This window comes from Argiope bruennichi, chromosome 7 (genome assembly GCF_947563725.1).
Source record: "Argiope bruennichi chromosome 7, qqArgBrue1.1, whole genome shotgun sequence".
Taxonomy (NCBI): Eukaryota; Metazoa; Arthropoda; class Arachnida; order Araneae; family Araneidae; genus Argiope; species Argiope bruennichi.
This window is the reverse complement of record NC_079157.1, coordinates 67,534,027-67,667,686: the sequence shown is the minus strand read 5'-3', so window position 1 is coordinate 67,667,686 and position 133,660 is coordinate 67,534,027. Positions and strand designations below refer to the sequence as shown.

At 28.9% G+C, this 133,660-nt stretch overlaps 4 protein-coding genes across 9 annotated transcripts; 2 read left to right on the top strand and 2 right to left on the bottom strand.

Moving 5' to 3' along the window:
* The first annotated feature begins 34,571 nt into the window (after positions 1-34,571).
* LOC129975410 (uncharacterized) lies at positions 34,572-37,930 on the top strand. Its single transcript, XM_056088472.1, has 2 exons — positions 34,572-34,649; positions 37,082-37,930. Exons 1-2 carry the CDS (start codon positions 34,572-34,574, stop codon positions 37,928-37,930), a joined length of 927 nt encoding a protein of 308 aa, XP_055944447.1.
* Positions 37,931-42,792: 4,862 nt separating this feature from the next.
* Positions 42,793-57,582, bottom strand: LOC129975408 (spidroin-2-like). The gene is given in 6 exon segments (XM_056088471.1): positions 42,793-44,040; positions 46,376-46,858; positions 48,176-48,724; positions 51,425-52,102; positions 55,574-55,965; positions 57,536-57,582. Coding segments are annotated over 6 exon segments (3,315 nt in total). The 3' UTR covers positions 42,793-42,874.
* Positions 57,583-57,922: 340 nt separating this feature from the next.
* LOC129975407 (spidroin-2-like) lies at positions 57,923-63,190 on the bottom strand. The gene is made up of 3 exons (XM_056088470.1): positions 63,145-63,190; positions 60,574-60,816; positions 57,923-58,578 (listed from the first exon to the last, which is right to left on the bottom strand). Exons 1-3 carry the CDS (start codon positions 63,188-63,190, stop codon positions 57,923-57,925), a joined length of 945 nt encoding a protein of 314 aa, XP_055944445.1.
* Positions 63,191-65,573: 2,383 nt separating this feature from the next.
* LOC129975639 (uncharacterized) lies at positions 65,574-118,946 on the top strand. Of its 6 annotated transcripts, none has more exons than XR_008785040.1 (7): positions 71,726-71,851; positions 90,969-91,057; positions 92,329-96,594; positions 106,958-107,035; positions 110,454-110,596; positions 113,107-113,246; positions 118,828-118,946. XR_008785040.1 is itself a non-coding variant. In XM_056088730.1 (7 exons), exons 4-7 carry the CDS (start codon positions 96,516-96,518, stop codon positions 113,128-113,130), a joined length of 324 nt encoding a protein of 107 aa, XP_055944705.1. In that variant the 5' UTR covers positions 71,726-71,851; positions 90,969-91,057; positions 92,329-92,450; positions 96,082-96,515; the 3' UTR covers positions 113,131-114,393. The 6 variants fall into 6 exon arrangements, 1 of the variants encoding a protein (XP_055944705.1); XR_008785041.1 differs by lacking the exon at positions 118,828-118,946 and adding an exon at positions 115,580-115,656; XM_056088730.1 differs by lacking the exon at positions 118,828-118,946 and having other exon boundaries at positions 92,329-92,450; positions 96,082-96,594; positions 113,107-114,393.
* Positions 118,947-133,660: the final 14,714 nt, after the last annotated feature.

Genomic DNA, 133,660 nt, shown 5'->3' with positions numbered 1-133,660 from the left:
TCAGTGTGCAGTACATTAAGCTTAAAGTTTTACATGGGAGAGGGGGTATGTATATTAGAATTTCTGACTCTCTCGTATGAAATTGATATTTGAAATTTTAAAGAAATAGAAAAAAATAACGTTTTCATTTCGAAAATTTCATGATTATTTTTCCATTAATTTAAAGTGACTTTCGATACCGTGGAATCTTGAATGGAATAAAATGATTTTTTTTTCCATTCTCTGAATCTTCCTAACAATTTTTACTTTTATAATTACATTTCTAGAGTGAGATGTTCTATTTGTCCCATTTTTAAAATAAATATATTGCTGACTCCAGTGTGCAGTACATTAATCCTACAGTTTTACATGGGTGAGGAAGTATATATATATTAGAATTTTTGACTCTTTCTTTAGAAATTGCAGTTGGAAATTCTAAAGAAATAGAAAAAAAGTACGTTTTCATTTCGAAAATTTCATGATTATTTTTCCGTTAGTTTAAAGTGACTTTTATAATTACATTTCTAGAGTGAGATGTTCTAATTTTTCCAATTTTTAAAATAAATATATTGCTGACTTCAACGTGCAATGCATTAAGCCTGCATTTTTACATGGGAGAGGAAGTATATATATTAGAATTTTTAACTCTTTCTTTAGAAATTCCAGTGGGAAATTCTAAAGAAATAGAAAAAAGTACGTTTTCATTTCGAAAATTTCATGATTATTTTTGGCACTTTTGATATCGTGGAATTTTGAAATAAAAAAAATTAAAAAAAATTTCCCGCTCTTTGGACCTTCATAATAATTTTTACTTTTATAATTACATTTCTAAGATCAGATTTTCTTAATTTTTCCCATTTTCAAAGTAAACATATTGCTGACTTCAGTCAGCAGTACATTAATCTTAGAGTTTTACATGGGAGAAAGGGTATATATATTTGAATTTTGGACTTTTTATTTAGAATTTTCAGTTGGAAAAATTTTAAAGAAATTGAAAAAAGTACGTTTTCTTTTCGAAAATTTCAAAAACATTTTTTCATTAATTTATAGTGATTTTTGATACCGTATAAAATTGAATTGAGTAAAATATATATTTTTTTTATTTTTCCGTTCATTGCACCTTCCTAATAATTTTTATTTTGATAATTGCATTTCTAGAATCGGAATTTCTTAACTTTTCCCATTTTCAAAGTAAATATATTGCTGACTCCAGTCTGCAGTACATTAATCCTACAGTTTTACATGGGTGATTAAGTATATATATATTAGAATTTTTGACTCTTTCTTTAGAAATTGCAGTTGGAAATTCTAAAGAAATAGAAAAAAAGTACGTTTTCATTTCGAAAATTCCATGATTATTTTTGGTACTTTTGATATCGTGGAATTTTGAAATAAAAAAAACAATTTTTTTTTCTCGCTCTTTGGACCTTCCTAATAATTTTTACTTTTATAATTACATTTCTAAGATCAGATTTTCTTAATATTTCCCATTTTCAAAGTAAACATATTGCTGACTTCAGTCAGCAGTACATTAATCTTAGAGTTTTACATGGGAGAAAGGGTATATATATTTGAATTTTGGACTTTTTCTTTAGAATTTTCAGTTGGAAACATTTTAAAGAAATTGAAAAAAGTACGTTTTGTTTTCGAAAATTTCAAAAACATTTTTTCATTAATTTATAGTGATTTTTGATACCGTATAAAATTGAATTGAGTAAAATATATATTTTTTTTATTTTTCCGTTCACTGCACCTTCCTAATAATTTTTATTTTTATAATTGCATTTCTAGAATTGGAATTTCTTAACTTTTCCCATTTTCAAAGTAAATATATTGCTGACTCCAGTGTGCAGTACATTAATCCTACAGTTTTACATGGGTGAGGAAGTATACATATATTAGAATTTTTGACTCTTTCTTTAGAAATTGCAGTTGGAAATTCTAAAGAAATAGAAAAAACGTACGTTTTCATTTCGAAAATTTCATGATTATTTTTCCGTTAGTTTAAAGTGACTTTTTAAATCGTGGAATTTTGAAATGTAGAAAACAAATTTTTTCCATTCTTTGGACCTTCCTAATAATTTTTACTTTTATAATTACATTTCTAGAATCATATTTTTTTAATTTTTTTAATTTTCAAAGTAAACATATTGCTGTCTTTAATGTGCAGTGCATTAAGCATAGAGTTTTACATGTGAGAGGGGGTATGTATATTAGAATTTTAGACTCTTTCTTTAGAAAGTGCAGTTGGAAATTTTAAAGAAATAAAAAAAAGTACGTTTTCATTTCGAAAATTTCATGATTATTTTTCCGTTAATTGTAAGTAACTTTTGCTACCGTGGAATCTTGAATTGAATAAAGTAATTATTTTTCCATTCTCTGCACTTTCCAAATAATTTTTACTTTTATAATTACATTTCTAGAATCAGATTTTCTTCGTTTTTCCCATTTTCAAAGTAAGCATATTGCTGACTTCAGTCAGCAGTACATTAAGCATGGAGTTTTACATGGGAGAAGGGGTATATGTATTTAAATTTTGGACATTTTCTTTAGAATTTGCTATTTTGGAAATTCTAAAGAAATTGAAAAAAGTATGTTTTCTTACCGAAAATTGTAACAAAATTTTTTCTTTAAATTAAGGTGATTTTTGATACCTTATAAAATTGAATTGAGTAAAATATTTTTTTTTATTTTTCTGTTCATTGCACCTTCCTAATAATTTTTTCTTCGATAATTTCATTTCTAGAATCAGAATTTCTTAATTTTTACCATTTTCAAAGTAAATATATTGCTGACTTCAGTGTGCAGTACATTAAGCATAAAGTTTTACATGGGAGAGGGGGTATATATATTAGAATTTTCTTCTCTTTCGTGTGAAATTGCAATTTGAAATTCTAAACCAATAGAAAAAAATAACGTTTTCATTTCCAAAATTTCATGATTATTTTTCCATTAATTTAAAGTGACTTTCGATACCGTGGAATCTTGAATGGAATAAAATGATTTTTTTTTTCCATTCTCTGAACCTTCCTAATAATTTTTGCTTTTATAATTACATTTCTAGAGTGATATGTTCTAATTTTTCAAATTTTTAAAATAAATATATTGCTGACTTCAACGTGCAGTGCATTAATTCTACATTTTTACATGGGAGATGAAGTATATATATTAGAATTTTTGACTGTTTCTTTAGAAATTGCACTTGGAAATTCTAAAGAAATAGAAAAAAAGTACGTTTTCATTTCGAAAATTTCATGATTATTTTTGGTACTTTTGATATCGTGGAATTTTGAAATAAAAAAAAAAACAATTTTTTTTCCCGCTCTTTGGACCTTCCTCATAATTTTTACTTTTATAATTACATTTCTAAGATCAGATTTTCTTAATTTTTCCCATTTTCAAAGTAAACATATTGCTGACTTCAGTTACCAGTACATTAATCTTAGAGTTTTAAATGGGAGAAAGGGTATATATATTTGAATTTTGGACTTTTTCTTTAGAATTTTCAGTTGGAAAAATTTTAAAGAAATTGAAAAAAGTACGTTTTCTTTTCGAAAATTTCAAAAACATTTTTTCATTAATTTATAGTGATTTTTGATACCGTATAAAATTGAATTGAGTAAAATATATTTTTTTTTATTTTTCCGTTCATTGCACCTTCCTAATAATTTTTATTTTGATAATTGCATTTCTAGAATCGGAATTTCTTAACTTTTCCCATTTTCAAAGTAAATATATTGTTGACTCCAGTGAGCAGTACATTAATCCTACAGTTTTACATGGGTGAGTAAGTATATATATATTAGAATTTTTGACTCTTTCTTTAGAAATTGCAGTTGGAAATTCTAAAGAAATAGAAAAAAAGTACGTTTTTATTTCGAAAATTTCATGATTATTTTTGGTACTTTTGATATCGTGGAATTTTGAAATAAAAAAAAAAAAAAAAAAAAAAAAAAAAAAAAAAAAAAAAAATTTCCCGCTCTTTGGACCTTCCTAATAATTTTTACTTTTATAATTACATTTCTAAGATCAGATTTTCTTAATTTTTCCCATTTTCAAAGTAAACATATTGCTGACTTCAGTCAGCAGTACATTAATATTAGAGTTTTACATGGGAGAAAGGGTATATATATTTGAATTTTGGACTTTTTCTTTAGAATTTTCAGTTGGAAAAATTTTAAAGAAATTGAAAAAAGTAGGTTTTGTTTTCGAAAATTTCAAAAACATTTTTTCATTAATTTATAGTGATTTTTGATACCGTATAAAATTGAATTGAGTAAAATATATATTTTTTTTATTTTTCCGTTCACTGCACCTTCCTAATAATTTTTATTTTTATAATTGCATTTCTAGAATCGGAATTTCTTAACTTTTCCCATTTTCAACGTAAATATATTGTTGACTCCAGTGAGCAGTACATTAATCCTACAGTTTTACATGGGTGAGGAAGTATATATATATTAGAATTTTTGACTCTTTCTTTAGAAATTGCAGTTGGAAATTCTAAAGAAATAGAAAAAATGTACGTTTTCATTTCGAAAATTTCATGATTATTTTTTGTACTTTTGATATCGTGGAATTTTGAAATAAAAAAAACAATTTTTTTTCCCGCTCTTTGGACCTTCCTAATAATTTTTACTTTTATAATTACATTTCTAAGATCAGATTTTCTTAATTTTTCCCATTTTCAAAGTAAACATATTGCTGACTTCAGTCAGCAGTACATTAATCTTAGAGTTTTACATGGGAAAAAGGGTATATATATTTGAATTTTGGACTTTTTCTTTAGAATTTTCAGTTGGAAAAATTTTAAAGAAATTGAAAAAAGTACGTTTTCTTTTCGAAAATTTCAAAAACATTTTTTCATTAATTTATAGTGATTTTTGATACCGTATAAAATTGAATTGAGTAAAATATATATTTTTTTATTTTTCCGTTCATTGCACCTTCCTAATAATTTTTATTTTAATAATTGCATTTCTAGAATCGGAATTTCTTAACTTTTCCCATTTTCAAAGTAAATATATTGTTGACTCCAGTGAGCAGTACATTAATCCTACAGTTTTACATAGGTAAGGAAGTATATATATATTAGAATTTTTGACTCTTTCTTTAGAAATTGCAGTTGGAAATTCTAAAGAAATAGAAAAAAAGTACGTTTTCATTTCGAAAATTTCATGATTATTTTTGGTACTTTTGATATCGTGGAATTTTGAAATAAAAAAAACAATTTTTTTTCCTGCTCTTTGGACCTTCCTAATAATTTTTACTTTTATAATTACATTTCTAAGATCAGATTTTCTTAATTTTTCCCATTTTCAAAGTAAACATATTGCTGACTTCAGTCAGCAGTACATTAATCTTAGAGTTTTACATAGGAAAAAGGGTATATATATTTGAATTTTGGACTTTTTCTTTAGAATTTTCAGTTGGAAAAATTTTAAAGAAATTGAAAAAAGTACGTTTTCTTTTCGAAAATTTCAAAAACATTTTTTCATTAATTTATAGTGATTTTTGATACCTTATAAAATTGAATTGAGTAAAATATTTTTTTTATTTTTCTGTTCATTGCACCTTCCTAATAATTTTTACTTCGATAATTTCATTTCTAGAATCAGAATTTCTTAATTTTTACCATTTTCAAAGTAAATATATTGCTGACTTCAGTGTGCAGTACATTAAGCATAAAGTTTTACATGGGAGAGGGGGTATATATATTAGAATTTTCTTCTCTTGCGTGTGAAATTGCAATTTGAAATTCTAAACCAATAGAAAAAAATAACGTTTTCATTTCCAAAATTTCATGATTATTTTTCCATTAATTTAAAGTGACTTTCGATACCGTGGAATCTTGAATGGAATAAAATGATTTTTTTTCCATTCTCTGAACCTTCCTAATAATTTTTGCTTTTATAATTACATTTCTAGAGTGATATGTTCTAATTTTTCAAATTTTTAAAATAAATATATTGCTGACTTCAACGTGCAGTGCATTAATTCTACATTTTTACATGGGAGATGAAGTATATATATTAGAATTTTTGACTGTTTCTTTAGAAATTGCACTTGGTAATTCTAAAGAAATAGAAAAAAAGTACGTTTTCATTTCGAAAATTTCATGATTATTTTTGGTACTTTTGATATCGTGGAATTTTGAAATAAAAAAAAAAAAAAAAAAATTTCCCGCTCTTTGGACCTTCCTCATAATTTTTACTTTTATAATTACATTTCTAAGATCAGATTTTCTTAATTTTTCCCATTTTCAAAGTAAACATATTGCTGACTTCAGTCAGCAGTACATTAATCTTAGAGTTTTACATGGGAGAAAGGGTATATATATTTGAATTTTGGACTTTTTCTTTAGAATTTTCAGTTGGAAAAATTTTAAAGAAATTGAAAAAAGTACGTTTTCTTTTCGAAAATTTCAAAAACATTTTTTCATTAATTTATAGTGATTTTTGATACCGTATAAAATTGAATTGAGTAAAATATATTTTTTTTTATTTTTCCGTTCATTGCACCTTCCTAATAATTTTTATTTTGATAATTGCATTTCTAGAATCGGAATTTCTTAACTTTTCCCATTTTCAAAGTAAATATATTGTTGACTCCAGTTAGCAGTACATTAATCCTACAGTTTTACATGGGTGAGTAAGTATATATATATTAGAATTTTTGACTCTTTCTTTAGAAATTGCAGTTGGAAATTCTAAAGAAATAGAAAAAAAGTACGTTTTCATTTCGAAAATTTCATGATTATTTTTGGTACTTTTGATATCGTGGAATTTTGAAATAAAAAAAAAACAATTTTTTTTCCCGCTCTTTGGACCTTCCTAATAATTTTTACTTTTATAATTACATTTCTAAGATCAGATTTTCTTAATTTTTCCCATTTTCAAAGTAAACATATTGCTGACTTCAGTCAGCAGTACATTAATCTTAGAGTTTTACATGGGAGAAAGGGTATATATATTTGAATTTTGGACTTTTTCTTTAGAATTTTCAGTTGGAAAAATTTTAAAGAAATTGAAAAAAGTACGTTTTCTTTTCGAAAATTTCAAAAACATTTTTTCATTAATTTATAGTGATTTTTGATACCGTATAAAATTGGATTGAGTAAAATATATTTTTTTTTTTTTTCCGTTCACTGCACCTTCCTAATAATTTTTATTTTTATAATTGCATTTCTAGAATCGGAATTTCTTAACTTTTCCCATTTTCAACGTAAATATATTGTTGACTCCAGTGAGCAGTACATTAATCCTACAGTTTTACATGGGTGAGGAAGTATATATATATTAGAATTTTTGACTCTTTCTTTAGAAATTGCAGTTGGAAATTCTAAAGAAATAGAAAAAAGTACGTTTTCATTTCGAAAATTTCATGATTATTTTTGGTACTTTTGATATCGTGGAATTTTGAAATAAAAAAAAACAATTTTTTTTCCCGCTCTTTGGACCTTCCTAATAATTTTTACTTTTATAATTACATTTCTAAGATCAGATTTTCTTAATTTTTCCCATTTTGAAAGTAAACATATTGCTGACTTCAGTCAGTAGTACATTAATCTTAGAGTTTTACATGGGAAAAAGGGTATATATATTTGAATTTTGGACTTTTTCTTTAGAATTTTCAGTTGGAAAAATTTTAAAGAAATTGAAAAAAGTACGCTTTCTTTTCGAAAATTTCAAAAACATTTTTTCATTAATTTATAGTGATTTTTGATACCGTATAAAATTGAATTGAGTAAAATATATATTTTTTTTATTTTTCCGTTCATTGCACCTTCCTAATAATTTTTATTTTGATAATTGCATTTCTAGAATCGGAATTTCTTAACTTTTCCCATTTTCAAAGTAAATATATTGCTGACTCCAGTGTGCAGTACATTAATCCTACAGTTTTACATGGGTGAGGAAGTATATATATTAGAATTTTTGACTCTTTATTTAGAAATTGCAGTTGGAAATTCTAAAGAAATAGAAAAAAAGTACATTTTCATTTCGAAAATTTTATGATTATTTTTGGTACTTTTGATATCGTGGAATTTTGAAATAAAAAAAAAAAAACAATTTTTTTTTTCCTGCTCTTTGGACCTTCCTAATAATTTTTACTTTTATAATTACATTTCTAAGATCAGATTTTCTTAATTTTTCCCATTTTCAAAGTAAACATATTGCTGACTTCAGTCAGCAGTACATTAATCTTAGAGTTTTACATGGGATATATATTTGAATTTTGGACTTTTTCTTTAGAATTTTCAGTTGGAAAAATTTTAAAGAAATTGAAAAAAGTACGTTTTGTTTTCGAAAATTTCAAAAAAAATTTTCATTAATTTATATTGATTTTTGATACCGTATAAAATTGAATTGAGTAAAATATATATTTTTTTATTTTTCCGTTCATTGCACCTTCCTAATAATTTTTATTTTGATAATTGCATTTCTAGAATCGGAATTTCTTAACTTTTCCCATTTTCAAAGTAAATATATTGCTGACTCCAGTGTGCAGTACATTAATCCTACAGTTTTACATGGGTGAGGAAGTATATATATTAGAATTTTTGACTCTTTCTTTAGAAATTGCAGTTGGAAATTCTAAAGAAATAGAAAAAAAGTACGTTTTCATTTCGAAAATTTCATGATTATTTTTGGTACTTTTGATATCGTGGAATTTTGAAATAAAAAAAACAATTTTTTTTCCTGCTCTTTGGACCTTCCTAATAATTTTTACTTTTATAATTACATTTCTAAGATCAGATTTTCTTAATTTTTCCCATTTTCAAAGTAAACATATTGCTGACTTCAGTCAGCAGTACATTAATCTTAGAGTTTTACATAGGAAAAAGGGTATATATATTTGAATTTTGGACTTTTTCTTTAGAATTTTCAGTTGGAAAAATTTTAAAGAAATTGAAAAAAGTACGTTTTCTTTTCGAAAATTTCAAAAACATTTTTTCATTAATTTATAGTGATTTTTGATACCTTATAAAATTGAATTGAGTAAAATATTTTTTTTATTTTTCTGTTCATTGCACCTTCCTAATAATTTTTACTTCGATAATTTCATTTCTAGAATCAGAATTTCTTAATTTTTACCATTTTCAAAGTAAATATATTGCTGACTTCAGTGTGCAGTACATTAAGCATAAAGTTTTACATGGGAGAGGGGGTATATATATTAGAATTTTCTTCTCTTTCGTGTGAAATTGCAATTTGAAATTCTAAACCAATAGAAAAAAATAACGTTTTCATTTCCAAAATTTCATGATTATTTTTCCATTAATTTAAAGTGACTTTCGATACCGTGGAATCTTGAATGGAATAAAATGATTTTTTTTCCATTCTCTGAACCTTCCTAATAATTTTTGCTTTTATAATTACATTTCTAGAGTGATATGTTCTAATTTTTCAAATTTTTAAAATAAATATATTGCTGACTTCAACGTGCAGTGCATTAATTCTACATTTTTACATGGGAGATGAAGTATATATATTAGAATTTTTGACTGTTTCTTTAGAAATTGCACTTGGTAATTCTAAAGAAATAGAAAAAAAGTACGTTTTCATTTCGAAAATTTCATGATTATTTTTGGTACTTTTGATATCGTGGAATTTTGAAATAAAAAAAAAAAAAAAAAATTTCCCGCTCTTTGGACCTTCCTCATAATTTTTACTTTTATAATTACATTTCTAAGATCAGATTTTCTTAATTTTTCCCATTTTCAAAGTAAACATATTGCTGACTTCAGTCAGCAGTACATTAATCTTAGAGTTTTACATGGGAGAAAGGGTATATATATTTGAATTTTGGACTTTTTCTTTAGAATTTTCAGTTGGAAAAATTTTAAAGAAATTGAAAAAAGTACGTTTTCTTTTCGAAAATTTCAAAAACATTTTTTCATTAATTTATAGTGATTTTTGATACCGTATAAAATTGAATTGAGTAAAATATATTTTTTTTTATTTTTCCGTTCATTGCACCTTCCTAATAATTTTTATTTTGATAATTGCATTTCTAGAATCGGAATTTCTTAACTTTTCCCATTTTCAAAGTAAATATATTGTTGACTCCAGTTAGCAGTACATTAATCCTACAGTTTTACATGGGTGAGTAAGTATATATATATTAGAATTTTTGACTCTTTCTTTAGAAATTGCAGTTGGAAATTCTAAAGAAATAGAAAAAAAGTACGTTTTCATTTCGAAAATTTCATGATTATTTTTGGTACTTTTGATATCGTGGAATTTTGAAATAAAAAAAAAACAATTTTTTTTCCCGCTCTTTGGACCTTCCTAATAATTTTTACTTTTATAATTACATTTCTAAGATCAGATTTTCTTAATTTTTCCCATTTTCAAAGTAAACATATTGCTGACTTCAGTCAGCAGTACATTAATCTTAGAGTTTTACATGGGAGAAAGGGTATATATATTTGAATTTTGGACTTTTTCTTTAGAATTTTCAGTTGGAAAAATTTTAAAGAAATTGAAAAAAGTAGGTTTTCTTTTCGAAAATTTCAAAAACATTTTTTCATTAATTTATAGTGATTTTTGATACCGTATAAAATTAGATTGAGTAAAATATATTTTTTTTTTATTTTTCCGTTCACTGCACCTTCCTAATAATTTTTATTTTTATAATTGCATTTCTAGAATCGGAATTTCTTAACTTTTCCCATTTTCAACGTAAATATATTGTTGACTCCAGTGAGCAGTACATTAATCCTACAGTTTTACATGGGTGAGGAAGTATATATATATTAGAATTTTTGACTCTTTCTTTAGAAATTGCAGTTGGAAATTCTAAAGAAATAGAAAAAAAGTACGTTTTCATTTCGAAAATTTCATGATTATTTTTGGTACTTTTGATATCGTGGAATTTTGAAATAAAAAAAAACAATTTTTTTTCCCGCTCTTTGGACCTTCCTAATAATTTTTACTTTTATAATTACATTTCTAAGATCAGATTTTCTTAATTTTTCCCATTTTGAAAGTAAACATATTGCTGACTTCAGTCAGTAGTACATTAATCTTAGAGTTTTACATGGGAAAAAGGGTATATATATTTGAATTTTGGACTTTTTCTTTAGAATTTTCAGTTGGAAAAATTTTAAAGAAATTGAAAAAAGTACGCTTTCTTTTCGAAAATTTCAAAAACATTTTTTCATTAATTTATAGTGATTTTTGATACCGTATAAAATTGAATTGAGTAAAATATATATTTTTTTTATTTTTCCGTTCATTGCACCTTCCTAATAATTTTTATTTTGATAATTGCATTTCTAGAATCGGAATTTCTTAACTTTTCCCATTTTCAAAGTAAATATATTGCTGACTCCAGTGTGCAGTACATTAATCCTACAGTTTTACATGGGTGAGGAAGTATATATATTAGAATTTTTGACTCTTTATTTAGAAATTGCAGTTGGAAATTCTAAAGAAATAGAAAAAAAGTACATTTTCATTTCGAAAATTTTATGATTATTTTTGGTACTTTTGATATCGTGGAATTTTGAAATAAAAAAAAAAAACAATTTTTTTTTTCCTGCTCTTTGGACCTTCCTAATAATTTTTACTTTTATAATTACATTTCTAAGATCAGATTTTCTTAATTTTTCCCATTTTCAAAGTAAACATATTGCTGACTTCAGTCAGCAGTACATTAATCTTAGAGTTTTACATGGGATATATATTTGAATTTTGGACTTTTTCTTTAGAATTTTCAGTTGGAAAAATTTTAAAGAAATTGAAAAAAGTACGTTTTGTTTTCGAAAATTTCAAAAAAAATTTTCATTAATTTATAGTGATTTTTGATACCGTATAAAATTGAATTGAGTAAAATATATATTTTTTTATTTTTCCGTTCATTGCACCTTCCTAATAATTTTTATTTTGATAATTGCATTTCTAGAATCGGAATTTCTTAACTTTTCCCATTTTCAAAGTAAATATATTGCTGACTCCAGTGTGCAGTACATTAATCCTACAGTTTTACATGGGTGAGGAAGTATATATATTAGAATTTTTGACTCTTTATTTAGAAATTGCAGTTGGAAATTCTAAAGAAATAGAAAAAAAGTACATTTTCATTTCGAAAATTTTATGATTATTTTTGGTACTTTTGATATCGTGGAATTTTGAAATAAAAAAAAAACAATTTTTTTTTTCCTGCTCTTTGGACCTTCCTAATAATTTTTACTTTTATAATTACATTTCTAAGATCAGATTTTCTTAATTTTTCCCATTTTCAAAGTAAACATATTGCTGACTTCAGTCAGCAGTACATTAATCTTAGAGTTTTACATGGGATATATATTTGAATTTTGGACTTTTTCTTTAGAATTTTCAGTTGGAAAAATTTTAAAGAAATTGAAAAAAGTACGTTTTGTTTTCGAAAATTTCAAAAAAAATTTTCATTAATTTATAGTGATTTTTGATACCGTATAAAATTGAATTGAGTAAAATATATATTTTTTTATTTTTCCGTTCATTGCACCTTCCTAATAATTTTTATTTTGATAATTGCATTTCTAGAATCGGAATTTCTTAACTTTTCCCATTTTCAAAGTAAATATATTGTTGAATCCAGTGAGCAGTACATTAATCCTACAGTTTTACATGGGTAAGGAAGTATATATATATTAGAATTTTTGACTCTTTCTTTAGAAATTGCAGTTGGAAATTCTAAAGAAATAGAAAAAATGTACGTTTTCATTTCGAAAATTTCATGATTATTTTTGGTACTTTTGATACCGTGGAATTTTTAAATAAAAAAAACAATTTTTTTTTTTTCCCGCTCTTTGGACCTTCCTAATAATTTTTACTTTTATAATTACATTTCTAAGATCAGATTTTCTTAATTTTTCCCATTTTCAAAGTAAACATATTGCTGACTTCAGTCAGCAGTACATTAATCTTAGAGTTTTACATGGGAAAAAGGGTATATATATTTGAATTTTGGACTTTTTCTTTAGAATTTTCAGTTGGAAAAATTTTAAAGAAATTGAAAAAAGTACGTTTTGTTTTCGAAAATTTCAAAAAAATTTTTCATTAATTTATAGTGATTTTTGATACCGTATAAAATTGAATTGAGTAAAATATATTTTTTTTATTTGTCCGTTCATTACACCTTCCTAATAATTTTTACTTTTATAATTACATTTCTAGAATCAGATTTTCTTAATTTTTTTAATTTTCAAAGTAAACATATTGCTGACTTAAATGTGCAGTGCATTAAGCATAGAGTTTTACATGTGAGAGGGGGTATGTATATTAGAATTTTAGACTCTTTCTTTAGAAATTGCAGTTGGAAATTTTAAAGAAATAAAAAAAAGTACGTTTTCATTTCGAAAATTTCATGATTATTTTTCCGTTAATTGAAAGTAACTTTTGCTACCGTGGAATCTTGAATTGAATAAAATAATTATTTTTCCCTTCTCTGCACTTTCCAAATAATTTTTACTTTTATAATTACATTTCTAGAATCACATTTTCTTCGTTTTTCCCATTTTCAAAGTAAGCATATTGCTGACTTCAGTCAGCAGTACATTAAGCATTGAGTTTTACATGGGAGAAGGGGTATATGTATTTAAATTTTGGACATTTTCTTTAGAATTTGCTGTTTTGGAAATTCTAAAGAAATTGAAAAAAGTATGTTTTCTTTCCGAAAATTGTAACAAAATTTTTTCTTTAAATTAAAGTGATTTTTGATACCTTATAAAATTGAATTGAGTAAAATATTTTTTTATTTTTCCATTCATTGCGCCTTCCTAATAATTTTTACTTTGATAATTACATTTCTAGAATGAGATTTTCTTTATTTTCTGATTTTTAAAGTAAACATATTGCTGACTTCAATGTGCTGTGCATTACGCATGCAGTTTTTCTTGGAAGAGGGGATACATATATTCGAATTTCGGATTCTTTCTTTAGAATTTGCAGTTGAAAATTTTAAAGAAATTGAAAAATGTACATTTTTTTTTTCCAAAATTTTATCAACATTTTCCCGTTAATTTAAAGTAATTTTTGATACCTTTGAAAATTCAATTGAGTGAAATATTTTTTTTATTTTTATTTTTCTATTCATTGCACCTTCCTAATAATTTTTACTTTGATAATTTAATTTCTAGAATGAGATTTTCTGAATTTTTTCCATTTTCAAATGAAACATATTGCTGACTTCAATGTGCATTAGCTTAAGCATAGAGTTTTAGTAAACGGATTATATGCATTTCAATTATTTCAATTTTGGACTCTTCCTTTTATATTTGTAGTTGAAAATTTAAAAAAAAATTGAAACAAGTGCATTATTTTTCGAAAATTTCATCAACATTTTCCCGTTAATTTAACTTGATTTTTAATACCGTGGAAACTTGTATTGAATAAATTTTTTATTATTGTTATTTTTCCATTCATTGCAACACCCTAATAATTTTTACTTTGATAATTACATTTCTATAATTTCATGAAAATTACATTTCTATAATTTCATGAAAATTACATTTCTAGAATAAGCTTTTCTTAATTTTTCCATTTTTAAAGTAAAAATATTGCTGACTTCAATGTGCAGTAGTGCATAAAGCCTAGAGTTTTATTTAGGGGGTCTAAATGTATTTGAAATTTGGACTCCTTCTTTAGAATTTGCTAGTTTTAAATATTAAAAAAAATTCAAATAAAAGTACATTTTCTTTTCTAAAATTTCATCAATATTTTCCGTTAATATAATTTGATTTTTGATAGCGTGGGAAATTGAATTAAATAAAAAAAATATTTTTAATTTTTTTCCATTCATTTTCCCTTTCTAAAAAATATTAATGTGATAATTACATTTCTAGAATTCCATAAAAATTACATTTCTAGAATTCCATAAAAATTACATTTCTAGAATTCCATAAAAATTACATTTCTAGAATAAGATTTTCTTAAATTTTCCATTTTTGGAGTAAACATATTACTGACTTCAATGCGCAGTAGTGCATTAAGCATAGAGTTTTAAATGAGGGAGGGGGTATATATATTTTAATTTTGGATTCTTTCTTCAGAATGTGCAATTCCAAATAAGTGCCTTTAAGTATCTTTTCTTCTTGGAAAATTTCATGAACATTCTCCGTTAATTTAAAGTGATTTTTGATAACGTAGATAACTGAGGGATGTAAGATTGTAGTATAATATTTTCCCTTTCGCTTTCTAACTTAAATGTCATAACAAAATTTTTCCAAAGAAAGCGGAGGAACGACAAAATATTTCACTTCGAAAAACATTTGGGAATGGAAAATTGTAAGTCACTTGTCTATGAATTACTTCAGAAATAAATAATTCATAGAAAAATTCTCGTCACACATGTATCGTGATTTTTTATAATAGTTTTTATTGTTTAATTTCAGATAAAGAGATAAATAAGATTTAACTGAAAATAGGTGAACAGTAAGTTTTAACTGAAGATAGAGGGATAAAGTAGCCATTTAATTTCATATTTCATTGACATCTTTATATGCATTTGAAAGTTTCCAATTTCTGCTAATTTGTTATTGTTTGCTATTATAATTTATTTACTATAATATATTAATATTTATAAATTAGAAATCGATAACTTTTGATTTTGTTTTACATAAAAGTTTATTCTTTAAAGTATTCTACTTTTATGGAAATTTATCAAATTTCCTAATTTATTTTGTTGATTGGTATATTTTGTATTTAATTAAATTCAAATTGATAGTGAAAAGTACATTAGCTAAAAATATTTTTATCCATTCTAATATAATAAAAGTATAAATAAAGTAATTTCTTTGTATTATATAAGATATCGAGGCAAGAAAACAATATTTATTTATATAATTTGAAATTAATTTTTAATGTTAGATGTAATCATCTACTGGTATGCTGCGAAAATAATGAATTTATGAAAGCCTGTTCTTCATTGTCTGAATATACCTCCTATGAGAGGGATTTGGCATACACCGGTGATGGCCATTCTGAAATTGAACATAATATCCCAATTTTTATCTTGACGATCGAATTACTCATATTCATCCGACGGCATTGCAGCAGGAAGGAATGACATTCTATTGGCATGTTTTGGTAATTGGAAGAGAAACTTTAAATCCTTTTTTTTAAACCATAACAATGCCTATGGTCATCAAATATGAAATTATCCGTTAGTTGCTTCATGATTTAAACATTATATACAGGGAAATAAAAGTATATTTAGTTTTAGCACTGGACGGAAGACCAACGCATAATTTATATAGGATTTTTAATGTAATAATTACTTTTTTTTATGAAATATTATAAAACAGAATGCTCTCTTATTATTTGGAACTTTATTTTTAATTTAATTAACTTTATTTTAAATGATATATTTGTTGTAAACAACATATCCAATTTTGTCTTCTAATATATTATAAAAATAAAGTGGCGATTAATTAATTAATTATTTTCATTATAAATTTAATGGCAATTGTTACTAATAAAATACATTTAATCGTAATTGTTGCCAACAAATTTATACTATATAGCTGTCAATACAAATGTTGATGAAAAGTAAAAATAGATGTTTTTCAATTATGGTTACATGTCCTTTTCAATTTGTTTGTACATTTGAGAATGCTATATTTTATTCTGTAGTATTACATTAATAATTACTTGCAGGGAAGTAAAGTATTTAACACTATATTTATGTTGGCTATTTGGCTGTAAAATAATTATTGCAGGCAGATTGTTCTGTGTTTTGGAAATTGGCAACTTTAAATAAAATGTTCGGAAAACCCTAGAGACCTAAAAGCGAAATATCAGTACTAATATACAATAATATTTGTTGTTTTTAGAAAATAAACACTTTTTTTTTCGGAATTAATTTTTGTGAGATAAATTTTTGTATTTGTATTACGAATCATTTATTTTAAAAGTAAATTTGCGAAAATTTATGATAAGAATTTTTTAAAAATTAACCGGCATTTAAGCTTATAGAGTTTTATCAAGAATTTTTTTCTCTGTTAAAACATTGCATTGGCAGTTGAAAAAGCGCCGTTTTTAAACCGTAAACCATTATTAATGCAAAATGTGTATGCTTTTTAAAAGAATTTTCCACCTGGTTTATATAAGAAATGGAAATCAAAAGACATTTTTAAATATATTTTAATTAGATATTTAAGAATTGAAATAAGAATATCATATTTTTAAACTTTTTAGTTTCCCAAAATATTTACATATATTACCAAAAGGATTTTTAAAAAGCAGAAGCTATTTCTTCGCCCTTAAATTTCTAATTTTCTTTAAAAAATGACACAAAATTTGATTAAACATTTCGAATGGCAACTAGGAGAAAAATAAATAGAAAATTTAAAATCTATAATATTTTCAATCAACAGAAATGGAAACACTGCAGATAACATAATATTTCCTGTTTATAGAAAAAGTTTTTCATTTATAAAAATTATTTACTATAGACAACGCATTAACTGTAATCTCCCTAATTCTTCTTAGTACTTATGTGCAAAATCTGAATGAAATCTAGTAGCTTAAAATTTTTTGCAAGCAAACTGTTTATGAATTTTTACTTTAGGTATTATACGGTTCGAAATATACATTAAAAGAAAATATCCATGGCAGAATTGTTGAAAAATTTTAAACCATTTAAGTAAAATTTTTATCATAAAAATTTTATTTAAACGGTATAAGATATTTTAGTTTTTTTTCCGGAGAAAATTCTGCTGTGGGGGGGGGGGAATATATTTTACCATAATATCCTCAATCTGACTTATCTCCAGTAAGTTCTATTTTATTTTATATCTGCTTGATAATATTTTTTCACTCCATTTTAATTACAGGTTCTGTCAGAACTAGCAAAACAGGAATCAATTTGAAGGCAAAAGCTTTGCTCAACACCTGGCGAGTACTGCGATTCTCTTCAAAGAAGAGACACATCTCATTTTTTATCTCAGTCATCTTATTCATGTTCTGTTCTTCATGATAATTTCTTAATTTAAGTAAACCGTCTTTAGACTGCCTATGCCAGAATGAACTATCCTGAATAAATACCACAACAACCTCTCGTATTTTAAACATTTAATTCATGTTCCGTTCTTCATTGTACTTTCTTAATTCTTCCGACTGCCGACGCCAGAATGAATTCTCCTGAAGAAGTGCCACATCAATCTCTCATATTTTAAACATTTTATTCATGTTCCGTTCTTCATTGTACTTTCTTAATTTTTCCGACTGCCGACGCCAGAATTTTCTGAAGAAGTACCGCATCGTATTCTCATATTTATGTATGTATATAACATAGCTTATAATACTAAAAGTCTTTTTTTCCTTGTGTTTCTTATTATGATTACATAATTGTTTAGAATTCAGAATTACATCTGGCCTACAATGTATTTTTTTATGTATAAGAATATTCTGGATATTTACCGTGACTTTTTAAAATATTCTGGATACATTTAATTTGTAAATTTAATAAGATAGCAATTTTGCTTGGTTTCAAACAGCCTTAATCATTAATTTGTTCCTCCATTCTGTGTTTCAATGCGCTGAAATACGTATTTATTTTCATTATACTATTTTATTAATTATATTATTCTCTGATGCAAGCATTGTTCAATTTTGACTCAAAAGTTTTTATGTTGATTTTTGAATATTTGTAATATTACTCTTTTACTTTAATAAATTGTTTCAGTTTTTTTTTTTTTCTGAAAAAGACTTTTATGCAAAAAAAAAAACCAATATTAGTCAACTGATTTATAATTAGCGAATTTGTGTGAAGTTATTTCAATTTAAATTAAATCCAAGTTTGAACAATATGATGAATAATCTATTTTAAATCTGATATTTTTTGCAAACAATTTTACCTAGTGCTTTTCAGCAATGAAATATTATTATAGGCCATTAATGTCATGCGTACGAATAATAGCACTTATTAAATTTTAAAAGGGCTAGCACCATTTTCTATTATTATAAAACAGAATTTTTGAGTGCGAGTCAGCAAAATGGTTGGATTACTGAAAACAAATAATGATTCTAAAATTACATAATTTGTTACTTAGGTATTTTTGATCCATGCCTTAAAATACCTCATAGCAATTTTTTCAAAATTTCAATATTACTTTTTGAGCGTTATTTTTTTTATTGAAAAGTAATGATACCTTCGTTCTTAAATGCTTCAAACTAATGAAATTTAAAGTTTAAAAATTTATGAACTGTGCCATGTTAAACATCTATAAAATGTCTTTATTAAGACTTTATTTTCAAATTTCTTGACTGTTCTACTTATTTAATGCATTTGTGAAATTTAACAAAATTAATGACATATTTTTAGATTTTTTCCCCATTGCTTCAATTTCAAGAACAATCAAGGACAGACAGAATAGATAAACCATTCTCTTAATTTGTTATATATAGGAATGTTTTATTCCTCCCAAATTTCTATTAGCTAAGTATTATTAATTATAATTTAAATATAAATTTCTAAATTATTCAGTTTTTTTTTTTAAAAAATATATTGCAAATAAAAGTAATGAATCGAATTTTAATTTTCTTCCATTCTCAAAAAACATTTGCTATCTTCATCAAACAAATGATAAAAGTTTCAGTCATAATTAGGTCTTCTTTTTTTTTAAATATGTAAAACATGTATGTTACAAAATTAATTTTGCAATAGTCCTTTTTTTCCTTTTATTAATGATAGCTTGGAATAAAAATGAAATGAATGCTTGGAATTTTTTTATTATAATTTGTAGTTTGCTTAAAAAGAAACACAATATTTTTTCAATGATCATTTGTTAATCATGTACCATTGTACTATCTATAAATATTTTAAAAGACAATAAAATAACGCTACATTTTAAGTGACAATAAATATTTTAGAAGTCGAACAAATAAAAAAAAAGTAGAAAGTTTAGAATTTCAGAACTGAGTTTGAAACAAATTTCATAAAACTTAAATGCAAGTGAATAAAGTTTTCTTTATTTTCATAGATTAATTCCTTAGATAAATATAAAAGAAAAACTAAACTATATAAGCAAATGGAGCTAATGCTCTTTAGATTTCAGTCAAGTCGGGATGCGTGATTTCTGCCAGCCTATTTGAAAACTCTCGAAAATTGGTGTAAGGAATTATTCCATGTTTAAAAATATATAACGATGTAGACAAATAACTTCACTTATCAAAGAAATAAATCTTCTGTTATATCCAGAATTGCTGATATTCACCTTGAATCGGTTTTGGAAATAATAAAAGATTAAGTTTTTTTCTGAAATTCATAAAAAATCTATTTTTCTAATGCTTTGTATAGGACATAAGCATTTCTTATATTGATAATAAGCAGCATTCGGAAATAAACTGCAATTAACATATTTGAAAGATTAGAAATAATTATTATATACATCTTGATACTTTTTAATTAAATCTAAAGAATACATTTAACAAACTATTGCACTCAATATTAAAAAAATATAGCTTATCCATACATCCGGGTTCATCAAGGACGAAGTTTTATAAAATAATTAAATAAATAATTTTTGTGTGTGTTTCGTTAGATGAAAGAATAATTCACAGGTTCATAACGTTTGATACTTAGATACTATGGTCCGGATCCTGGAACATCTTATTGTGGTTTTAACAAAAATTCAGTTCAGTTTTCATTTATATTTTTTATCAAAAAGTAATGGTCGAGTTTAAATGGTTACAGTTACTGATTTAATTTCACAAATTTGTCAAATTAGATATTGATAAAAATGTCCTTATTTTACTTTTGGTTTTTAATTTGCAAGTTGATCCACTAATTTATGTTGATTTCGCTTTTGACTATTTTGCACTTTTTGCTGTTTTTATTCTCCAGTTTGCTTTTTTACAATTTCGAAACCACATTGAAAATGTCGAACTGAAATATACATCGAAATTATTATCCTCAAGAACGTTCAATAGCAGCTAAAAAAATTAACAACTCTCTTAAGAAATTACAAGTGATCATATATAAATTATTTTATTTCACATAAATTTCAGCTTGCTTAGAACTTATGTCACCATAAAAAAACAATTGAAATTAAATATCTTTTAATAATTTTCAAATGTACAGATGTATTATTGCTGTTTTTTTTTTTGCCACGTCTTTAGAGAAAAATTAATAATTTGCATTGTAAATAAATGAATTATAAAAAGATGCACTCAATATTTTGTTAAATATATTGTAGAGATTTAATAATAATTTTTTTCTTCGACTATAACAAAGGACAATTTGTTACTATATTTGCAAAACTATAAATTCGTATACGACAAAAATTTCTCATAAAGTGATTTCTTTTTCTTGAAATAAACATCTCAAATATGTTTTGTGTATATAAAAATTCAAGTCATCCTATTTTGCATGATAACGGGAAATAAATGCCTAAATAAAATCTTAAACAAAATAGCATTTAAATCTTATATTCTTAACTGAATTTGAAATTTATTTTATGCTTAACGTGAAAGTGAATAATAAGCATCATCCTCATATTTATAAATATAACACTTTAAATTGCAAATAATGAACCAATGCAGCTGAATAATTCACAATATTTGACAATCTCACAAATTCGAAGCATTCACAATCCGTAATAATATTTTTAAAAAATTACAACCTTTCAATAATCACAACAATTCACACTAAATAATCATCATAAAAATTCATAATATAAAATAAAAGAAATATTACACTTTTGTAGTAACACTTGCCATGATATTTCATTACTTGTTCTTAACAGGTTATCACGACTGTATCTCATTATGATACCTATCTACTAACGAATATTATATATGTTTTGTTGCAAGATATAAATAAGCTTACTTGTCTCACATCTTGGTGATTCATCTGTAAGCCAACAGATGGCGCAATGAAAATCCAGAACTTTGAACTCTTGTTTATGTTCAGGGACTGGGAATTCTTAGGAGATGCTTGGAGGAAACGGATGCCAAGTAAACGCGCTCGAAAATGTGTAGTTTTAATAGTTTGAATCTGTATATAAAAAATATATTAGCTGTAATAAATATCGTCCGTCGAGCCGGAGCAAAAAATGTTGATTTAATTAAGGATTATGGTAATAAATAAAGGAATGACTCACCTCATCCACGTCTCGATATTTATTACAGCGAATATATTTTTTGTATACAGATTCAAACTATTAAAACTACACATCTAGAAGTAGCAACGAAAGAATTAAAAGGTTGTGATTCCATAGCATAGCTTCGAATCCAACACTTCTCAATATTTAAAAGTGATTTGTTGTTCATACACCGCTGATGCAATTATCTTAATTATTTCGCATTAGACAACTATAAATCATTTAATTAAAATTCCCGTTCATTTCATGCAAGATTCATGAAAAGCTATTTAATCTATCAATCCAAATTTTATCATTTAAAGAAGAAGGTTCCACCGCATATCAATAAAAATATTGTGCTTAAAAAACTACGGAATAAATACGTAACATTTGAAGTTTCTTATTATTTTTAGAGATGTTTTTAAGCTCTATATTTTTATCCAAGAAATATGTTATTACTTTTGCCAACTATTGAAGAAATATCTTAAGATAGTTAAATTACAGGTATTATCAGACTCTTAATATTCGTAATAAATTTATTCAAACATTTTATTTAGTCTATTTTACTCTTTGTTTTTGTCTACTTTTAGATATGTTAATGTAGTTCTAAATATAAATAATTTTCCAAATAAAAATAATTTTAAAAAGTAAATTTTCTAGTTGATATTTTTATGAATTAAAAAATATTTTATTCAGTTCATTAAAGAGGTGTAAGAAAAAATAGTCACATTTAAAAAAAAAAGGAACCCACACATTCTTGTATTCGCACGGATGCTCAAAAATCAGAATGTTTCTTTTTTTAATATCAACACTATATTAAACGAAATAATCACTATAAACTAAAAGAATGAATATATGTTTTAGAAATATATTTTTATATATTCCTTGAAATTTAGATTGTTTTGATTTTTTTAAGTTGCATCAGTTTATTTTGTGTAAAGAAAAAAAAATTGTAAGCAGAGACTAATGTAAAAAGTGAAGATAAGCATTATAAAAATAATTGAACTAAGGAAAAAAAAGTGTCAGTTAAAGAAATATGTTTTATTAGATATGAATAGAAGTTTTTTATCTATATATTTTCCACATTTCTAATCCTTCAATGTGAAGTTTAGTCACAAGTGGGCCTAAAAATCTACTTTTGAATAAAAACTCAATGGAATTTACAACAACATTTCAACTAAACAAGCTATCTCAAAGAAATACTACTTGAAGTAAAATACAGTTTTGGTCGAATTCAACATAGAACCAGTACAACATAGAATCCATTTCCAAAGCACGAATCTTCAACATGAATGTCGTTATAATATCCACGCCTAAAGGCACCTGCAAGGCCTCGGATTCCAGAACATATATAAATGACCGTAAAACCGCTTTATCGGAAATCATTGTGTTAACTACTCTACAATTTATAAAAATATCAAGCCTTGTAGGGAGAAAATAAATACTTTAAAATACGTCTGAAACATTCTTGGGGCAGTATGCGAGCTAAGTAATAAACCGTGCAAACCGAAATTGTTTTGTTACTGACCAAATGTTAAAATCGGCGAAGAACGATCTTTTTATTTCATTCATAATAAAAGTGCATGCATATGATATATATATATACATATATTTGATGGTTAATATTATACCAGGGAAAAAAAATAACTACTAAACGATGTTCCATGCATTAGTTACGAATAAAAATCTAAGGCCCATTTTAAAAAATTACAATTTCAAGGTACATATTTAAGGAATTTTATTAATAGAAATATATAAATTTAATGCCAGAAGTTAAGTTTTAAATAAAAAGATATTTATTGTGAACTAGAATTAAAAAAAAAATATTTTTAATGAAAGACAAAAAATAATTATTTGATTTTGCTTTTAAAAATAGAAACATATGGAATTTATGGATGTAGAAAATCAGTTAAGAGAATATATTTAAGAATAATTTAAATATTTTTTTCATAAAATTGAATTCAACAGTCAAGATAAAATTTATTGTTAATATTTGATTCTGAATTTTTTTAAAAATTAAGCATTGAATTGAAGATTTTATTTCATTAATAAATTTTACTTTTTTACAATAACATTTAAGGTGAATTGTTATGACAAAAACGTTTTTCAAGATTTCGAATCTTTTTTTTTTTCCTTGAAAATCTAAAAGTAATATTACAGCAATAAGGAAAAATAGAATCTAAACATAACTAATCAGCAATATATGTCATAACCATTGAAAATACAAAAAATGAGATTAGAATGCTAACTGGAAATTTTCATTTTACGAAACAAAGAAATTGATATGTATAAATCAATTTTTTTAAGAATGCAAAAAATCAGTACTTTGAAATTAAATAAAGGTAATGACTTAAAAATGTTGAATTTTTTTTTCAAAATAAAAGGGAACATTCGGCATTCGACTTGAATATATTTCAGAATTTCTATTAAACTTGTATTTTTTTATTTCTCTTCTGTAGTTCAATGAGCATATGCCACTGTCGAGAAGTTGTTCAATTTGTCAAATGTTTACAGTTTTTATACAATACATTAAATAAATTTTAACTTTTTAGCTATGAGAACGTCTCCTAAAACCAGTTAATTAAGTCAAAGCTATATATCTGGCGAAGAATTTATTTTTAAGAGTAGCTCTAATGTTTTTCAGTTTCTTTGTTCTTTGTTATTCTTTGTTATTATTTCTTTGTTATGCCGTAATTCGAACTTACAACGAAATGAATTCAATCCGCTCACAAGAAATAGTTAAAATATAAGATTGATAAGTTATCCGTTATTCTATTTTAACCATCTTTTACACTTGTAGGCTTTTATTGCTTATAGCGTCAGCGCCTAGCACTTTTATTTGCAACAAAATTTAATCCGGTTTAATTACAGATATTGTGAACATTGTTTAAATTACAGACATTGCAAACAAACTATAGTACACTGCCGAGTATCCGACCTAATGTGGAGGAAGGACTGGCCGGATAACGAAAAAGCCGAATAGGTCGGAATTCTATGAATTCATTTCTTTGCCCACCAATACTAGAAGACAATGTTTTTATACCGAAACTCAATATTATAATACATATTTTCTCAATGAGTACAAAGCCCTTCATTTATTTCAATGTGAAAGCAGCCGCGGCCCGTGAATCATAGAAGAGTTGCTGGTAACGTGTATAGTTAAAATAGAAGGCTCTGTACTGATAGTTTATATATGCTTACATATTGCACTGCACGTTTCAAGAATTTATCAGAGAAAAAGTAAATTAATATAAACTGTTCGCATTTTAACATAAATTCTGTTATGCCCAACTTAAATGCAGGAAACATAAACAAAACATTAACGTAAATCGTAGGCCTAATGCTTAAGAAAATTGATTCAAATTGATTTTATTTGTCACTGATAAATAATCACACATATATGAAAAGGTAACCTTAAGATAAGTTAACTTGCAATTTTTGGGTTTTACTTAACAGGTTGTAGGTTTTGAAAAAGTCTTTAATCGATGTCTTGCTTTCCTCCTTTAATTACGCTTAAAGAAATTAGGCCGGATAGTACGGAAACTGGATACTCGGGAGTGTACTGTTTTAGCTTTTTCAAAAGATTAATTACTATTTCGCTGATTAACGGAAATTTCTGGTGAATAAAAAGATAACCTTCTGAGATTATTTATAAAATTTCATGCGACATTCATTTTTTTTCTCTCTTAGACTAATATAGACGATAAAAAACACGCCCTACTGTATTGATTCGCTTGTAGTACAAAGATTATATCTAACTTTGTTTGTTAATAAAAAAAAATATATCTGAACATTCGGGTTTCGATTGTCAATGTCAAAGGTGAAGATTTGGTAGGCAACTTCAGTAGTGACTTGAATTTTGAAAACTTTCTAATGTAGTGAATAATTCGTTTTTTAAGAATGAGAAAAATTTTTACAAGCTTTCATTTAAAGGGCATTTTATATTACTAGTAAAATTCGAGAATGAATTAAACTCGTTAAATGAAGTTTGACTGTATTTATATTTTTAATAGTGCTATGATGTGGTATTGTCTATATTAGTAAGGTTCATGAACACAATAAATAAAAATTTAATAGCGCTATGACGCCATGAGACTAGCCTCCATCAAAAAGACTCATATTCACCATAATCAGAACTAAAACAAGACAATTAAAATAACCCGGCTTTAATGTCAGAACATTTAGTAAAATCATGGATGTGATGTTATACTTAAACAATTTATCTGAAAGGAAATATAACCAATACTCCTGTCGAACCAGCTGATGAGAAGTAAAAGAGTGAAATTATGACACCACGAATATTACATTATTGTGAAAATTATGTTTTAAATAGTTTTTTTGATGTCATGGTGTTTAATTCTATTAGGATACTTAATGAATAGAATAGATATCAGATTATTAAAATTACGCGTCTTTGTTGTCTGTTATGCTGAAAAATATTTTTCTGATGGATTTATAAACATTAGGTTATGCATAAGAGATTTAATTGAAAGTAAAAACAATTTTCGCTATTTTCCGACGAACTAGCTGATTACCAGAGGCTGCTATTATGCAATAATTAGATATTGACAGCATTCGATGCGATATTTTATAGATTATTTCATTTTTGACCGTGCAATCAACTTATTCCAATCAAGTATTCTGTAAATGAACTTTGGAACAATTTTCTAGTTACAATCCTAATTAATTACCATTTGCGAATTTTATAATTCTAAAAATGTGGCTTTTATAAGTTTAAAAAGGATCAATACTCTTTGTCCCCCCCCAAAAAAAAAAAGTTTTCAATACCAATTTAGTTTATCCTACAATATTTTGTTTATTTTTAAATAACTTTAAAAATATTTAAAGTTTATTTTACAACAGCATATTTCAATGTTTTAACCAAACTCAAATGGTTTTTTATTATGACTATTAATATCCCCCCCTAGAATTTTGCTACCTTATAAGTAATGAAAATATCCCGAACGATTCTGGTTTGTTTTACTGTAATGTTCTTATTGCGGTATAGCGCCAACCTTGTGCCACAAGGGGGCAGCTCAGATATATAGGTTAGTTCTCGCTGCCCTGATGGATTAAAAAATGGTATGAGGTGACTATTCCCTATCAATAATGTGGCATGCCAACTAAGGGAGTAGTTGACCCTCTGCTGATGAGAGGGGTGATAACCATTAGGTCCCAGTCATAGTTCCCTATACAGTCTCGGTGTCCAGTCATTCAGATTTCAATGTTTTAATCAAACTCAAATGGTTTTTTATTATGACTATTAATATCCCCCCCCTAGAATTTTGCTACCTTATAAGTAATGAAAATATCCCGAACGATTCTGGTTTGTTTTACTGTAATGTTCTTATTGCGGTATAGCGCCGACCTTGTGCCACAAGGGGGCAGCTCAGATATAATGGTTAGTTCTCGCTGCCCTGATGGATTAAAAAATGGTATGAGGTGACTATTCCCTATCAATGATGTGGCATGCCAACTAAGGGAGTGGTTGACCCTCTGCTGTTGAGAGGGGTGATAACCATTAGGTCTCAGTCACAGTTCCCTATACAGTCTCGGTGTCCAGTCATTCAGATTTATTCCATGTATCTTGAGGGGGGGGGGGTAAGGGTAGACTAATTGTGATTATGATTATGCTTGCCCTTGTGCATCTCCTTGGATGACGCAAAATCGGACAATGTCACGATGGTACTTTTACTCACGTACATTTCAGGGACTATCCATTTTGCAATACTGTCTCTAATTAATATTTTTTTTTCAAACGTTAATCGAGGAAATATAGTGCGCCATATATTATAACAAATATTATTTATCTAAATTATCCACATATTAAAAAAATGCGTTATTATTATTTGTCAGCTAATACTATATTATAACGTAATGATATACTTTATAAGATCCTTAGAACTATCTTTGAATATTCTAACCTGTTAAATTAAAATATTTCAACTAATATATTAGGTTATTGCATGCATTTTAATCAGCGACATCTATTGGTAAACATGCGAAATAACTGTTTAAATGACAATGGTTTTGTGTTTTACTAATTTACTATTGCTTTATTGTTATCATTTTGAAAGTTTAGTATTACTGAGTAATTCAATGTATAAAAAACCCCATTCATGGGAACGCCCCAAACTGCATTTTCGACATTTATTGCTTTTTTTTTATTTGAAAAAATCTGGTGCTGAAGCCCATCAGACTCTTTGAGAAACTTATGGCGATGCTGCTCCGTCATATCCCAAGTGTCAGTTTTGGTTTCAACAATTTAAGAGTAGTGATTTCGATGTCAATGAGAGAAAAGAAAGGCCTAGAGGACCAAGAAAATTTGAAGGCAATCAATTGCAAGACTTATTGGACGAAAATGGGAAAAAATTGTAGAAATTAATGGAAAATATTTTGATTGATATATATTGTAAAACTTTTTCTCAATAAATGCCTTTTTAAAGTGAAAATAGGATCAAATACATGCAAGCACCTAATATTTTCTATGCTCTTAAACATTATAACTCTTAATTTACTATATGTTAATAAAGCACCCAATTAACATGAAAACGCAATTTTCGAAAAATGGAATGTTTAATACTTGTCTTTCCTGCTTCACTTTATGCCAACATAAAATATAGACAAATATATTTATCTGTGCTTTATGATTTTATTTTTAGCAAGCCTTTCATTAGGGAAAATGATGTCTGATAGTGCATTAGAAATGAAAAAAAGAATGATTTTTGTTCTTCCTCGTATCAGGAAAGCTATATCTAAGCTATCATGTTTTGAAGCTGAAACAACGGTTTTTAGCATTTAAATCAAAAGTAATTATTCTGGTCGGCATAACCTGGTTGGTAGAGCATTCTATCCTTATCCCTTGAGGCGTGAGTTCAAATCGAAGACTCTCCGTGTATAAGATGGTTGATGCACGTATAAATCTATCGTGGCCATAAAGTCCTCCAAATTGAGACAATACCAGTAGGAGTAATGGTTTCAGAGGTGATAGTTCTCTGATTCAGGTCTAAATTACGATGTGTGGATGAGTGAACGAAATGCATGAATGAAGTCCGCCCTGTAAAAAGAGTTCTGACGCATGAGTAGCTAAGTCATACTCTTGGCCCTAGATGGCGCTACTGAAACAAGAGGCGCTAAAATTCTCGGCTTAAATTTTCTGATTCCGTCAGCGGACTTGTCTATAACAAGTGTCATAAGAAACAACATAATTAATCTGGGAAAATAAAAGCTGTAATGAGAAAAGTATAGAAATAGAAGTATTAAAAACATTTACAGAATATTGCAGGAGTAAATCAAGATAAAATACATAGCTTTTAGGAAAAATTATATCAATTAATTATATTACAGTCTTTAATTAAGTTATAAATTAAAATATGTTTTTAAACTTGAGTGAAATTTTTGCAATTCCTCAACAGTATGGTATAACCTAAACATAAATTGTGACAAGCTGTAATTTGTCCTCGCTTCTAAATTTGAAAGCGCCAAAATTGATAATGCTTAAAAATACACATAAAATTTGATATTTAATTCAAACTTTGATTACTTTATTTTAAATAACGAGTCTCAACAGTCTGATAATAATTTGAAGATGCAGATAAACTCTTTTAGAAAAGTATTTTTTTTTTCGCGTCGTAAATTTGAAAATATGGAAGTTGAAAATTTCAAAAAATAATCCAAATATTTATTTGTAATCTTTAGTAGATATTCTCTTTTTTTAAATACTTTTGTAAAATTGCAAAACTTTCACTCAAAACTTTTTTTTAAAAAATCAAAAATACTTTTCAGAATTTATTAATTTATTAAAAACTTTTACGTCTATCACAATGCTTGCGTTATTTTAGCATTCGTCTACTCATTTAATAGGTTATTTATTTAATGTTTATAACTTTTTGGTTTAATCTATTCTTTTCAATCAATATTCTTTTACTTTATTTCAGCTTTTTTTCACCAACCTTCCCTATCCTTCCCGATATCCGTATGAGTAGTATCGTGGGATGTTTTAGATAACCAACTAGTAGCGTAAAGCAATAAAAATACTACTATGTAGTTTTTTCATGTTTTGATTCTTTTGATGAAAATTCGACTGCATTTTAAAATCGAACATTATATTCTATTAATTACAAATTCTCGACATTCTACAAACACTTTGGTAAAACTGACAACGGATGAAAGCATTTTAGTTCTTGAAAATTACACACGAAATGAATAGCTATTATGATATAGAATTTATTATTAACTAAGAAAATGTGTTCATTATTTCCTTTTTTTCAAGACATCTAACACTGTACAAAAAGTTCAAACTTTCGCAGTTCGGCTGAATTTTCAAATAATTCATAAAATATGTCTTCATAAAAAATTTTTTATGAAGACACTTAATGAATGTCTTCATTATTTTCTTTATATAAAGGCTCTACAACAAATTCACGCATTTGCAATTCAGGCTAGAATTTAAAACCAACTATTACATTTGGTTGATCACGCAATCTACGTATACACATTATAAAGACATTAATGAAATTCGACAATGGATGAAATTATTTTACTTCTAGAAAATTACTCATGGAATAAATAAGACGTAATTTATTATTCATTAAATAAATGTCTTCAATGTTTTATTTCTTAAGGCTTAAATTTATTCCTAGTAAAATTCAGTGTACTTAAATGGAGTATTTCGATTCAAAGAATCAAACATTTAAATGTCGACTCTTTTATAATAATCTTATGTGAAATTATAATATTATATGAAAATATAAATATACTGCGCATTTCATTAATAATAAAAGCAATAAAATATATTTATATCTGAAAAACAAAGATTAAAACAACTCTTAACACAGAATTTTACATTTGTTTAGAAAAACTGCACAACAAATATATTGTATAGTACTATTTGTCGTATATGTACCGTAGTTTGAGAAACCTGTTCTATAACCAGAGATTTGAGCTACATTTTTGAGATAAAGGTGATGAAAGTGTAATTTTTCAATTATATAATAAGGTAGCGGATAGATGCAGGGGGGGGCGCATTTCTGCTGTTTAAAGTTCTCTGACTTTTCTCTGACATTTCGAGGTTTTTAAAGAAATTTCTCAGACATTTTTCGGATGTTTCTAATATTTTCAGAACGACATCGCTTTATTTTATTCTCTTTAATTACTGCACAACATTTTCTTAACTTAATTTGAAAAATTATTCTACTCTTTTAACTAAAATTAATGTAAAATATAGTTTAATTCTTAGAAAAAAATATCATTTTCAGTTATTGAATTTCAGATGAGCTTCAATTATGTAAAACCTTTTCCTTTTTTTTTCAAATATATTAACCAACACTAGAAGATCCATGCCCCTCTAGACTTACTTTTAGCCAACCAGTCATATCTCAGAATTGTTTGTCGAATTTGCTCAAGAAAAATTCGGTACAAAAATATATGACAATTGGTGGAGTGCTTAAGAATGAAATGATTTATTTAATTCCAGTGAGATCTCCCCTATGTTTACCTTCAGGCCAATGAGAGCTGAATCATAATTTTACTAACAGAAAAAAACTCATTTACAAATACAAAAGGAAATCTCTGTATCAAAATAAGAAACTTTCTTCAATGAAATCAAAATTGCATTGAATTTTAGCTCACCAACTATAATAAAAAAAATCGCTTGCATGCTGGCTTAATGCTTAAGCAGTAAAGTAGAAAAAAAAGTGGAAATTAGTCTTTACTATTTTTTTTCTTTCATTACATGAAAAGAAAATAGTTTTTTAGGTATAAGTTTCAAAAAAGATAGTATGAATGGATTTTATAAACTTAATGTAGTAACAGAGCCAGCCATCTCGAGGGTACGGCAGGTGCTATGCACCCGGGCCCCAAGACTGAGGGGGGCCTTACCGTGATCAAGAATTAAAATAGTGTTCTGAACAATAATAGCATTTACACGTACTAAAAGTATATAAGTTTGTGTCCACGTGGCTGGCTGAGCTTCGACTGACGCCGTTATCAGGCTATTTTAGCAGTGATATCTATAAAAGGGAGGGGGGACGGGGAGGAAGCTGATTTACAAATAAAGAAATCCCCTTTAGAGATGTTAAGACAGAGCGGTGCGACACCTGGGCGCTAGCGGCGGCCAGAAGTCGAGGCTGAGGCTGAGGCTAGATTCAAATGGACTTGTAAATCATCAGCTATATACTTTTTTCTGCATCTAATGTAATATTTTTTATGCGTGAATCTATTATGTTTGTTTATATTAAGTTGCTCAAACAAAAAGTGAAACGAAGATAAATTAAACGATCAATTCCTAGCAATGCACATTGCATTACTGCTTCACCGTCCTTGACCGGAATGAAAAGAATTAAGGAAGAAGTTTTTTGTAGCTGTCGGCGGATTTGGATATATACGAAGTTCATAGTACGTATTATAGTCTTGAGAAAGTGTGAAACATATTGTTAATATAAAGTAAATAGATTTACAATCACTTACCTCACCTACTAGGTAATAGCTTATAGTATAGCATATAATAATTTGATAATTCATTCTATAAACTGGTTAATACAGTTAGATATAACCATTTCCACGCCAAGGAAATATCCGTCTGGATGTAAAAAAAGAAAATTATCAGAAAAGAAAAAAGAAGAAAAGCTAAGAAGTCATAAGTAGATCTGTTTTCTTGGCTACGAAGTCATTTTGGCAAAGCAATTGCTTCAACTTCTAGAAATTACAATTCAAACTTCAACTTTAGAAGAAAGTTCAGCACAAAGTACACAGTCTAGTAATGAAAATGTTCAAACAGTGAACTTATCTAAGTAAGTTATCAGACTGGTGAAGGACTAGCAAAAACTATATTGGAAAGATTAACCGAACATGATTTAGATATTATGAATTGTATAGGACAAGCATACGACAGCTGTTAAGAAAGGAAAATATATAGGTGTACAGTCTAGAATACTTTCTTTAAACCCGCTTGCAATTTATGTGCCTTGCCTATCACACTCTTTTAATTTATAAATTTTTGATGCCGCTTTCAGCAGTATATATTGAAAAAAAGTTTGTTTGATATTGCAACTTTTATATTGCTTATTTTCTGCATCTACAAAAATATGGGAAATTTTACAAAAACATTTAAATATTACTCTTAAAACAGTATCTGACACTCGTTGCGAAACCAAAATAGATTATACTATTTCAAACAAAAACATTTGTTCTTAATTGATTTAATTTAATTTGGTCTATAAAATTAAAATTGAAATCCAAAATTTAACACAGTTTTTGACGATACAAAAGAGATAGCCCGGAATTTGAATATTTCAGAACATTTTCTTGAAAAAGGAATTCGAAAAAGATTATTCCGAAATAGCTGAAGATGAAGTTAGAGAAAACCCGGTAGAGGATACATGGTATTTTTAGAATTGTAATTGATACTGCTATTGTACAAATAGAAAATAGATTTAAAAGTATCTCAAATAAATTAATAAAGGACAGAAATAACGCTTAAATGCACCTGCTATACTAAGAAATGGCAAAATATTTAGTTTTCGAATAGTAATTAATAACAAAAACAAAATAACGCATTAAATAAACATGCATTAATGTGGTGTAAGGAGCGTCATCCTGGCGGTACTTGCGTCATCACTCAACAGCCAATAAGAAGCCGTCTGATTCCCGCCATTTAAACTGTATTCAGTAATGTAATAGCGTTCATCGATGTAAAACGGACCAGCCGTTCGTCCAGTTCATTAAATTCATTTATGTTAAATGAGTGTGTGATTCTTGTAATATGAGCCATCTCTAAGCATTCATCTCAACCGTGCTTTCCCCTATGGCCCGTGAGAGATATTTGATTTGATATATAATCCGGTTAGTAATGGCCTGTTTTTCGAGCCAAGATTAGACATATTATTAATGTCTCTACATTAATAATATGTGTTCGTGTTTGCATCTTTTTTTTTTTTACTTCACAAAAAATTAGGGCCCCAAATGGCAGTTACGATTACAGTTACATATACATCTGTTACAGCTTCACGCCGATAGATGGCGTATCTGTCGAATAAAAAGTTATGTTAATTCTTTTTTGTATCTGAACGTAGTGTGTGTAAGAATGATTCTGTGACTGAGAGGTGGCATCCAATTGTGTGAGGTGTCCTAATCTGTAATAGTCTACATGAAGTGGCACAAGAAATGTGTCCGAAAATAAAATGGTGTTCACCAGAAAGAAATGAGTATTATTTGAAGAGAATTACATTAAGTGGTTTGTCGACTACGCAGTATTGAACCACCGAGAGTTTGAGAAAAGTTGGCAAGTGTTTTGGTTCTGTCGTCTATGTTTACTTGATATTATTCTCAGTGATTTCCGAATCGTTTAGAGTGATCTCCAATGGATATAAAGTGTAAATCCCTATGATTGAATTATCCAATGATTGGATAATTTTGTCCATTTTGTTTTCAGGTTAACTGTGAGTATACTTTTGTTTTCCAAATTTGTGTATTAGTTTCGTTTTTATGAGTTGCATATATTCAGAGTTCTCTTTTCGAAATGCTTTCAAAACTTGAAAAGAGTGAACTAATTGAAGTTGCCGAGGAACTAGAAATTGATATTCCTTCGGGTGCCAAAGTAGTTACTATTAAAGATTTAATTGGAAAGAGCGAAATATATAAAGATAATTATGAATTCGTAAAAACTGTGGTTGAGTCAATAATTGAAAAGAAAACAAAATACGAGAAAAATGAAGCACAGAAACTAGAATTGGAAAAACTTAAACTCGAGCAATTAGAAAAACAACTTGAGCCTGCGAATTTACGAAAAGATGTAACACAAAAGGTTAATGTGACAAATAGCGATTCTGATGCAAATTTTAGTTTAGAAAGTTTGATAAAAAGTGTCATAACTTTAACTATTCCAGTTCCTACACGAGCAGAGTCGTATAATTTATTTTTCCAATCGCTTGAAAGAGCTTTCAAAACCAAAAATGTCCCAGAACAATTCAAATCAGAGATCCTATTAAATATCTTAGGCGAAAAAGTTACCAATTTAATGATATATTTAAATGAGGATGAATTGTGTATGTATGACAAATTAAAAGAATTAGTGTTAAAAGAATTTCAATCCACACCACAAGAAGTTTTAAATAATTTCCGTAAAGCGAAAAAACGTCCAAACGAAAGTTATATCCAGTTTGCATCGAGACTTAGTGCAGCATTTGATTATTATTGTCAGTTAAGAATGGTAAATGATTTTAAGGGAGTTTGTGAACTCATGGTATCCGAAAAAATATTTGATTCATTAGATCGTGAACTACAAATTCATATTGGAGTGAAACAAGGAGAATCTTGGTATGTGCCACCAGATTTGGCCAGGCATTGCGATATTTATGTATCGTCAAAATTCAAAAACGATAATAATGTGTTTTCACGACCGCAAATTGTAAACCATTCGCAAAAACATCCTAAAGAATACAGTCCACAAAAGTTATTTGTATCGGAAGTTAAAACTCCGAAATGTGTAATTTGTAAATCTAATGAAAATCATTCCCTGAATGTATGTCCTGTGTTCAAAAATATGCTTGTTAATGAGAGAATTGAGGTCGTTAAAAATAAGCAATTATGTTTTAATTGTTTAAATCACCATAAAATTGCTAACTATTATTCAAAATCCAATTGTTCCATTTGCAAAAAACGACATAACACTCTTTTGCACTTAGGAAATACTCAAATCGAAACTGAAACTCGTTTTCAGAATGCTGACGCGGGATTAAATCCAAGGTCAAATGTATTCGTCCCGCGAATTGAAAATCCCAATAATAATTCTTCACAACTGACGAATGAGTCACCTGCGAACAGTATGCATTCATTCACTGCTACCAAATCTAAACAAAATGTTTTTATTAAGTACTGCAAATGTGATGATTCAAAACAATGTAGGAATGTTTATGAGTGCACGTGCGTTACTGGATGTCGTTAGTATGAGTCATTTCATTTCAAAACGGTTAGCCGATAAACTGAATTTGAAAAAGGAAAAAAGAAACATCGTGGTTTCTGGACTAAATCAATCGTCTTCTGTTATTAACTGGATCGTAAAAACAAAAATTTCGAACGTTAGCGGAAGCTTTGAAAAGGGAATTGAGCTATTGGTAGTACCGCATATAACAGATTGTATCCCCTCCAAACAATTTGACACTGATACGCTAGAATTCTATAATTTCAATTTAGCGGATGTGAGTTTCAATGAACCTGGAGAGGTGGATATTTTATTAGGTGTCCAAATATTCTATGAACTTTTAAGATCACGTCAAATTAGGTTTCCGGGAACAGACATTGTTTTTCAAAATACTGTGTTTGGGTTTGTTGCTACCAGAAGTGTACCAATCGAAAACGAAACTGCTGTTTATTGTGGGTTGGTAAGATTTGGATGCAAATTTAAGGACATTTGGGGAAATTGAAGATGTTGAGGGGGATAAATTACAAAATGATGAGAATTTAATATGTGAAGATCATTTCATGACAACACATTTCAGAAATGACGATGGAAGCTAGTTGTTAGAATGCCGTTTAGAATAGACCCCCCCCCATGTTAAACGAGTCAAAACACATTGCTACTAAAAGATTTAATTCATTTTGGCAACGTTTGAAAAGAGAACCAGAGTATAAGCAACTATACAGCGAATTTTTAACTGAGTATGAGAATTTAGGGCATATGCAGGCAACTTTCGACACTCCAAGGTACATTATGCCTCATCATGGCGTTTTTAGGCCAGAAAGTAGTACTACAAAATTACGCGTTGTTTTTAACGCATCAGAGGCAACGTTATGTGGACAATTGCTTAATGATAATTTGTATTCAGGATCTGTTGTCTAAGATGATTTGTTCACTATTTTGTTGATGTTTCGAAAACATTCTGTAGTTTTCACCGCCGATATAAAAAAGAAATTTGGATGCATCCAGATCAGTGTGATTTACAATGTATTTTATGGAAGGATTTAAAGGAAGAGAAATTACGTGTATTTAAGTTGCTCACTGTTACCTACGGAACCAAATGCGCTCCTTAGTGGGCGACCAGAGTACTAAAACAAATATGCTGTGATGAGCAGGACAATTATCCTTTGACCGTTGCTGCTGGCAAAGAGTTTTACGTCGACGATATACTCAGTGGTACCGAGGATTTATCTTCTGCCATTGAACTACAAGACCAATTAATACATTTGTTAAAATCAGCTGGTTTGGAGCTTCACAAGTGGAGCTCAAATAATCCTGTTTTGTTACAAAAAGTACCAACGTCAGACCGAGAATACAATTTCGATAACCCTAACTCAGCAACTTTAAAAACTTTGGGATTAAAATTCAATCCTGAAAAGGATACATTTAGTTTTAGTGTTCAAAAAATTGTGAGTGCTGCAACAAAAAGAACAATGCTATCGGACATACCCAGATTGTTTGACCCTTTAGGTCTCTTAGGACCTTTGATAATCACAGCGAAGATGTTCTTGCAGAAGTTGTGGATTTTGAGAATTGATTGGGACGATGAAGTTTCCTTACACTTAAATAGAGAGTGGGAAAAATTTAGTTCTGAACTCAGTCAATTGAAAAATTTAAACATAGATCGTCATGTGTTATGTTCTGAAGCTCTGAAAGTAGACCTGATAGGTTTCGGAAATGCTTCGAAAAATGCATACGGTTGTGCCGTCTACACCAGATCTTTGTCAAGGTATGGTGAGATAAAGGTGTCACTCTTATGCAGCAAATCTCGAGTTACTCCCATTAAAGAAATTAGTATCCCACGTTTGGAGCTGTGTGCACCGGATCTGCTTTCCAAGCTTACCGTTAAGGTTCTGTCATCCTTGCAACTAGACATTCATGGAGTACATTTGTACTCAGCCTCCACTATGGTGCTTGCTTGAAGCAAAACTCCACCTACATCGTTGAAAACTTTTGTGGCTAATCGAGTCGCTAGGATCCAAGAGTATACTAAGAACTTCCAATGGCATTATGCAAATACTGCTGAGAATCCTGCGGACTTGATATCACGAGGAGTTTTTCCATCAAAGATCCAACAGTAGGACATTTGGTGGAATGGACCGTCTTTTCTTTCATCGAGTAGCTGGCCAAACTTCAATGACGATCCTGGTGTCTCAGATGATGAATATCTTCTTGAGGTGAAAGGAACTGCAAAGAACTCTGAACTGAATAAGGATCCTATAATTAATCTTTCCATTTGTAATAATCCTAGTTTTTTTACAGTGTCTATTAGAAATAAGTAACAATTATAGTAAACTTGTTCGTGTTTTAAGTTATGTTTTCAGGTTTGTCAAGAATCTAAAAGAAGCAGTGAAGACTACAGGTCCACTGAATGCTGAGGAGTTGAACTATGCAGAGACATTTTTAATTAAAAATGTCCAAGAGTTTGCTAAAGACGTCAGTAGTCTCCAAAAACACCACTGTGTGCCTCCTGGTAGTAAATTAAAAACTTTGAATCCTTTCTTGGATTGTAAACGATTGTTAAGAGTCGGAGGACGGTTGGGTAATAGTAATTTTAGTTTTAATAAAAAGCATCGAATAATTTTGCCAAAAGGCCATAGATTAACTCTAATTATAATAGAACATTTTCATAATAAATATTTACATGTTTGTGCTTCTTCTTTGCTCTGTCTTGTTAGAGAAAAATTTTGGTCTCTAAATGGACGTAATAGTTGCAGAAAAATCGTTCATCAATGTATCATTTGTTTCAAAGCTCAACCAATTGCACCTACTCAAATCATGGGCAATTTGCCCAAGGAAAGAGTGTCTCCAGATTTTGCTTTTAATTGTGCTGGTGCCGATTTCTGTGGGCCGTTTTATATTAAGAATAAGGCTCAGCGTAACGGTGCTTTACAGAAAATTTATATTTGCATTTTTGTATGTTTTTGTTTTAAAGCTGTTCATATAGAAATTGTTTCAGATTTGACTTCTGATTCCTTTATAGCGACTTTAAAACGATTCATGGCTCGAAGAGGTAAATGTGCGAAACTGTTTTCAGATAATGCTAAGAATTTTGTAGGAGCTAATAAAGAAATTAAAAAAACTTAATGAAATGGTTAGACAACCAGATGAAAAGCTGGCAGGCTATTTAGCTGCAGAAGGCATTGAGTGGAAATTTATTCACCTAGATCGGTCACCATGGCGGTCTTTAGGAGGCAGCTATAAAGTCATTTAAATACCATCTAAAAAGAGTTGTTAAGGGAATAAACTTAACTTGTGAAGAGTTTTTAACGATAATTGTGCAAATTGAGGAAATTTGGAATTCTCGATCACTTTGTCCCTTGTCAGCTAACGAGGACGATTTTGAAGTTCTTACTCCTGCACATTTCTTAGTAAATAGGTCTTTAACCTCTTTAAATGAGCCTAATTTGACAAATTTAAAAGAAAGTCATCTCAAGAGATGGCAAAAAGTAACTAGACTTGTACAATATATGTGGAAATTTTGGCATCGTAATTATTTAAGTGAATTACAACAGAGATCTAAATGGATGTTTGACAAAAATAATGTGAAATTAGGAGGTTTAGTTTTATTAATTGAAGATAATTTGCCTTGTTATAAATGGGCTATGGGTAGGATAATTAAAATTTATTATGGTGATGATAAGAAAATTCGTATTGTTAAGATAAAAACGCAGTCTAGTACTTGTAAAAGAGCTATTTCTAAAATTTGTGTATTGCCTCTGGAACATAATTAATTTGTAGTACTTAATTTTTTTTTGTAAGTTTTTATTTTTTATTTTTTAAGATATTGATTATTATGTTTCTTGTGTGTTTTTACTAGATTTGTGTAAAAGTTGTAACATTGTAATCTCTTGAAACCCTGGGGTTTCAAGGCGGGGAGAATGTTACAGCTTCATGCCGATAGATGGCGTATCTATCGAATACAAAGTTCTGTTAATTCTTTTTTGTATCTGAACGTAGTGTGTGTAAGAATGATTCTGTGACTGAGACGTGGCATCCAATTGTGTGAGGTCCTAATCTGTAATAGTCTACATGAAGTGGCACAAAAAATGTGTCCGAAAATAAAATGGTGTTCACCAAAAAGAAATGAGTATTATTTGAAGAGAATTACAACATCAAACCGTATGATTGCCCTTCTCTTTCTTCATTTTTTTAAATTATAAGAGGCATGTGTACCTATCAAGTATCAAACAATAATTTGCTCTATAATCCTAAAATAATAATAAATGAGAAATTAATATTTCTCGTTAAATATTATTTTAAGGTAATAGATATTTTTGTTTAATGTACGGAGAATGTGAAACAAATACAAAATATTAAAAAAATGATAAATGAAAATATTAGCAATAATATCCATTCGATGTCGTCCATAGCATCCATTCATATGAAGAATTTAGTAACCTGTGTCCATAATGTGTAAACATAAACAAAAAAAATGTTTTACAGAAATAATAGCAATAACGTACTATACTTCATAATTCAGCAAAAAGTTCCCCGAGAAGAGAAAAAAATAATTATTGTAAAATATTTATATAGTTAAAATTAAATTGATTTGGAATTATAATAATGGGTCAATATTTTACAACTAGATTTGAATGTTAATACTGAAAATACAAACTTTCACTTGTGTACCAAGTGGTATCAGCGATTTGTCGTTTGAAGGAAGTGAAGGAGGATGATGAGTGACTTTAACCCTCGGACAACATATTTTTTAAAAATTTCTATTTAGATGCGATCTTATATATCTTTTTAAATAAAAGAGACCTATTAAAGCCTAAAATCGTAACAATAATAGGAGCTGGGCTTTAGTTAGGCTGTATTTTCCCATACTACGCAAAACCATTTTCGCTGATTATGTCGGTAACTTATCGCTCTGAAAAAAAAAGCAAACAAAAACTTTCGGAGAATATATTATATATTTATTTATATATGTTTAATGATGAGTGACTTTAACCCTCGGACAACGTAATTTTTAAAAATTTCTATTTAGATGCGATCTTCGCAGATAAGTTCAAATATTTTTCAAACTACGTGAATTGATATTATATGTTACACGGTAATAATATGATATAATAAAAGTCTGTAACTGTAAAAATAAACACTCTAAACTGCGAAAAATGTGGGATGCAACAGAAAATGGACTGATTGCCAACCCGCGGAAATCGTGGGATAAGCAGCTGGAGGGTCAATAACTAGTGGTTATTAAAAGTCTAATGCTGAAGTTTCAAAATTAGTTATAATTTTTCCAGCAGATGACAGAACGATACGGATGACTGTAATTAAAATATAGAGTCAGAAAAAATGGGCTTATTGCAAGCAGTTATTCCAGTTACATTACAATCATTAAATGAATCATGCGCTTTTCTTGATATAGAGATGGCCCATATGTTCATTTTCCTTCCGCATTGTGTCAATGGAAATAGTTGAACATGTCAACACTTCAAATTCAGTTAAAGGATAAACATCCCTTTAATAATAATAATAATAATAATAAAATAAAAACACCTCTCTTTTTATTTCAATTGCGAACACATCGCTGATAGCTAAAGAACGCTATTTAAAGAATTCGTTTTTGACTTCATCAAAAAGCGCCACCTTTCGGCAACATGTGTAATTAAATGTAAAACTTAAGAAAAATATTTTTACGATTTTCACAATAAACATTCTTCTATAATTCAAATTTCTTTCCCCCATAGACTTATGTTGTCGAATTATTTAATTTGGAAATAAGAAAGTTCTTTGAAGAACAAAATTTCAGTATTTTTCTTGGAAAGGAGAATATTTAGAGAAGATTCTACATTTTCAAAGTAACAGTAACGGAATAATTTAGGAACAAAATTTTATTTATATATTATAACATCAAAATGTTCTCAGTGTTATCATTTCTTAGAATCAGATCAAATTCAATGATATTTTTAAAAAAGAACGTAAAGAATTCTAGAAAAGTTTTAATGTTTTGTATGTGTTAATAAAAGTTCAATTGTTGTGAGATTTGATGGTGAAAGTTTTATTTCAACTCACTACGGTTTAAAAAAAGTTTCAGATATTATTTGGACCGTCATTATCCATTCATTTATGGACAGAGTGTTTTTAAAAAGGAAATATCATTATCTTAGAAATTAACTTGCACAGTCACCCAGTCATGGAAAGTCTTCAAATTTAGTTTAGAATCAGATTTTAAAATGTGGTCATAATCATTGTTCCCATATTTCATAATCACATACTTAATGTGATTTTTTTAAATATTAAAAAAAATAAATATTCTTAAAAGTTATCAAAATTAAATCATATCAATACTCGATTTTACATCTGTGTATTTCATGTAAACAAATCACGAGTTGGTATTTTCTTCTTTTTTAAAATGCAATTTATAAGATTCATAATAAGCTATAAACCAGTACTTTTCCGTAAAATCGGAAGCAAAAGAAATGCACATTACGTTTTCGTCAACTTTCAAAAGAAAAGTTGCTGCAGTTGATATATATAATTGGAATGATGAACCTATTTGTAACGGTCGAAATGTAAGATTTAAAAACATATTGTCACGCATAATGCAAAAGGTCATTAAAAATCTACTAATCGATATTCCTGTGGATTGCTGATGCCGTAAGATTTTTATATGAAACGAAAATTACAGAAAACTATTTTTATTGAAATATTAAATTAATTTCATCGCTTGGATGGTTGTGTAAACATTATTAGTAAAATGAGACATCTGGGCCAAAAATATGTTCAAAAGCTTTTACATACAGTAAGTAAAATTCCAAAAATAAACACAGAGAACTTGTTAAATATGCTTCAAATTTATTCAGAAAGATTACAAATCTGTCAATACAATAATAAAGAAATTGAAATCATTTATGAAATTAACCAAGGGCCTGAGCTACAGATTGGCCTACCATTCGGGCATACTGAGAAGAAGCAGCATAGTTAATTTGGCCAATGCTAGAAGATCCAAGGATATGTACGAGAGCGCATACGATTTCCAGTAATGCTTCGACAAGTACATCGCAACCAGAAAGCCCGGGATTACTTGCACTAACTTGTGAAACAACACTACTGATAGCATTAGAAAGTGAGTCAGGATTCGTAGGACCACTCGATACCAAAGTTGAAACAGCAGATGAAACTCTAGAACTAGCTTGAGGAGAAGAAAGTCGAGAAGCTGCTGCGGATGCAACTGGTGCCTGACTTCTTGGTCCTTGCTGTCCAGCTCCTGGTCCATATCCTCCAGCGGCTGCAGCTGCTGCGGCTGCTCCGGGTCCATATGGTCCTTGTCCTGCTCCTGGTCCCTGCTGACCAGCTCCAGGTCCTTGTTGACCAGCTCCAGGTCCAAATCCTCCAGCGGCTGCAGCTGCGGCTGCTGCGCCAGGTCCGTATGGTCCTCTTTGGCCTGCCCCACCTGGTCCTTGTTGTCCAGCTCCTGGTCCTTGTTGACCAGCTCCTGGTCCATATGGCCCTTGTCCACCGGTACTTGGTCCTTGCTGTCCAGCTCCTGGCCCTTGTTGACCAGCTCCAGGTCCAAATCCTCCAGCGGCTGCAGCTGCGGCTGCTGCGCCAGGTCCGTATGGTCCTCTTTGGCCTGCCCCACCTGGTCCTTGTTGTCCAGCTCCTGGTCCTTGTTGACCAGCTCCTGGTCCATATGGCCCTTGTCCTCCGGTACTTGGTCCTTGTTGTCCAGCTCCTGGTCCTTGTTGACCAGCTCCAGGTCCAAATCCTCCAGCGGCTGCTGCGCCAGGTCCGTATGGTCCTCTTTGGCCTGCTCCACCTGGTCCTTGTTGTCCAGCTCCTGGTCCTTGTTGACCAGCTCCTGGTCCATATGGCCCTTGTCCTCCGGTACTTGGCCCTTGTTGTCCAGCTCCTGGTCCCTGCTGTCCAGCTCCAGGTCCTTGTTGAGCAGCTCCAGGGCCATAGCCTCCAGCAGCTGCAGCTGCGGCGGCAGCTCCTGGTCCATATGGCCCTTGTCCTCCTGCGCCTGGTCCATATCCTCCGGCTGCTGCACCAGGTCCGTATGGTCCTTGGCTTCCAGGACCTTTAAATAATTGTTGTATATTTGTTATTTTGTAATATTTTATGGAATCCCTTAAAATCTTTAGGAATGTTTTCTAAATTTTTTCTTCTGTTAATTTTTCTTTCTGATCCTTTCTGTTTAAAATTTTTAGCGAAAGAAAGTGTTTTGCTTTGGAAAGAATAAAAGTTAACTCTAAATATCATGATATGGACTCTGAATCAATTTAGAAATATATCTTGAAATATAATTTCTATTCTCAGTAAAACGTTAAAAATAATAATTTTGCTTAAGTCTAATAATTTTGATTTTTGTTATATTGACTTTTGATCACTTAGATGTGGAATACTTTAAAATTCTTCTTAAAATTATATAGGGTTTTATCCTTCATTCTTTTTCTGGGTTTGATTATATTAATATAGTTAATTGCTTTCTTTTGTGTGCCAAAATTTTCATCAACAGTAAATGGCAGTTGAGGATCATCAGTTAGGAGTTTTGCACAGTATAATTTATTTCAATAGCTTATTTATTATTATTTTTTACTTTATTTTCCAATATTTGATTACTTATGATCATTAACTAGTATATTTTACACCGTTCCGTATACGACGCTTTCAAAATGCAAATGACAAGATAAAGGAATTTTGGTATGAGCCCTTGATATCAAAGTACATTCTGAAATCAAATAGTCGTCCAGAAATAGGCCAGAAATACATAATCATATGTCTTCTCCATACTATTGTTAAACAAGAAAACACTTAACAAAACCTGACTAGAAAAATGTTAATTTATACTGAGTAATATCCTGCTAATTTGTACTGAACTATGGATAGAATAAGTCTTTAAACATGCCTAGATATTGAGTTGAATAGGTATCAATTAGAAAACGTTTCTATATCCGACATATTAGATATCCAATTTTAAACATGCCTACATAAAGACCATATTTACCAGTATCATGAATAAAAATCTATTTTTAACATAAACGGCATTTAATTTCATTCGGGGAAAACAGAGTGTGAAAATTTACATTTTTTTTCCACTACAATATTTCTATAAGTATTGAAAGAGGACATTTTATTAAAATGTTAAAAATAAGTAGCAAAATAAAATGTTTATTAGCTATTTACGGTACGCAAATGATTTCTGAACTCAATATTGATCATTTTCTTTGAATTATTTTAATTATAAAGTAATGCAAAATTTTAATGTTTTTTCGCAAAACTTAAAAAAAACACGATATTTTGGACTATTTGGCAGATTCAACGATGTGTTTGGCAGTCCCTTTTATACAAAACGGCTCTGGCTTAAAAATAGCATTCTCTGTAAATGCAGTTTTTATTCTGAATTCGCTCTTCACAAACGTTCGCACAATTTTATAAAAACATCGAATGCAGGCAATGATCAGGTAACATATAAAAACAATTATTTTTTAATTTAATTAATTATTGAATGCAGGTATAATTGATTATTTCCATGTTAATTATTATCACACCTGAATTCCAACTCAAATTGGCTTCAGGTTAATGAGGGAGATGCTGTCGATTTCAATATCAATAAACTTAATAAATTATGAATCTTGCATAGATATATTTTTAAAAATATGTGGCAAAAGTCGTGCAAATCTTTCGAGAAAATTGCATGCTTAGCATAAATAACATCAGCAAAAATTGAAAATAAAACTATTTTTCATTGTCTTTTTACAATTTACATCCATTTTTTAAAATCTTTATTCCGTAAATACGCCTAAAAATATTACTACATATGTATATTATATATATATGTATCTGTAATTTAATTCAATAGCAAAAAAGGGAAAGATTTAATTAAATACAGAATAAAAAGATTCTTTGAGTTCATTTAGCTCCTTATTAGTTTTCTAAAATGTAAACATTCATTTACGTAAATAACTTTCAAATATTTTTTCCATTTCATTTAATAACATTCTAAATAAATATTTGTTAAACAGCATGGTTAGCAAATCTAAGTTTTACACGCAATTTTCATTAATCAGTTCAAAGGAAAAGAAACGAAAGAAATAAAATTGGCAAAAAGAAAAAATATTACGTATGTCATATTTTGGAAGTAGATTTAGACATTTCGACTGCTTAACAACCTTAGGATGCGCAAGATTCAGAATTACAAATTCGGGTTCAAATGGGTTACGACAAAAGTTAAGAGGAGCAGATAACTAAAAACCAAAATCTGTGCTTTGATATATAGTGAGAAATAATGCAGACGAATACACCTCATGCATTATCCACGTCAATAGAAGAATAATAAAGATTCAGCTGTCTGTCCCTAAATGGTCTTCATATTATTTTGAAGTAACAAATCAATATAACTAAAAATATGTTACCTTGTTGTCCACCACTTCCCGGTCCTTGTTGCCCGGCTCCTGGTCCAAATCCACCAGCTGCTGCGGCTGCTGCTCCAGGTCCATATGGTCCTTGAGCTCCTGGTCCTTGCTGACCGGCACCTCCTGGGCCTTGTTGTCCAGATCCTGGTCCGAATCCTCCAGCGGCTGCAGCTGCGGCGGCTGCACCAGGTCCATATGGTCCTTGTCCACCAGGTCCTCGTTGACCGGAACCACTAGGTCCTTGTTGTCCTGCTCCTCCTGGACCTCTCTGTCCGGCTCCTGGTCCAAATCCTCCAGCGGCTGCAGCTGCAGCTGCTGCTCCAGGTCCATATGGTCCTTGACCTCCTGGTCCTTGCTGACCGGCACCTCCAGGGCCTTGTTGTCCAGATCCTGGTGCATATGGTCCTTGTTGACCGGCACCTCCTGGGCCTTGTTGTCCAGATCCTGGTCCATATGGTCCTTGTTGACCGGCACCTCCTAGACCTTTATAAAATTTTACGATAATTTTTAATTAACAATTTTGATAATACATATTGGAAATAAGGAAATTTTCTGATTTTTCTATTTGAAATCGTTTTAAAATATAAATTAGTAATTGCGATAAGAGGCATTTTAATTTTATAATGACAAGGGCTTTGCATGAATTAGAAAATAATGGTTCTCACCTATAGGGAATGCACACGCTTCATGGAAAAATAAATTCAATTAATGTTAAATATATAAATATATATTATTAGTCGTTTTATTTATATGAATATATGTTATTAGAATTTTTATTTATATGAAAATGAAAATTTTTTTAATGCTGATATGTTTTACTCTAAATTAATTTAGATGCACTTTTTTGAAACTGAAATTTCCGAAAGTGGAATATTTGATTTTATGAAATTAAGCATGTGTTAGTATGGAAACGGCAATTATTATTTATGTATTATCAACCATAATTGAATCTTATATAAATACTGCATATTTTAAAGTTTTATGCAAAAGTAGACGTTGAGTTTCAGACTTTTTTTATTTTATTTTTCAGTTTTAAATGTCAGCTTTACCTAATTCAATCCTCGATCATTTGGAGCTATTCAATGAAAAGCATTTAAATTTGAAAAAAAACGTGGAAAATCTAAGGTTTATTCAGTCTTTTAATATTTTTGGTAGTTTCAGCCTAATATTGATTTCATTTTACAAACTGCAAGATTCAAATATAAAATTATGCACTTCAACAAAGAACGGAATCACTACTTTCAAAGATTTGAAGCTCATTAAATATGACATCGAGTGTCATACATTTGGTTATATTGCTTGCACTCAAGTGATTCTGTTCCAAATTCTAAATTGCTTTTCACTTTAATATTATTATAAATAAAATATATGCAGCCCTAAAATACTTTAATTTAACTTTACATTGCGTAATAACAAACATAGAAAGAGAATTTTCAAAAAAGAAAATTCAGGAGGTCGAATAATTTTGAAAAATGCAAAATTGAAAAAAAATTGTCGTTTGTAAAAATTATAGAATATCTGACGATAATTTAGTCTGCTAAGATCGACAATAGTTTTAGAGCCAAGACTTTGTTAGTTGTTATGCCTGCTCTTACAAACTGTGAGATTACAAACTCAAAAACCAACACCTCTATGGATGTCAGCCAGATACACCATGAATTTCATGTCGGTTACCATGCATCTAACTCCGTTAGATAACACAAAAATTAAACAGTATTGGATGAAGTTTCTTTAGATAGTCAATGACATATTAGGTCTCATCTTACGTCTAAATATATGTTAAATAAAAGTCTATGTTACCTTGCTGTCCAGCTCCTGGTCCATATCCTCCAGCGGCTGCTGCTGCGGCGGCAGCTGCACATGGTCCGTAAGGTCCTTGACCTCCAGGTCCTTGTTGACCAGCACCTCCAGGTCCTTGTTGACCAGCTCCAGGTCCATAACCTCCGGCGGCTGCTGCTGCGGCGGCTGCACCAGGTCCGTAGGGTCCTTGACCTCCTGGTCCTTGATGGCCTGCACCTCCTGGGCCTTGTTGTCCTGCACCTCCGGGGCCTTGTTGTCCAGCTCCTGGTCCATATCCTCCAGCTGCTGCTGCGGCGGCGGCTGCTGCAGGTCCATAAGGTCCTTGACCTCCAGGTCCTCCTTGACCGGCGCCTCCAGGTCCTTGTTGACCGGCTCCAGGTCCATATCCACCAGCAGCAGCGGTGGCGGCAGCTGCACCAGGTCCATATGGGCCTCGTCCACTAGGTCCTCCTTGACCGGCACCACCAGGTCCCTGTTGTCCTGCCCCTCCAGGGCCTTGTTGTCCAGATCCTGGTCCATATGGTCCTTGTTGACCGGCACCTCCTGGACCTTTATAAAATTTTACGATAATTTTTAATTAACAATTTTGATGATACATATTGGAAATAAGGAAATTTTCTGATTTTTCTTTTTGAAATATAAATTAGTAATAGCGATAAGAGGCATTTTAATTTTATAATGACAAGGGCTTTGCATGAATTAGAAAATAATGGTTGTCTCCTATAGGGAATGCACACGCTTCATGGAAAAATAAATTATATTAATGTTAAATATATAAATATATATTATTAATCGTTTTATTTATATGAATATATGCTATTAGTCTTTTTATTTATATGAAAATGAAAATTCTTTTTAATGCTCATATTTTTTACTCTAAATTAATTTAGATGCACTTTATTGAAACTGAATTTTCCGAACGTGGAATATTTGATTTTATGAAATTAAGCATGTGTTAGTATGGAAACGGCAATTATTATTTATGTATTATCAACCATAATTGACTCTTATATAAATACTGCATATTTTAAAGTTTTATGCAAAAGTAGACGTTGAGTTTCAGACTTTTTTTATTTTATTTTTCAGTTTTAAATGTGAGATTTACGTAATTCAATCCTCGATCATTTGGAAATATTTTCTTTTGTAATAATAGAAAATGTTTATTTCTTCTCTTAATTAAACATTTTTTTTTCACGAATACAAAAAGAAATTTGTCAGATTTTATGGCATTAAAATATTTTATATGAAAAAAGTAGTAGTTCTTCTAAATGAATGAAAGAAGAAAAATATTTTTTCCCACTTTGATTAATAATTATGAGTTTAACTCCTTGAAAGAAGAATTTGTTTAACTTCCTAATTAGATGACTCATCCTATTTTTGACATAAATTGTCATTTTGATTCTTATAAAATAATAAAGATCATTTAAGATATTGAAGCATTTCTGAACGCTTTTCATATTTTTAAATACTTAATTCTGTTTGTTTTACAGACTTAAAATTAAAACTTACAGTTTTAAAACTAAAAATTCAATAATTCGATCAGAGCGTGACAGATAATGGCGCGTCAGATATGTCAGTGTCTACGAAGGGGTTAATAAATATAAGTGAATAAAATGTAAAAGTAATAATATATTAGATTAACACACACATATATATACATAATATTTAGATTCAATACCAACAGACTTCATTAAGATCTTTTAGTTAAAAATTAAATAAAACTCTTAATGTATTTCCTACCATAAATAATGTTTTTACTAATCTTTCTATACGTAAAGATATATGGTTTAAATTCAGTAATGCTTAGTAAATGAAGTTTTCACCATTATCCAAATTTTGCTGCGCACTCCCTTTTTTTAAAAAGCTACTTTAATATGAAACTTCGAATTCATATAATAAATTTATATTCTTCTAACACATTTAAATGCAAATCTGGAAATTCAAATAAGCATTTTCAATTAATTTTTAAACTTAATAAATTTTTTTTTGCTAACCAAAAAGTATACACAAACTATTCAGTTCCATATTTTTTTTTAATTAGTAGAATTGTGTACTTAAAAAAATTCTCAAGAAAAACAGAAAAAAAATAATTTAATTTAATAAAATTACTTTAACAGGCCCTTCTACACTTGCTGTACTCGTGGCTTTTACTTCCTCAATTTTCATTAATGCAATTTTAATACTCATAATAATTTCTCAAGAAGTGGCTCTTAATTCATTTTCTAGAGATAGAGAAACAAAATATTTTCATGAAATCCAACAGGTGAAATGCAGTACGTTTACACTCAGGATCTTAATTTCCTGGATATAAATACATGCATTCGACATGCAAATTCGACAATTACATTTAACTTTGAGAATTCACTGAACAGAAATATTTGCTAGTATGAGGTATTATAATAAATTTTCCTTCATATTTTTAATACTGTTGATAGAAACTGAATTTAAACACAAAAGAAATTAAGTGAAAACTTTGGCTAATTTGGAAAATACACAAATGAGCTATTCAATGAAAAGCATTTAAATTTGAAAAAAAATATGGAAAATCTAAGGTTTATTCAGTCTTTTAATATTTTTGGTAGTTTCAGCCTAATATTGATTTCATTTTACAAACTGCAAGATTCAAATATAAAAATTATGCACTTCAACAAAGAACGGAATCACTACTTTCATCGATTTGAAGCTCATTAAATATGACATCGAGTGTCATACATTTGGTTATATTGCTTGCACTCAAGTGATTCTGTTCCAAATTCTAAATTGCTTTTCGCTTTAATATTATTATAAATAAAATATATGCAGCCCTAAAATACTTTAATTTAACTTTTACATTTCGTACATTTAACTTTATATTGCGTAATAACAAAAATAGAAAGAAAATTTTCAAAAAAGAAAATTCAGGAGGTCGAATTATTTTGAAAAGTGCAAAATTGAAAAAAATTGTCGTTTGTAAAAATTATAGAATATCTGACGATAATTTAGTCTGCTAAGATCGACAATAGTTTTAGAGCCAAGACTTTGTTAGTTGTTATGCCTGCTCTTACAAACTGTGAGATTACAAATTCAAAAACCAACACCTCTATGGATGTCAGCCAGATACACCATGAATTTCATGTCGAATACCATGCATCTAACTCCGTTAGATAACACAAAAATTAAACAGTATTGGATGAAGTTTCTTTATATAGTCAATGACATATTAGGTCTCATCTTACGTCTAAATATATGTTAAATAAAAGTCTATGTTACCTTGCTGTCCAGCTCCTGGTCCATATCCTCCAGCGGCTGCTGCTGCGACGGCAGCTGCACCTGGTCCGTAAGGTCCTTGACCTCCAGGTCCTTGTTGACCGGCACCTCCTGGTCCTTGTTGTCCTGCTCCTCCAGGTCCTTGTTGTCCTGCTCCACCTGGGCCTTGTTGTCCAGCTCCTGGTCCATATCCTCCAGCGGCTGCTGCTGCTGCGGCTGCACCTGGTCCGTAAGGTCCTTGACCTCCAGGTCCTTGTTGACCAGCACCTCCAGGTCCTTGTTGACCAGCTCCAGGTCCATAACCTCCAGCAGCTGCACCAGGTCCGTAGGGTCCTTGACCTCCTGGTCCTTGTTGTCCTGCACCTCCTGGGCCTTGTTGTCCTGCACCTCCGGGGCCTTGTTGTCCTGCACCTCCGGGGCCTTGTTGTCCTGCACCTCCGGGGCCTTGTTGTCCAGCTCCTGGTCCATATCCTCCAGCTGCTGCTGCTGCGGCGGCTGCACCAGGTCCATATGGTCCTCGTCCACTAGGTCATCCTTGACCGGCGCCTCCAGGTCCTTGTTGACCGGCACCACCAGGTCCTTGTTGTCCTGCCCCTCCAGGACCTTGTTGTCCTGCTCCTGGTCCATATCCTCCAGCTGCTGCTGCTGCGGCGGCTGCTGCAGTTCCATAAGGTCCTTGACCTCCAGGTCCTCTTTGACCGGCGCCTCCAGGTCCTTGTTGACCGGCACCACCAGGTCCTTGTTGTTCTGCACCTCCTGGGCCTTGTTGACCAGCTCCAGGTCCATATCCACCACCAGCAGCGGCGGCAGCTGCACCAGGTCCATATGGGCCTCGTCCACTAGGTCCTCCTTGACCGGCACCACCAGGTCCCTGTTGTCCTACCCCTCCAGGGCCTTGTTGTCCAGATCCTGGTCCATATGGTCCTTGTTGACCGGCACCTCCTGGACCTTTATAAAATTTTACGATAATTTTTAATTAACAATTTTGATGATACATATTGGAAATAAGGAAATTTTCTGATTTTTCTTTTTGAAATATAAATTAGTAATTGCGATAAGAGGCATTTTAATTTTATAATGACAAGGGCTTTGCATGAATTAGAAAATAATGGTTGTCTCCTATAGGGAATGCATACGCTTCATGGAAAAATAAATTCTATTAATGTTAAATATATAAATATATATTATTAGTCGTTTTATTTATATGAATATATGCTATTAGTCTTTTTATTTATATGAAAATGAAAATTTTTTTTAATGCTCATATTTTTTACTCTAAATTAATTTAGATGCACTTTATTGAAACTGAATTTTCCGAACGTGGAATATTTGATTTTATGAAATTAAGCATGTGTTAGTATGGAAACGGCAATTATTATTTATGTATTATCAACCATAATTGACTCTTATATAAATACTGCATATTTTAAAGTTTTATGCAAAAGTAGACGTTGAGTTTCAGACTTTTTTTATTTTATTTTTCAGTTTTAAATGTGAGATTTACGTAATTCAATCCTCGATCATTTGGAAATATTTTCTTTTGTAATAATAGAAAATGTTTATTTCTTCTTTTAATTAAACATTTTTTTTTCACGAATACAAAAAGAAATTTGTCTTATTTTATGGCATTAAAATATTTTGTATGAATAAAGTAGTAGTTCTTCTAAATGAATGAAAGAAGAAAAATATTTTTTCCCACTATGATTAATAATTATGAGTTTAACTCCTTGAAAGAAGAATTTGTTTAACTTCCTAATTAGATGACTCATCCTATTTTTGACATAAATTGTCATTTTGATTCTTATAAAATAATAAAGATCATTTGAGATATTGAAGCATTTCTGAACGCTTTTCATATTTTTAAATACTTAATTCTGTTTGTTTTACAGACTTAAAATTAAAACTTACAGTTTTAAAACTAAAAATTCAATAATTCGATCAGAGCGTGACAGATAATGGCGCGTCAGATATGTCAGTGTCTAAGAAGGGGTTAATAAATATAAGTGAATAAAATGTAAAAGTAATAATATATTAGCTTAACACACACATATATATATATAATATTTAGATTCAATACCAACAGACTTCATTAAGGTCTTTTAGTTAAAAATTAAATAAAAATCTTAATGTATTTCCTACCATAAATAATGTTTTTATTAATCTTTCTATACGTAAAGATATATGGTTTAAATTCAGTAATGCTTAGTAAATGAAGTTTTCACCATTATCCAAATGTTGCTGCGCACTCCCTTTTTTTAAAAAGCTACTTTAATATGAAACTTCGAATTCATATAATAAATTTATATTCTTCTAACACATTTAAATGCAAATCTGGAAATTCAAATAAGCATTTTCAATTAATTTTTAAACTTAATAAATTTTCTTTTGCTAACCAAAAAGTATACACAAACTGTTCAGTTCCATATTTTTTTTAATTAGTAGAATTGTGTACTTAAAAAAATTCTCAAGAAAAACAGAAAAAAAAATAATTTAATTTAATAAAATTACTTTAACAGGCCCTTCTACACTTGCTGTACTCGTGGCTTTTACTTCCTCAATTTTCATTAATGCAATTTTAATACTCATAATAATTTCTCAAGAAGTGGCTCTTAATTCATTTTCTAGAGATAGAGAAACAAAATATTTTCATGAAATCCAACAGGTGAAATGCAGTACGTTTACACTCAGGATCTTAATTTCCTGGATATAAATACATGCATTCGACATGCAAATTCGACAATTCCATTTAACTTTGAGAATTCACTGAACAGAAATATTTGCTAGTATGAGGTATTATAATAAATTTTCCTTCATATTTTTAATACTGTTGATAGAAACTGAATTTAAACACAAAAGAAATTAAGTGAAAACTTTGGCTAATTTGGAAAATACACAAATGAGCTATTCAATGAAAAGCATTTAAATTTGAAAAAAAATATGGAAAATCTAAGGTTTATTCAGTCTTTTAATATTTTTAGTAGTTTCAGCCTAATATTGATTTCATTTTACAAACTGCAAGATTCAAATATAAAAATTATGCACTTCAACAAAGAACGGAATCACTACTTTCATCGATTTGAAGCTCATTAAATATGACATCGAGTGTCATACATTTGGTTATATTGCTTGCACTCAAGTGATTCTGTTCCAAATTCTAAATTGCTTTTCACTTTAATATTATTATAAATAAAATATATGCAGCCCTAAAATACTTTAATTTAACTTTTACATTTCGTACATTTAACTTTATATTGCGTTATAACAAACATAGAAAGAAAATTTTCAAAAAAGAAAATTCAGGAGGTCGAATTATTTTGAAAAGTGCAAAATTGAAAAAAATTGTCGTTTGTAAAAATTATAGAATATCTGACGATAATTTAGTCTGCTAAGATCGACAATAGTTTTAGAGCCAAGACTTTGTTAGTTGTTATGCCTGCTCTTACAAACTGTGAGATTACAAATACAAAAACGAACACCTCTATGGATGTCAGCCAGATACACCATGAATTTCATGTCGGATACCATGCATCTAACTCCGTTAGATAACACAAAAATTAAACAGTATTGGATGAAGTTTCTTTAGATAGTCAATGACATATTAGGTCTCATCTTACGTCTAAATATATGTTAAATAAAAGTCTATGTTACCTTGCTGTCCAGCTCCTGGTCCATATCCTCCAGCGGCTGCTGCTGCGGCGGCAGCTGCACCTGGTCCGTAAGGTCCTTGACCTCCAGGTCCTTGTTGGCCGGCACCTCCTGGTCCTTGTTGTCCTGCTCCTCCAGGTCCTTGTTGTCCTGCTCCACCTGGGCCTTGTTGTCCAGCTCCTGGTCCATATCCTCCAGCGGCTGCTGCGGCTGCGGCTGCACCTGGTCCGTAAGGTCCTTGACCTCTAGGTCCTTGTTGACCAGCACCTCCAGGTCCTTGTTGACCAGCTCCAGGTCCATAACCTCCAGCGGCTGCTGCTGCGGCGGCTGCACCAGGTCCGTAGGGTCCTTGACCTCCTGGTCCTTGTTGTCCTGCACCTCCTGGGCCTTGTTGTCCTGCACCTCCGGGGCCTTGTTGTCCAGCTCCTGGTCCATATCCTCCAGCTGCTGCTGCGGCGGCGGCTGCACCAGGTCCATATGGTCCTCGTCCACTAGGTCCTCCTTGACCGGCGCCTCCAGGTCCTTGTTGACCGGCACCACCAGGTCCTTGTTGTCCTGCCCCTCCAGGACCTTGTTGTCCTGCTCCTGGTCCATATCCTCCAGCTGCTGCAGGTCCATAAGGTCCTTGACCTCCAGGTCCTCCTTGACCGGCGCCTCCAGGTCCTTGTTGACCGGCACCACCAGGTCCTTGTTGTCCTGCACCTCCTGGGCCTTGTTGACCAGCTCCAGGTCCATATCCACCAGCAGCAGCGGCGGCGGCAGCTGCACCAGGTCCATACGGGCCTCGTCCACTAGGTCCTGCTTGACCGGCACCACCAGGTCCCTGTTGTCTTCCCCTCCAGGGCCTTGTTGTCCAGATCCTGGTCCATATGGTCCTTGTTGACCGGCACCTCCTGGACCTTTATAAAATTTTACGATAATTTTTAATTAACAATTTTGATGATACATATTGGAAATAAGGAAATTTTCTGATTTTTCTTTTTGAAATATAAATTAGTAATTTCGATAAGAGGCATTTTAATTTTATAATGAAAAGGGCTTTGCATGAATTAGAAAATAATGGTTGTCTCCTATAGGGAATGCACACGCTTCATGGAAAAATAAATTCAATTAATGTTAAATATATAAATATATATTATTAGTCGTTTTATTTATATGAATATATGCTATTAGTCTTTTTATTTATATGAAAATGAAAATTTTTTTTAATGCTCATATTTTTTACTCTAAATTAATTTAGATGCACTTTATTGAAACTGAATTTTCCGAACGTGGAATATTTGATTTTATGAAATTAAGCATGTGTTAGTATGGAAACGGCAATTATTATTTATGTATTATCAACCATAATTGACTCTAATATAAATACTGCATATTTTAAAGTTTTATGCAAAAGTAGACGTTGAGTTTCAGACTTTTTTAATTTTATTTTTCAGTTTTAAATGTGAGATTTACGTAATTCAATCCTCGATCATTTGGAAATATTTTCTTTTGTAATAATAGAAAATGCTTATTTCTTCTCTTAATTAAACATTTTTTTTTACGAATACAAAAAGAAATTTGTCTTATTTTATGGCATTAAAATATTTTGTATGAATAAAGTAGTAGTTCTTCTAAATGAATGAAAGAAGAAAAATATTTTTTCCCACTATGATTAATAATTATGAGTTTAACTCCTTGAAAGAAGAATTTGTTTAACTTCCTAATTAGATGATTCATCCTATTTTTGACATAAATTGTCATTTTGATTCTTATAAAATAACAAAGATCATTTGAGATATTGAAGCATTTCTGAACGCTTTTCATATTTTTAAATACTTAATTCTGTTTGTTTTACAGACTTAAAATTAAAACTTACAGTTTTAAAACTAAAAATTCAATAATTCGATCAGAGCGTGACAGATAATGGCGCGTCAGATATGTCAGTGTCTACGAAGGGGTTAATAAATATAAGTGAATAAAATGTAAAAGTGATAATATATTAGCTTAACACACACATATATATATATAATATTTAGATTCAATACCAACAGACTTCATTAAGGTCTTTTAGTTAAAAATTAAATAAAAATCTTAATGTATTTCCTACCATAAATAATGTTTTTACTAATCTTTCTATACGTAAAGATATATGGTTTAAATTCAGTAATGCTTAGTAAATGAAGTTTTCACCATTATCCAAATGTTGCTGCGCACTCCCTTTTTTTAAAAAGCTACTTTAATATGAAACTTCGAATTCATATAATAAATTTATATTCTTCTAACACATTTAAATGCAAATCTGGTATTTCAAATAAGCATTTTCAATTAATTTTTAAACTTAATAAATTTTCTTTTGCTAACCAAAAAGTATACACAAACTATTCAGTTCCATATTTTTTTTAATTAGTAGAATTGTGTACTTAAAAAAATTCTCAAGAAAAACAGAAAAAAAAAATAATTTAATTTAATAAAATTACTTTAACAGGCCCTTCTACACTTGCTGTACTCGTGGCTTTTACTTCCTCAATTTTCATTAATGCAATTTTAATACTCATAATAATTTCTCAAGAAGTGGCTCTTAATTCATTTTCTAGAGATAGAGAAACAAAATATTTTCATGAAATCCAACAGGTGAAATGCAGTACGTTTACACTCAGGATCTTAATTTCCTGGATATAAATACATGCATTCGACATGCAAATTCGACAATTCCATTTAACTTTGAGAATTCACTGAACAGAAATATTTGCTAGTATGAGGTATTATAATAAATTTTCCTTCATTTTTTTAATACTGTTGATAGAAACTGAATTTAAACACAAAAGAAATTAAGTGAAAACTTTGGCTAATTTGGAAAATACACAAATGAGCTATTCAATCCTCCAGCGGCTGCTGCTGCGGCGGCAGCTGCACCTGGTCCGTAAGGTCCTTGACCTCCAGGTCCTTGTTGGCCGGCACCTCCTGGTCCTTGTTGTCCTGCTCCTCCAGGTCCTTGTTGTCCTGCTCCACCTGGGCCTTGTTGTCCAGCTCCTGGTCCATATCCTCCAGCGGCTGCTGCTGCTGCGGCTGCACCTGGTCCGTAAGGTCATATGGTCCTCGTCCACTAGGTCCTCCTTGACCGGCGCCTCCAGGTCCTTGTTGGCCGGCACCACCAGGTCCTTGTTGTCCTGCCCCTCCAGGACCTTGTTGTCCTGCTCCTGGTCCATATCCTCCAGCTGCTGCTGCGGCGGCGGCTGCTGCAGGTCCATAAGGTCCTTGACCTCCAGGTCCTCCTTGACCGGCGCCTCCAGGTCCTTGTTGACCGGCACCACCAGGTCCTTGTTGTCCTGCACCTCCTGGGCCTTGTTGACCAGCTCCAGGTCCATATCCACCAGCAGCAGCGGCGGCGGCAGCTGCACCAGGTCCATATGGGCCTCGTCCACTAGGTCCTCCTTGACCGGCACCACCAGGTCCCTGTTGTCCTGCCCCTCCAGGGCCTTGTTGTCCAGATCCTGGTCCATATGGTCCTTGTTGACCGGCACCTCCTGGACCTTTATAAAATTTTACGATAATTTTTAATTAACAATTTTGATGATACATATTGGAAATAAGGAAATTTTCTGATTTTTCTTTTTGAAATATAAATTAGTAATTGCGATAAGAGGCATTTTAATTTTATAATGACAAGGGCTTTGCATGAATTTGAAAATAATGGTTGTCTCCTATAGGGAATGCACACGCTTCATGGAAAAATAAATTCTATTAATGTTAAATATATAAATATATATTATTAGTCGTTTTATTTATATGAATATATGCTATTAGTCTTTTTATTTATATGAAAATGAAAATTTTTTTTAATGCTCATATTTTTTACTCTAAATTAATTTAGATGCACTTTATTGAAACTGAATTTTCCGAACGTGGAATATTTGATTTTATGAAATTAAGCATGTGTTGTATGGAAACGGCAATTATTATTTTTGTATTATCAACCATAATTGACTCTTATATAAATACTGCATATTTTAAAGTTTTATGCAAAAGTAGACGTTGAGTTTCAGACTTTTTTTATTTTATTTTTCAGTTTTAAATGTGAGATTTACGTAATTCAATCCCCGATCATTTGGAAATATTTTCTTTTGTAATAATAGAAAATGTTTATTTCTTCTGTTAATTAAACATTTTTTTTCACGAATACAAAAAGAAATTTGTCAGATTTTATGGCATTAAAATATTTTATATGAAAAAAGTAGTAGTTCTTCTAAATGAATGAAAGAAGAAAAATATTTTTTCCCACTATGATTAATAATTATGAGTTTAACTCCTTGAAAAAAGAATTTGTTTAACTTCCTAATTAGATGACTCATCCTATTTTTGACATAAATTGTCATTTTGATTCTTATAAAATAATAAAGATCATTTGAGATATTGAAGCATTTCTGAACGCTTTTCATATTTTTAAATACTTAATTCTGTTTGTTTTACAGACTTAAAATTAAAACTTACAGTTTTAAAACTAAAAATTCAATAATTCGATCAGAGCGTGACAGATAATGGCGCGTCAGATATGTCAGTGTCTACGAAGGGGTTAATAAATATAAGTGAATAAAATGTAAAAGTAATAATATATTAGCTTAACACACACATATATATATATAATATTTAGATTCAATACCAACAGACTCAATTAAGATCTTTTAGTTAAAAATTAAATAAAAATCTTAATGTATTTCCTACCATAAATAATGTTTTTACTAATCTTTCTATAAGTAAAGATATATGGTTTAAATTCAGTAATGCTTAGTAAATGAAGTTTTCACCATTATCCAAATGTTGCTGCGCACTCCCTTTTTTTAAAAAGCTACTTTAAAGCTTTGGTAGTAAAATACTTTGATAGTTTCAGCCTAATATTGATTTCATTTTACAAACTGCAAGATTCAAATATAAAAATTATGCACTTCAACAAAGAACGGAATCACTACTGGCATCGATTGGAAGCTCATTAAATATGACATCGAATGTCATACATTTCGTTATATTGCTTGCACTCAAGTGATTCTGTTCCAAATTCTAAATTGCTTTTCATTTTAATATTATTCTAAATAAAATAAATGCAGCCCTAAAATACAAGATTCATTTAACTTTACATTTCGTAATAACAAACAGAAAGAAAATTTTCAAAAAATAAAATTCAGGTGGTCGAATTATTTTGAAAAATGCAAAATCGAAAAAGATTGTCCTTTGTAAAAATTATGGAATATCTGACGAAAATTTAGTTTGTTAAAATCGACAATAGTTTTAGAGCGAACACTTTGATAGTTGTTATGCCTGCTCTTACAAACTGTGAGATTACAAACTCAAAACCCAACACCTCTATGGATGTCAGCCAGATACACCATGAATTTCAGGTCGGATACCATGCATCTAACTCCGTAAGATAACACAAAAATTAAACAGTATTGGATGAAGTTTCTTTAGATAGTCAATGACATATTAAGTCTCATCTTCAGTCTAAATATATGTTAAATAAAAGCATATGTTACCTTGTTGTCCAGCTCCTGGTCCATATCCTCCAGCGGCTGCTGCGGCGGCTGCGGCACCTGGTCCGTAAGGTCCTTGAGCACCGGTTCCTTGCTGGCCAGCACCTCCTGGTCCTTGTTGTGAGGCTCCTGGTCCATATCCTCCAACGGCTGCTGCTGCGGCTGCTGCCCCAGGTCCGTATGGTCCTTGACCGCCAGGTCCTTGTTGTCCGGCACCACTTGGGCCTTGTTGTCCAGCTCCTTGTGCTTATATATTAAATATAGTATTCAACTCTATTAAAGAAGTTTAACGCAATTTAGAAAACGGATAACCTATTAAATTAAAGGCATTTTAAGCTACTTAATCTTGAAATATCATTTATAATTTGATTCTCTCTATATTAGGGATATTGTGTGCTTGCTATACTAACCAAAGAAACAACGAAATACTGCGTCTGTATAATTTAATCAAATATAAATAAGCTTAAGAGACGATAATTCTTGTACAAACATAGTTTTCTATATGTGCAATTCAATTTTTCCTTTAATGCACTGTTTAAATTCAAATTTTGTATTTGAATAACCTTTTCACTTTAAAATTTAATTGGGGACTAAGCTTGATGGTAGGATCTCATCTTCGAGACTTGGACTTTATAGTTCGCAGCTCGCTTCCAACGAAAAGATAGAATCAAAGGCTCCATGGCATTGTTCCATGTTAAAATATTTGCCTTATAGCATGAAACAAAAGCATCGAGAGAGAGCCTGTTCAAGCACTGTCCCCTGCGTTTGAGCAAGGCTCAAAATTACGATTTCCCATTTAACCCTTTATTTACCAACGGTACTTAAAAGTACCGTTAAAATCAAACTGATATCTTCATAATATGTCAGTGTTTTCGAACGGTATTCGAAAGAACAAAAAAAAAAATAGTTCGGATAGCAAGTGATAAATATCAGCTAAAAGCAAAAATTAAAAATCTTTAATTATTAATTAAATTTATATATATATATATATATATATATATATATATATATATATATATATAATTAAAAGGTATTTTTCCTCTTTTCTGGGCTAATTTTGCATTAAAACTTAATTAATGATGTAAAAATAAAAATAAAAATTTGATAAAATAATTCGATAAATAAAGTCTTAAAATAATTATTTTCCTTTTGCTTCGAAATCGAAAAAAGATATAGCGACACCAACTCTTCGAGGAGTAAACAATTCACAAATACAATAAAAGTTTATAAAAGGCAGAATTTTACTATTATATCTTTTAGCTAAAGTAGACACACGACATAAATCGCAAAAGATAAAATAAAAATAAAATTATTAATGATTTTGCTCATTTTCACTTATAAAGAACACGATAGAATTAACTTTCCTCTTTTGGATCCAGCCATAACTATTTTTTGCTACTACTAATATTTTTTCATAAGCATATTATTTCATTCATGTAGAAATGTTCCAATCGAATTGGACAAAAAAAATAACATTTATCTGGATTCATCGCCTTTTTGAATTTTGTCATAGAGAAGTGTAAATTTCTTCCAAATTCTAAATTTCTTTCAACTTTATGAACAATCTAAGCATAAATATGCGCAGTTAATAATTTGGCGCTATTGTAAATACAAGAGTATCAAAATTAAAACACCCCTACTCTGAGTTCTCTATACAGCGAACTACTCAGTGTAAAGACTCCAAAATTCTTGAACATATTATTCAATAAGGCGAAGGATTGCGAGAAAAAAATTAATTTCAAAAACACTGATAAAGAGCACAGTACAACAGAAAATATGCTAAAAAAGACAAAAATAATCACACAAAAAAACCATGCGGTATGAATTTTTTTCTTCCTAATTTCTATGGCTTGTATGAAGAAAAAAACAGATAAAAAAGTAAAGAAACTGAAACTGTCATTGTAACTACAATTTCGCACTGGATGTACAAAAATTTGCATACACCCTTGGTTTTCTGCTATGGTTCTAAGCATAAAACGGGTAAAGCTAGGCAAATGTCATTCATATCAGCGATGGCTTTGCGCTTTGCTTGTGAAGTTGTTTTATGAAAACAAAGGAAATGCTGCAGTTGTACTTCGAGAGTATCGTCGACTTCAAAATTTACGCAAAGGACCAGGAGGTACCAAAACATGCTCGAAAATTTTGCTGCACCCCTAATGCAACAGCACCAATGTCTTGATTTATTTACCTTTATGCAAGATGTAGCGCCTTCACACATTGGACTCTAGTTGTGCAGTTTCTTCGGCAACATTTTACAAATGATAGAGTAATTGTGTGTTTCCGGCAACCTAACCATCTCGTACTACACATCTTAATCGCTGTGATTTTTGGCTTTGGAGATACTTAAAAAAAATCTTGCTTATCGAGGACGCCTGATAACCATGGCAGATTTGGAAGACATGATCACTATGCATGTGAGAAACATCTCAATCGACCAATTACGATCCTCGGTTGATCAAGCTGTCTACAGAATGCAGACTTTACATCTGGAAGAAGGGAAACCTATTGAACAATTTCTCTTGCATCGATCAGGCCCTTGAAGTTAGATATACTAGAATAAAATGAGTTACAAACGTGTAATTTGAGACTTTTCAGGATATTTTTTGTTGTACAGCGCCATCTGTCGGTGTTTCAGTCACTATTTTTTTTTCTCACGTAATCTATTTCCGCATGTCCTGAGTAGTCTCTTCAAGAATTTTGGAGCCTTTACACTAAGTAGTTCGCTATATTGAGAGCTCAGAGTAAGGGTGTTTTAATTTTAACCACCTTATATATTATTTATTATTTTTCAATTTCCATGATGCATTGAAATTGAATTGAAAGGAAATGAAACAATTTAATGCTTCTAAAATAGTATGAATTATTTATCTCAAAAATTTGAAGATTAAAAATATTTTTTGAAAAAAACTATTTAGACCAAGTTACGTAAAATATTTAATTGGAAATTGTAGCGACCATTAACCAGCTGGTCCCCAAAGGCGACAACTAATTCATAAAATATTCTGTATAAATCCGATTAAGAGCTTTTTTGTTTAATTTTGGAAAGGGAAAATGCATTGAAATTTATCTGCTAAAAAACTCTTCGGAAGCACTTTTTTAGGTTTATTCTAATATATAAAAATGAATATAATATATATATATATATATATACAGTACACTCCCGATTATCCGCGGAATTGGGCGGCGCGACCGCCGCGGATAACAAAAATCGCGGATAATCCGAAAAAAGCTAAAAACGGGTATAGCAAAAGAGAAAACAGTCATTCCAACTTTGAAAAATCGTTTTATGTACAATAAAACGTAAAATAAACAGCAGGAAATGTTTAACTAACGCTTAATATTTTAGTATATCACTCAAAACTAACCTAAAATGCATTTTGTTAGTGAAAACGGAAAAGTTCTTTGTACTTACGAGAGGTGTCAAGGATACACAGAAAAATCAATACATATGTACTGTTTTAATACTATAATGTATTATGTAATTACAAAAGCATCACTGTAAAACTACACCTTTTTGAAGAAATCAGTCATTTGTGTTTGCTTCTTGCTTTGGAAGCATTTTCCCTTTGCTTGGAAGCAGAAAAGAAAACTTAGTGTGGCAGGCGCGGATAACCCGCCCGCGGATAATCGGGAGTCTACTGTATATATATATATTGTATTTTATGCGCTGCAGAACCGCTGTTCATCCGATTGCGATCAAACTTTGCCAACTTAGTGCTTGCACTTGCGGGAAGGTTATAGGTATAGTACAATTATTACAACTAAATTTTAAAAAATAGAATAAATATCATTTATACTTCTCCTTTATATATATCAGTCAATTTCAATGAATGTATTCATTGTCGACAAGAAAATAAATATCATTCTTTCTGTTATTAATAATTAACAAGATAGTTATTTCAAATCTCAAACGATATTTTCAAAATAATTTCTTTTGCAGCAACGTGCCAGTTACCAGTTAGTATAAGCTAAAATCGTTGACACTAAGATTAAAGGAGTTGAGTGTAACGTTAAATATTTCTTCTGTCAACAAAAGATTACAAGTTTAGAAGTATATGCGACATGTGATTTTTTATATGTATTTTTCTTCGTTTTTCTTTATTTAATTTGAGGAGTAGTTTTTTTCATCGGTGCTTTTGAAGCTGTATTGGGTGTTCATCTAACTTAAGGTGAAAACGGTAGAGCTTAACTATATCTGTTCAGAGCACTGTAGACAAAAATAATGTATATTAAGAGTGCAAAATGCGAATTTTTCCTCCTGTTTCATATTCAAGAACACGAGGAAAAAAATTTTATTGTCAGCATAAATTTTTTAATTAAACAGATATCTGAGTTTTTATGACAATTATTAGAATGTGTTTGTAGTCCTATATCACTTATAATTCGTAATTAACGTGTATCTTCACGATAATTTAATTATACAAATACAACCGAATTATGCTTTTATAAAAAACTGTTAATACATAATTTATCATTCGGTTTCGCTATTTCATTACTTATTCTTTTTTCCATGTTCCGAAATGTATATCACCAATATGCGGAGTTCTCTATCTTTGCATTTTTATCTTATTAATATGGCCTTATTTGTTTTAGTTGCTATTATAATTACATATGAAATCTTACTGCTAATTTCTAGTAAAACAATTAATTGACACCTCATTTATTATGCATAAGATTATTTTTCGAAGAAGTTCGAAACGTGCTTTTGAAACACCTGGTGCTACACAAATTTCGTGCAATCAGCTCAGCATTCTTCACTTCTCAATGTGCGAGTTAACTTTCTCGTAACTACGCAGCCAACGAAATTTTCTTGAGGCGACACATTGGCGGCTTAAAAAAATAACCAAAAATGGAAATTTTTGCTTTGAGCTAACTCGTGTAATAGGAAACAAGAGTGACCGATTTGCGAGGTCGCAGCCAGTCACCATGTTTTGACAAGCTGTGTTATTGCAAACTAACATGTATTTTTTTTTTTTTTTTTTTTTTTGAAAATTTTGTAAACAAGAATTTTCAAAGGTAGCACGTTAACAAGCAAACTTTTCTTAAAATAAGTACAACCTGTTGATTTTTCTCTTTGGGAAGTAAACATATTGCTTACACAGATGAAAGACGAAAATGACGAAGACATATAAGGTGAAACAACTTTTTATTTTTTCCATTTCCTTTTTCCAAAGATTTTGCATGTGATAAGAATAGCACGTTTTCTTCTAGAATATTCCACGAGGAGCTTTTCTAAAATAGGCACTTTATTACTTTTTCGGCTTTTTGAAGTAAACAGATTGATGACTCCGATGTACAGTACATTAAGCATAGAATTTTAGATACCAAAAATTTACATTTGAGATTTTAATCTTTTTCTATGGTTTTGCATGTAATCAGAAAAATACATTCTCCTCTATAAAATTCCACGATGAATTTTTCTAAATCAGGCATTTGTTATTTTTTTAATTTTCAAAAAAACACATTACTTTCACCGATGTACACTGTATTTAGCATAGAATTTTAGATATCAGAAATTTACATTTTACATTTGAATCGTTTTCTTCGATTTTGCATGTAATCAGAAAAATACATTCTCCTCTAGAAAATTCCAAGATGAATTTTTCTGTTATTGTTGTAGTTACTTATGGCACTTTACAAGCCTGCCGACAGTTATCGGTCAGCGATTTAAGCCGAAGGGCCGTCTTTTCAGTAGCGCCAACTAGAGCCAAGAGTACGACTTAGCTACTTCATGTGTCACATTCGCTTGCATCAAACCTTTTTTACAGTAGGGAGGGCACATTCACACACCTTACAGATAGAATACAGAAGAAGAACAACCATGCCCGAATCCGGGACACCCAGATCACGGGGAAGACGTACCACCCCTATGCCGAACGCCGGCTGAATTTTTCTAAATGTTAATTAATTCCTTTGTTAATTTACTTTTCAAGTAAACACATTGCTCACTCCGATGTACAGTGCATGAAGCATAGAATTTTAGATGCCAAAAATTTATATTTGAGATTTGAATCTTTTTCTATGATTTTGCATGTAATCAGAAAAGTACATTCTCCACTAGAAAATTCCACTATGAATTTTTCTAAATAAAGCCTTTTTTTTATTTTTCAATTTTCAAGTAAACACATTGCTTAGTTCGATGTACAGTGCATTAAGCATAGAATTTTAGATACTACGAAGTTTACATTTCAATATTTGAATCTTTTTCTGTGATTTTGCATGTAATCAGAAAAATCCATTTTAAGTTGTTGACTCCAATGTGCAGTGTTTTAAGCATTGAATTTTAGATACAGGTATTTTGCCTTTGAGATACAAATACTTTTCTAATATTTGGAATGTAATCAGAAAATCTGTTTTAAATTGATGACTTCAATGTGCAGAACTTTATGCATAGAATTTTAGATCCGAAAATTTTGTCTTTGAGATATTAATTCTTTTCTAAGATTTTGCATGTAATCATTAAAGATTATTTTCTTATAGAAAATTTCAGGGTAGACTTTTTAGAAATACAAATTTTGTTAATTTTTCCACTTTTTTTGTTTTAATAAATATATTGTTTATTCCGCTGTACAGTGCATTAGACAGAGTATTTTAGATACGAAAAATTTATATCTAAAATGTGAATCTTTTTCTATGATTTTACATGCTATTAGAAAAATAAATTTTCCTCTAAAAAGTTCCACATTGAATTTCTAAAATAAGTACTTTGTTAATCTTTTCCCTTTTTAAATTACACACTTGCTAACCACCGATGTTCAGTGAATTGAACATAGAATTTTATATACGAGAAATGTATGTTTGAGATTCGAATTCTTTTCTAGGATTTTATATTTAAAAAAGTACTTCCACTTATAAAAAACATCATTGGTATCATTCCGTTAATTTAAAATGGTTTTTCTTAATATTGTGTCGCGACATATATGGCTCATAGTAGATGGTAAAATCCTCAATGTTCATTAGAAAAAAATAGAAAAGGATACTTTTGGATTTTTATAATTAAAATCGACAAAATGATTATTTTAATTTATCATTGGGATTATTCTACTGTATTATAATTCGCTTTCTGATTTTGAAGTATCGGCAAATTTTTTTAAGAGAAACAGTTGGACAAAAAAAAATTCTTTTAAAAAAAAGAATTAGTGGAACATTTTCAGTCTAAATTGCAGACTTTATAAACAAAAGGCTTCATTTATATGCTTTAATTAAATTTGATTGTTTGACGAATTTTAATGGAGGATAAAAGATAAAGTAACCTTTTTTTTCTATTTTAGCAGAAACTTTCTCTTTCTTACTTATGCTGTCTTTGGCAAAATTTATAAGCAAAATTCGATAATTTTTCATTATAGGCTTTACTTCGGAAAATATTCATTTCTAGTAGAAAAACTTCCCAAAGTAATATCCTTTCTTGCATGTTAATCAAATTTATTATTTTGTTTACGAATATACTTTTATTTCGGTTAGAATCAAATTGAGCGTGAAAGTGTAGCCGCTCAATTTATTTATTTTGATGCAATATGAGAATACATAAAACTCTTTTTGCAAATGTATTGTACTGTGTGAGATATAGAAAATCTAAAAAAATTATTCATGAATTTTGAAATTATTCATGAATTTGAGAAATACAATATTGTTATTTTATTCGTGTTGACAAAATTATCGATGCGGAAACTATTTAATGTAAAAATTACTTTTACATAAATTATTCTAAAGCAGAAAATTCTTTGTTTCTTCTTTAACGCAGAAATATGCTTCGGAAATTTAATTTTAGTTAAAATGAGAATATAGGTTATCTCTATTTCTGTTGATTTTAAAGACTGTGTGTGAATGACTTTTCACGAGCCTGCTCGCTCTTGTTTCATCATTGTAAAATATATTTCGTAACTGTTTGCATATAAGTTTTGTACATAGCCGTGTTGTGAGTGTGAATTGATAGAAATATGTTGCGTCTAAATCAAATAAATGTTTTAAAATGCAAGTGACTCTATTTGCTGACTTATTCTATCATCATTTGAGTAATTCACCAAATTAAAGAAGAAATCGGGTAGATTTAAAGATCCTGATATATCGAAACACTTCTGAAACGAAAGCAGTTGTAACAATATTGGTCTATCGGCCTTTTGTCTGATCTTTTTTGATTCAATATCAAAGATTTAGTATTAAAATCTCCTAATATAATTTTTTTCATTACATTAGTTTTGCTATTATCAATTTTATACTATTAAGATCTTCTTATAAATTTCATAAGCAAACAATATTTAAAAAATTAAAATATGTATCTCGGAAAAATATAATTCAAGACATATATTATTTGATATTGATGTATATCAAATTATCAAATATATTTCTTGACCTACATTTGATTCTATCTTCTATACTTATATAAAGCTCAATGTGTGTGTGTGTGTGTGTGTGTGTGTGTGTGTGTGTGTGTGTGTGTGTGTGTGTGTGTGTGTGTGTGTGTGTGTGTGTGTGTGTGTTGGCGTTCTACAGGTCAGACCGTTTGATCTACAGCTACCAAATTTGGTACATGTATACCTTAGAGGTCGGGAATGTGCACCTGGGGTCCCTTTTTTTGAATTTTTAATTAGAATTTTAATTATTAATTAAAAACTAACTTTCCCGCCAAAAAAATCTTCCATTTTCCCCACCGCCAAATGAGTAAGATTTTTTCTCCCAACAGTAATGAGGCTAGGGTTAAAAATTTTCGGCTGATTATTTCAAACGATTCTGTTTATTTTCTTAATGTTTGATGCATTTAAAATTAAACATTGTTAATTAATCCATGTTTCACATTCATTCTGAAGTACTTTTGAATTAAAATAACACAGAATAAAGGAAATTAAAAATGTCTAATCTGCATAGCGTTACCCCAACTGGCGTAGAAAAATTCACGCATTTCCGTTACCGTAACTGGCGAAGAAAATTCACGCATGTGTTCTGACTGTTGACATGGCAACCATTATCAACGGATGTTTTAAATTATTTTTGGGTTAGTTGCATGCTTTTGTAAATAAATCGTATTTATGTTAGTTATATATTTTTTGTATATGCTTATAGTTTTAAGTACATCGTTTTTTAAGTAGTTTTTTGAAACCTGTTTTCGACCGATTATTTTAAACGATTCATTTTATTTTCTTAGTGTTTGATGCATTTAAAATGAAACATTGTTAATGAATCGATCTGTTCATGATGAATCTAAGAAAATTTTGTTGACAAATTCTTGAGATATAACATAAATTAAGTAAGATATTCTTTAGTGCCCATAAAGTTTAAAAGCTCAGTGACTGTTATCAATAATCATATTATAAAAAAATGCTTTGCTTCAGTAAAAACTATTATATTAATTGCAGATTATTTCTTTCCACTTTAAAGCATAAATTCTACGAGGGGTAACAGAAAATGAGAGAGATACATATTACGTTATGATTGAAGGCCTTTATAATATTATGAGTGAATTATATGACTATCAAAATTTGAAGTTTTAAAATATTTTGATGAAGAATCTATTAAAGTAGGAATTGCGTAAAATATTTTATTATTAAAATTTAAACGAACATTAAGATTGGCGAACCGGCTGGTCGCCAAATGCGGCTAGTATATCAATAATATCAAGAAATATTTGTTGTAGTTTTTTTTTTTGATATTAAAAAACAAAATTTAAAAAAAAAAACTTTAGTTTTTTTTTATTATTTATGTTTGATATATTTGATATTACAAAAACAATTTTTTTATTGTATCAAAACATTTATAAGTCGTACCAATGGATCAATCGTCAAAAAAAAACAGAAGAGTATGTTTGATATTATAAGTCGTACCAATGGATCAATGGTCATATTTTTTACTAGCTGTATATTCACTCTACAAACATAATATAGATATAACTTATAACCCCCAAAAAAGGAAATACCTCTCTTCTCTGGGATCATAATTCTATTTTTGAAATGTTTATTTTCTTTTCCTCTTATTTTGAACTCAAGAGCTTGAGCAGAATGCTTAGCATCATAGTTCGTTTTACATTGGACATTAAGCTTTGTACAATTTATGCAGCTAATATTCTGACCATTTTCATATTCTTTAGGGCTTTTGCCTCCACATTTCAATCCATGCCCCACCCCTGAACTCCTCAGCACGATGATCTTTTACTAAATGGTTAAATTTGGAACGTTTGTAGAATTGAAAATTTTCACGTTGACCTTTTACTATTTCATAGTACTGATAAAAAAATTCAGGATCTATATCAGGATAACAATGACATAATTCTTACCAGCTCTTGATTTAAAAGTTGTTTTAATTTATAACTTATTCCCCAAATGTTAACTCATTATTAAGGGTTTTAATACCTTCTAATAATTATTTCTTCATTTGTTAATTGTTCTTTAACAATGAAGATACGAATAATGGACTTCAGCATTTTTGACTTTAATGCTTCATAATTTTCGTTTAATTCATCAGTTTTTTTAACTCTTCGATCAGTTTGTCAATATCTTTAACTATAAGCTCATTCATTACGATCCCAAGTTTCCATATTTTTAACTTTATTTACATTGATACTAATTCTAGAAATATTTTATTTCTAAATTCTCTTTCAGTTTCTTCAGAGGATTAATCTTCCTTACGAATGGTTAGACCATTATTCTTGCACAACATTATACTTGAATCTTGACTTTGACAAATTCTAGAAATATTTTATTTCGAAATTCTCTTTTAGTTACTTCAGAGTATTGATCTTCCTTACGAATGGTTAGAACATTATTCTTGCACAACATTATACTTTAATCTTGACTTTGACAAATTCTAGAAATATTTTATTTCTAAATTCTCTTTCAGTTACTAAATTCTCTTTCAGTTAATTTTCTTTTTATTTCTTTCTCTTTTAAGTTCTTAATAATAACTCTTATAAATTAATTGCATAATAAACATGTATTTTTTGCTGTTGCTCTAAGAAAAGGAATATAAAATTGCAGTGATACGCATTCATTTCTCAGCGCATTTAATATTCATAATTTTTTCTTGTCCACGTATTTTTGAAAACAACAGAATTAGCATAAGCTTTTAGATTTTATGCCTTTGGAACAAATCAAGCATACGTATTGTTTAACATCCATTCGAAAAGCAAACACTCTCTGTTTATATTTCTCATCTGCTTGCATATCTTATGTTCCGAACAGCACGCGTTATTTTCTAGTCAAAAAATACTACGTGTCAAAATCGAAGAAAAATTGTAGGCATTGATTTTTATTCATTTCTTGGACAGAAATTGAACTGAGAACAATATTCCAAGGTAAGTCATTTTAACAGAGCATGAATTGCGGTTAGGCTTAAGATGCTCAGTAAGTTTGTAATGTTTATACATTCTTTTTAAATTTATCTTACTTTATTTTTGTAAATGGGAAATTTTATGGCAATCAATATGTTGTTATTAATTAATGAAATATTTATTGACAATTAAATATTTTATTTAATTTTATTTCCATTCAAGCGATGTCACCAGTTAAGAGGTTTGAGGAAAAATTATTATTTAAGCCTATAATATTAATGAAGTTTAATTATAATTTCAAAACAAGAAAGTAAAAAAACAATTGAAATAAAAATAACTTTTTTCATACTCTAACAAGCGTTTTTTTTTTTAAATCTATGTTATTGAATTAATTTTCACATATGTTTTAAGATTTTTTTAAATTCTTTTGTAGCATTTTTAGGTACTTTTATTCAAAACTTTGTTAACCGATGCTTTTTAATTTTAAATGATAACTTTCGTCATTATAGTGAACCACACTTGTACTGCAGTTAGTTAATATCGCAAATTCTAACCTTTCCGTGAATTTTTGAAATTCAAATGCATTTGTCTTTGGTGATTCTTCAACGACCCTGGCCACGTTGTTGCATGAATCACTGAGGGGGGGGGGAGTGATAAGTTATTTTTAAGTGATAAGTTATTTTAACTATTCTTAATCCGTTAACATTCAACTTAATTTATTTGAGTTAACGGATTAATTCTTAATCCGTTAATATTCAACTTAATTAATATGCTTATTAATTAACTTAATTTATAAGCATAGGTATCAGTCAATCTCTTTAAAATTATATTAAAAACATCGATTAAGGTAACTATGAGAAAAAATCTGAAATGTTCATATTTTTTAAGATGAAATATTGAAAATTTGAAGTCATTTAAAACCTTTTTGTGAATATATTTTTTAAACATACTCAGATATCAAAAAATAAAGCTTACTTTTGTATTTTTTGCATTACTTTAAAAAATAAATCAAATCGAAAATAGTCGAAATGATTTGATTCATTTTTTTAGTTTTAAAATTTGGTTGATGATGGGATTTATATCAATTAGAAATTTTTAAGAAATGCACTCAATTTAGTCATAGAAGAGGATTGTAATTATCTTATAATAAATAAGATTCTGGGCGTGAACAGAACTAATGTTTGACATAATTTTTTTAAGAAGTACATGAATCCGATTTTTCGAACTATAAATTAGAAATATCTCTTTCACTTCGAAAACTAAAACATTTTTCATCGCACTTTTAAATTCATCTGTTCATTTTATTGTAAGCTCCATGTGGATTAATGCTTTTTAATCGTACTTTTCTGAGATCTAAAAAAAATAATTTTATTAAAGAGAGATGTAAATGAAAGAGGTTAAATTTTTTCCAATTATGTGAGCCTTTATGTGAGTATTTATAGCCTTGTAATATTTTTTCTATCAGATAAAAGTTTTTTTTTTTAATTTTTGTCTCGTTAATTATTTTTTTTAATATTCCTGAATATTTCCCATGTTAATTCAATTTAATATCTTTCAATTTTGAAAGATGGAACTTTGTGCTTATTCAGTTGTTTTCCACTCATTTCAGGATCATCCAGAGTTCTGGGTTTTTATGTAATTACTTATTGTCGATTCAAACACATTGTATTATAATATTTCTAAGAAAACTAAGAAAAACTAAGAAAAAATTTCTTTTTATTTCATAAATCTTTCAATTTCTTTTTGAAAAGTAATTTTATCGGTCTGATTCGTTTTCATATGAGTTCTCAATGTCTCAATATTTGAGACCTAATTTTTTATTATAATTTTTATATCTGATTCTAATAATTACTAATATTTTAAATAATTTATATCTAAATGTAGAAATTTATCACTGAATAGCAACTTTCTCGGCATTTTTTAAAATTCATTAATACTTCTACAGACTTAGATAAACTATATGAATTAAAAAAGGAAAAAAAAAAACCTTAAATAACTTTCAAACTACCTTAATACTTGAATTCTTATTTCGGATCCATTCATATATTTCAAAAAATAAAATTCAACTACTATTCTGAGTGAAAGAAAAAATTAATTCCTTTCATAAATCTTTCCTTTTCTCTTTGAAAATGTAATATTATCTGTCCGTTTCGTTATCATATATGAGTTCTCAATTGCTCAATATTTGAGACCTAGTTTTTATTATACTTTTGATCTCAGATTCAAATAATTATTTATTTTTAAATATATATATATACCTATATTTGATTTATCACTGAATAGCAGGTTGCTCAGCATTTTTAAAAATTCAACAGTTATTTTTTTCTTCTTTAATATTTCTACAAATTTTTATAAACTAAATCAATTAAGAGAGGGACAAAAACTCTTAAATAAATTTAAATCGATCTTATTATTTGAATTCTTATTTCGGATCCCTTCATAGATTTAGAAAAATAAAACTACTATTCAAAGGGACAAAATAAAAAAAAAAATTCTTCTCATTTCAAAAAGTTATAGATCTTTCATTTTCGTTTTTAAAAAGTAGTATTGTCTGCCGAATTCGTTTTTATATATGAGTTCTAAACTTTTCAATATTTGGGATCCATTTTTTTATTATAATTTTTATATCTCATACCGATTATAACTGATATTTTAAATAATTTAGTAATAATTTAAAATATTTATTTTAAAATTTTTATTTTTTAATAATTTAAATAGTGAATATTCATCGCTGAATAGCAGTTTTCTAAGTATTTAAAAAAAATTCAACAGCTCATTCTTTCTTATTTAATACTTCAAAAATCTTGGACAAAATGCATGAATTAAGGAAGGGGAAAAAATCTTCTTAAATAACTTTATTTCACTACTTGATTCCTTATTTCGGATCCATTCATAGATTTTAAAAAGTAAAAAACAACTTTTATCCTGAGTCGGAGCGACAAACGAAAGAAAAAAAATTCGTTTCAAAAAAAGTTATGAATCTCTCATTTTCTTTTTTAAAAATTAATATTTTGAGTCGAATTCGTTTTCATGTATGAGTTCTAAACTTTTTAATATTTGGGATCCAGTTTTTTATTATAATTTTTGTATCTCATACCGATTATTACTGATGTAAATAATTTAGATCGAAGCATCAAAATTCATCGCTGAAAAGCAGCTCTCTCAGCATTTTTTTTTTAATTATATAGATAATTTTTTCTTCTTTTATACTTCCATAGCCTTGAACAAAAATTTATGCATTAAGGATGAAAAAAATACTTTTAAATTATTTTATCTCATTTTTTAAATCCTTATTTGGGATTCATTCATAGATTTAAAATGTGAAAGTCGTCATCTATTCTGAGTCGGAGCGACAAAAGAAGAAAAAAATTTCTTTGCATTTCAAAAAGTTTAAAATCTTTTATTTTTACTTTGAAAAAGTAATATTATCTGCCGAATTCATTTTAATATATGAGTTCTGAACGTTTCGATATTTTTGATCCACTTTTTTTTTATAATGTTTATATCTCATTCAGATTACTACTGAAATTTGACATAATTTAGATCGAAACATGAAAATTCATCGCTGAATTGCAGCTTTCTCAATACTTTATAGATACAATTATATAGATAATTTCTTCTTCTTTAATACTTCTATAATCTTGTACAAACTGTATGAAATAAGGAAGGGAAAAAACCCTGCTAAATAACTCTAAATGTATCTTATTACTTCAATTCTTATTTAAGATCCATTCATAGATGTTTAAAAAATAAAATTCAACTACTATTCTGAGTCGCAGCGACAAACGAAGAATTTTTTTTTCATTTGAAATAGTTATAAATAATTCATTTTTCTTTTTAAAAAGTAATCTAATGGGTTGAATTCGTTTTCATATACGAGTTCTCAACATTTCATCGTTTGGAACCCAGATTCTTTACAAATTTTTAATCTACTGTTTCAACAATTTCTGATATTTTAAATAATTAATAATTACACATGAAAAATGATTATACTACATCAACTTTCGCGAGATTTTTGGAACTTTTATGACTAATTCTGTTTTCATTAATATTTCAACCAATCTGTGAAATTGCTGCATGAATTACGATCGGAAAAACGTTCTCATTCAAAACTTTAAAGCTATATGAATACATCAATTCTTATTTTTAAAAAAGTGTTAAATTTAACTGCTAATCTGAGTTAGAATCACAAATCTAGACCAAATTTTCGTTTTAGTTATGTTTGTAAATCTGTCATTTTCTTTCTAAAATGTAATATTATCGAAGGGATTCGCTTTAATATAAGAGTTCTCAGTGTTTCAAACGCAATTTTTATGATAACTTTTAATCTTCCATTCGATATTTTATAATTCGATTCAAATCTCCCATTCGATAATTTCTGATATTTTAGACAATTAATAATAGAAACATTAAAAGCCTTCATAATACATCAACATGTCTTTACATTTCTGAAGATTGATTAAATTTATTCTTTAGTAATCTTGGCCAAGTTATTGCATGAATTAAGGAAGAAGAAAAAATCTTGATAAATAATTTTTAGTTAATTTAAATTAATTCAAAGATTGAATTCTCAATTCAGGAAATCATTCATAAATTACTTTTACCTTTTTAACTTTCTGTAAGTCAATTCAATTGTTAATTTCAAATTTTTTAAAAAATTCTTGTTTCAGAATCATTTTTTTAAAATTTGTTTTTAAATAAGTAATACTTTGAGGTTAATTCGTTTTAATACAATGGCCTTCAATGTTTTAGTATTTGGTAACGTTTTTAATCGTATCTTCTTTCTTAATGAAGTTAAGCGTTAGAGTTTTCAATAATTAATATCGTAAATACTAAAAGTTTTCCATTTCGAAGACATTTTGAAAATTTAATTGCTAATTACATTTTTTTATACTTCACAATCCCAGACCAATATATTTTATGAATTAAAGAAGAAAAACATCTTGATAAATAATATTTAAGGTATCGCAGTAATTGAACTGTTATATCAGTTCAGTTTATATATGGGTTTTATTTTTTTAACTTTTTGTGAATGATAAGCTCAATTGTTACAACGAGTAAGGCCCAAAAATCAAGAAAAAATTATTTTAATTGTGTTTTCAAAATAATATTTTCTCCACTTCAAATACATGAAATTTTCGGACATATTGACGGTATCAGTTTTTCATAAAAATGCATGAAATGGGCTTGCAACCGTTTTAAAATTTAAAAATACAATTGTAATTTTTCTTCTTAATAACTTCTTTTCTAATTCTTCTTAATAATTCTTCTTTTTATATCAATAACTACTTATTATTGAAGTTATTTAATGTATCATCAACTAAAATAAAAAATTCCTACTTACCTACCATTGAATAACGTTCATCTAACAGTTTGTATTTAATTTTTTGTGTGTTAATATGATTAGAATGAAAGTGATGAACTGCATTTTTGAATTTTAATTAATTTTAAAGTATTAATCCAACTAATTTATTTAGTTACAAAGAATTTATGTCATACTCATTCATTTATTTTGGGCTTAAGTGCTTTTTTTTAAACAGTATAGTAAAACTTATGAAAATTTTGGATGGGCGCAAAATTTTCTCAATTATTGTATGTTTTCGTTCATGATCCATTAAAATTTTGCTGTCTTTTTAAGATACAAAATTCGAAAATCATCTTTTATCAAAATGTTTTCCAATTTTCGATTACGAATATAATCATCGGAAATTCTTTTAATTAACAGGAAATAAGTTTTCCATCCAAAAATTATTTTCTTGTAAAATAAAAAATAATAATGTATATTGCTGACAAATATAACAGCTAATTTAATTAATATGTCAATAGATATTTTCCTATTCATGTGTGAATTCTGTTTAAATAAGAATAATTAAATAAGAAACTTCCAAAAATGCGTCAATGATCTCTTAATTATTGGAATATCCAAGAAGTTCAATCATGGGTCACAGTTTTTTCCCTATACTTATCATATTATTTCTTAACTTTTCAATATTTTAAGTATTGCCTTTAATTTTTTTTACTTAAATATTATTTTAGAAAGAACTCATTAGAAAATTTTCTGGATTAAAAACTAGTGACATTCAATATGAAATGATTGACCAATTGTCTTTTAACTTTTTAATAACACTCAACAAAAGATACCACAACACATAGGATTATTAGCAGAAAAAAATTAACAATAATCGTTATTAATTTTAGAAGCAATTGGCCATATTTGTATTCGTGGAATCGTAATCACGCGTATAATGAATTTAAATTTTTATAAAACGAATATAAACGAATTTTGTGTCTTATGATATTTATTCTACCTTTATATCTCCTCCTATTGTTTTCTGCACCTCCCTCTTTTACGATTTCCTCTTTGATTTCCAGATTTTCTATAAAATATTGATAAAATCGTTTTTTAAGAAAATAGGTATTTATAATTTTCCAATTTTTAGTTTTAAATTCTGATTATACTCAATGAAACTTAAGAAAGCACTTACAACATTTAACTCTTATCGGGGAAATGAGCACCGTTACAGTGACTCTCCACCACCATAAGTATTCTATTTTGTATTAGTAATATTTCTATTATAAGATTAAATTTTAAAAAATTTTTATATAATATTCTTTATTCTTTGAATAATTTTCCTCTATATAAAATATGAGTATCAAAACAAACCATAAGAGCAAATGATTCTTAAGATAATATTCTTAATTAATTAAAATTTTAATTATATTAAAAAAAATTTTGAATGAATATTCAAGAATTTCTTTCCTATAATCATATCGTATTGAATTGTTTTATATTTGTGGATTTTTGCTTGATTCATATTTGTAACATTTATTTTATATTTTTTACAATATTTATTGACATGCCTGAATTTTATTTTAAAAAACAGTATTTCCTACGTTTTGTTACATTAATAAGACGGTATTCGAAGCCTTTTTTTTTCTATTTAATACTCTGTTTCACATTAATATCATTCTTATTTTAAGGGAAAAAATATTATTTCTTATGTTTTTATGATAATTTAAATTTAAAATTGAAATGTATTTCTTTATTAAAAGTATGAGTAAACTTTTCATACAAAAATTCTCAGTAAATGGAAATTTTAATTACACATATTTATAATATATTCCACATTTTAAAGAATGCCTGGGAACTTATTATTTATGATATTCATTGTGACTTTAATAAAAAGTAATATACTTAAATTTAATTCACGAATCCATCGCCATCACATTTTCACTGCTAAGTATGCACACAACTATATTAAATTGACCGTCTTTCTTTAAACTTGTGTCCATATTCTAATCATGTACTTATGCGAGAAAAAAAATTATCTTCTCTTAATATAGATGATGGATTTCTAATCATTAATATTCAAACTACATATTTAATTTATAGATCCATAATATTATCCTAAGGATAAATATTTTAAATCGTAGTTTCTCGTAATATTCTTAAATTCTTACTTTAATTATTTTGTTATTAAAAATATGGATTTCAAAGCAAAACCGTAAAATTCTAAAACTCTGATAGAAGTATTATAAAAACTTATAATTTTATTCACAAGTGTAATATATTTTAATGGATCTCCAAAATTTTTTCCACGTTTCCATGATGGTTTATTTTCTTTATAATATTGCTAGATTTTCGATAGAAAAAAAAGTTTATAAGTATAGTATTAGTAAACTAATAATTTTTTTAGTATACTAATAAAAAAAATTTCTTTTTTATATTTTTAATAATTTTTAGTATACTAATAATAACGCGTTTAAAAAACTTTTTATTTTTGTTATTATCTTTATGTTAGCTTTTAATATATTTCATAATTAATAATTATAAATATTACGGAATCTAAAAGGTAGTGTTCCTCAAAATTGCTTCTAATTGATACTACCTCTTAAATCTGTATTTAACGAAATTAATATTTTAATTAATAATTAAGTGCGCTAAAATTATTAAAATGTAATAAAATTATCAAAAATCAATAATTGACCAAAATTTCAGAAATTTGATGCAATAAGTGAGTGAAAAGTCGATTGCAAAGTTAAAAACTTACAAAAATGAATCATGCGAAATTAAGCGAAAGCGTTTGATTAAAAAATAAAAATAAAAACACAGTTCCAATTTTAAGCACTTGAACAATATTGTCGGCAAATTTTATAGATTTTTGTGGGGAAATAAATGACTTTGGAAATATTTTGAAAAGTTTCGCGTAGTTAAATGATGAAAGGTATTCTTTTGAATAAAATTAAACTTCTATTAAAAATTCAGTTTTGTTCAATCAAAAAATTACTGAGAAAATATTAAAGAGCATTTCATATCTGTAACATCCGTAAATCTTCTTATGAAAACTAATTAAATATTTGTACAAAGTTTAATAATTAACAAATCAGTTTGTTAAATTGTTAATATAGGCTAGTACTTGTGGAATTATTTTAATAATTTCAAATATTCTAGTAGGATAAACTTGTCAAAAAATATAAACTATAAATTTTTCTCTATTCAACGATTTTTCGATTATCCGAAGTAACTACAGTTCTAATAAGTTTATCGATACTGCTTCTTTCAGGTGGAGGGGTGGTCGGCTGTACACAAGAAATCCTAATAAGCTGAGAAAATCGAGATTACACTATATTGTACTTTATAGACATCGAAACTATAATAGAATAATAATAAGAAGAAGAATATTTACTCATAGACTAAGCGACAAATTTGGCAATGCTATGTCAGACACAAATGCTTCCTTGATTTGTAATTCCCATTCAGAGTAGCTAATGTATCTGGATTTTACAGAAAATTACAAGCATGTCATTTATTTCAGAATGAATCTGATATAATAATTCTACTAGTAAAATAAGTAAAAAGCTATTCAAAATTATTACATACAACCGCTCATAATAGCATCTTGGCCAGTGTTATTGGAAATTACAAAAATTTGAATTCATTCAATTTTGAAAATTTTTTCTTAGTTAATTTTTGTTATATTATTATATTTAAGTTAATTTTATGTTAAATTTATTTTATTATATTTAAAATATCAGAAATTATTGGACTGGTGAATTAGAATTTATAATAAAAGCTAATTTGCTAACACGAACACGTTGCGAACCTACGTATTAAACCGAATTCGTTTAATAATATTAATATTTAGAAATGAAAATAAAAGTTTTATAATTTCTGAAAGGAAAAGAAAATTCTTTCTGATTTAAAGCTTCAGTTTGGAACAACAGCTAAATTTATCAATCAAAGGAGTCATATAAATTATACTAATTTATGAATGAATTTAAATGTTAATATATTTGCTATAATAGATTAAAACAATTATGACAAATTATTCTGCCTTAACTCATACAACAACATATTCAACTTTGTTGAAAAATAAAAATAAATAAAACTCTCAGAATTTTTTTAAAAAATTAAGAAATTTTTCTATGTTATAATAACGTTTAATGTTTACTATTTGAATTATTTAGATTCTAAAGCTTACTGGAATGGGGATATGATAAAAAATTATATTAAGCATTAAAATACTGAGAACCACTATATTAAAATAAATTCTTTCGATGATAGTATTTATTTAGAAGATAAATTATGGATTGGGTTTTTAAATATCTGAAGCGAAAATTTTGTTCTTGGTTTATAAATTTTTATGGTGGAAGTTGAATTTTAAAAAGTTAAAACTTCATTTAGGATGCATGCGAAATAAGAATTCAACCGTTAAGATGGCTTTAAAATATTTACTTGCATTTTTTATTTCTTAATTGGTTTATTAATTTAGCCAAGATTATTTGAATAATAAAGATTATAGATTTGACTGAGAAATTTTCAAAAATTTCGTGAAATGATATTATACTGCAAAAATTTTCAATGTTCTGTTATTAATTAATTAAGTTATCCCAAATTATTTGAATGGGAAATTAAAAAAATGCAATAAAAGCTAGATCTTAGGCATTTGTACTCTCCCGAACTTCTATATTAATCCCTAAATTTGTATTATTGTTTAATATTTTTTCATTATTTAATAAGATGATATGTGTTTCGGAAATATGCAGTCTTATGGATTCTATTAAGAATCAGTAAGATACTGAAATATTTGTTAATTGCTTGTAATTTTTGCATTGAATTATAATATCCTGAAACGAATCAGTTTGTCTATGATTTGATAAGCAATAATTCGATGTCTGTATGTATAATTCGATCTTCATTCGATAATATTGCTAGTTTAAAAGCAATAACAACATATTTATGATTTCCAGGTACAAATAAGAAATATATTTTGATGTATAACTCCCATTTTTAGAATCAAATGAATTTCAATTTCCAAGGAATTTAATTAAATGATATTAATTTATGAAAATACTCCAAAAACAGAATTCAATTATCGTTGCAGATTAAAAATAAAGTATGATGAATCCTTTTTCCTTACTTCACGCTAAAATTTTTCTAAAAAAATTATATAAGAATAAGAGAAGATTAAACGCACTGAATTTTCAAAATTGTAAGAGCAACTTTAATGCACTATAATAATTTTAATATTTACGTTATTAATTATTTAAAATTATAAACTTTATAAAATGAGAACATAATTATTAAACTTAAGCCCTTAACGTTGAAGCGTTGAGAATCATTGAACTAAAGCGAATTTGTCAAGTTTTTATTTATGACTCTACATGGAGTAGCAGGTGAGTTTAAGTTTAAAAGATAAAATTAACTTATAACCTGAATCCGAAATAAGGTTCAATTACTTTCTAAGTTTAAAAATTATTTATCGGAATTTTTTTTTCTTGAATTTTTACAACTTGGATGAGATTGTTGAAGCATTTAAGAAGATGGAATTAACTGTTGAATTTTCAAATATATCGATAAATGGTACTGTACTGTAATGATTATTAATTTTTGCGGTGTTAATAATTTAAAATGTCATAAATGTCTAAAATAGAAGGAAAAATAATTATTTAAAAAAAACCCGAGTATAAAGCATTGAAAGTTGAGAATATTGTACTAAAGCAAATTCATTTGATGATAATGCTTATTTAGGAGCGAATACGACAGGTTTATAAATTTCTGAAACGAAAAGAAATTGTTTTTCTTGCTTTTTTAAAAATTCGATTTGCTATAGTAGTTCAATGAAACTTTTTAAAAATTCAAACTTCTTAATTCACGGCTGGATTTGAAATAAACTTTTAACTTTTAAAGTAGATTAAAATTCATTTATGACGACTTATTCTTTATTAATTTGTATAATAACTTGGCTAAAGCTGTTGAAAAACGAGCGAATATCGAACTCGCTGAATTTTCAAAAATTTAATTCTTCCGTAAAAATTCATTTTAGCTAAATTAAAATATTTATAATAACCGACCATGATACAAAATTCAAATTCTTATATAAGGAAAAGAATTTAAAAGCTTTACGAAGTAAAATACAACATACACATTGAAGAATGCCAGCATGTATATAATAAAATGAAAAAACAATTTCAAATTTATACTCTACAAATATAAAATATGCAAAAGCGAATAAAAGAATTTAAAAGCTTTACGAAGTAAAATACAAAATTCACATTGAAGAATGCCAACATGTATATAAATATACATATAATTTCAAAACAATTTTATTTATATTGATTTATTTTTGATCGAAATATTTTTTTTATTGCAGATTTTATGACTCGAGTTCATATCCTTTCTATTTCAAAAGTCTCGATATTCAAAATGTTTTATAATGTTCAATCAAATATTCAAACTCCAGTGATAAAATTTTGAGTCTGACGAAATGGCAGCAATTAGAGTTCAAAGAAAAAGCAACAAAAAAATGCCTGAATTGTAAATATTACAAAGTTAAAGAAAAGTTAAAAAAAAAAAAAAAACTTATGTTAAAAAAAAAATGAAAAGCTAAAAGGAAATTTCCCTTAAGACATTTTTAAATAGTATGAATTTGAAGTTCATGCGATGTAACATATAAAACTGACAAATTTATGTAGTAAAATTTTTTTTAAAAAATTTAATTAATTCAGATTATCAATTGCTAAAATAACATTGTTTAATGATAAATTTCTGAGCGTACGTATTATAATTTTTGCTTTTATCCTACATAATAAAAGTAAAAAAGATAATATCTTGAGTTAAAAAGCCCAGGAATTATAGATATGCCGGAATAGTGAAACAGAATTGAGGCCAATTATATTTAAAATGACAAATGAAATCAAATGAAAAATTGATGTTAAAAAAGGAAATTTGAAATTATGTCATCGCAAAACTAATGTTTTGAATCTTAAGATGATGTTAAAAAAATTTACACAATTATTTATTTCGAAGTTAGGTGGGAAAATATAAATTTTTTAACCCCTTTCATACCCTTTGGAGGAACATAGAAACTTTTAAATACATTTTTGAAATGCTAAGGAACATATTGCCACATTTCTTTTAAATTTGTAGAGGGGCGTGCGAATTGCATCAGGTTCGGACAAACAAATAAACACATATTCAATTTTTATTTTCTCAAATACGAATTATGCAACGTGAAAATATTGCAATTATTAAAAAATTCGATCTTGAGATTTTCCCGAAAATATGTTTAAAAACCGCCCTGAGTTCAAAAGATATATTTTTGGAATTATGTCTGCCTGTGAACAAAAAAACTCAAATACTTTTTGAATCAGACAAATGAAATTTAGTATATTATCTTTACACCAAATTTGTTGATTATTATCAAATCTCACGAAATCCATTGAAAGGAAATATTATTTCTGTCCGATTGTCCAATTAAACACGATAATTACAAAGCCTAAAAAGCTATGAAGAAAAAAAATTGGTACGCGTCTAGATCTAAAATGGAGACCCATATCAAATTTGTCAAAGGATTGACAAATTTGATATGGATCTATATAATCAAATCCGTCAAAGGATTGACCGTCTATCAATTTGTATTTACTCAAATAAGCGCGATAACTCAAAAATACAATGACTTAAATACCTCAAATTTGGTATGTGATCTTATGACCTGCAATTGCAGTTCAGTATTGAATTCTAATCTCAATCCAATTGCAAAAAAGGTTCTTTAATACATATTCAGTTTTATGGAGCTTATGTATTAACTGCAGCTTAGTGATTAATAGGTAAAGATCGCACGCTATTTACTCATTCGTAACTATTGTTGATCAGCGCCATGCGATAAATACACAAGTATATATTCTCTTTATTTTTACTAAGCAGTTATAGCATTTATGCCCTGCCCCAAGATTTATGCGAGGGGGAGAGGGGATAGCACCTTTATATTCAAGAAAGATTTGGTGAAACAACTCTAGCTGGCTATATATAAAAATTAATAATAACCTACAATATTATTCAGAGATCGACTATCAGTCGTAACAGTATTTTTATTTTTTGGATTTTTCAATAAATGTCGAATATTGTTTAACCATACATGATTGAGGTTCCATTTGGAAATAAAATTCAGTTAAAGTATAAATTTATAAATATTAGCTACTCATATTTGAGAATTTTCGAAAATATTGTTAGGAAAATATTTTCATGTTACGGAAATTTTTTTTCCCGATTACTTCAATTTATGAAAGAAAACACTATGTCTCTTGTAAAATAAAAAAATACAAAAAATACAAAAAAAAAATAATTCTATTCCTACTTAGGTCAACAAAGAAAAATTTTATTTTAGTTACTTTTTATCAAATAATTATCAAACGAATTAATAAGTATCAAAAATTTATTGATTTTCGCAAGAATTGAACGCGCACTCTTCACTTTCACGTGAAAAATACTGAAATCCTTGAATTTTACCGATTGAGCTACTTGATTTCAATTTTCATTACAAACTGCTAAAACTCTATTTTAAGTATTAAAAATTAATTAAATTTAATTAATGAGTTAATATTTTTAAAAACTGTATTAACATCAAGTGTCATCCACTACAAGTAGGGATTGCAATACTGGTATACTGGGATACCGAATACCGGTATTTCGAGCCATTTGTACAATTTTGTAATACCGGTATTCACAAGTTTAAATACCGTTTTTTCGGTATTTACTAGAAATTTTTAAAATTGTCTCCATTATATGTTCAGGGATCGCCAACATAGCAAAATAGTATAAGTTTTGGTTTTTGTGTCTCCCTAACGGGCGAAATTAATTAGCTAATTAATGGCTAAATTAATTGCTTAAATCTAAATTAGCGAAACATGGATTATCCCCGAAAGAAGGTCAGTCCCTAACGACTGATGGAGCAACAGTTATGAAAAAAGGTGGAAAGTTGATTGGTGAAAATCAGCAATTGCGCTATTCTCATGGAATTCAATTAGAAGTAATAGATGCATTATACCAAAAAATAAAGAACAGCAGAATCCAAATGCTGTGGATATAGAAACTTCGAATTCCAACTTTGAAGAGAGTAAGAGTGAGAGTGATATTGACAATGAAGATAATAACAATGTAAGTGTTAAAGAAGACATTGCTAATGAGGATGAAATATTAACCAATCACGAATTGCTTCCTATAATTTATAAAGTTCGAAAAATTGTTATAATATTTAAACGTTCTCCTATAAAAATGACATATTACTAAAATATATACTAACTGAAAATAAAGCAGAATATATGTTAATATTAGATTCTAAAACACGTTGGAACAGTTTACTCCTAATGATGGAACAATTTTTGAAACTGAGAAATCCAATCCAAAAAGCAATAATCGACTTAAACTTGTAAATTAATTTTTCAGATAGTGAATTCGACTTAAAATCCAGAACTGTATCAGTTCTACTTCCAATAAAACTGACTGTTGAGGCATTATGTCGGAGAGATTCTAATTTATTAACAACTAATGCAACAATAAATTCCATATTGCATTCACTGAAAGAACAGCACACATCACTATCTGAAGAATTACATATTATATTGAAAAATCGCACAGAAGAAAGGCATACCGAAATAGAAAATGTTTTACGGTATTTACATAATTATAAATATTTTACAAATGAAAATGAAAAAGAAGAAAAGAGACTAACCAATTCAAATCTGATCAAGTTTATAGTAAATTTTCTTAAAATTTTTTACCCACAAACCTATTCACGTTCAGAAGAATTCAGTTCAGTTATCGAAGATTATGATGACACTAATGTCGATAGTGAAAAGGAATTGTCTCTTGAACAAAAATCAGAATTATCGATAAATAAAAAAATTTCAAAGAACCAAAATACAATAGAGAAATCAGCTATATCCAAAACGATCCGACGAGAAATCTATTGATTTGAAGATGAGGAATTTAGAGGTAAATACTTTCAAAAAGTATATCGCGCACTGCTAACAGTACCACCAACTAGCGTAGATGCCGAAAGAGCGTTTTCGACAGCTGGTCAATTTTGCACAAAATTACTTTTCAAGCTTAATGACAGTACAATGGATACATTATGTTTTTTAAGATCACATTTCAAAAATGTGTAATAGTATCACAGACTGAATAGTGATATTTACACTTTTTTTATGATTTAAATAAATAAGATATTCCTTCACTTTTTTTTATTTTGATTTTTTATATACTGTTATTATTTATAAGTTACAAATTATTTTTTGTAATATTTACTCTCTCTAATAAAACTGGCAAATAAAACAAAGAAACGCCTGTGTTTTCTTTCTTTTTCTAAAATTTCCACTACTGGTATTAAAACCGGTATCCCGGTATTAAGATCTAATAAATACCGAATACCAGTATTGAAATTTTGGTCCGATATTGCAATCCCTAACTACAAGTTTTAAAAAATGTATTTGAACTTGAGTGAATGAACAAAGAGTATTTTATTAACGATTGAAAATTTGAACAAGATATATAAATATATATAAGGAAAGTGTGGACTAATAGTAAGAATTGAAAAAAAGACCGAATGTCAGATGAAATAACTTATGGACAATAAATAAACAAATTAGGTTTTATTCGAAGATGAAAGCAAAGAAGCGAGGTATCATAACGATAAAATCATTTTTATTGCAATAATAAAATAATCATACATATTTATAATATAAAAAAAATTACGTTCCACATTGACAGAGACATAAAAGTTAGTACGTGTTAATCTTTGAGTTGAGCAAAACTGAAATGCATGCATCAATCTCTGATAAACATCTGCTTCACTTGTAAATGAGAACAAATGTTTTCCTACAACAAATGCATAAGCTGTTTGCTAGTTTTATTCGTCTGATGTGAATACATTAGTATATATATTGGCGTATTTTGTTGCTTCATATATTGGTTCACTTGCTTAACGATATTCATTTGTTGAAACAAATGCTCATAACAGCTTTTTATTATCGAATGATAGACAAATATTAGATTCAGGCATTAAGAAATGTCTCTTTTCATTGGAAATCTTTATTTTTATTGTCTCTTATACGAAAATTGCGAGGTATTATTACAATCGCCCAGACATCTGACTGCGAAATTTTGAGGAATCTATTTATAAGCTTTTTTGAATACGAAAAGACATTCGAGCTATGTCAATTTTCTCTTTGAATCCAAAAATTCAGAAATTTGATTAGTTAGGCGGATGAAGTTTGGTATGCGGTTTTTATACCAAATTTGTAGACTTTTGTCAATTTTTTTATGAAATAAGTTAATAGTAAATCTAATTGTCTTCAGTAACATGTTAATGTTAATGCTCGTGGCATACAATTTTATTTATAGATTCATAAATCTGAAAAGCAAATCAGGGATCCAATTAGTTAATTGCCTGTTCGATTCATCCATTCTAGTGTCTGGGAACACAGCAATCTGGTAGGAAATTTTTAATATTTGACATTAAAATCCAAATATGTAGACTGCGTCCAAATTGATTGATCGGTAGATAACTGTACCGTCCTCGCTCAATTGAAGTCAAGTCGCTCTGGAGCCGAATTTGTTCGAACCTCTTCGGCCTGGTTGGGAGTTGTTCTGAAGTGAGATGGGTTTTGACGGAATAAAAAGAAAGGATGAGACGAGCAAGAAGAGACTTTGGTTTTTGCTCTGTGTGATGGCCGAATCCTGAACTCTTTATATTTAGCGATTTTAAATTAGTTTGGTTTTGAAAATCCCAGAGAATTTAAAATGTTAAACCTGTTCTTTATTTATGTTTAATTTTGATTATGTCTATGTCTGTGAATAAATGCCTTGTGTGTTTTTAAAACTATGTTTTCCTTCTCAAGACATTACATAACACATTAGTCTATTTGCCCGTGTGTATGTCAGCAAAACAACACAAATATGATCAAATAATGAATTTTACTGTGCCATCCAAGCATCAAAATTGGAGATCTATATTAAATTTCAGAGCAAAATGAAAAACAAAAAGACATATAAAATACAAACTCGTTTCTAAACTACTATGTAAAGAGCAAAAGATACGTAGTGTTGTAATAATTCTAAGATAAACTTCAACGATAGAATATTCTTGCTAGTTGCATAACATTCTACATTAAACAAAAGATGGCCTCTATGATATACAAGAATTTAAAACAAATAAATAATATTGAGATAGTGCAGCTATTCTAAACTCATGAATCGCAATAATATATTTGTAGCCCAGCTATAAAAAGAAAAGCTTTAAAAAAGTTTTGTACTTAAATATTGATTTTTTTTAAACTAATCTAATTTAAACAGACTCCGTTTAAATCTAAATTAAGCAAGAAAATTTGAAGCCCCAAAACTATATTTACAGCACGCTTTTAGAATCTTCATCTCTCGTAAGCCTTTTGTGAATAAATAGAAAATTTACACACTGAAAATCATGACTGACACATTGAGATCCAGTGCTAAGAGAGAGTTTTTTTAATTTTCATTAATTAAAAATTAAACTGAATTTTGATATTTTTCTTCGATAAATTCTGAAAATATCATTGCAAAAAAATAAAAATTTATACTTTTTCAAAATTAAAAAAATTAACTTTTTAATTATACCAATCAATATTGAGTTGATGTTAATTTTTACTGAAAATTGGAAATTTTTAAAAAATATATCTTTGTACAATTCCCAACATCTGATTATATTGTTACTTTGAAATTCGAACCATTATCAATTTCATGAAATATTGAATCGCTTGATTTTCTTTCATTGATGAAACTTAGAGAAATTCTGTTTAATACCTATTTAGTTTACAAAAACAAATAAAAATTAAATATCAATACCAGGTAATTTAGAAAATGACGAATCAGACTTTTACATTTTAATAGCGCTATGATACAATAGGATTAGTTTCTATTAGAAACATTCATATACAGAATAGTCAGAACTTAAGTAAGACAATTAAAATAACACGGCTTTAATGTCTAACAATTTGTCGTAATCATTGTCATGAAGTTACATTTAAATGATTTATCTAAAATTAAAAATAATCAATAATAAAATAATAAATCGAACTAGCTGGTCCCCAAAAGAAACAAGTAATCACTAAAAGCGTAGTTAAATGAAAAATAGCTTGAAAATTTATATAAATAAAATAATTTCAAATGCTATAAATTTTATACACTTTATTGATATCGCAGTGTAATTTTCCGCATCAGCCAAAATACGAAAGATTTTTTTTTTTTTTTTTGTCTTCAAAAATCGAAAATTCGGGAAAGTATCATGCAAAATTTCATTATGATCCAGCTAATAACATTTGCACAGTCAGTGCAAAAAATAATTCATTTGTTTAAATTGGATTACTTTTTACTTGAAAAACGATCAATTTCTCATAATAGAAAACATACGAGAAATCAGATTTTTATCAATCATATGACAATTTCACGACAAATCATATTTTTATTTAACTTTATTTGTGTATTCTTCTTCGTTTATTCATCTAATATTCTTTGTTTATTTTTGGATGACACAATATAATTATGCCATTCACAAGTAATTATGCCAATTTTAATAAGAACAGAAAAGGGTATCTGAGATACTTAAGCCTGTTCTTTAATTTGTCATTATCTGGCGTCGTCATAAATTTTAATCTATTATTATTAAATATACTCTTTAATTATTATTACCACTCAGATTTGCATTTCCTAAATGAACTATTACATTTTTACTTGTGCATTAATTATATATTGCTAAACATACATAATTATAAGAAATTTATTTCATAAAAATTTCATTTATTTTGTTATTTATTGTAAAATGAATTCCAGGAATAACGCAGGGAAACTGGATTTGATAATAAAGACTGGCCTAGTATGCGGACGACACGGTTTTCCAAGACGATTTCAAAGGAGCAATAGTAAGTCAAATCGGTATTTTAAAAAATTCTACTTTATTTAATGAATATTTTATAACCTATTGATTCAAAATGTGTAGTGTTTTATTAATTATATTTTATATTAAAGTTTAAAAATTATTTTTAATATCACTTATTTCTAATATTTTCGTATGACAATAGTTTGTCAACAACAATAATGTCGCCATTAATAAAATATAATATTGTAGAATAAAATTAATTAAAAAAAGATCCTTTATTAAAATTTGCAGCCTTCAAAATTTATAACAATACTTTTATCGAAATTTATAATTATTATTTCCTACTATTTCAAATTCATTTCGTTTAAAAAATGAATAAAATTGTAAAATATATTTATTGAACTTTTTAAATATATACATTAAAAATCAGATTTGATAAGAAAATATTTTCATATTATTAATATTTTAAAAATCTGAACAGGTTTAAACAAAAATAAAAAACATTTTTTTTAAAATACATATAGAATGATATCTTATAAGTTGATTATATCATTATTTTTTTATTTCTATCAATGGACCTTCTTCTTGAGATAGATGGTTGTCACGTGATAGATGGTTGTCAAAACAATTGATCAGATTTTTGAGTAGATTTGAATGGAATCTGAGATTAGTCAAATTGTTTTTGTTTTTTTTCTTGTGATTTGAAATTATTTTTACTTTCCTTGATTATCAATATATTTCAGAAATTGAAAAATAATGAAAACTTTGCAAAATATTTTTAAAAACTGCTTTCTAGAAAGTGAAATGTTTCATAACTATTTAAACAACTCAGGGACTTGGATAGTAATAGCATCGCGGTTTGTATAAGCATCAATGAGGTAAGTTCAAAATATTTATTTGCATTAGTTATATTTCTAATTTTGAAAATATATTGATTATAATGATAGTTTTGATCATGACTTTAAAGCGGTTGTAAATTAGTTTACCTTGTGTAATAGGAAGTAGTAGTTTAATTTTCGAATTTATTCAATATTTAACGATTAATAAACAGAAACATGGATAAAATTTATTTATAAAGATAATTTTTCAACAAATGCTTTCATATGTATCCTTTTCCTTTTATATTTTTTTTAAATTTAATATAAATTCATTCTAAAATTAAATGCACGAAAATAATAATATTACCCATAATATTTATTAATATTATAATTATATATATACTTTTTGTTGTTCTCCATGATTTGTTAATAACATATTTGATGCTATACATTAAATAGATGATGGAAGTTAATATTTATTATATTATTTTTTCAGATTCTATGATAAAAATGACTAAGAAGTGTTTCTCCTTGATGCAAGTTTTTCTTCACTTCCACCAATAAGCTCAATTTTATATTTCTTCTATGAAAATCAGTTCGACAAAATAACATACGCTGGTATTTCGTAATTGCACATTTTTCCATATTTTTTGACTAAAATACGTTTAATAAACCTTGTTAAAAAGTTGTCTAAGATAACTCCACTTCGCGGAATACATGAACAAAAGTTTATAAAGTTGTATGAAAATTTTATATTAGGAATGGGGTATTAGGAATACCGTACCATGAGAGTTTCTAGTTATTATATGGTTAAAATATGAAAATATGAAGCATGTTCTTTAATTGCAATCTCAAAAAAATGTTAATCACTAAAAATTTCGAATTTTTGATTGGTAAAGATATTTTTTATAGTTATATATGCATATATCCTGAATGCTTTAATTTGACATTTTTTTACGGAGCTTTTGTAGTAAGCATTTGGTATGGTCTTTGTCTGCCCCATGACGACCCACCTAACAGAAAGGCTGAAAGATCTTGGAAGTCGCCAGAAAGAGAACCATTATTTATTTATTGAAAGTGCCATCTCAAATTTGATCGATGAACGAATGAGTGTATTCGATCCTTAGAAATTCTAAATTATAAAGTAGAAAATTTATCAGAAACAATGATTGTACTTATAATTGTTGAATGGCTATATAAATTAACTGGTTATTGGTGGGAGAAAGAACTAAATAATTTGAAAAGCTTTGATATTTTAACCCTTTAAAGGGCCATTTTTTTCTAGTCATATTATGTTAAAATATTTTTAAGCTTGAAATTAGAGTAAGAAAAGAGATTCATTTAGCTTATTAGATAAATTTAATTTGATGAATTAATAAATTTGGTTAATTAATAATTAAGTAACAAATCAAGAAACATCATTTTGTGTGAGATAAAGAACTAAAGCCTCTAGGTTTCTGTCTTTCTAAAAAAATTTGTCAGAACTTATGCCAACATACATAATTTCATACAAAGACTAATAAATTTGGTGGGAAGCATACTTCCCACGGCCCTAGAAAGAGTTAAAACAACTGCTTTCGTTTTTGCAAAGTCTAACCAACAAAACAATAAAATAAAGAAATAAAAAATATAAATAAATCTTAATTTTCTAAAATAAAACTTGGGAGAATGGTTTCTACGTCTAATACAAAGGCACGAATTTCAAATGTGTAAAATGCAACAGAGAAGAAACTCATGGATTGTAGAATTTCTGAGAATGACAGAGGTGAATTCATAAAAAGAAATATTCTTACTTTTAATTTCCTAAAAATCATCCCGTTCGTAACTGATTGTACGGTGTCAGAATTCTAAGAAACATTCCACTTATCTTCCTTTCTAGAATGAAAAACAAACCAGAATCAAAAGACCGGAAATCGCAGATGTTATGAACTCTGAACGAATAATGACGCCATCAAGTCTTAATCTGCAAATTTTGATTTATCTAATGATCGGGATATTTTTTCTGGTGTAGCAGTGAGTGGAGGTGGGGTGTGGCAAACAAAAACCGCTATTTGATCTACTGGAAATATTTTTGTTCCAGATAGTTTTGACAAATGAGTTTGCTAATTTATTGTAGACTGAAAAAAAAAATCCCTGTTGCGGTTTCTGGGTTAAATAGTTCTAAAATAAATGTGAAATCAAGAGTCTATTCTGTACTTTCTAATAAAAGTGACTTAGAGATTCAGTTAGAATTTTAATGCGTTCCTACAATCTGAGATATAATTTCGATCAATTCTTTATAAATTTCAGAAGAGCATTTCCCTTTAAATGTTAAACTTAACTGTTCTTTAATTTTATCGAAGTGGAAAAATCGATGCGTTGTCAGGAGCTGAAATGTTTCATCAAGTTTTGAAATTCAGACAATTAAAATGCATATTGATTTGCAATGATTTAATTTAATTTACTCGTTGCAAATTAGTAAAATGGTATACTACCTACTACCATGTCAAATCAATAATTCAATTAATAACGGGCAAGCATAACCTAATAAAAAAGGGGTAAATACGTTATTTCTCCATAAGTTTACTAATCTTTTTAATTTCACATTCAAACTAAAATAATTTCCCAAGTATTGGGGAAAGACAGGATTCTCCCGATCCTAAAATTTGGCAAGGACCCCACTAAAATAATCAGCTATAGGCCCATTTCACTTTTACCCTCACATGAGAAATACTTGGGAAAGACAGGATTCTCCCGATCCTAAAATTTGGCAAGGACCCCACTAAAATAATTAGCTATAGGCCCATTTCACTTTTACCCTCACATAGCAAACCTCAAACATACCTAATAGAATTAAAATATCATACCAATCATTAACACCTCCAATTCTTAGAATATACATATCATTGAAGAAAAATCCTCTATCTTAGCCGAAAATAAATAAATATTTGGACAAACAATCAGTCAGATTCTAACGACTCGATTCTGATTTCACTTAATATGGACACGTCTTGAACGAGTCCACATTTATATCATCCGCAAACAAGAGCAATAATGCAACATGGTGACACCCAAAAATGGCAATGCAATATGCAAATAGATTTCAGTCTTCCAAATCAATCGATATTTTCCCAAACATTCTTTTACCTGATAATCTAAAGAAGCTTTCCAAAGAAGATAACTGCAATTCAGAAGTAAATATATCTTTAAACTATACAAATTCAACATATTGGAAGAAGCAAAAGAAAACACCAACTACAACAACAATGACTATACAGAATCGCCAACAGAAATCAAGAAAACCCAAATGTCCATTTCTGGTTTGTAGTTTTGGGTTTTCTTTGACAAAAATAAAAAAACAAGTAATATATATATAAAAAAAAATTTAAGTCAATTCCTACTCAGGTCAACATTTTTTTTTTATTTTAGTTACTTTTTATTAAATAATTACAATTAATATAAATATGTATATGCATATGACAAAATTACAATATTAAGTGGCAAAATAGAGCTTGGTGACCATTTGGCAACATGGCGACGGATTTGGCGACCAAATAGAAATTATTGGACAAATTTAATTAATTAATTAATATTTGAAAAAAAAAACTGTATTAACATCAAGTGTCATCCACTGCAAGTTAAAAAAATGTATTTGAACTTGAGTGGATGAATAAAAAGTATTTTATTAACGATTGAAAATTTGAGCAAAGTATATATATATAGAGAGAGAGTGTAAGCTAATAGTAGGAATTGAAAAAAATCCAAAATTACAAAAATATCTATAATCTGAATCACTTAGCGTATCTCAAAATTGGAATTAAAACAGACGCACCTACCAGCTTACCCGAGCTAGATGTAAAACCTGTGAAACGAAGGGGTTATGGAGAGAGGCCCGCCACACATTCCATCTATACTCGAGTCAGTACCGCCCCACTATCAGATTTATCGAAAACCTTTTAAATTTTACATTCATTGCCCCTAACATGGGCAGTAATTAATAACATTATTCTGGGTATAATCAGATTTTAAATACATGATCTCAACCCATCTTCAGTGGGGATGGATAATATACAGTAATGCCCTGACAAGGGGCGAAAGATTCTCTTTGTTTTATTTAAATATTCTCACAAGTATTAACGGGTTGTGAAAGAGATGTTGGAAGACCCTTGGGCTCCTAACACACCTATGAACAGTATTTCTAAGCTATATGATTATTTGTAAAAAGTTATTTGATTCATTATTTTAATAGATTTTTATGTTTTGATTTCAGCATTCCGGTACTGGTAAGATGATTTGTAAATTTAAGTATCATTATTAACCCGCTCCGAGGACCGCTAAAATGATTTCATTACATTTCATCAATTCATAGTCTTCTCTAGAGAGCCATGTCTTGACAACGATAAAAAAATTCTACTTCTTCAAACCCTACTTTAAGCCAATAGAAGCTTTCCTACTGGCCAGAGAATTCTCCTCTCCAATCCATTGCCTGTTCTAACCCTTCACCCTTCCACCTCCTCAACATCTCCGCCTGGAACGCCCTCCAACTCCCAGGAGCTTCTTCATTGGTCGGTTCTCGTTCAAGTCAGTCCTCAATTTCATTCTCCGCCCTTCTCTAAGCTGATTCGAAGATAATAAGCCACGTCTAACTAAACGCCTGATTGCGGGTTTTGTAATACCCTGCATGTTATCACGAAGAACTTTACGATGCCTTTTGGCACACCCCTTTCCAAGTCCCTTGCCTCCTTTACCTCGAACAGACATGACTTCTCAATGCCAACAGCAGGTAAAAGATATCACTCACACACCAAAAACAAGTTAAACTAATTAATTTATGCTTACTTAATCATTAAATTATTTATTTTTTCCTTTGTATTTAATATTATTATGTTTATTATCCATCTATGTTTTTTTAATAACAAATTCCCTTACAGATCAATAGTTAACCAGGCAGTTAAATATCTAGGCTCAGATCATAAATCTAAGGTTAAAATTCTCAAAATTATAAGGTTTCGGAGATTGAGGACCATTGAGTCCAGGTGCTCGGCCGAAACATTCATCACGTCTAGGGATTGCAATACCGGACCAAAATTTCAATACCGGTATTCGGTATTTTTTAAATGTTAATACCGGTATACCGGTTTTAATACCGGTATTAGAAATTTTAGAAAAAGAAAGAAAACACAGGTGTTTTTTTGTTTTATTTGCCAGTTTTGTTAAAAAGTGTAAATATCACAAAAAATAATTTGAAACTTATAAATTATAACGATATATAATCACAAAAAAGTAAAAAAGCATCTTATTTATTTAAATAAAAAAAAAGTGTAAATATCACTATTCAGTCTGTGGTACTATTACAAATTTTTGAAATGTGATCGTAAAAAACACAATGCATGAATTGTACTGTCATTAAGCCTGAAAAGTAATTTTGTGTAAAAATGACCAGCTGTCGAAAACGCTCTTTCGGCATCTACGCTAGTTGGTGGTACTATTAGCAATGCGCGATATGCTTTTTCCAAGTATTTACCTCTAAATCCCTCATCTTCAAATAAATCGATTTCTCGTCGGATGGTTTTGGATATAGCTGATTTCTGTATTGCATTTTAGTTCGTTGAAATTTTTTTATTTATCGCTAATTCTAATTTTTGTTCAAGAGATAATTCCATTTCACTATCGACAGTAGTGACATTATAATCTTCGATAATTGAACCGAATTCTTCTGAACGTGGATAGGTTTTTGGGTAAAAAATTTTTAAAAAATTTACTTTAAACTTAATCAGATTTGAATTGGTTATTTTCTTTTCTTTTTCGTTTTCATTTTTAAAATCATTATAATTATGTCATAAGACATTTTTTATTTCAGTATGCCTTTCTTCTGTGCGATTTTTCAATATAATATATAATTCTTCAGATAGTGATGTGTGCTGTTCTTTCAGTGACTGCAACATGAAATTTATTGTTGCATTAGCTGTTAATAAATTAGAATCTCTCCGACATAATGCCTCAATAGTCTATTTCATTGGAAGTAGAGCTGATATAGTTCTGGATATTAAGTTAAATTCACTCTCTGAAAAATAAATTTACAGGTTTAAGTCAATTATTGCTTTTTGGATTGGATTTCTCAGTTTCAAAAATCGTTCCATCATTAGGAGTAAACTGTTCCAACGTGTTTTAGAATCTAATATTAGCATATATTCTGCTTTATTTTCAGTTAGTATATATTTTAGTAATATATCCTTTTTATAGGGGAACGTTTAAATATCTTAACAATTTTTCGAACTTTATAAATTACAGGAAGCAATTCTTGATAGGTTAATATTTCATCCTCATTAGCAATATCTTCTTTAACAATTACATTGTCATTATCTTCATTGTCAATATCACTCTCACTCTTACTCTTTTCAAAGTTGGAATCCGAAGTTTCTATATCCACAGTATTTGGATTCTTCTGTTCTTTATTTTTTTGGTATAATACATCTATTACTACTAATTGAATTCCATGTGCATAGCACAACTGCTGATTTGCACCAATCAACTTTCCAACTTTTTTCCTAATTGTTGTTCCATCAGTCGTTATGAATACAATATTTTCTTTCAGGGGCAATCCATGTTTCGCTAATTTAGATTTAAGCAATTAATTAAGCCATTAATTAGCTAATTAATTTCGCTCTTAGGGAGACATAAAAACAAAAACGTATACTATTTTGCTATGTTCGCGATCCCTGAACATAGAGTGGAGACAATTTTAAAAATTTCTAGTAAATACCGAAAAACCGGTATTTAAATTTGCGAATACCGGTATTACAAAATTGTACAAATGGCTCAAAATACCGGTATTCGGTATCCCGGTATACCGGTATTGCAATCCCTAATCACGTCGTCTTCGTCGATAATAAGCCAATTAACCTTGAGTACTCCATAGAAGACTGACATTATTACCCCTTTGCCTAATCTAATTTCATTAAAGTTAGAGATCTAAGTCATATTGAGGGAAGTCTCGGCTTCGCCATGCAGATTGCCTCATATCTTTTCATTTTTACTGCTCACAAATGTTGAGAAGCCAAAAAACAAACAAAAATTATTTAGTTTATTGTATGAATGATTTGTATGCTACGAACCACCATCATGTATGTATTGATGTGTTTTCTATATCCTTTATTATAAAATGTAATTTTTATAATAAAGAACGTGTATAGCTTATAAATTAGCTTTCGCACAAGGCAACTATTGTGGCGCAATAAGAAGCCACGCCTACCTCAGGAAGATCTCATGTTCCAACAATGTTTCACAACTGTTCATATTCGGACAATACCGGGACAATAGCAGAAAGACAATTCTTGCGCGCAATAGTTGGCCTCATGTGAATACATTTTACATTCAAAACATTTCAGAATTACATAAGTAATAGAATGCAAAATATTTAGTAATGGTTCTTGGCTTAGGATTTTTCTCACGAAACTATCAGCAAGATTCTTTGAAAAAATTGACAAAAGCGATAATATCGCAATTAAAGAAATAAATTATGACCTATCATTACCAAAAAACGTTAAGATTCTTTATCATCTTTTCATGTCTAAATAACCATCATAGTTTGACCCCACCAACTTGATTTTGGACTAAATTTGTCGAGAAACAATCTTGTAAAATCTTTCTCCCCCCCCCTTCATTTTCTCCCCACTTATCTATCTATACTTATAATAAAGCTGAATGTGTGTATGTGTTGGCGCTCTACAGGCCAGACCGTTCACCCTACAGCTACCAAATTTGGCATGTGTATATATTGGAAACCGGGAATGTGCACCTCGGAGCGATTTTTTTAAATTATTTATTAGAATTTTAATTAATTAAAAATTAAGCGAAATATTGGCGTTTTTTCGCGATAACTGTCAAAAATATCACCACTTAAAAAGGATTTTTACATCAAGTTAAAATTATCTTTTTAATGATACCAATGTTACAACCTATAAAGTAAGCTTCTATTTTTAATAAATTTTGAAAAACTATTTTAACAATATATTTCAACACTCTATTCCCCTCCCCCTCCTCCCCAAAAAAAAAATAATAAAATTTTACCTGTACGAACATTTTATGCTCCAATGAGGAAAAATTAGCAAAGCGCTGCCATCACAGAGGTAAAAGCACAAATTAAAAAAAAATAATAAGTTAACTATCATTCCAAATTAAACATATAAAAGTGTAATTTTCAGCACATATTTGTATTAAATGAAATAAATATGAAATATGATATTTTCTAAACAGTAAATGCAAGACAAAGCTTTCTTTGTCTTGCATTTTATCTTGATCTTTTATAATATCTACATTATTAATTCAATAAATCAGCAAGGTTTAATATATATCCTTTCAATTCTGGACTCAACGGCTAATTTTTAGACCTTTAATAATAGAAATACATGCATTAAAAGAGTCTAAATGAAGTAAATATTTATATTTTATGCAATTTGAGCCAATAAAAATTCCAATACATTACGAATGTTTAGTTTTTATCTAGATCCTCTGCTCTGTAAATCATATTTAATAAAATATTCTTCAGACACTAATATTTCAAATACAAAGAGATGCACTCCGATCAACAAAATCAGTCACTAAAACCGACTGATTAATGAAAATTTGAATATCACTATTGAATAAAAACGGCAGACCACTTTATCGGCCAATTGACCAAGGGTAGACCAATTTTAGACCACTTTATCGACCGTCTCAAAGATGATACCCCAATCAGTGTCCAGGCTTACTCAAGATTGATTGACTTAAGATTATGAAAATGCTGATTTTTTAAAACTATTCTATTCAAAATTCATAAATCGATAAGATTTGATAGCGCAAGGTAGAAACGTTTAGAAGAAAATAAATCAAAGTATAAAGAATAATTTGCAGAATATGATTCCTTTGGACCAAAGGATTGTATAAAATTTAAACTTCATAATTTTTTGAATTTATAGACCGAAACAAAATAAAATAATGTCATTCAAGTTATTTAAATCCTTTTGAAAGTAAAACTAAAAACTGCATTTTATGATGAATCTGAAAATTTTTTGTTAAATAGCTCTTGGGATATTACATAAATTATGAAAATTATTCTTTAGTGCATATGACTTAAATGCTGAAAGACCCTGTTTTCCGCATTCATATTTATACAAATAGGAATCATTTCAGTGAAAAATGTTTTTATATTAATTGCAAATTAATCATTTCCACTTTAATTTAATATTGAAATTTTACGGGAGCTGATAAAAAATTAGAGGGATAGTACATTATGGCTTCAGGCCTTTATAATAGTATGAGTAAATTATATGACTATCAAAATTTGAAACTTACAAATATTTCGATGAAGAAGCTATTAAAAGACAAGTTACACAAAAAAATTTAATTGAAAATTTTAACAAGCATTAAGATTTGAGAACCGGCTGGTCGCCAGAGGCTGCTAGTTTGTAATAAATTAATCTCATAAGCAAATCTTTTACATTCTAAGCACAATCATTTATTAAGTAATCTCATTGTCATGCTGTTACTCTATTCACCTGTTATGTCCAGAGGTTCAGAACTTTGAGTCAAATTGGCAAATTGTTATCCGAAATGGCTTTCTATTGTCCAGTTCTGCTAACTGGGTTTGTACTCTATTACAAACTAGCATTACAAGTGCTATTTATTTGAGTATTTTTTGATTAAATTCTAAGAACAAATTCTATTGACAGAAATAGTAAATACTTAGAATCAGAAATGAGGATTGAATTTTTATGTTAAACTTTGATTGCTATATCTGTTGTTTCTTGCACAAACTTTGCCGTATCCAGCTGCTTGAATTCCGAGTAGAATTATTATGATTGTTCTATATTTTTAAAAATAAGTGTTCGTAATTTGAAAGCCAAGCGTGCTGCTAAATATATTTTTCAAAACTGAACTACAGTTAAAAAATGAGTTTTATTTTTATAAGTTATCCAAAATTCTTCATTTTAAATTCAGAATTAAATTTCCAATTTCAATTTAAATAAATATTTTGGATTTATAATAAAAGTAATAATTAAGCTGATTGTTGGAAGCAAGAATTTTAGTCTTAGTTCCTAAAATTTAGTTTTTTAGTCCTTAAAATTACATTTTCATTTTCTAGTATAAGAAGTATAAAGGAAATATTGTAATCAAAAAATTCGAACTCGAGATTTTGACAAATCTGCACGTTTCAGACCTTCTTGTCTTCGAAAAATATGTTTTTGGCATTATGACACGATTATATTAGGAACACGACAACTCAAAAATGCTTTGAGCTATATGGCTTAGATTTTGTATATGAAATTACTACCAAATTTGTAGATTGTCAAATTTTGAACGAAATCTAATCAAAGAAAGTTTCTCTATATGGCTATATTACAAGTGATGTTGCTGGCTACAAAACGCAACTGGCAATGTAGATAAAATTTAGTGTGCAGGTATGCAGTAAAACATAGATACTTATCGAATTTCGAATCATATTCATCAAACGTTTGACAGTCTGCAGGTCTGTACTTTCGCAAACATATAAACTTGTGAGTACAACTGTTGTTTTGTGTCACAATTTGGTATCAATCGAACAGCAAAAATCCGTCGAAAATGCGTAGTACCGTAAAATTTCTCGATTCAGGATAAATGCCGGATCTATATTTTTTAACTATCACTCACCATTGCCATGCAACAATGAACAATAGAAGACTTTATAATACGCTTCCTTACTCACAATTTGCAATTTTATGTGGAAAAATGGTGATAAGACCTTTATTGGAAAGCATGCAAGTCGTTTCGGCGAGACCATTGCCACTGGTTTTATATAATATCCAGAAGCGATACTACGGGAAAATACATAAAGAAAAAATCTTCCAAAACAACACAAAATTTTAAACAACTAAATATTCTACATTATATCTTAAAATTCAGGCTTTGAGGTACACTGAATCAGCATTTCAACTAATCACATGTTAAATTTCACTAACTGCGTATGGAAGTGTGACAATTCGACTAGACAGAGCATAAAAATACTTCATTTTATGCATACAGATGTCCTCAATGTAAAATAAATGATATAAATCATTGGTTTATGATACTGGTAATAAGAAGTTGCTATCACCATGATTGAAGAAATAAAATTTTAGAACAGGTTTTTTTTTAAGTTTCAACCTTTTTTTTGGTAAATAAAACTTTACTTGTAAGATACAGGTGGGCGCAAAATTAGGTGGGCGAATGGAAATATCTATCATATGTAATTATACTGTCAAACAGGAAATTGCAGGTTAATGAAGACATAGATGAGACTTAGTATTTTTAATTTCGTTTTATTCTCTCCCGGGAGACATGCATGATTTATTTACAAGAAGGCGCTGCACGGCAAAAAGCAGAAGTAAAAAAGAAGGGGCGAAAAAAATGATAACTAGTCTTATATAACATGGGACTTCCGGCCACGTGCCGATTGAATACATGTGTTGACCTTTGACAAGGGCAACGAAGGGATCACATTCATTTGATACGTAGAAGTGATTGAGCAGTAATTTTTACACAACTTCAGTTGAATTAATTAAACAGAAAGTGGAATTGTATCAGGAAATAAGAGAATGAAATTACTATGGGCTAAATTAAGATAAAGCTTTGGAAATTAATTTGGTTTAAATTAAGAGTTTAAAATATCATTACACATGTATATATATCGTCGGTTCGATGCGGCTGCACTTCGTTCTCTGTGATTCCTCCTTCTTTTCGTTCACTTTGAAATTATCGCATTTTAAATTAATTTTATCGATACATTTATAGGAACGTTCACGTCGATTAAATGACGTGCAGTGTAAATAAATTCGGAAATCTTCAGCGAAATCAATTTCTTGAAACCACAGAAAGAATTTCGCTTTTTCAGTGTTGCTATTATGCAAAGTTGCCACTCTAATCTTTGCCCAAAAACTAATTTCAAAAACGACTGCAGATGCAATGTAAAGTGCTTATTTTATGTTGCTTGAGTTATTAAGGATATTGTTGAAAAAATTTTGCCAAAGCCAAAGCCAAATATTTGTACAGTTTGGTTCTTTTAGTCATATTTAGTGAAATATTCTTGGATGATTCACATTCTGGACCAAAAAATTCGACTCTCCTGTAAGATTGTGCGTGTTGAGAAGTTCTGAGTTTCACATCTTTAGGCTAATTAAATGGATACCAAGGAAGACAATATGTTAATAAGTGGTCGTTCACAAGCGGCCACCAGGAAATCCTCGACATAAATGATAGTTAAAGTTTCATTATTCGGTTATTTTTATTGGTAGAAAAGTGGAATTTTCTTCAAACAATATAAAATATAATTTTAAACGTCATTTAGCGATTTTTTTGTTATTGGAAGAATATGTTTATCTCCAACAGTTTAAAAATTAGCTATTAGGTGATGACTAAAATATATTATGTATGTCTCTCTTGTTACAGAAAAAGTAAGTGTGGGTTTGAAAGACTTAGGGCATCCATCCACAAATCAGCCTATGAGCTTTGATGCCTTACATTTAAACTTTCTAATTAGTCACCTCAGGCGACCAACCGGTTTACCGAGAAAATTAGTTATATTTGTTTTCGATAAATCGTACAGATTAACTTCATGTCCACTATTCCTTCAAATTGCCAAAAACTGTAGCCATAATATTTAAATTGTCTTAAACATGTTCTGTTTATTATATCTATAAATCTTTCTTATGGAAACCACTGCCATAACATCATAATAATCAATCATAACACCATTATAAACGTAAATATCCGTTTCACCTATCATCTATTTTTTTGTATTATTATAAGCACTTTTGTATTTGTAACTTATATGAACATTAAACAGAGTCCTTCTTCTTTGGTTTTTAACAATGAAAACAATCATACGATTACATATTTCACGAAGCCATGAAAATGGTTAGAATTTCAGAGCAAAAATGTAATCTATTGGTGGAAATTCGGGAAAGAAATATTTTTAAAAATTGTCCAGAATCAGCAAAATCTCGCACGACTATTAAACTGGTATTATTAAAAAGACAGTTGTTTCAATTTTAAAATGATGTAAAATTCATTTTTGTACAGAGATGTTCCGTTACGAGTAAAACAGCAAAATTCAGCTTAATTCTTAGTTTATTAAAAAAAAATTTTAATTTCAAAAAAGCCGCTGCGATGTGCACATTCCCATATATATATATTGCATCTTTGTGACAGTATTCTAAGAATATTCGGGATTTTTTTAAGACAAGGAAATTTTTTCAGAATTTGGTAGATATAAGTCAAATGGTCTGGCTTATGGAGTACCAACACAGGCATATTCGTCTTTATTATTAGTGTAAATTATGAAATCCACAAACTGTGGCCAATCTATATTCTCGACTCTTGAAGTGAGAAATAAACTTTAAAGGAAGCGTTTGATTAATGATAAATGGAAAATAGTGAAAATTTTAATTAAATATTTAGCCAGGATAGGTTTTTTTTCCAATTATTTTGCTTATAAATAAGCAAAATTTAAATTAAGATCAAGTAAATGTATTTAGGATCACCACATTTCACATAACACATTTGTTGCTGTTTCAAATGGCACTTGTCATAGACAAGCCCACTGACGAAGTGAGCGATTTGAAGTCAAGTGTGCGTATCCTGTTTTTCAGTAACGCCATCTAGGGCCAAGAATACGATTTCGCTACAAATGCGTCACAACCATTTTTACGGGGTGGACTTCATTCATGCATTTCATTCACTCATCCACAGATCGTAATTTAGACCTGAATCACAGAACGATCACGCCTGATCCAGTACCCCCAGTGCTATTACTCTCGACATGGAGGACTTTGTAACAAAGAGTGATTTATATGTGCGCCAGACACCACACACACGGAGAGTCTTCGGCCGTCGGGGCTCGAACTCGCAACCCAAGGGTCGCGAACGCCCTATCAACCAGGCTATCCCGGCCCACAAAACACATTTAGAGTCATGTACTAAAATTTAAAAATATATATAACTTTTATTTTGCTTCAAAAGTGCTCTAAATTGAAGACGCAATTTTCTAAATTTCACTTATTAAATATATGATAACTCAGTCATTAGAAGCTCTTCTTTTATATTAATATTTTTGATAAAGAGACGCAAATAAACCTTATCAACAGTTTCATTATTCAATTATTAGAACATTTGATTAGTTAATTTGCTTTCCCATCATGACCACAGTAATCTAAAAATTATTATCTTAATTAAAGTGCTTTATCTATTATTTATTTCTGCTCTAGGAAATTAACAATTTATCTTTTTGGATAAATGTGGAAAATTTTGGAAAATATTCTAGAAAATTTTGGATAATTATTCTAGAACATTCCTTCAATGTATGAATGTAAATGTTGTATGTAAACATTCCTTCAATGTTTAAATGTTGTTCTTTTATGTTATCACAAGTACATGGGCAATTTCTTTATTCTTTTATGTTATGAATTTAAAAAAACGATTTGATTGCTAAATAGTATTTTCTAATGCCTTGTATCTTTGTGACAGTATTTTAAGAATATTCGGGATTTTTTTAAGACAAGGAAAATTATTCAGAATTCATAAGAATTATGTTTCCTTAAACGTTATTTTATTAGATAGTTACAAAAATAAAAAGTCAAAGAAAAATATATAATGGAAAAAAAATATCCAAAAATTTTAAAGATAGCATTCTTACAAATCAAATCTCCGAAGACAGTGAAACAGTAAGCAAAATATAAAGATATAATTAAACATTTCATAATTGATACATACATTCATGGGCTGCAATGCTAGGAAAAGGCTGTCACCAACAGATCCTTTTAAAGTAAAAACAAAATCGAGAAATTCACTTATAGAAACAAATGTCATAATAACAAAACATCATTGGCTTATGTTGTTATAAAATGACAATATCATTTCTTGAATTTAATTATTTTCTTTCTTTTTGAAATTAACATAACGACAGTCGTTCCCGCTAGAGGGCAGGCATGAAACATATCCACAGCAAACTGTTACATTCAACAGATGAAATTCTGGTTGCGACGTTTGGAGTTGGTTATTTTAATTACTTCATGAACGCTTAAAAAATAATTTTTATTTATTTATTTGCAAATTCTTATCTAATAATCATTCAAAAAACATTGTTTTCTTTGAAGGATTGGAAATATCTCTCTTCTTCTCGGTACGCCTTTTAAAGATTGATTTTCCGAAAAATGGATACAAAAAGACACGAGGTAAGCGATTTGTTTCATTTAAACAGAATTAATAAATTATCCTATCTCCTTTCATTATCCTAATCGATTAAATTATCCTAATCATATCCTATCTCCTTTCATTCGCATCCAATTTGGTCATACAGCGGTAGTGTGATTTTTTTTTCATTTTGATTCAGTTTTGTAATATGTATATAAAGTATTATGAACTTGAAATATGTTATTTCACTTTCATATAAATTGTCCTTGCTATACTTAATGTAAGCAAATAATTGTTTTTGAATAATTCAAATGTTTTAATTTTCATTCTGAGCCCTTTGGCTGTAACTGCCTTTACTAAACTTAATTTTTAATTCGTCCTGCATTACACTGTTCCATTTCGAATAAAAAATTAACTATGTTCTATTCCATTTAGAAATAAAATATGCTTTCCCATAAATTAGCTAGAAAGGTTTTGAATATTAGAAGCAATAGATTAAAATGTGCAAATATAAATGATCAGTGTTGTGAAAGAAGTAAATCACTTCTACTGTACTATGATGAAGGTTTCAGTAATTGCTGACAGAAAATAGGAATAAAGAATTAAAATATATTCTTTAAATACTGAAACATTCGAAGATTTAGTGAACAAATACTTAAAAATCTTTGACAAATTGAAAATAGAAAGCGAAATATATAAATTTGAGAAATTAGAAAATTTACTGTTATTGAATGTAAATATCGAAATTGTTAGCAAATTCCGACGGAAAGTTATTGATTCAATACATTAAGGCAATGTGCATAAAATATGCAAGACTGAAGGAATTTCAAAAAAATGCGTGATTAAACTTGCGAAATTTTTAAAAAAATTTATTTATGGCTTATCTCTTGGGTGAGAAAGGGATTGAAAAATGTGGTTTATAGTAAGATTTCGGAAAATAAATAATTGCAATAAAATAGAGTTTGTCATTCAAAGTTCGTATATTATTTATTCATCAGGATTTCAGTGTGGTTTTTCTAGTTTGAAAGCTTGTCTGGACAGAGTTAATGTTTTACTTAGATTTTGGTTTAAACGTGTAGCTTCAAAAGAAACAGCGAAATTTTGTAAAGTATGGCAATTAAATATTTTTAGGAGTATTTTCCATATTTTATAATTAAAATATTGCATACTAATTAAAATATCTTCGTTGCTAGGAATTAAAGTACTTTCATGTCTAATATTTAGTGAAAAATTACTTTAGTATAAAATATTTTAATACACATAATCCTTTTATCATCTGTAACGGTTTTTAATTAAAATAAAAATATCAACTGAACCAGACGAGTTTTGAAAAATGTCTGTAGTTAATTTTTTACATAAATTGTTAATATTATTCTGTAACTGTTGAGATTTTTGTTCAATTTTTTTCAAAAACACTGAATGTTTTAAAGCATTTAATTAAGTAACTGTTATTCATAAAAACACGAAATTAATTGCCGATTTGTGATATGGATCGTGATGTAGATGAAATTAAACCAAATGAATTATTGTTCCTCCATTGATTTTAAAATTTTCGTATAGTGTTTGTTCTTCCAGAATTCTGCTGATTTGTTCTGGCAACACTTCTTTTATATCCTCGTTCCTTAAAAATAAAATACAATGTAACACATTTAATATGTATATGTGATATGTATGTAATGTATATGTGATATGTATGTAATGTATATGTGATAATTTTTAATATATGTTTCATAACGCATTTAATATATGTTATGAAACATATATTAAAATGAAAGAAATGAATAGTATAGAATGAATTATGCCACAGGAAAGCTTATTATTTTAATCGAATCAAATAAATTGCAGAATTCTTTAGGAATCAATAATAAACGCTGTTTCTTTAATGAAAGTATTTAAAAACTAAAGCACAAATATTAAAGAATAAAGTTAGAGCACTTTAAAATATTCTCGTTGTCTCACAATGGAACATTTATAAATTTTTGTATTTCAAAATCGTCTGCATCGATTCAATTAATTATTGCATTTTAAAAAATTAATTAGAATTGCACGTAAATGAAATTGTAACATTTAAAAGATAAAGTTTTGAATTTGCAGATGGTATAAGTAGTAATTCTGGAGAATAACTTTTTTATATTTACTTATAGTTTTTTTTTATATAACATTAATTATACACGTATATCCGTTTTTTGACTGGTTCCTCTGCTTTAGTTATAAAAATAACTATGGAGTCAATATTTTTTGCATTAACGTTTATATTAAGATATTGTATTCTCACTCTCTATTGTATTGTATTCCGTTAACTTAGTAAGAGTTTGTCAGCGGGCTATGACTATTGCCATAAATAACAACAACTTAGTAAGACTAAATAAATGTTCTAAATTGATTTGATTTTTTTCGAGTTTATTAACTATTTATTCATTTAACTCCAATAATATGATAGATTTCTTTTTATGTTTGTGCGTGTTTAAAAAAATACAGTGCATATGCAGCCTTAAAATCTTACCTTTTAACTTTCATTCTCCAATCTTATATTAAATTACAATTCTTAAGCTGAAACTTAATAGATTTTTGCATATGAGTTTTCTCTCTCTTTTGATTTCTATTTATATTGAAAGTTTTTTCAAATTAAAATGAACACTCAAAGTTAAGAATTTTGTATCAGGACGTAATCAAAACGTTTGACAACTTTATAATTGGTAAAACCCGAACAATAGTACATTTTTCTTGTCAAATAGTTTTCTTAATAAATCAAACCAAATGATTAAACCCTTTAATGCTGCAGTAGCTGATGGAGAGGGTGAGAATTCACCATTGTTTTCATTGAGGATAACCATTAATTCTTTTTTTTGTAATAGTAATATAATTGCTTGTTTATTGATTGGAAATATTATTGCAATACTGGCATTTTATCGTAATTAAGCTGCGAACTACGTTATGAAAGCTTTTGATATTGCCTTAATCAGTCTTGCATCCTTGCTCGGCCGACTTAACTGTTCAAAAAATACATTTATTTCAATCCTGACCCTTTGATTTTCTTGAATCATATATTAATAGATATATAATAAATTGAATTAATTATTTATATAAATTTTAATATTATTCGTAAGGACTGATACTGATTGACATTTGCTTATTTACTTCATTTTTTTTTAATTTTAAACATAAATATTATAGTTTGAAAGATAATCTTAAATAAATTGAATTTATATTTTAGATTAGTATTTTAAAAATTAATCTGCTAAGTAAATGTATCTTGACAACAAATGCAGTAATTAATTCTAATAGGATATCCATACTTTCATTACAGGCTTAACAAATAAAGTTTTGTTCATGTTATGTAATTATTTTCGCAATAAGAATAATTTTTAAACCTTATTATGCGAAATTACTGAAGACGTCTTAAAACAGGATTGCGAATGAATTATCCTCGTTGTCCTTTATAATTCTTGTTTTTTGTAGATGGATATCCCTGCGCACAGTTGAAAGAGCGGAAGGTCCTGGAATACAAAAAACCACCAGTTGAAGAAACAGCCATTGGAACGATCATCTCGTATAACACTTTCGCATCTGCTGCTCAAAAACGGACGGATTTAGGGTTAAATGTAAGTATTTTTCTGAAGTAGATACTTAAACAAATATCTATAAGTAGACTCTAAACATGTAGGCTATCGTTCTAATGATAAAACCTATAGTTAATTACTACGAATTATGCTTTCTTTTTTATATTACATGCTTTTATATAACTTCCTAAATTTAAATATCCTGATTCAAAGAAGAAATTTTATAATCGATTCTTCTTTCGTTTTTTAATATTGCTTTGATGTCTACATTTTTAATGAATAAATTACTGGCTGGAAGATAGGAGGTGGTAATTGAAAATGGTGGCCATTCCACGAGATGTTAAATTATAAATGTAAAATAACAGCACTTTATTTTACTGAAAAGTTAAAAAAAAATTCTAATAATCTGTCTTTGTGGTTCTAGAATTTCATTCTTAATCTGATCTAATTTTGAATATTTAAAATTTATTTCTGATCACTGCTGTAAAACAATGATTTTATCCTTTTTTTTAAATCAAAATAATCGTTTTTATACTCGTAATGTATATTCGATTTATTTTCGTGATGTGGTTGACATTTTTTTATTGAAATCTCGGCGTAATCTTGTGTTGTGTTTCTTGATTAAACGCTATGGCATACTAAATTGCATATTTTTTATTGTATAAAAATAGCAACTTTTTTTAAGACTATGTTAGCCAAGTTTAATTATGTAAATAAATTTTCGATGCAGAAATTATATAAATTTTTTTATTATGTTTTGTTTTTGACAAATTCATCATTTCAACATGCCCTTATGACATTATAAGATTAAAGCTCTTAAATTCTTAATATGTATTTTAAAGTTAAAAGTTTTAATATGTAATATATGTATTAAAAGGTTGAGTGTATTCAATATTTGAAATCCTGATGTGTTTTTCAATATTTTTAAAATTGAATGCATTTTTCTCTTAAACCTATTATACACATTTTATTGTTTCCAATCATTATAGCTTTTAAGTTTTCCATTTGTTTTTGTATGCAAATGCTTTTTTAAAAATATTTTTGTGGTTCACTTCTTACAACTCTTATTTGTGTGTTTAATGTTCCTTTTGTGTCATGAGCTTTGCAATCAGAGTTTGTTCCGTTGTGTATATTTATTTTTTCTAAATGTTTGATTAAGTTTATATTTTAGGTTTATTGTAATTAATATATCTAGAATAATGAAAATTTCTTTTATTAGATGTAACTCACTCTAACTCATGCCCACGATCTCTTCAAAATTAACAAAGCATACTAAAGCACAATTTATTGTTCTTAATCATCGCATTAATTTTCCTAAATTATTTTGATAATTTTAAAGCGAATTAATGTTTTATTGCATCAAAATAAATAGCTAAAAAATATTATCGGCGTCCTCGTCAAATTTTTTTAATAGCTATTATACTCTGTGTTGCTCAGAATTAAATTAATTTTATTTATAATATTTTGCATGAAAATAATTTTGCATCAATTTTGCATAATACTTTTATTTTTTCGACATTTTTTAATTAAAACGCGAATATCAGTTAAAGAGCTATTTTTAAAAATCGTCGAAAGCTCATTTCTTCCATAAGTTATTAAAATTTGTTATATTAGAACTTTTCAAAGTGATATTCACGAATACTGAAATATAAAAAAAGATTTCGAAGGATGATTAAGAGTCAATTAATTAAATTGTTAATATTCCATGAAAAATAATGAAAATAAACAAAATAAATAGTTGCTCTTGATATGTTGTTAATCGTCTGCTATTATAGTTTACATTTAGAATCCTGCTGCTGTGTTCTATCAGCAGTTCTTTTTATGTATTCTTGTTCTTTGATTCTAATAAATACGTCATTCGTTCCCAAAGGCTTTACTTTTCTTGCCTTTGTTTGAATTTTATTGATGTATTTAGGATGTAAGCATTAAGAAGTCATTACTCAAAATTTCTCGCTTCTCACTGTTCTATAACTGTATCGTATTTTTTTAATAATTACTTATTATTTCCTAGAAGATGCAGGAAATCTTAGCAGCAACGGTAAAGAATTAAAGTTAAGTTCAATTTCTGCCCGTTACCTAGCAAAAAAATTTCTGTAAATTTTCTTTGTTTAATATCGTTTTTATTTTATGAATTACTTATCAAATTTTAGGAAAAAATTATAAACATTGAAGGAACATTTCATGAAAATAAAATTAATACCATGTAAAAGTTAAGTTTATTACCCTAGGTTAGTTATTAAAGGTTAAGTTACACTATAAAGGTTAAACATTATATTGTGAATTTCTTTTGAATAGTTTTCATTTTAAAGTAAGATTATTGAAAGTCATTCCTGTTTTATATATGTATTGTATCGTGATAAGGATTCTAAAATAATATCCATAATATTATATTGTAGATAAAAATGTAAAAGTTATTTTCATGTTATTCATTTATTTCCGCTAGAAGAATTTTTTAAATGTGATGTACTTAATTTTGTCACTGTTGTAAGCGTCTTAAAATAAGAATATTATTGAAATGCTTTATTTCTCATACACAGCTTGTTTTATTTCAGACGAATGCCATTAGGAACGACTGAAAGGACTGAAGATACAGGGAGACAAAAATTCATCGATTCCGATGAACAAATTGGAATTGAAACAATGATAATTCGTTGGCATTTGTAGAACCATTATTAGAGATTTAGAGTTAAATGTAAGTTTTTAACTCAGAAATTATTATACATTTAGATTATTAATGATCAAAGACATAGCCACAGAGAACGAGAAACAGAGGTCTCACTCTCATACATACTAATAGAAACTCGTTTAACATGGCAATCCACATATATTGTGGCGCCACTTTCACGTAGCGGAAATAATTGACATTTCATTGTCATGACAACCACGTAAAAAAGTTTTTTTTTTCAAAGAATATTATAAAATTCAAGAAAAAACAACTTTGCTATCAATTTCAATATCTTGCTTAAACAATGCATTTCGGAACTAGCATTTTTATCAATTTGTGTTGCTTTCTCACTTTTGTATTAAAAAAAATTCCTTCATAGGAAATTTGGAGTATAAATTGGTATTTAATATTAATGTAATCACATTTTCGTAATGTAATAATTTAAGACATAGACGTGTAATATAATAAATTTAATGTTTTTAAATAATTAAACTTTAATTACTCTTTTCAAGACGTTCTTTCATATCATATTTTTTTTAACTCCATTGGATATTAAGTTTCAATGATTAAGATAAGAACAAAGTAACAGTCAGAATATTTTTTTTTAATTTCGACAGCAATTAGCTTTTAGTAAATTTATGCTCACTCTTATATAAGCTTACAAAAGGTGTTAGGAATCTGAAATTAAATATTTTTTCCAACCTTGAAAGCAAATTACATTCTTTTAATTATTTTTGCAGCATTCTATACTCAAAATAATACCAACACTCAACTGAAATAATCAAAATAAGAAATATTTTTACTGAGAAAGCATAACAATTAACAAAACAATGAAAATTAATAACATTTCTAACACATTTTGAAAATCTACAAAGCAAAATCTTTTGTTAAGTTCACGCATTTAATTAAAGACCTTTGTTAAATATAAATAAAAACTTCACATATAAAAATTTCGGTGGAAGGGTTCAATGTTCTTAACGTTTAGCAGATGCAAATTCAAGGCAACTGCCATTGTGTGATTCAGTATCTAAAAAAATAAACATATTTTGATTAAGATTCAATTATGCAACGTCAGTTTCCATTTTAAATAAACTCTCTTTTAAAATCCCGATGTTTAACTATTGTGAATAAATAAGTCATTAAAATTATCGTTATAATTTATAAAAAATTCTTATGGTTAATAATTTATTAAAACTACACTTACATACAATTTGCTTTAGTTTAACATTTGTATTAACGAAAGGAGATCAATTCATCCATTTGGTTTCTTTATATGTGTTACCTGTTTTAAAAAATTAATAAGCATATTATTCAAAAATTTAAGTAGTTAAAATTTTGATGTAGATTTATTTGAAATATCTATATAAATACATCTATATAATACAAAATATCTATATTATACATCTATATAATCTATACAATACATATATGTAATACAAAATAATAAAATACAAATACAACAATAATATAATACAATATATATATCTATATAATACATAATATCTATATAATACAAAAGTGAAAAATCAAAAGAATCAGTTAAAAAATAAGTTATCAGTATATGCCTGAATAACTAATGTGGAATTAATTGACTAACTTTGATGCTTACATACCAAACCAAGTGGTAAATTATTCTAAAAAATCAATTTAAGAAGTCTAAATTAATTATAAAAAATAATTATAAACTGAAAAAAAAATGCATTTATAAAAAATTTAAACTGATTTTTTTTTTTAAGAAAATGCTTATTTCAGGAAACATAGCCAGTTTTAACCTGTAGAAAATAATAATATATAATATGGAATTTTCTTTTATTCCACGTCAGATTATCAGAATAAAAATTTTCAAATATAAGTGCTTACCATTCATAACCAATGAAAAAAAATCAATGCTATAAATATTCATCCATATGATGAAGGTTCAAAATATTATTATATAAGTAATAATAATTTGCAAAAATTAAAATGACATAACTATGACATGCCAAAAACGAAAGTTATGCATTCTTTATGCAAAATCAAAACACATAATCTAAATTAACTTATTCGAGATTCTTTCCAATTCAAAATATAAATGAATAAAAGTTTAATTCTTTTAAAATATGCTTGCTTTCATTTGAAGGAATTCTAAATGATATGCGTCCAGAATTTTCAGAAACTGACAATTTCACATTCTTCTTTCGGCTTGCGACATTTACGTTCATGTCGTTGTTTATGACAAAATAAGTATACAGAAAAGAATAGAAACAAAATAACAAAACGAAGGAAAAAATAAATAGTAAATACAAAATAAATAATACTGAAATATCAAAAAGTAAGCAAAATCAATAATATTCTCACCACGTCTTGTTTCAACCACACAGCGCAAGGCTCAACAGGAACTATATGGCGGCGACGGTTTCAGTTTGTAGTTCTGAAAGCTGCGGCTGGAGGCAGTGCGATCGTTTATCAAACTTCTAAATGAAACCTCTGGAATTAAATTTTTAAGAAAAAAATTCTTCTTTCTTTTTTGAATAGTTTTTATTTATTTTGTTACCTACTTTAGTCTATTACAGTTATAACATAAAATTTAGCGTTCGACCATTTATTCTTCTCTTAATGTGTTATAATTTAAAAAAAAACAAATCACTGTTGTTTGTTTCTGATAATTTTGGAAGATTTTCATAATTTTAGAATTTCATTATGAACAGATTTTTTTTTACATTAATAATTGGAATTTAACAATAAACAATTCGAGTTGTTCTTAGAATACATTATTTTTATAAAGAAATTGTAATCTGTTCTGACAGAAAAAAAAATCACAAAATATTGTAGATTGTTTTTACTTCAAAGGAGAAAAGCAAGAATATTATAAGAGAGCATATAAAAAAATCAGAATATTTATTCACAAATATTAATAATGGAGATAATAATATATCATGGTTAATACAAATTATTTTGTAATTGATTTCTAAAAATAATACGATGAGAAAATTAAGTCTCAATGAATATCATAAAAAAATAATGAACATGCATTGTTCACAATATGTTATGTATATTATTATAATTCCAATTTACTTAAAATGCAAATATAAACATTCCGACGATGTTTCTCTTCGAACTTTAGAATTTTAGAGAGGAAAAAGAAACGCATATTTAGTTCATAGAAAAAAAAAAAACGGGTTTTTAAAAAGCGATTACTTTTTAATAAAATACTTTGAATCTAGGTGCATTAATATAAAAAAATGAAATAATTCAAATTTTAATTATTATAAAATCTGATAATGTCAATTAGAAATAAAATATTAATAAATTTTATTTTTGCTTTTAAAGTGTTGAAATGATTCCAGAATGGAAAACAAAATTGAAAAATGGATATCAAATGCTCTTGCTTCTGGCTTATTAAATATCACGTTTAAGGCTGTAATAATTAAATAATAATATATAATATGTAATTATTAAAATACGTAATATGAAATTATTACAAAATTCAACGTATCGCAAAAAAATCGTTAAATCATTAAAGATCGGGGTTTTTTTAGTTATTTTTACATTTTTATTTTATGATCTTTTTTAAGAAAGGAAAAAAAGTAGAACTTTTAAACTAGTTTTTAAATATGTAAATAATAACATTTAGTAGAAATCGCAACATTTTGTAATGTGTCTTGTAGAATTAGGGGCTGAATGGATTATTATCCTTTACATTTGTGTGAATTAATTAGATATTTTCTATGGAAGATAATTTTTATTATTTATTAGTGTTTATTCATTATTTCAACAAAGAAAAAATCGCTATAATGCAACAAATTTTCTCATGTTAATTAAAAAATAAAATGTAGAAAAAAGTGTTTTTGTATGATAATATTTTATATAAAATCATCTTTTTGCCTTTGAGAATAAGTTAATTAAAAAGCGTCTATTTAAGTCACAAGGATTCAGTCTAATACTAATTTTAAATAGCTTTTTACTTTCGCGGATGCGACCCATATCTAGAATTTTGCTCAAGAATTTCAAAGTGAAAGCAAGATTTTATTGAAGTATTAATGACCATTGAACTATCAATTTTTCATTAATAAACTGAAAATTTCATCCCTAGCAATCCTGAATATATTCACTGGTAAATGAGCAAACGATTTTATGATAAATGAGTTCCAGTCAAAATTACCTATGTAATTTAGATACGACTTATTGTAATAATCTATACTTATAAATAAAGCTCAATGTGTGTGTGTGTGTGTTGGCGCTCTACAGGACAGGTCATTCGACCTACAGCTACCAAATGTGATACATGTATACCTTAGAGGTCGGAAATGTGCACCTGGGGTCCCTTTTTTTTAAAATTTTTAATTAGAATTTTAATTATTAATTAAAAACTAACTTTCCCGCCAAAAAAATCTTCCATTTTCCCCACCGCCAAATGAGTAAGGCTTCAGGGTTTTTTTCCCAACAGTAATGAGGTTAGAGTTAACATTTTTCGGCCGATTATTTCAAACGATTCTGTTTATTTTCTTAATGTTTTATGCATTTAAAATTAAACATTGTTAATTAATCCATCTTTCAGATTCATTCTGAAGTACTTTTGAATTAAAATAGCACAAAATAAAGGAAATTAAAATTTTCTAATCTGCATAGCGTTACCCCAACTGGCGTAGAAAAATTCACGCATTTGCGTTACCATAACTGGCATTGAAAATTCACGCATGCGCATTGTGTTCTGACTGTTGACATGACAATCATTATCAACGGATGATTTAAATTATTTTTAGGTTAGTTGCATGCTTTTGTAATTAAATTGTATTTCTGTTAGTTATATTTTTTTTGTATATGCTTATAGTTTTAAGTACATCGTTTTTTAAGTATTTTTTTTAAAACCTGTTTTCGACCGATTACTTTAAACGATTCATTTTATTTTCTTAGTGTTTGATGCATTTAAAATTAAACATTGTTAATGAATCGATCTGTTCATGATGAATCTGAGAAAAATTTTTTGACAAATTCTTGAGATATTACATAAATTAAGAAAGATATTCTTTAGTGCCCATAAAGTTTAAACGCTCAGTGACTCTGTTATCAGTAATCATATTATAAAAAAATGCTTTGTTTCAGTAAAAAATATTATTATGACTATCAAAATTTGAAGTTTCAAAATATTTTGATGAAGAATCTATTAAAGTTGGAATTGCGTAAAATATTTAATTATTAAAATTTAAACGAACATTAAGATTGATGAACCGGCTGGTATCCAAAGGCGGCTAGTACTAGATAAATAAATAAATTTAGTGTAAACTAAAGCAATATTAGATAAATAAGAATTAATTTATTCGTTAATTATTAATATATTACACTGAAATTTAATTAAAATCTTATCGTATAAGTAAATATAAAGCAATACTTTAAATATCATTTAAAACAACCTATTTGAAAACTTATATATTTAAACAACTTGAACAAATATTTGAAACAATGTTTCTTACCGATGTAAGCACCAAATGCACTATGTACGTTAGGGTTCATATGTGAGTTAAAAAATGTCACTTATTAAATAAGCATAAATACACACTGTTATATGCATAATAATATTTTTTTTGTGTTATTAGTTATTATGTCTAATTAATGTAAAATTTTTAACAAGTATACAGGTGAACAGTTGGAAGAAAGTTGTTTGTAGCAAGATTTGAAGTTTAAGTGTTGACTCACAAACAGAGCCGGTCTTCTCTTCAATGGAGGGCTGGGTGTAAGAAGTCATTTGGGGCCCTAAATGTTTGTAAAGCAAAAGAAAAAAAAAATACAAAACTGAACATATATTATTAACGCATATTTATTTAATGCTTTTTTTTTTTTTGCTAATACACCAATTACTTCAGAAAAATTACAATTTTTGCAATTTCTTCTTCAATGCTTAATACAGCAAATGCATTTAAGCGTTTTGAACACATGCCCGAAGATAATTCTTTATTAATATTAATTTGCTGAAAGAGCGCTCAGCACTTGCTGTAGTAACTGGCAACGTAAAGAAAAATTTTAACACAGTTAATACATTTAGAAATAACTCATTATAATTATTATTTAGTATGCATTGCAATATATCTTGTGCGTTATTTACATCTCTTTCATTCAAAATCAAATCCCGTAACAAACAAATTTCTTGGATTAGGTTTTCATCTACATCTTTGTTATAAAACTTTACAAAGTTTTTGGAACATTTTTCTAATTCATATTTTGTGTCTTGTGACAAAGCCTGACGACAGCTATGCAAACACCTTTAATAGCTCTTGATCTCTCACTTAGAATAAATTTCAATTTTTCTGGCGTCTTTGTGGTTTCGAAGGGTTTAAGACTGAAATCATGTATAAAGCTTAAAGGATAAATGTAGGAAGCAGGTATATAAATCATTTATATCCTCATTTTTCAAACATTAAGTTTTTTCACGTATAAAACAGATTTCTAATTAAAGATGAGTTTAACAGAAAACGAAAAAAGCTACAGTATATTAATTATATTTAATAAATACCATATTATAAAATTTTAACAAAATGAATGATTGCATTTCACTTCCAGGTTTTGAGCATTATTTATACCACTTGAAGCTTCGATTCAGTTTCTGGATACTTTTTATAGTAAGACACAGTAATTAAAGGTTCGGTAAGACTTAAGATTAATGTCCAGTTACTTGCAAAACATGACAAAATAGTGCCAACTTTCTGAAAACTCGTCAATAGTCAATCAAATAAGAATGGGTTGATGGTGTGCCTAGCCAGAACTTATAATAGTTAAAAAATATAGTTTATACATAATGGTTTAAGTGTAGTTTTATATTTTGTACTTATAATAGCTTTTTTTAAAAATTCGAACTCCATATTTTGACAAATCAGAACGTTTTAAATCTCCCAAAATCTGAGAAACTTATTTTCTTTAAATAAAATCACGCCTAAGTAAATACGATTATTCAAAAGCGTTTCCAACTTGATGGATGAAATTTTGTATATGGTCTCCACATCAGATTTTTACATTTCTATCAAATTTTGAATGAAGTGCATTCAGAGGAAATTTATCAATTTGGTGCCCGAAAGCAATTTAACACAATAGCAACAAAACGAAGAACGCTAAATGAGTAATATTTGACGTACAGATTTAACATAAAATGATCTGATGTCCGCTTTACCACGAAAATAGGGGTCCAGTAACTTCTGAAGTTAAAGACCCCTGAACACTCGAGAGTAGAGGTCTAGCTCATATAACGATGACACTCACACACTCGCTTGCACAACCCCTTTTTACATGGGGGGAGGCACCACCCACCTCACAGATAGAACACAACGGGAAGAACAACCATGCCCGGACCAGGACTCGAAAGCGGGAAGCCCAGATCACGGGGAATACGCGCTACCCCTAGGCCAGGATGCCGGTGATTTAGCATCTAAAGTATTTCAAATCTAGATTAACCGTCTGTCCATCTGCTCATTCACAAGCGTGTAAACGTAGTAACAGCGACTTAATCTGATAATTGATCTTATCATTAAAATAGTTTGGTATGGAATTTTGAGTTTCATTTGGTTGACAAATGAACGTCCAAAATGCATATTCGGTTTTCTTCATTATTCTGCGAAGCACTAAACGCTCATGTAAGGGATATTGAAAATCAGTGCTTCTTGAATTGATGGTTTTTTTTTTTTTTTTTTTTTGCATTAGTTTTGCGTGAATTTTTATCTTTCAGCATATTTTTGTGCGTTTCTTCTCTTTTTCCTTCACTTTTCTTTTACCTTTCACTTCCTTTATTTAACTAATTACTACACTAATATGAGATGGCAATTTACCTCAAATACAACACAGGGCAGAAACTTATTTCTTAACATATTAAGTAAAAAGGAAATTTGTTCTCAAATCTTACTCAACATATTTTTTACAAATTTTAATCAATTTCAATCTCGATCAATAGTATTATGAAAAATCTAGTTAATATTCAAAAAATATTAATTAAAACCCACATAATTTAATTAAATAATAACTCCTCTCTTTGACCCCCTCTGGTATTCTATGCTTGATTATTAAATTTATTCCATTATTAACTTAGTAATAATCATTAGTTATATTTCAGTGTTTATTGGATGCAGAAGGTTTCAACAATCACTCTTATTATTGTTGTTAGCCGAAATATTACTGTTTAATGTTAAACAAAGGCAAAAAATATAAACAATATAATAGATGAAACAATCAATCACCTTCTGCTGCTCTGTTAAGAATCATTTCTGTTTTTGCAACTGATCGTTGTGTGACTTTTTTTTGCTGAGCTATGCTTGGTGTGTTTTGTGAACATTTCAATGAGGCTACGGCCATCATTGGATGGATCGTCTTTTGGATGATCTTGGAACTGTTGAAATATTACATGTTCCCTCACTTACCCTCAATCGGAGATCTGATTTTCGATCCCGATTTGGATCAGGATGTTTATACATCACCTGATCCACCTGCGACAAGAGTGGAATCCGTTCCAGTGGTTCGCTCATACATGGTATTTAGGATTTGCCAGGCTTTAGAACTTCCAGCGAAACTGGCTCCATCTGCAACCCAAAAGTCAGATATCCCTGTTGTAGAATCCTATACGGTCTACAAGCTGTGTTCTGCTCTGGGTTTGCCTGCACGGATGGCTCCTGTAGGAGTGCCAGTTGTAGAATCTTTCGAGATCTACCAGTTCTGCGTAGCCTTGGATATTCCAGTGAGATACCGGTCGCAGAAGGACGCAGTTTAACATCAAAACTGTCGTCTGCTGCCCGATGCAGTTTTACAATCAGAACTGTCTTCGGATGCAGCGATGGAGGGTGGGTGGGCGGGGAACGAAAGTAGCCCACCTCCACGTGGTGTTCCCTGGGCAACGGTGCAGTTCTTTGGAACTGCATCGGCTAAGAGGCTACTCAAGTATAAAACAAATAATGAACTTTTTATTTGGTTTGACAAAACTACACACCTGATTTTTGATTTTGCGTTTTAATGCCACAAAATTTCGTTACAAGCATCAAATTCAGATCATGCAAAACGTGTATTTACGGTAGCAACAACTGCGATATTTTTTAGATATACGTAAGAATTATATATTTTTTATCCTAAAAATAAAAAAGAATTTAAATTTATGTTTTTGACAAAGAATTGTTGTAGAACTCACACGTACAGAAAATCAGTAGCGTTGGCAATCATAAATATGATGGAGGAATCTTATATTGATTTAAATTTGAAAAATTATAGTGACAAAAATTTAGAAATTCATAACATAATTCGTCACCATATATTTATAGCCGGTTATGAAAAAGTAGATTAAAGGTCTTAAGGACCACAATTCCTTCTCTTCGATGGGACCTGGGTGCAAGAAGTCATTTGGGAACCTTATTTTTTGTAAAGCAAGAAAAGAAATGCAAATCTGAGCATATATTATTAATGCATATTTATTTAATGCATGATTTTTTTTCTGCTAATACATCAATTACTTCAGAAAAATTACAATTTTTTGCAATTTCATTTTCGATGCTTAATGCAAGTGCATTTAAGCGTTCTGCACACATGCTTGACCGAAGATAATTCTTTATTAATTTTAATTTGCTGAAAGAGCGCTCAACACTTGGCAACGTAACTGGCAACGTAAAAAAAAGTTTTAATAGAAATAACTCATTATAATTATTATTTAGTATGCATTGCAATATGTGTTGTGCGTTATTTATATCTCTTTCATTCAAAATCAAATAGCGTGAAAACAAATTTCTTGGATTATGTTTTCATCTACATCTGCATTATGAAATTTTACAAAGTTTTTGGAACATTTCTCTAATTTATACTTTCCTAAAGTTGTTATACCAGTGATTAATTTGAAATCAGAAATACTATTTGGTATACTTTTAAACCCTTCTTCTAGGGTTTGACGGTTTTCAAATCCGGTTTTAAAAAAACCGGTTTTTTAAAGAAAATTTGTCACATTTGAAAACCGGTTTTTAAATTAAGAAAACCGGTTTTAAGAATTCATATTATTATGTAAAAATTAATTTTTGACTTATTTGATTTGCTATTCATTGTATGCAACGGACAGCAAACACATTTTTTCAACGTTGCAAAGTTGCGATGCCTGTGCTTGTGCACTGCACAGTTGTTCCTCGAATTCGTCAATTTATGTTTTTCATGAACATCCCTTTTCGCTTTTTTTTTCTAGGTGAAACAAAAGTTTGATAAAGTTCATCTCTTGCTTCTCGTCGGATGTTTTGTCTATCGGTATGAAGTCAGTGCTAATAGAAACGTTAGCAATTTTACTGGCTCGTTTCGAAGAATGTGTGAAAGGAATAAATAATTCCCCGTTTTCTGCTTCTTGATCACAGTATTTAATGATATCATATAAAATTTTCTTCGAACCACTCCTGAAAGCTTTTTTACACCACTTGAACTAGCCATATCAATATGAAATATTCAGTTAAAATAAAATGATATCAGAAATGACATAACACTCAAATACACGTGAAAAAAAAATAGAACTAAAAAAGTATCTAATGCGAGAAATCCAAGGTTAAATGTGCTCATCTTTCCACATTTCACCCCGTAATGAAATGGAATTGTCGAAATGTGGTCTCAGAATCCGATCCGTCTCGAGTCACGACAGGTTTGCTTAATATTGTGAAGGTGAAAAATGGAAACAAAAATATAAAGTTGTTATATTTGGTAAAAATAACGTAAGTATTAAGTATGTTTAATTTTTATGTTTATATTTTCTATTTTACATTTTAAAATTTAAATTTTATTATATAAATTTCTTTTATCAAAAATTAGTGCAAAATAAGAAGTTATGGCTTCTTTTAATAGAATTTTAAATAAAACACAGACTGTTAAAATATTCCATATTTTCTTTCGCAACGTTTTAACATAAATTATGTCTTTAGCAAGCATTGGAATTAGATTAAGAAGAGTTTTTTTTTTTTTTTTGAAATTCTTAGAAAATGTGTAAATTAGATTGTTTTAAATTGCATTAATATTAATAGTTAAAATAATAAAATTGTAAAATAAACGTCAAAAATATTTATTCAATAACTTTAATTTCATTTTTAGATAAAAATGAGTAAGTCGGAAGTTTGGGATAGTTTCAAAAAGTTCGGGATAGATAAGGCAATCTGAAATCATTGTAATGAAATGTTGAGCTGCAAAGGATCATCTACGTGCAATTTAAATAATCATTTGAAAGCAGTTCATAAAATAATTGTCGGAAATAATATAATTGTTTAGTTTCTTGAAGAAAAACTTACAAATCCAAAGACATTGAAATCTGAATTTTCATTATTTGAACAAACGAATAAAAGAACAAAAAACTTAGATTTGTAATTTGAGGCCAAACTCACTAACTAGTGAACGAGTATTTTCAATTTCAGGCAATATTGTGTCCAAAATAAGAACTAGACTTAGCCACCGTTCAGTGGATATTTTATGTTTTTTTTAAATCCTATTTTCTTAGGAGAAATTAAAATTAGCGAAAATAATATAAATATTATTTGAAATTTTTGTTTGAGTTTTCGTTATTTTGTGTAAGTAATATGTATATGTAATATTTATTTTGTTTTTTATATTTTGACTTTGATATGGATTTTGTTTTTTGTTATTTTATATAAATTAAAATAAAATTTAAAAAAATAGAATAGGGAAAAATATTTTATTTTTTCCTATTCAATTTTTTTTGACAAAAATTCGAAAACCGGATAAAACCGGTTTTTTTGGAAATATCGAATTCGAAAGCCGGTTTTTATATAAACCCTACCTTCTTCTATTTGCACAATAACAGTACCAAATACAGTGTTAAAAAAATAACATCTAAATTCCTCTACCGGATTTTTTCTTATAACTTCGGAACATAATCTTTTTCGAATTCGAATTCGTTTTTTAGGAAAATGTTCAAATTATGTGCTAATACTTTTGCTTCGTCGAAAAATGTGTTAAAGTTTGTTCTTAAATTGATAAAATTTGATTGATGTGAGTTTTCATCGAGAATATTTTAATGCGGGCTTCTTTGGCGATAAGCGATTTTGTTTATGATCTTCAATCAGATTTATTCGTTGTTCACTCGCATTTTTTACTCGCCGTTTCAATTCGGTTTCTCTTGTTATGGACGAGCAAAGATTTTGTTGAAGCTATTTTGTGAAAATCACACGATCCGAAACAACTGACAATAACCAGTTCTATCAGACTGACTGAATAGTAAATTGCAAAACTAACCTGGAAGGGAGGAGAAAGGGAGGAATACTTAAATTATAACGAAAGACATAGCATCTGGGTGTGGCTGTTGTAAACGGGATCCTCGACAGAAAACCACATGATCTATTCTCCAGTCGGTTGACTTTACTCCATATTGCTGTTATATCTTATAGGGTGATTTACTTTAAATTCTTTTCATATTATGGAAAAATTTTAACACAAATATTTTTCCTATCAAAAGCATGTAATGTTGTTCATAGATATATGAGTAAGTTCATTTTTTAAATTTCTAAATTCGGTTTATTTTTTTCTGGCCAGCTCTGTGTTGGCTGGTGAATTTTTCTGGCCGTCTCTGTGTTGTCCGTTGGCCATGTTGAGGGGTGGTAGTCGAATAAAATTGCATTATATTGAATAAGAATAAAATAAAGTTATATTATGAGGATCATAATCGATACCAAACGATTTGTGCCTCCTTGAAGGAGTGACCGTCGAATAAAGGGGGTTGCACAAAGAAATTATATTGTACTCTGAGTTTGATTGTAATATTTACGTCTAAAAAGATTTTTCAAGGGGCATCTTCCTTAGTCGCTCCTAAAACATTATTCAAAGTTTAATTAGAAATTTAGACATTCGTGACTGCAACAGCAATCTATTCTAATCCTCGACTATTTATTCACGCGATTGAGGATGGATTTCGGCATACATAGCAGTGAAAGATAAAAAGCTCGGATTGTTTGTGATGTTTCAAATTTAGACAACAGAGCAATTTTCTTCGGCAAAAAATGCGATCAATATTAACTCTCACAACTTATCAACCAAGAATCGTGACTAAATGCGAAGATCAAACTATTATAAGAAAAAAAATCAATGTAATACACGTTAATATTTGGCTTTTTTGTGTGTGATGGACTTCATAATACAATTGAATTTCTACAGATATATATTTCAGTTTAGTACATTCATTAAAAAGAAATTTGAGAAGTTAAAAAATTACTATGCAATTTAAGTTGGTAAAAGGTATAGAGTAGTTGTGATTTTTTTTTTCTATAATTACTGTGAAAGTATTTTTTCCATTACTTATACAAATCATCAGTTATCAAAATATGCCTGGCTTATTTCTGCAGCAAGTTTTAGCTGCGATTTTTTTTTTTTTTTATCAAACTTACTTCTGTATTTTCACAATTTTTGTAATGACCTTCTACTGGTATGCCACAAGAATTTTTAGCAAGGCACTGGTAATGTTGGTAAGGACAGAAAATTTGAAACATAAGAAGTTGAAGAAAAGTTGTGGAAATTTGAAAGGCTATAGTGTAGAAGTTAAAGAAAAGTGTCAAGAGCGTGCTGTTAAATTTTTCATACCTTTCTTGGAAACAGAACTTCCGGATCTAACAAGATTATATTAAAATAAATATCACAGTAAGGAGCATTCAGGACATGAGGCTATATTTATAACTGTTTAAATCTAATTTTGTAAAACACAGCTCTGTTAAACCTACTCAAAAATCATGATGAAATTATCTTTCATCTGAATTGTTGGATCTTGGTGAATAATTGTTAGATTTCATCATAAGTTAAATCGAAATTATTTCATGCTGTTTATTTTATTGGCTAATATTTTTATAAAAATCTCGAAAAAAATGAAAAATAAATCCGGCACATATTTTTTCAGTATTTTTTCCCATATATTGAAGTAGTTTCATTTTACAACTAAATCAAACCCTTAACATTAATAATAAAAATCATTTTGTGCAAAATGATAGTTTAATAGAACGCGACAGTGGTTGGTCTCAAAACTAGTAAAGAATACTGGTAAAGTATAGGAGTAAAAAAGATTAGAACTATAACGTGGCATTTTAGAAAAAAAACATTGTAACCCTCACTAGTTTAACATTCGGATGATTCTCTAAAACCTGGCGGTTCATAAAGGTCTAAAGATGAAACTTTTTGGGTGATATAACTCTTTGCCTGTGCATAAGCAGGAAATTGAAACTTCAAAGAAGAAATTTTAGGTATGCATGTCTATATTTTCCATAAAGAAACTTTTCAACTCTGTACTTTTAACCCTTTCTAGGGCCGTGGGAAGTATGCTTCCCACCAAATTTATCAATCTTTGTATGAAATTATGTAGGTTGGCATAAGTTCTGACAAATGTTTTTAGCAAGTCTGAAACTTAGATGCTTCAGTTCTTTATCTCACACAAAATAATGTGCCTTGATTTGTTACCTAATTATTAATTAAACAAATTAAATTTGTCTAATAAGCTAAATGAATCCCTTTTCTTATTCTAATTTCAAGCCTAAAAATATTTTAACATAATATGACTAGAAAAAATGGCCCTTTTAAGGGTTAACTCACTTTTTTTCCTTCGAGACAAAGTTGAATAGTTTGAATTTTACCGGAAGAATGATAAATATTGTTGCAAATTTTCTATATAAATATATTTTTAAAATCTGGAAAAATCAGGAATAGGTTAGAATTATAAAATTGAATTCAATTAAAAGATCATTGCAAAACTAACACGAAATTGATATTAAAATCATATTTTTTTGTGGTAATTTAGAAAGTTTCCGATGAAATGCCAAATGTTTGCTTATTAGTCGATAGACACTTCAATCCAAAAATTTATAGTATTGATAATCATGACATTTAAAGAAAAAGAGCGATTAATTTTTAACATGACAATGCTCAAAGGCTGGCAAATTTGTATAAATTGCTTGATGCACCATGCGATATATATGTTGCAAAATTTTTCAATACACTCTTCAAGGCAGGCCATCAAATTTGGATTTACCAAATTTCACACACTGCTTCTTCTTGTTCAACTATTGCTCACTGAGAGATGGTTTGACAAAATTTTAATTAGATTAATAACTAAAAATTATTCATGGTATCAAACTTCTCCGTCGCTTGTTTTGGAACACATCCTCAGACGCACACACACAAAAAACCCATTTTTACAGTAGTTTAAAATATTTTTAAAAAATGGTCAAAATGGACATTCATATCTCAGGATCTAAAATCGCCCTATATCCGGTTAAAAGCAACAATCAGGAAGCATCTTTAGACCTAGCAAACCTTATATAATAAGTGGCCTTAAAAAATGAAGCAAACAATATTCAAAAGTTAATTTTAAATGAGACTTCGTTACTTTACCCTTTCTAGTGCTATGAGGAGTATGCTTGCCACCAAAATCGTCAATTTTGCTTGAAATTATGTAGGTTGGCACAAATTCTGACAAATTTTTCAATATCAAATAAACTTGGATGTTTCAATTTCTTATGTCGCACAAAATTATGTCTCCATTTGTTTCTTAATTATTAATTAACAATATTAATTAATTAATCGAATTAATTTTTTGTAATAAACTAAATGAATCACTTTTTTTAAATCAGTCTTAATTCTATATTATATTTTATTATACCATGGCAAGCAAGATTACCTTTTATAGAGTTAAAGCCCCATCGAAGCACATGGGGAAAATAATTTTAAATTACATCAATTTAAGTTTTTAAGAAATGCGAGGGTTATTTTGGTATATTCCTCTAAAGCACAGTGGCCACAATGATATAATCAAGAATGTGAAGATGTTGCAATACGAGTTGCAGAGAAGCGAGAGCATTGTGGGTGGCAAGCGAGGGAGGAGAGCGACAGCGTTGTGGGTGGCGAGGGTGGGAGGGGAAGCGTTGTGTGTGGCGAGAGAAGGGACGAGTGTGTTGTGTGGCAAGCGAGATCGGCGAGGGGAGCATGTGTTTTGTTTGGCGAGCGAGACGGGTTTGGGAAGGGGAAGCAAAAGCTGTGTTTGTATGGCGAGCGCGAGAGTTGTGTCGCGCTAGAGCTTTATGTGTGGCGAACCAGGGTAGGAGATGGGAGGGAAGCAAGAGAGCTGTGTGTGTGTGTGTGTAGAGATGCATAATCCACGATTTTTTGAATAACAAATAATATTGCTATTGTTATTTTTAAATATGCGTTCCAAATATCTGTTATTTCAATCATATTGTTAATTAAAAATTATTACTTAATATTAAATATAAAATTAATTAATTGTAATTAATACTTAATTTACTAATTTAATTAACGTGTGATTGAATTAATTTATCTGTTTCAGCTTACTTCTTAAATTTTATTTTTTTTCTCAAAACTATTTATTTATTAGAGTGAACCATTTTCTGGAAAAGATGAGTTAAAAATATATGTCATTTCTTTAAAATGTTTACTTTAGTCCTATATTCTACCAATAGATGGCGCCAGCAATAAACAGAGTACATGTAATCAAAGTCAATCATGTCACGAGCAATTAAAAATGATCTGTATGGAATAGCGCATCATCAAATACGAATGTCGGTCACTCCCGTAAAGTGGAGCGGTGACTTAGCACTTCCCAGTGAAGCCTCGCACTTTCCGGTGAAATCACCGCTCCGATAAATTTCAGTGATATGCAGTTCAATGATACGATACGATAATTCCAATAACCGGTCCGTTCACTTTTCAATCCAATCACAGATTTCTTTCGAGAGCTTCCATTGGACAGATCGTATCGATTCTTACTTTCCAGTAAAGTCACCGCTCCGGCAAATTTCAGTGATATCATATCGATTGTTACTTTCTATCGTGATCCAAAACCTGTAATCGAAATATCATCAGTAAGATCGTATCAAGGATTTGAATCACACCCCTTTTTGAAAAGTATTGATCACTTGTATTTGTGATTTTTTGATACTGGTTACGTAATAACCGCTCTGAAAATATTCGTCATCCCTATGTGTGTGACGAAAGGACGAGAGAGCATTGTTTTTGTCGCGCTAGAGCCTTGTGTGTTTGGCGAGCGAGGGAAGAGGATGAGACGGGGGTTTGGTTTGCTTATATTAACGTCCCGTTTGAAGCAACACTAGGGCTATTTAGGGACGGACCTCGTAATTTTGAACCTCGGTCAGATGACGAGGACGACACCTGAGCTGGCACCCCCCCTCTCCACACCACACCACACCAGCGGGAGGATGTTTGGTCATGACGGATTTAACGTGCAACAGACCCCCTTACACGACGGTTCTTCGGTGGAATCGGGTCACGAACCTGAAACCCTCCGGTTCCGAAGCCGAAACCTTACCACCAGGCCGGATGAGACGAGGAAAAGAGGATGTTGTTTGAAGGACGCACTGGAGCTGTGTTTCTGGCCAGAAAAACAAAGGGAATGGGAGAGTGTTGCTTTTGTCGCGCTAGAACTGTGTGTTTGGCGAGCGAGAGGATGGGAAGGGAGGGAGAGTTAGATGTAACGCGCTAGAAGCTCTATGTGCGGCGGGCGAGAGAAGGATGGGGGGGGAGCTAGGACTTTGTCGCAGGTCTCGCTAGAGCTGTGTGTGGGGAGCGAGTGTGTTTGCTTCGCGCGCTGGAACTGTATCTGGCGAGCGAGGGAAGGGTTAATGGCAGGGTGTTGTGTGTGGTGAGAAGGAAGGGAAGGGAAGTAGTCCTAACCTAAGGTATTGTGTCCTAACCTCAATAAGAGTGTTGTATCTTTACCGAGTGAGTGCCCTGAACCTAAAAAAAGTTTCTAATTTAATCACGTCCAAATATGAGAATCAAGACATTATCTACACTAAAATTGTTCTAGATTTTAAAATTAAAATTTACCAAAAATATTACAACAGATATATTGATAAAAGATTAAAATTATTTTTAAAATTTAAATTTATATTTGACCTAAAATAATTTTATACTTAACTAATAATCTATGCTATTTTTAAAAAGATTGATGGTATTGAAAAGATTCCAGAGGTATTGAAATTCTTTTATATTAAAAGGGTGTTATTAGTGCATCTGCAAATGATTATTTCCTATTTTTATCATTTAATATCACTTTTAAATATTAAATTTTATATAAACATTACAAGTTTTATAAAAATATTATAGTTTTGTATAAGTAGTTATTATTTCTCCTTACTCAAGTGTTTAGCTTGTAGTAAAAATAAGTGACACATCACACACCTACCGACGACGTAGCAATCGCATTCAGCTCATAAAACAAGTGTCTGGATGCGAGATAGCTCGCATACAGCTCATAAGTGTCTGGATACATCCAGCTCATAAAGCAGCAATTCTCAGCCTTTTTCTTTTCTTTTCGCGGCTCTTTTAAAAGGATTTTAGAAACCGTACTGCTGTTTTTGTAGTACATATTATTTTATTATACATTTAAAATTATCATAAACTATATTACACAGTGTTATTATAAGGTAAGTAAAAATCTTTTCACTGATATTTTTTTCTTCGTGTGCCGTCAATTAAGGAAATAATTATTTTACTTTATGAAATTTCACAGTTATTGAAAATAAAAACAGTTAAAAACTGTTCTCTAGAAAAACAGTTTTCAACTATTGTAAAAACAGGTTTTCTTTTCCAGTGTACTTTTCCTTAATTTAAATAAATTTTACTCCTAATAGAAAAAAAACATTATAATTTTTACTACATGCATTTCTAAAATTTCGCGGCACACTAAGAATTTAGCGATACGGTGGATGAGAATCACTGTCATAAAGCAAGTGTCTGGATTCGAGAGATACGTGTCCACACGATCTATTCCGGCTATTTTATTACCTCCAGTTTCATTTGTTGGATGTTATATAATTTTTAAAAGCAATATAAATTTTGCACATCATTTCAATTTTTATTACAAAAGGTGCCCTATACATGCGAAAATAATTTTCATAAAATAGCTAATCAAATGTAGTCAGGAAATTTCAGTAACGTATTAGAAGAGAGTTCATCAAAATTATTGTCCTCATGTTACAGTAGCGATTTGAAGTTCATTTTTTAAAAATAAAAGTTTATGAATAATAAAAAGTTCGTACGGATAAATCAAGTTCATGAAAAAATATCCAAGTCCACTACAATATAAGATCAAATACAGTCAGGGAAATTGTTCAAAGTTAAAAGGATAAAGCTCGTAAAACAATTAAAGTTGTGCTTCGATGTTCATTTTTTTTTATGAAGAGAAAATAAAGTTTGTATAAATAAACGAGTTTTTGAATAGAAGTTTAAGTATTTAGATTCTTGAAGTCATACAAGAACGGCAGAATTTTCTGTGTTTGCAATATATAAGGAAAAATGTTTAAAACAACATCGTGATGAACATTTTCTTCCAGAATCCTCGTCAGATGCTGAGCGGAAAACGAGAACAAGAATTACCTTCCAACACGATTCCAAAGCGCATATTCTTGGATCATTGCTTTTGATCTTTCAGAAGGGTTACAATGAAGAGGCCTTCACGCATCGATTCTTCGAATGAGGCGAGTCTCAGGACATACGTGTGACGGTAGACATATAAAAGAAAAAACAGAGTTAATAAAATATGCAAAACGATATTTATAAATGATAAGTGGGATATCTGAAATAAATACTTGGCACATCCTCAGAATTTGTACGAATGCAGACCGATTCGTTATCCACGTGATGTTTTTTATACGACACGTAAGTCCAAAAGACTGACTCCGCGGCATCAGTTTTGGGACTTATGCATCTGATTACTCCGATGAACATAAAATATTTCTCAACATTAGCTATCTTTTTTGCGAGTAATATTACTTTTAATTTACGCCTCACAGGAAAAATACTATCTGGACAAGTCTCCTATTACAATAATAAAAAAAAAGAAAGCTGATAAAAAGGAATTACAAAAATATTCATATTCTTATTCATCATATGATTATCAATATACAAAGAAAAAACATAAATAATAATTATAAAAATATTCACCATACACTTAATATTACTACAAAACTACAAACAATATAAATGTACAGAACTACATTTAAAAATTTTTTTAAATTATATTAATAACATCAATACTAAAGTATCATAAAATTAGAAATAAAAAATAATTTCTAACAGTAATTGTAAAGAGCTGTAACATATTTAAAGTGCTTTTAGAATTGCTGTTTCCGGTTGTTGTTTTTTAGAAGATGAAACTAAACGATTTTAACCGACTTCAAAATTTTTTTAAATAGCTTGCTTAAAAGCGATTCAATTTAACAGGATGAGACGAATGAGATGAGATGAATTATTAAAGAATATTTCTAAACGAATTAGCGCTTTTCATTAGGAATATTAATGGAGCAGCCTGAACTGAGATAAACTAATTGTGTCACAATCTGGATATTGCAACACTGCATTAACAAAAATGGATTTAAATGTTTTTTTTTCAATATAGCCCTGAATAGAAAAGGAAAACGTATTTGACCTATGTGCAAACATTGCATCTAAGTAGCTAA

Excerpts from the sequence above, each read along its gene's own strand:
- LOC129975410 (XM_056088472.1), top strand. The coding sequence starts at position 34,572 with ATGCTTTCAAAACTTGAAAAGAGTGAACTAATTGAAGTTGCCGAGGAA. Across the intron at positions 34,650-37,081 it reads ATATTCCTTCGGGTGCCAAA|TGGGCGACCAGAGTACTAAA; the intron begins GTAGTTACTATT and ends TGCGCTCCTTAG.
- LOC129975407 (XM_056088470.1), bottom strand. The coding sequence starts at position 63,190 with ATGGCGCTGTACAACAAAAAATATCCTGAAAAGTCTCAAATTACAC. Across the intron at positions 60,817-63,144 it reads TGAAAAGTCTCAAATTACAC|CACAAGGAGCTGGACAACAA; the intron begins GTTTGTAACTCA and ends TTAATATATAAG. Across the intron at positions 58,579-60,573 it reads ACCAGGAGCTGGACAACAAG|GTCCAGGAGGTGCCGGTCAA; the intron begins GTAACATATGCT and ends AATTTTATAAAG.
- LOC129975639 (XM_056088730.1), top strand. The coding sequence starts at position 96,516 with ATGCCTTTTGGCACACCCCTTTCCAAGTCCCTTGCCTCCTTTACCTCG. Across the intron at positions 96,595-106,957 it reads CTTCTCAATGCCAACAGCAG|GATTGGAAATATCTCTCTTC; the intron begins GTAAAAGATATC and ends TTTTCTTTGAAG. Across the intron at positions 110,597-113,106 it reads GGACGGATTTAGGGTTAAAT|ACGAATGCCATTAGGAACGA; the intron begins GTAAGTATTTTT and ends GTTTTATTTCAG.